At 49.5% G+C, this 121,896-nt stretch overlaps 2 protein-coding genes across 4 annotated transcripts; both read right to left on the bottom strand.

Annotated features, from left to right (window-relative positions):
* Positions 1-2,453: 2,453 nt before the first annotated feature.
* Positions 2,454-15,393, bottom strand: aph1b (APH1B gamma secretase subunit). Its single transcript, XM_038784393.1, has 6 exons — positions 15,217-15,393; positions 12,308-12,478; positions 9,978-10,051; positions 7,646-7,768; positions 5,905-6,032; positions 2,454-4,136 (listed from the first exon to the last, which is right to left on the bottom strand). Exons 1-6 carry the CDS (start codon positions 15,327-15,329, stop codon positions 3,969-3,971), a joined length of 777 nt encoding a protein of 258 aa, XP_038640321.1. The 5' UTR covers positions 15,330-15,393; the 3' UTR covers positions 2,454-3,968.
* A 9,198-nt stretch (positions 15,394-24,591) lies between these two features.
* On the bottom strand, positions 24,592-61,967 carry LOC119956846 (ras-related protein Rab-8-like). 3 transcript variants are annotated; one of them, XM_038784334.1, is made up of 8 exons: positions 61,793-61,967; positions 49,494-49,554; positions 39,172-39,232; positions 38,315-38,392; positions 35,654-35,743; positions 35,476-35,541; positions 30,985-31,035; positions 24,592-26,119 (listed from the first exon to the last, which is right to left on the bottom strand). In XM_038784334.1, the coding sequence occupies exons 1-8, from the start codon at positions 61,914-61,916 to the stop codon at positions 26,024-26,026; spliced, it is 627 nt and encodes a 208-aa protein (XP_038640262.1). In that variant the 5' UTR covers positions 61,917-61,967; the 3' UTR covers positions 24,592-26,023. The 3 variants fall into 3 exon arrangements, with proteins under 3 accessions (XP_038640262.1, XP_038640263.1, XP_038640261.1); XM_038784335.1 differs by lacking the exon at positions 30,985-31,035; XM_038784333.1 differs by lacking the exons at positions 24,592-26,119; positions 30,985-31,035 and adding an exon at positions 33,433-34,368.
* Between the last annotated feature and the right edge of the window lie 59,929 nt (positions 61,968-121,896).

The raw sequence follows: 121,896 nt of genomic DNA, 5'->3' as shown, positions 1-121,896 counted from the left end.
GGGACCCTGGCGCTACCATAATGTTACATGAACCGTGACAGTAGAGTGCATGCTCTAGTTGCGGTTAAGATGCTAATTGAGAAGGGCAGCACGGTGGTGCAGTGGTTAGCACTGCAGCCTCACGGCACTGAGGCCTCAGGTTCGATCCCGGCTCTGGGTCACTGTCCGTGTGGAGTTTGCACATTCTCCGTGTGTTTGCGCGGGTTTCGCCCCCACAACCCAAAGATGTGCAGGGTTAGGTGGATTGGCCACGTTAAATTGCCCCTTAATTGGAAAAAATGAATTGGATACTCTAAATTTAAAAAATAAAAGATAATAATTGGGGAAGCGTTAGGGCACATATATGAGGTTGAAAATTGTCAAGAGGAGGTAAAGTTAGGTTAGGTTACGTGAGTGGGCAAAAGATCTGGCAGATGGAGTGTAATATAGGAAAATAGGTGGCGGTAAAAGCAGCCTGCTATTTAAATGGAGAGAGGTTGCAGAAATTGGTGGTCCAGAGGGATGTCCTGGTGCATGGCCACAAATGGTTAGTACGCAGCTACAGCAAGTGATTAGGAGAACAAATGGAATGTTGCCATTTGTTGCGAGGGAAACTTTACTGCGATGGTACAGGGCCTTGGTGAGACCATGCTGTGGACAGCTTTGGTCTCCTTATTTGGAAAAATATCTAAATGCATTAAACGCCGTTTAGAAAAGGTTCGCCTGAGTCAGCCCTGCCCTAGAGGGCTCGTCTTATGAAAGAAAGGTTGAATAGTTTGGACCGTTACCCACTGAGCTTAAAAGAATGAGAGGTGATCTTATGGAAACAAACATGGTTCTGAGGGGACTTGAAGGGGTGAATACCAGGGGGCTGTGGCACTTGTGGGGAAGAGTACAACATGGGGGCACAGTTTAAGAATAAGAGGTCTTCCTTTTAAAACAGAGATGAGGAGAATTGTTTCTCTCTCTCTCATTAGCTTGTGAATGCTCCTCCCCAGTTGGCACGAGGAGAGTGTGGCTCCTTCGAAATGACAATATCTGAACTATGAAAAGTCGCACGTGAAACCCATCAGCTCCTGGCAATTTGCAGAGAGCTGAACTCAGCCAGGTAAATCTGAACAAAGGCAACAGGGAAGAGAAGGAAATAAAATCAGTAGTTAAATATGGACGAGTTCAACATCTTTGCTGCTATTGAAAAAATTTATATTTTAATGGCCATCAAGGTGAGCATTAGTGACAACTTTCCTAAATTATCAGGATGCTTGTGGGCAGCACGGTAGCACAAGTGGATAGCACTGTGGCTTCACAGCACCAGGGTCCCAGGTTCGATTCCCCGCTGGGTCACTGTCTGTACGGAGTCTGCACGTTCTCCCCGCTCCCATGCCCACATGTCTGTTCTCGGCCTGCTGCAATGATCCAGTGAAACGCAACGCAAACTGGAGAAACAACATCTCATCTTCCGGTTAGTCACGCTACATCCTTCCGGTCTCAGCATCGAATTCAATAACTTCAGATGATCAGACATTTGTTTTCATTTCATTTTAACTGTCTTTTACCATTTCTTTCTTTCTTAATATACATTTAATTTCCCCCCCCCCCAATCTTATCCACCTTTCTACTCTTTGCTTCCCCTTTCCCGTCACCCCACACCTACAGTTCATCCTCTGATGTTAGTTTCCCTGCTGTTTGACCTTTCACATCTTTTGTCCTCTCTGGGGACTGCCATTAACACTCTTTCCCCTTTGTATCTGTGGCCATTAGCACCCAGTTTCCCTGAGTTTCTGTGGCTATGACTCATCTTTCATTCTCACTTCACAGTATAAATATTTCCCACTCTCTCTGTCTGTTAGCTTTGACAAAGAGTCATCGACTCGAAACGTTAGCTCTTTTCTCTCCCTACAGATGCTGCCAGACTTGCTGAGATTTTCCAGCATTTTCCCTTTCGTTTCAGATTCCAGCATCCGCAGTAATTTGCTTTTACCTTTCCTCCCCGTGTCTGCGTGGGTTTCCTCCGGGTGCTCCGGTTTCCTCCCACAGTCCAAAGACGTGCAGGTTAGGTGGATTGGCCATGATAAATTGCCCTTAGTGTCCAAAAAGGTTAGGAGGGGTTATTGGGTTACGGGGATAGGGTGGAAGTGAGGGCTTAAGTGGATCGGTGCAGACTCGATGGGCTGAATGGCCTCCTTCTGCACTGTATGTTCTATGTCGATGTTCTTAACGAAAAACTGAAATCACTGCTTCAGAAAGTTGACTGCACTGTTAAAGTCAACAATCACAGGGGTAACCTGGTGCAAAGTCTCCAGTTGTTAAGAGCTGTTAAGAGCATTTGCAGTTACTTACCACCAGCGCCAATTCCTCATTGCCAGGGGGGTTTCCACCTCGGGAAGCTCATTAGCCTGTTCAGATTTCATTTCCCTAGACTCTACAACCAAACTTAGGTTAGAAGAAAAATCAGGGGCATGTACGTAGTAAAATTAGTTTAGTCTTAAGAAAACTGAGATTTATTAAGCACATTGTACTTGTTATTAACTTATGCATCATTAACGCACAGCAAGGCAGTTTTTTAGTAAACGGTGATAAAATATGGACCGCTAACAGCATGGTAATTAAGATCTAGGATATGATGGGCCGAACAAAGGAATGGCTGTTCAGGCAAAATAAACTTCACAGAAATTAATCGGCTGAGAGTCAATTTGACATATCTAGCCCATTGGCATTAATAAAGAAAAAATTATAAAACTTAGTATTGGTGTTCCTGAAGAACTGATGTGCAAATCATGGCCAGGGTTCATAGAATTTACAGTGCAGAAGGAGGCCATTGGGCCCATCGAGTCCGCACCGGATAGACCAACCCACCTAAGCCCACCCCCACCCTATCCCCACAACCCAGTAACCCTCACCTTTTTGAAAACTATCGGTAATTTAGCGTGGCCAATCCACCTAACCTGCGCATCTTTGGACTGTGGGAGGAAAGCCACGCAGACACGGGGTGAACGTGCAGACTCCACAAACACAGATTCTACGGCCGTCGGCTTTCTCTGTTGCCACTGCCCCCTGCGGGTTTCCCGGTGACGCGGGATGGCTTCAATGGAAAATCCTACTGACAAGCGTCAGGAAGAGAGAATCCCGCCGGCAGCGAACGGTGTGCCGCTGAGAAACAGGTGGCTGGGGGACCGGAGAATCCAGTCCCATACTTTTACAGCAGTTAAGAAAATTGGACAAACAGGGCAGGGACGGCAGCTCTGGTTGGGAGTATTCCTGGAAATGGACACATGACGTGCCAGCCCCTCCCACTCCCACCATTGGCCCATCCCCCCGATGCACGGCCTGCCAACGACCAACCAGAAAAAGAACTGTCACGTTGCAACCTCATGGATCGACCGTGACTGTTTTTGAAACTGAATTTTCCTCCCCTCAAACATTTTTTTCCAATTAATAAACAAACGGAAAATAGAAACGACACACTATCTAGCCCTAGTTTTCCGATCAGAATTGCGGGAACGTCCTGACGACTAATCTTCGCTTCCTGGGAAAACCCGGCAGAGTTGGCAACCCTACGAACAAGTGAGGTCAGAGCTACAAAGCCCTGTTCAGGACGGAGCTGCGTCTATTAGCTTCGCTACTTCAGAGCTGATCAGAATAGATTCTTATTGCTATCGCTTCACAGATGGCCCGTGTAACCATTGCACAAAGCCACGGAATTTGCATCGATCCGGTAGGCTGGCCAATCAGCCAAGCACACAACCGATGTTGGTCGGAGGCAATTCGAACGCTCAACAGGTACGACTTATACTGAATCTGCAGTATGCCCTGAGTTAAGATTAAAATTACAGCAGTTATTTAAGTCAAGTGCTTTCCTTTTTAAAAAAAAAAGACCTTTACGCTTAGCGAGAAGGCGAGGGAGAGGGAACACGAGCTCGCACTCGACACCATTCCGCTACACCGCGGGCAGTCAGGTGGCGCTGGAAGAGCGTCCAGGTTATCCAGCGTTATCTGGGTTGGTGGTTGACCAGAAGAAAATCTTTATCCCTGCACAGGACACAAAGTTTGAGGTTCCGCACCGTGCCACCGGCAGTGAGGAACGCCCAGACGCCCATGGTCAGCGTGATGATGTAGACTGGAATCAGGCTCGCTCCGTAGTGAGGATTCGCAAACATCTGTAATCGAGAGAGGAGAAAGCACAACACAGGGAGAAAGAATTATTCTGAAGCAACAGCATGCCGAGAAATCAGGATACCTCCAGTTTCTGTTCGAAGGCAGGTGGAATACACAGGCCACTAATTTTCCCATCTAACTTTCGATTCGGACGAATGGACTAAATTAACAACTGCGCTTCATAAAGCAAACCTCCAATTTATTAACGTGAAAAATTACAAATTAAGGTTTCAGTTTAAAATAAAATCGAAGTGCAAAACACACTGCGGAAAGCAGTCAACCTCTTAAAAAATAAAAACAGGAGAACAGTATTTGCACTGGCCATTCTGCTCATCGTATTGGTGTTGGCCCCTTGCTAGACCAATGGGGTGGGGGGGTCATTGGGAATCCCAAGCTTGTATGCGGATTCCACACGGCGACTGGTTTATCCTCCAATCAAATCTAATTTTTACTACGGGCGGCACGGTAGCACAGTAGTTAGCACAGTTGCATCACAGCGCCAGGGTCCCGGGTTCGATTCCCGGCTTGGGTCACTGTCTGTGCGGAGTCTGCACGTTCTCCCCGTGTCCTGCGTGGGTTTCCTCCGGGTGCTCCGGTTTCCACCCACAAGTCCCGAAAGACATGCTGCTTCGGTGAATTGGACATTCTGAATTCTCCCTCTGTGTACCCGAACAGGCGCCGGAATGTGGCGATTAGGGGATTTTCACAGTGACTTCATTGCTGTGTTAATGTAAGCCTACTTGTGACAATAAAGATTCTTATTATTTTAAAAAGAGGAAATTTCCTCTGCCTCAGCCCCTCCCAGTCGCAAGGCATTGTACAATTCCCATCCCTTTTTTTAAATAAATTTAGTATACTCAATTCATTTTTTCTAATTAAGGGGCAATTTAGTGTGGCCAATCCACCTATCCTGCACATCTTTGGGTTGTGGGGGTGAAACCCACGCAAACACGGGGAGATGTGCAAACTCCACACGGGCAGTGACCCAGAGGCGGGATCGAACCTGGGACCTTGGCGCCGTGAGGCTGCAGGGCTAATCCACTGTGCCACCGTGCTGCCCCACAATTCCCTCTCCTGAGGGCTCCCCACCCAACGGAACTGGCTGAAGACAAGATCAGTTTCAGATGCGATGCCTTGCATGGTCAAACAGCACAAGAGTTAACCAACTTTAGGTAGAGTCGCAACGACTGCAAAGGAACAACTAGGAATCAGGGTTTTATTAAAAAAAAGGAGCTTTACGATTTACTTACGTTAAAGCATGGCAAATTATGCCCATTTAAAATGCAGGATCAAAGGGGCAGCAGGGTAGTTTAGGGGCAGCAGGGTAGCATGGTGGTTAGCATAAATGCTTCACAGCTCCAGGGTCCCAGGTTCGATTCTCGGCTGGGTCACTGTCTGTGTGGAGTCTGCACGTCCTCCCCCTGTGTGCGTGGGTTTCCTCCGGGTGCTCCGGTTTCCTCCCACAGTCCAAAGATGTGCGGGTTAGGTGGATTGGCCATGCTAAATTGCCCGTAGTGTCCTAATAAAAGTAAGGTTAAGGGGGGGGTTGTTGGGTTACGGGTATAGGGTGGATACGTGGGTTTGAGTAGGGTGATCATGGCTCGGCACAACATTGAGGGCCGAAGGGCCTGTTCTGTGCTGTACTGTTCTATGTTCTAAAGCTGAGCAGAGTGCACCGACAAGCTGCAAATACACAGCCGTCAGAGGATTTTATCGCACCAGAGACAGGGTTATTTTGAGCTACATTAAGCACAGGACATCAACACGTACCACACTGGAAACCACGAGGTGGCTCAGTACGACTGCCACCAACGCCCACCAGTTGTCCTTCTCACAGGCATCAAAGGAGACGATCCCCCAGAACACGTGCAGCAGAATTATGGCCAGTGTCATGAACGCTGCAGATAAGGAGAGGATGTGCCATTTATAGAGTGCCTCTCACCACCTCCCCACACCCCCAAAACACTTGACAGCCCACGGAATATCTCTGAACTATAGTCACTGGTGTCACGTCGGAAATTCACAACTAATTTTCGCACAGCAAGTTCCCACAAACGTCAATGTGACAACGGCCTGGAGGGCGGCGCGGCGGTTAGCACTGCTGCCTACGCCGCTGAGGACCCAGGTTCCATCCCGGCCCTGGGTCACTGTCCGTGTGGACTTTGCAGAAGGGGCAAACTATTTTATTCCTGCTGACATTTGAAGGCCGAATGCTTTGTATGCAAGATCTCTATCTAGTTAGATCAGATACGTTAATTGTCCTTTATATTAAAAAAAATCTAACATCAGAAACACTGAAGAACAAAAAAACACAATACTAGGGTTAGAAAACAGAAAATACCGCAAATGTTCATCAGGTCTGGCAGCCTCTGTGAAAAGAGAAAGCGCTAATGTTTCAGGTCAATGAGTTCTGATTGGCTTGAAACCTTTGCTACTTTTCTCCCCACAGGTGCTGCCAGATCGAAATATTCCCAGAATTCTTTGTGTTTATTATCAAAGAATAGAAACTTCACCCAGCAAACATATTAAATTAACTGGAGCAAGATCTCGTAACGGAAGGTTTATCTTGAACAAATTATTAATTTACCTCCAAAATATCACATAAAATGACATCTCCCCACCAGCAGCACCTCTCAGGATCACAGTAAGAGAAGCTCTTCAGTGGGGAACAGAAAGGCATCAGTGAAGTGAGCCTGGCCTACATCTCCACAAACTCCAAAGCAGATCTGTGGGTAGCTCAGTGCCAGAGGACCCGGGTTCGATTCCGACCTCGGGTGTCTGTCTATGCGGAGTTTGCACATTCTCTCTGCATCGGTGTGGGTCTCCTCCGGGTGCTCCGGTTGCCTCCCACCATGCAAAGATGTGCGGGTTAGGTAGATCGGTCGTGCCAAATTGCCCCTTAGACGTCCAGGGGTGTGCAGGTCAGGCTACGGGGATAGAGCATGGTGGGCGACGGAGTGGACTTGGAAAGGGTGCACTTTCTGAGGGTCGGCGCAGCCCCGATGGGCCGAATGGCCTCCTTCTGCACTGCAGGGATTCTATGAAAAAGAATGTTCTGCTAATCTCACTCTTTGCGTGGTGAAACTGTAAAACGGATGACCTCTCCGCACCAATTCTTCGACCAGCAGAACTAGTCTTTCCTATTTCATCCCGTCCAAATCCTCAATCATTAAGAAGAGACCCACTGTTGGCCTTCCCTGCCCCAGTGGACACTGTTCTTTCATCAGAACCATGATTTTTCATCACTGGGATTATTGCTGCCGAGTCTTTGCTTTCGACAATAAGGCACCGGAAATTACCATTACTCTTAGTATTAAACTCTGGGCCTGTTGCCTAACCAGGTGCTCAGCTGCTATGGTTCCAGGGCTGCCTGACTCCAGTCATGCTGTGTTGAAACTGCCTCCCAAACAACCCACTTGCAACACTCCAGGTGAGAAACCCATCCCTCCTCCTTACTCGGGCAATGGTCAACAGACCCGTCATTTGGTTGAGCAGATCGGAATGCGCTTACCTGACAGAAGGAAATAGAGCGATGAATCCCCATGAATGCCGACCGTACCTGGACCCAGGGAATCCGCGAGGATATTCACAGCAGAGAAGGCTCCGCTCATAATACCAAATCCCAGCCCTGAAACTGGACAAAAATGCAAACCTTTATTTGAAATGCAAGTCGAATCCTATCGTCAAGGTTGCTGCAGAGGAGGACGAGTCGCACCACAAACGGGACGCTCCTTTACCGCGGGGGCCTCCATGTTTCTCAACCATCATAGCCAAGGAAGCCCCTGATTTGTGCTGATTGCCACCACTGATGGGGCAACAATAATTGATCCCCTTGTGCCCGGTCTGGGGTGGCTGCCGGAGAGTGCCACACGTGGATAGTGTTGTGGGAAGGCAGGCTGGGTCTTGGCTGCCACCTTCCCCGGCTGCACAGCCCGGCAATTCTCGGCACCAAGCCCCAGGCATGGAGACTGACCACCAGGGTAGGGTCACCGAGTGCCAGTGACATGCACAGAAGTTGGGACGAGAGGTGGGCAGCAAATGGCTACATGTCAACGGTCAAATCATATACTAACATGACGGTATCACGAGGATGTATCACCACGATTGATTGGTGACCCAAACCTCCAGTACAGCACCCGTTCAGCACCCTTACTGTAAAGGTAACACACCCGAGAGGATACATTCCACTGAACCATGTGTATGAAAGAAGCACGGTGCATTTTCTTTTTAAATCGCGTTGGTTAATTTAGTCATGATCTTTGTCAGTTAGAGAAACTATTTTGTTCTTTAAAGCAATATCCTCTTCTGACAGAAGGGGTCTGACAGTGGAACGCTCTTCACAAACAGCAACCGATGCTAATTTATCAATGAGATTAATATGCTTTTTTTAACCAAAGGTATTAAGGGTTACAGGACACAGATGGTCACTGTAAATGGAGTCAGGTCACAGGTCAGCTAGGATTTCACTGAATGGGGGAACGGGCTCAAGGGGCTAAAGAGCCTTCGCTTGTTCCTGTGCTGATGTCGGCACGGCAGCACAGTGGTTAGCACTGCTGCCTCACAGCGCCCGGGTTCAATTCCAACATTGGGTGATTGTCAATGTGGAGTTTGCACTTTCTCCCTGTATTTGCGTAGGTTTCCTCCGGGTACTCCGGTTCCCTCCTGCAGTCCAAAGATGTGCAGGTTAGGTGGATTGGCCATGCTAAATTGCCCTTTAACGTCCAAAGATGTGCAGGTTAGGTGTGGTTATGGGGATAGGGTGGGGGAGTGGACTCAGGTAGGGGGCTCCTTAGGGGCTGGTTTAGCTCACTCAGCTAAATCGCTGGCTTTTAAAGCAGACCAAGCAGGCCAGCAGCACGGTTCGATTCCCGTATCAGCCTCCCCGGACAGGCGACTAGAATGTGGCGACTAGGGGCTTTTCACAGTAACTTCATTTTTAAAAAAATAAATAAATTTAGAGTACGCAATTCATTTTTTCCAATTAAGGGGCAATTTAATGTGGCCAATCCACCTAGCCTGCACATCTTTGGGTTGTGGGGGTGAAACCCACGCAGACACGGGGAGAATGTGCAAACTCCTCACAGACAGTGACCCAGGGCCGGGATTCGAACTCGGGTCCTCAGTGCCGTAGGCAGCAATGCTAACCACTGTGCCACCGTGCTGCCCTGACAGTAACTTAATTGAAGCCTACTCGTGACAATAATGACGATTTTTCATTTTGGAGGGTTGGTGCATACTCAATGGGCCGAATGGCCTCCTTCTGCACTATAAGGATTCTATTCCATGGTTCTATGATGTAATGTGCTGGGTTACTAATCTTATTGAGAGTTCAGGTTGGTCTATTAATCTCTGATGTCCAGGTGATTATTGAATTATATACACAGACCAGGTAAAGAGCTGCAGCTCTTTGTTACCCCAACGGCGATGAAGGTCGTGAATAAGTTCGATGTTATATCCTTGTCTTTGTATTCTGTAATTCTGGACATTAGTAACACCAACAACCCGCATTGATGTATAGCGCCTTTAATCAAAATGTCACAAAGCACTTCATTGTAGAGTCAGCCAAGAAAGCTTGGCACCGGGTCACATAAAGAGACGGTCAAAAACTTGGTCAAAGAGGTACGTCTTAAAGGAGGAAAGAGGCAGATGGGGTGTGTGTGAGTGTGTCAGGGAGGGAGTTCCAGGCCTTCAGATCCATCCAGCAGAGGCGGGGGGGGGGGGGGGGGGGGGGGGGGAGATGGGGATGGGGGGGGGGGGGGGGGGGGTCTAGAGGTAACAAAGATATGGATGAAGGTTTCAGCCGCAAATAAGCTGATGGGTTGAGTTCCATTACAGAATCTTACCGTAAGCCAGCTGTCTAATCGAAATGGGCACTGCCTCCTCTTGAGTTATTGACAGTAAACCTTCATTCGCCTTCCTGAAAGTTTCAGCAACAGAATCCAAAAATTACCCCGAGGTATCCGTAATAGTTCATGGTTATATCATCAAGATTATAACTAGATATTAACTTAATTATGCGTAACATGAGGCATTGCATCAATTGTATTAATTTGGAACTTTTTTCACCTGCAACATACTGAACAAAACCAAGCCCAGAATCCATTAAATCGAGGTTTCCTTGTTGAATAAAACCATTGCTCCGTGTTATTAAGCTGTGCAGGCCGGAAGGGCCTGGCTCAATTCCGAGTTAGCTGGCCTGAGCCGGGTCAACAAGCCCCCGCCAATTACAAACCGGTGCAAGGATTGGATGTAATGCCTTCCACAGTTGGATAGTCTGCCAGCGCACATCACCTAATCTCACACATGAACGATGGTCACATGGGTGAGGCACTGGAGGGACCGATGGTACCTGAGGAACCTCACCTCACCTCCAGGAGGTGGCCAGTGGCGAAGAGAAGAAAAAAATGGACACGCAGCACCAGGGTAAAGAGCAAAGGCAGGAATTAGCTTTGCTCTATCCGTGAGAGAACAGGGGCTAGATGGGCTGCATGGCCTCCTCTGTGCTCGGAGACTCTATTACTGTTTTTGCCTCAAATGGAAAGAGTATTTCTTATTTTTTTATAAATTTAGAGAAGCCAATTCATTTTTTTTAAAACTAAGGGGCAATTTAGTGTGGCCAATCCAACTACCCTGCACATCTTTGGGTTGTGGGGGCGAATCCCACGCAACACGGGGAGAATGTGCAAACTCGACACGGACAGTGAACCAGGGCCAGGTTTGAACATGGGACCTCGGCGCCGTGAGGTAGCAGTGCTAACCCACTGTGCTGCCCGGAAAGAGTATTTCTAAACGTAATGGCAGCAATCGCAGGAATACACCCAAGGATAACTTCCAATTGTTGCAACGGCAGGTTTGCATTGTAGATTTCACTCAGTGTTTTATTTCAAGGCTAGAGTGGGAATTCCGTAGCTGGTTCAAGGTTGGGGGCGGGGGGGGGGGGGGGGGGGGGGGGGGGGTAACCTATCTACAATGAAAAACGTACGTCAGACACTGGTGACTCCAGCCTCTCCCTTGGTGAAAAACATAAACATTTCAAAAAGTTTTATCTGTTTGACTTTAAAGTGCCTGCGGCACTTTCTCCAGAGTCGGTTGTTGAATGCACAGGGAAGGGACTTTATTCTAAGGCAGAGTGTTTATTGGGCATCTCCAACTACCTGCAGGCGGGGGAGAGGTGAGCCACTCCCTCCGGCCATGACCCCAATGCATGGCGTGGCTTCAACCCACTGACGAGCGGTGGGGTAGCGGGCCCAGCCGCCAGTCAACAGTGCGCTGCTGAGAAACACGCAGCTAGGGTACAGGAGACTCCCGTCACAGCTCTTTATTAGAGATTTACTTCATCCATTAAATTTTAAATCCTTACCTGCCGGGGTAGGATTTGATCACGTGCCTCTGGATCATTAGTCCGAGCCGCTGGAAGACCCGGCATGTGATATAACTAAGAGGGGCCAAAGGGGTAGTTTATGCACAGGGAGAGATTATGCCAGAGGGAGAGATTGCCGGATCTCTACAGAAAGCCACTCCACAGAGCCATCCAGTTTTCTGAACCTGCTGTTACATCTTGGAAGTTGACATGGCAACTTGCACTGTAAACAGGAAAGCAAAACCTGTGACAACGGGGAGTAACGATTGTAGACAAAAAGTACGCATCCTACAAAACGTGTTTTCTTCTACTGATACTTACAATCGTGTAAGGCTCAAGTGGCTAAACCCCTTAATCCTGGAATATTCCAGCCATTACTGGCGGCACGGTGGCACAGTGGTTAGCACTGCTGCCTCACAGCGCCAGGGACCCGGGCTCAATTCCGGCCTTGGGCGACTGTCTGCATGGAGTTTGCACTTTCTCCATGTGGGTTTCCTCCGGGTGCTCCGGTTTGCACCCACAATCCAAAGATGTGTGGGTTAGGTGGATTGGCCAGGCAAAATTGCCCCCTAGTTTCCAGGGATGTGCAGGTTAGGTTACCGGTGTCGGGCGGAGTGGAGCGGTGCAGACTCGATGGGCCAAATGGCCTCCATCTGCAGTGACAGAATTCTATGTGGCCTCGTTCTGCACTGTCGGGATTCAGTGATTTGCCAAACGGACTTGCTAAATGCCTCTATGGACCGCAAAAGTAACCTGGGCTATGAGAAGTCAAGTATTTTGCTTTGAACATTTTGAGCTGATTTTTTCCCTTACTTTAATAGCTTATAGTAACCAAATCGAATGAGCTCTTGCAGCAGCACTGAGAAAATGACACCGAAGATGAGGAGTCCTTTCTGCATCGCCTCATTGTCCTTGTCACTTAGCTGCACAGCAACAACCCACACAATTGACGACAACAGCAGGGAAAGCAGCCAGAAGAAGGCCCTGAGGATCAAACAGATTCATAAATCAATCCACAGTCTTACATTCAGCACTTCCAAAGCCAGAAGATTGCTGTTCACCTCTAAAACCAACATGTCTTTCATGTATCGCCGAGTTGCGCAGATACAGATTTTGATGTTTAGTCCCTCACTCGCCCCTGTGCTCACACTGGCATGCGGCGGTTCCCCAGTGTTCCAAGTTTTCTTTCCCATTTTCGAATCTCTTCAGGGCCTCCACCCTCAATCTCTTTAAAACCTCCGCCGTCAGCGAACGGGTTGCGACCTGGGGAACCGCAGAATCCAGCCCCTGGTCTTTAGCCCAAAGCTCTGGAATTCCCGAACCCTGTCCATCACTTTCTCCTCCACCTTTTAAGACCCTCGGCAACAGCAGCCTTTATGATGAGACTTCTAGAAACCTGTCCCAATAATCTCATCTCTGGTCATTTTAACCCCGTAAAAGGCTAATGGGCATTTACTGTTTTAAAGGCGCTACTGAATGAAAAATACTATGGATGCTGGAAATTAGAAACAGAAACAGAAAATGCTGGAAAATCCCATCGTGGAGAGAGAAAGAGTGTTTCAAGTCCAATATTACTCAAGGAAGAGTCTTCGAGTGGTGGGCACCCTTTTTTGTCATCTGGTCATTTATCATCCTCTGCTTTCTCCACGTCCTTTCTGACTGCTGGTCGCTCGACCCTGCTGGTCGCCAGGCTCTGCTGGTCGCTCGACCCTGCTGGTCGCCAGGCCCTGCTGGCCGCCAGGTCCTGCTGGTCGCCAGGCTCTGCTGGTCGCCTAGCCCTGCTGGACGCCTAGCCCTGCTGGACGCCAGGCTCTGCTGGTCGCTAGGCTCTTCTGTCAGTAGCAAGGACTTTCCACAGGTCAACTCTGATCCTAGTCAATGTGAAGCCTCACTTGCAGAAATCCTTGGATCACAGACATGGACAACCTTTTGATCTTGTGGCGATAGCAAGTTCACCACGGAGAATGACTTCGGGAATGTGGTCATGATCTATTCGGGTCAATGGGCCAGCCAGAGGGGTCGCTGCTGATCCAAGAGGGCAATGTGCTGGGGATTCGTGCACACTGGTGTACTTCCATTTTTAGCACTCTGGGGGTGAATTCTCCGCCTCCCCAGCCAGATGTCTCTCTGTGACGCCCCATCGCTGGCAGTGGGATTCTCCATTCCCGCCCTGGCCAATGGGACTTCCCATTGTAGGCACCCCACTCGGCCATGAATGCCGCCAGTGGAGAATTCACCCATCTATTCGTCTCTCCCGAAGCAGTGTAGGGGCAGTTGAATTGGAGGGGGGGGGGGGGGTAGAGAGACAGGGGTGTGAGGGTGGGGGGGGAGATGGACCGGGTGGGGAGGGAGATTTGCAGGGGGGGGGGGGGGGTGGATGGATTGGGGGGGGGGAAGAGAGGGGAGAGATGGGGGGGTGGATGGATGGATGGGGGTGGGTGTGGATGGATGGGGGTGGGTGTGGATGGATGGGGGGGGTGTGGATGGATGGGGGGGTGTGGATGGATGGGAGTGTGTGGATGGATGGGAGTGTGTGGATGGATGGGAGTGTGTGGATGGATGGGGGTGTGTGGTTGGATGGGGGGAGATGGGGGGGTGGTGGATGGATGGGGGGTGGATGTGGGGTGGGGGGATGGGTGGACGGGTGGGGGGATGGGTGGACGGGTGGGGGGATGGGTGGACGGGTGGGGGATGGGTGGACGGGTGGGGGATGGGTGGACGGGTGGGGGGGGGATGGGTGGACGGGTGGGGGGGGGGGATGGTGTGGACGGGTGGGGGGGGGGATGGGTGGACGGGTGGGGGGGGGGATGGGTGGACGGGTGGGGGGGGGATGGGTGGACGGGTGGACGGGGGGATGGGTGGACGGGTGGGGGGGGGGGGATGGGTGGACGGGTGGGGGGGGATGGGTGGACGGGTGGGGGGGGATGGGTGGACGGGTGGGGGGGGATGGGGGACGGGTGGGGGGGGGATGGGGTGGGGAGGTGTGGGGGGGGGATGGGTGGGCGGGTGGGGGGGGGGGATGGTGTGGGCGGGTGGGGGGGGGGATGGGTGGACGGGTGAGGGGGGGATGGGTGGACGGGGAATGGGTGGACGGGTGGGGGGGGAATGGGTGGACGGGTGGGGGGGGGATGGGTGGCACGGGTGGGGGGGGGATGGGGTGGACGGGTGGGGGGGGGATGGGTGGACGGGTGAGGGGGGGATGGGTGGACGGGGAATGGGTGGACGGGTGGGGGGGAATGGGTGGACGGGTGGGGGGGGATGGGTGGACGGGTGGGGGGGGGGATGGGGTGGACGGGTGGGGGGGGATGGTGTGGACGGGTGGGGGGGGATGGGTGGACGGGTGGGGGGGGATGGGTGGACGGGTGGGGGGGGATGGGTGGACGGGGGGGGGGGGTGGGTGGACGGGGGGGGGGGGGATGGGTGGGCGGGTGGGGGGGGGGGTGGTAGAGAGACAGGGGTGTGAGGGTGGGGGGGGGAGATGGACCGGGGTGGGGAGGGAGATTTGCAGGGGGGGGTGGATGGATTGGGGGGGGGGGGAGAGAGGGGAGATATGGGGGGTGTGGATGGATGGATGGGGGGGTGTGGATGGATGGGGGGGGTGTGGATGGATGGGGGGAGATGGGGGGGTGGTGGATGGATGGGGGGGGGGTGGTGGATGGATGGGGGGGGGATGGGTGGACGGATGTGGGGGGGGGTTCTGTCTTCCCCGGGCGGGTCCTCACCCTCCGATCAGGAGAATCACCCTCAGCGGCTCCCGGGCGATGGTAATGAGGAAGAGGCACAGCGCGGGCCCGAAAGCGATCAAAGTGCAGCCGCAGAACACAGCCCCCGGCATCGCGCCGCCTCCCGGCCCCACTCCAACCCCCAAACCTGGCCAACACCCAGCCACAGGCCGCCAGCACCGCCCCTCCCAGCGCTAATCCCGCCCCCCCCGGCGCCAGCCCCGCCCCTCCCGGCGGCAGCACAGTCCCCCGCGGCGCCAACCCCGCCCCTTCCTGCGCCAACCCCGCCCCTCCCCAGCCCCCAAACCGCGGCCAACACCCAGCCACCGGCCCCCAGCCCCGCCCCCCCCCGGCGCTAATCCCACCCCCCCCCGGCGCTAATCCCGCCCCCGCGGCGCCAGCCCCGCCCCCGCGGCGCCAGCCCCGCCCCCCAGCGCCAGCCCCGCCCCTCCCGGCGGCAGCACAGCCCCCCGCGGCGCCAACCCCCAAACCGCGGCCAACACCCAGCCACAGGCCGCCAGCCCCGCCCCTCCCGGCGCTAATCCCGCCCCTCACGGCGCCAGCCCCGCCCTCCCCAGCGCCAACCCCGCCCCTCCCGGCGGCAGCACAGCCAACCCCCAAACCGCGGCCAACACCCAGCCACAGGCCGCCAGCCCCGCCCCTCCCGGCGCTAATCCCGCCCCTCACGGCGCCAGCCCCGCCCTCCCCAGCGCCAACCCCGCCCCTCCCGGCGGCAGCACAGCCAACCCCCAAACCGCGGCCAACACCCAGCCACAGGCCGCCAGCCCCGCCCCTCCCAGCGCTAATCCCGCCCCCGCGGCGCCAACCCCGCCCCTTCCTGCGGCAGCCCCGCCCCCCCTCCCCAGCCCCCAAACCGCGGCCAACACCCAGCCACCGGCCCCCAACCCCGCCCCCCCCCGGCGCTAACCCGCCTCTCGCGGACCCAGCCCCGCCCATTCCCAACCCCCAGCCCCGCCCCCCCAGCGCTAATCCCGCCCCTCCCGGCGCCAGCCCCGCCCCTCCCCCAAACCGCAGCCAACCCCGCCCCTCGCGGCGCTGACCCCATCCCTCCAGGCGCCAGCCCCGCCCCAACCCCCAAACCGCAGCCAGCCCCGCCCCTCCCGGCGCCAGCCCCGCCCCTCCCGGCGCCAGCCCCGCCCCTCCCGGCGCCAGCCCCGCCCCTCCCGGGTCACTGACAGCCGAAGAGGAGGTGATGGGTTCAGTACCGGTGGCAGCCGCTCTCACGGTCGAATGCCTTTTCTGGATCTACAATTCTCCAGCAAGGTGCTGTTTGTCAGTCTTTTAACTTACAAACACCCCCTCCTCCCACTTCCAAACTAGACAATTTTTAATAAACAGAGGAGTCAGTCAAACTCAAAAATTAGCTCAAAGTGGTTCAGGATAAGACCAAAGGAGCAGAATTAGGCCACTCGGCCCATCGAGTCTGCTCCCCCATTTAATCATGGCTATGTTGCTCATCCACATTCTCCTGCCTTCTCCCCATAACCCCTGATCCCCTTTTTAATCAAGAACCTATCTACCTAGGGCAGCAGGGTAGCATGGTGGTTAGCATAAATGCTTCACAGCTCCAGGGTCCCAGGTTCGATTCCCGGCTGGGTCACTGTCTGTGCGGAGTCTGCACGTCCTCCCCGTGTGTGCGTGGGTTTCCTCCGGGTGCTCCGGTTTCCTCCCACAGTCCAAAGATGTGCGGGTTAGGTGGATTGGCCATGATAAATTGCCCGTAGTGTCCTAATAAAAGTAAGGTTAAGGGGGGGGGGGTTGTTGGGTTACGGGTATAGGGTGGATACGTGGGTTTGAGTAGGGTGATCATGGCTCGGCACAACATTGAGGGCTGAAGGGCCTGTTCTGTGCTGTACTGTTCTATGTACCTCTGTCTCAAAGACACTCAGTGATTTGACCTCCGCAGCCTTCTGCGGCAAAGAGTTCCACAGATTCACCACCCTCTGGCTGAAGAAATTCCTCCTCATCCCAGTTCTGAAGGACCGTCCCTTCAGTCTGAGGTTGTTTCCTCTGGTTCTACTTTTTCCTACAAGTGGAAACATCCTCTCCAGGTCCACTCTATCCAGGCCTCGCAGTTTCCTGGAACCCCAGACTCGGGAGGTTCCCCTCCAAGTTTGACTTGGAAATATATCGACCGTTCCTTCACTGTCGCTGGGGCAACATCCTGGAACTCCCTCCCTAACAACACAGTGGGTGCACCTACAGGGACTGCAGCAGTTGAAGGCAGCAGCTCTACACCACCTTCTGAAGGACAACTAGGGGTGGGCAATAAATGCTGGCCTAACCAGCGACGGCCACATCCCATAAATGAATATTAAAAAATCATAGGTCGAGTGCCATTGACCTCTTGTCCAAGGTCGGTGATAGCTGTGGCAGGTGTGATGTCTAGAATCTACTTGTTGGTAGAGTATTGGAGGATACTCCAACGGAGGTACTTTCATGGGAATGATGGACAAGTTGGTGGTCACGGAAAGATCAGAAAGTGAATTTCTGGTCAGGAACAGACTGTAAAAGGAGCTGAGTCTTACACTACAGGTGAGTGCAGTAACATAGTCTTGATGGCGAGAGAAGTCCAAGAATTTAGTCGCCAAATTCCCTCTGAGGGGGAGTCCAGAATAAGGCCGGCCGATGTTAAAATTGGAGCTAGGATATTCAGCAGTGACATCAATTCGTGCTTCCTCAACAACAATCTGAATTTATATTCAACCTTACTGTAACAAACCATTTTAAAGAGATTTAACAAGAGGGAGATCAATAAATCAATCTCAGCATTGATTCATATAACGAGGTATTAAGACAGATGACCAAAAACTTGGTCAATGAGGTAGATTTTAAAGAGATTAGAAGGTTTCCTAGACTAATACCAGGAAAGGGCAGGTTGTTTTATAAGGAAAGGTTGGAGAGGTTAGGTTTGTATCTACTAGAGGTTAGAAAATTAAGTGGTGACTTGATTGAAGCCTTTAAGATCCTGAGGGGTTTAGATAGGGTGGATGTGGAAAGAATGTTTCCTCTTGTGGGTGGATCTAGAAAGAGGGGGTCAATGTTTAAAAATAAGGAGTTGCTCACTTAAGGTGGAGATGAGAATTTTTCTGGGGGTCGTGAATCAGAATACCTGCAATGCAGAAGGAGGCCATTTGGCCCATCGAGTCTGCACCGAACCTCCGAAACAGCATCCCACCCAGGCTCACTCCTCCGCCCTATCCCCATAACCCCACCTAACCGTTGGACACTAAGGGGCAATTGATCATGGCCAATCCACCTAACCTGCATATCTTTGGACTGTGGAACAAAACCGGAGCACCCGGAGGAAACCACGCAGACATGGGGCGAAGTTGCAAACTTCGCACAGACTGTCATCCAAGGCCAGAATTGAACCCGGGTCCCTAGTATTGTGAGGGAACAGTGCTAACCACTATGCCACCATGTACGGTTTTGTCACAGTAATCCCAGACTTTCAACTAGTTCAAGTGTCAATACTGCATCACTACCTTGCTTGGAGCTTCTCATAGCAACAAAATAATCCACCTTTTCATGAGAAAACCAAATCAGGGCCTCTGGAACTCTCTTCCTCAATATGTGGTGAAAGCAGAAAACTTACTCTGAATACTTACTTTAGAGGGGAGAAAATCACTGAGTGTCTTTAAGACAGGGCTACATTGGTTATTGATGACTAAGAGGATCAGGAGTAATGGGGAGAAGGCAGGAGATTGGGGGATTGGGGTTGAACAAAATATCAGCCATGATTGAATGGCGGAGCAGACTCGATGAGCCGAGTGGCCTAATTCTGCTCCTATGTCTTATGGTCTTATCTTGCAGGGGGCTAGCAGGCAGCTGTTGTGGAGCTGCCGATATGCCCCCCTGCACTTCCGGGTCAGAGGCCACGCATGCGCACGCCGGCGGCCTCCAGCGGCCGCGCCGTGCTCCATGGCGGGCTCAGACCGCGGACCTGGATCGCAGAAATAGTGCCCCCTGATCGGCTGCACGCCGACCCGGACAGTCCTTACAATAAAAGCCCAGTTACGAACAAGGGGGTGAAAGGTTATCAGGGGCAGGAGGGAATGTAGGGTTGAGGTTACAATCAGATTATTGAATGGCAGAGCAAGCTCGTGGGGCCCTAGTGGCCTATTCCTAACTCATATGTTCATATGAGCTTCATAGGTGGAGGGGCAGAGGGGTTTCAGAGCTTAGTGCCTTTGCAGTTTAAGGATTATCATGGATGGATAAGAGACCAGAAATGCAGTAGGAACACAGGACAACTAACCCCCCCCCCCCCCCACCCCCAAAGATAGCCCACCCCAAAAGACAGCCATTGGCGCCGAGGATCAATTGAAAATTTCAAAACTGAATTGATAATATTTTTGTTCACAACGGGATTAGGGCTTAAGGAACTGAGCTAGGTAGATAGTTAGGACATAGACCAAACATGATTAATTAATGAGCTGAATGGACTCCTGCTCTGATGCTCATACACTGATGATGCACAAAGTGGTGTTCAGGGTTCTAGAAATCACCCAGATAGATGTCTTCACAGTGGGTTCACATCAGGTCAGATCTCCTGGTGGAGTAGCATCCTGAAATAAATCAGCCGCCTGGCCATAACGTTGCTGCCATCTAAAGACCGCAGTGCTAATTTTTTTGCCATTTAATCTTTGTTTCAGCATCATAAAACAGAAGTCAGGGCAACACGGTGGTGCAGTGGTTAGCACGACTGTCTCATGGCGCTGAGGACCCAGGTGGGATCCCGGACCCGGGTCACTGTCTGTGTGGAGTTTGCACATTCTCCCTGTTTTTGCGTGGGTTTCACCCCTACAACGCAAAGATGTGCAGGTTGGGGGGATTAGCCACGCTAAATTGCCCCTTAATTGGAAAAAATTAATTGGATACTCTAAAATTTATCTTTAAAAAACAGAAGTCCATTTGGAATAATAAAACCCAAATTTATATCGGCACACATAAATTAATACAATTCAAAGATAAAAACTCTTGTCATAGGCACCCAACTCATTCACTTGGGGATGGGCATCAATTACTGCTCTCGCCAGCGTCCACATCTTCGGAAGAATTTAAAAAGCTGCAACTTGAAAGGGGCAAGGAGGAAGGGAGGGTGTTGTAATTTACCTGGGAATACAACCGACTAAAAGAACAATAATCTACATTAAGCATCTTCAACAAACTATTTACGAGGCCATGGAAAATAACAACGTGGTGCTTTTCCTATCTGGATTGAACAGGTTTTTGCTTTGTTGTTCCAGTGTCAAGGCTGGTGTTTAATACCCTTTACGAACGGCCCTTGAAAATGGGGTGTTGAGCCACATTCTTAAACTGCTTGCAGTTTACACTGTAGGTGCTGTTAATAATAATAATCTTTATGATTGTCACAAGTAGGCTTACATTAACACTGCAGTGAAGTTACTGTGAAAATCCCCCAGTCGCCACATTCCGGTGCCTGTTCAGGCACACGGAGGGAGAATTCAGAATGCCCAATTCACCTAACAAGCACGTCTGTCGGGACTTGTGGGAGGAAACCGGAGCACCCGGAGGAAACCCACGCAGACACAGGGAGAACGTGCAGACCCAGCAATGTTGAAGGGAGAACTATATGGTTGCAAGTCTGAGTGGTGTGTGGCACTGAGGGGAACTTTGTGAGGGAGCTCCCATACACCTGTTGCCCCTTGACTTTAGAGCTGGTAGAGGTCATGGGTTTGAAAAGTGCTGTCGGAGGAGACTTGATGAGTCACTGCAGGGCATCTGGTAGATGGTGCTCGCTGCTGCTACTTGGGTGGAAGGAGTGAATGGATGGGGGATCGGGGCGCTTTGTTGTGGATGATGTTGAGCTTCAACTCTTGTTGGAACTGCACTCATCCAGGCAAGTGGAGAGCATTCCACCACATTCCTGCCTCGTGGATGGGGACAGGCTTTGTGGTGTCAGCTAATGAGTTACTCACCCATCTATGACCTGCTCTTGTACCCACAGTTATGTTTCTGATCAATGGTTATCTCAGGATGTTGATTGTGGAGGATTCCGGGGGAGGCTGGCAGAGTGGTATTGTCACTGGACTAGTAATCCAGAGACCCAGGTTAATGCTCCGGGGACTCAGGTTCGAATCCCACCAACGGCAGATGGCGAAATTGGAATTCAATAAAAATCTGGAATTAAACCATTGTCCATGAAACCATGGTCGATTGTTGTAAAAACTCATCCGGTTCACTAATGTCCTTCAGGGAAGGAAATCTGCCATCCTTACCTGGTCTGGCCTACATGCGACTCCAGACCCACAGCAATGTGGTTGACTCTTAACTCCCCTCAAGGGAACTATGGATGGGAAATAAATGCTGGTCCAGCCAATGACACTAATGTCCCATCAGCGAAAAAAGAAATTCTGTGATAGTAATGCTGTTGAATGTTTAAGGGAGATGCTTAAATTCTCTTTTTTGGAGCAGCACTTACCTTGTGGGGACCTTGTATGTCCCCACTTCTAACCTTAAGATGCCTGGAATGTCATTGATGCAGCAGCTGAAGGTGGTTGGGGCCTTGGGAATCCCCTGAGGAACCCCTGCCGCGACATCCTGGGACTGAGATTATTGGCCTCCAACAACCATTGTGTTTGTTATGACTCCAACCATTGGAAAGTTTTCCCCCTGATGCCCATTGACTTCAATTTGACTAAGATCCCTTGATTCCACCCTTGGTCAAGTGCTGCCTTGATGTAAAGGGCAGTCACTCCCACCTCACCTCTGCAATTTAGTCCGTTTTCCTATTTTTGGACTAAGGTCCTGATGAGGTCTGGAGCGGAGTGGTCCCGGCGGAACTGAAACAGAAACTCAGTGAGCAGGTCATTAGCGAGTAAATGCCACTTGCTCGCATTGTCAATAACATCGTCCATCACTTTGCTGATGATTGAGGGCATAACGGGCTGGATTGGATTTGTTCTGCGTTTTGTGGGCATAGGAGATACCCATGTAATGTTCTACTTTGACAGATAGGTGGCAGTGTTTTAGCTCTTCTGGAACAACCTGGCGAGCAGCACATCTAATTCTGGAGCACAAGGCTTCAATACCACAGCCAGTTATGTTGTTGGGGCCCATAGCCTTTGCTATGTCCAGCACGCTCAACTATTTCTTGATATCGTGTCGAGTGAATCAAATTGGCTGAAGGCTGGAATCCGTGATGCTGGGGATCTGGGGTGAAGACGGAGGTGGACTTTATACTCTGCTGCCACCTTCTGTCAGAAGTGCAAACACTTCAATCCAGTCTTTTGTACCCATGTGCTGAGCCTCCACCTCCTATCAGTTCAATTGCCCACCACCATTCATGTCAACTGCCCACCACCATTCATGTCAATTGCCCACCACCATTCATGTCAATTGCTCAGCACTGTTCATGTCAATTGCTCAGCACTGTTCATGTCAATTGCTCACCAACGTTCAGGAATAACAGAACTGAAGAGCTTTCATCTGATCGGCTGAATGTGACATCGCTTAGCTCAGTCTATTGCATGTTGCTTCTGCCGTTCAGCATGCAAGTAGTTCTGGTTCACTAGGTTGGCACCTCAGTCTTCGATATGCCTCCCACAAACCAATTTGAACCGGGGTTGGTGTCCTGGGTTGATGGTAAGGGTAGAGTGAGGTGCCAACCAGATTGTGGTGGAATACAATTCTGTTCCTGCTGATGGCGCAAGGCACCCAGATTTGTTATTAATGCTGTTCCGAGCTTATCTGTTAGAGTGTCATTTTGCGTACAGAGTGTTCTTATAAGCTTTCTCCTTTGTAATTGTTTTGCTGGCTGCTGTTGGGGGTTCTGAGCATGTGCGAGCTTTGAGCAGGCCTTTTCAGCCTGCAAGAGGGTGAGCATGACCTATTTTACTAGAGTTCCTGCTTTCATAATTATTACTGTTCTGCTGAATCACTTATTGGAAAACTTTGTTATTTATTCGTCACAAGTTCCTTCTTTTAAACAACACATTCGACTACGCTCTTCTTGTGCTCTCAAGTTCCGCATTATCCCATTTAGCACGTTGATAGTGACACGTAACACAATTAATATTATTCTCAATGTGAATACAGGACTTAGGCTGCGTAATGGCCACTCCTATCAATACTGCCGTGGGTAGATTATTGCAACAGCTTCGAAGACACCAGAGTTGCAACTAAAATTTAACATTTTCAGATAATAACCAGCTTGTTTATTTAATAAAAAAGTTTTAATATAAAGAAATCAGTCAAGCATCCTTGAACACACTTTGAAATTGTAGAAGACAGTCCATTGTGCGCTACTGCACAGTCTGGAATGTAAAAACAGGCCAGAGGTACTCTCTTACCACCACACAACGCATAAAGCTACAGCGAAAAGAAGCAGTCATCACATTAACACTTAGTGGTCAGTGCACACTCATCTTGGCACTAAGAACAAGCCACTTGGACCTGGTTATGTAGTTGACAATGCATCAGAAGAGCTAGGGTCAAAGTTAGTATCTGAGGCAGTGAAAATGCACACTGGAGGGTCAATTAAATATGCCTAACAATGGGATGATGGGGTTTCAAAGGTCCTGTGGAAAGATGTCGCGAGGCAGCTCAAGAGGACACTCGTGTAGTTCCACCAAGAGGACACGCATGTAGTTCCACCAGCACAAAAATGGTGTGGTCTCTCAAATGGGGTTTCAAAAAGAAGATGGGGTGGAGAGCAATTAGGGAGTCAGAACTAGGGGGAGAACTTGCACTCAAGTTAATGCTCAAAAGCCAGCCATTTGGTGGGAAATCGGCCCATGGGCATGCTGGGGCCGATCACCAAAGTAGCCACTGTTCAGCTGTGCACCCTGGACAGCCAAATCGGGCTATTTGACTACAAGGAGCCCCGCACCAAAATTCTAACTGGTCTTGTCCCCGAGGAGTCCTCGCACAAATAGTTTCATTCTAAATGGAAGAGGGTGTGAGGGGAGGTGGGGTGGATACTTGGTAAATACTGATGTGTAGAGAAGCTCCATCTGTCCTGGACCAATGTGCTACTAATTATAATATTAATTTTCTGCTCATGGTTTTAAAAAATAAATTTAGAGTGCCCAATTCATTTTTTTTTCCAATTAAGAAGCAATTTAGCGTGGCCAATCTACCTCCCCTGCACATCTTTTTTGGGTTGTGGGGGTGAGACACACGCAGACACGGGGAGAATGTGCAAACTCCACACGGACAGTGACCCAGGGCCGGGATCGAACCTGGGTCCTCGGCAACGTGAGGCAGCAGTGATAACCACTGCGCTACCGTGCCACCCTAATTTTCTGCTCATGTTAATCTAGATACTCTAAATTCTGTTATCCAAATTGAATATAAGAGCATGAGGTCCAAACTAATTTTTTTTGCGCAAGGAATGGGGTACGTGATCAAAAAAATAAAGTATTCTTTAAGTTGGGCTGTTGTAACAGAGCACAACTGAGTTTTTTTTGGGGGGGGGCGTTGGGTTGACTATTTTTGACTGACGTATTTTACGCACTGTCCCAGACGGCAGCGCTACGCGTCAGGCAGCTCAGGTTAAACAGAAATCTACATGGATTAGTCCATCTTCAATTCTCACCGACATGCTGTCTCTCCGCAAAATCAATTCCCACAGGTTTGTTGATGGCATCGCGCTCCACTTCAAACAACCCCTCCTCTCGACCTCTCCACTGCCTCAAAACTGTCAAGCCCCCTCGCCCGACTTCTGTTACTGGATGAACAGAAATTCCTTCCAACTATTGGGACGACCGAAGCCATCGTCTTCGATCCCCACCATAAACTCGGTAGTTATCAACTCACTCACTCTTTCACCCCCTCCTGACTAGTGTCCATGGCATAACCAGGCTGTTTGTGACCTTTGGGGTCGAACTTGACTGGGAGCTAAGTTTCCAACCACATATTCCTGCCATCACTGGGGTCCTAAGAGTTCAGGAGGCCGTCATTCGGCCCATCAAATCTGTACTGACCCTCCGAAAGAGCACCCTAACCTCGGCACACTCCCCCCGCCCTATCCCTCTAACCTCCCCTACCTTTGGACACGATGGGGAAATTTAGCATGGCCAATCCACCCAGCTGCACATCTTTGGACTTAATTTCTCATCCATGACATGGCATGCCTCTGTCCTCCCTCAGCTCAGCTGAAACCCTCACCCGTACACTTGCTCCAGATAAAGGAGCGGCGCAATTTTAAAATTCTGCTCCTTGGTTTCAAGTCCCTTAGTGCCAGAATCCACCCCATCCCTGTCATGTCCTCCAGTCCTACAATCCTCTGGGAGACCTGTACTCCTCCAATTCTGGCCTCGAGTTTAATTGCTCCACTGTTGCTGGCTGTGCGTCTTCTACTGCCAAGTCCCAGAGACCTGGAATTCCCTCCATCATTCTGCCTCGCCTTCCTACCTTTTGATGCTCTTTAACACACACCTCACCTGTCAAGCCTTTGGTCACCGAGCCAGACATCCCATGGCGCGTCGTCCTGTTTGTCGGATAACGCTTCTGCCAGGTGTCTTGGCTCATGCGACTACATTAAGGTGCTAAATAAATACAAGCTGTTGTTGCTCCATTTCAGCGACTTCCATTTTCATTGCGCGACAGTGAATACAAGCCAGTTGGAGCAGGTGCAGGCGGAGAGGGATTGGGTACACACTCGCTTGTGTACCCGCACAGCCCAATGGGCAGAAACCAGCGGGGCCGTCTGCAAACAGCCAGCTCACAGCAGCAGAACTGATTTCAGAGGCTGATCAGCACCGCTCTTCCAGAAAAGCGAATAAAAAGGTTGCTGCAGTCTGTCACTCCAGGTCCATCAGAGCAACGTACATCTGAACGAGCTTCTTCTCTTTGACTGCCTTTTCGCGGCGATTTTAACTTTCTCACTGTTTTCCGGAGAATTGTTTTCATTCTTAAAAAGGAAAACAATAAATCACTGTCATAAAAACATAAGCTGGTTGTTATGTGCAGGCATGTGGAACAGAGAGTAGGGAGTACCCATCGAGCCTGTTCCGTCATTCAATGAGATCGTGGCTGGTGTGCCACCTAATTGCCCATGAATGCCACAGTCCCATATCCCTGAACACCTTTTGTTATGAAAATGAAATGAAAATCGCTTATTGTCACGAGTAGGCTTCAATGAAGTTACTGTGAAAAGCCCCTAGTCCCCAGATACCAGCGGCTGTTCGGGGAGGCTGGTATGGGAATTGAACCGTGCTGCTGGCCTGCCTTGGTCTGCTTTTAAAAGCCAGCGATTTAGCCCAGTGTGCTAAACCAGCCCCTTAACCAAAGACCTTACTGATAAATTGTGGTCATCGTAAATCAGATGTAATCTCAACTCCTGCTCTCATCTCATCATCATTCTGCAAACCTTGCACTCTCTGCCACCACCGCCCCCCCCCCCCCCCCCCCCCCCCCCCACCCGCAAGGACAACAAAGTACAAGGTTCTGTAGCAGTCTCATGGTAGCACAGTGGTTAGCATTGTTGCTTCACAGCACCAGGTTCGATTCCCGGCTTGGGTCACTGCCTGTGCGGATGCTGCACGTTCTCCCCGTGTCTGCGTGGGATTCCTCCGGGTGCTCCGGTTTCCTCCCACAAGTCCTGAAAGATGTGCTTGTTAGCTGAATTGGACATTCTGAATTCTCCCTCTGTGTATCCGAACAGGCGCCGTAGTGGGGCGAATAGGGGATTTTCACAGTAACTTTATTACAGTGTTAATGTAAGCCTACTTGTGACAGTAAAGATTATATTAAGAAAAGATTAGAATGTGTGTACTGCTCTGTTTATCCCAACGTCCGTTCTTCCATTAATGTGAGTGGGAGGAACACGACAAATAGGAACAGAGGTAGATCATACAGCCAAATGATTTTCGGAATGAAAATTGCAGTCTCCTGGGTAATACGAAATAGTGGATAATCCTGTCTCGGTAATTTTATTAACCATACCACACAGGGATAGGAAGCAAATCACTGCACCACTATTGGCCTGTAAGACATCAGGACATCTGCAACAAGTCACTGACGTCATCTCTCCATTTTTCACTCCTGGCATCAGCACCATCAGATGTAATAACCATTAACATTTACGCGGAGACCGATAGCAATTTAAAGAGAAATTTTAACTTTCAGTTAATGATGGCAAGGACCACGCAATCTCTTGTTTAAGGAGGAAATGCTTACTGAAAAAAAAGCATCAACTGGACACCATATCTTGTACACAATTAAACTTTAAACCAAAGTTTCCAAAGAAAATGGTTCACCCCTTTGTACTTATAATCAGGGTGACTGAACTCTCCCAGATGTTACTGCTTCATCCTGTAATCGATATTATTCTCCCCTGTCCCGGCTTCAAACTTACCGGGATGCTGTTTTCTATGTACAGGGGGCTGGATTCTCCGAATCTGCAGCGAAGGGGCTGGTTTAGCTCACTCAGCTAAATCGCTGGCTTTTAAAGCAGACCAAGCAGGCCAGCAGCACGGTTTGATTCCCGTACCAGCCTCCCCGAACAGGCGCCGGAATGTGGCGACTAGGGGCTTTTCACAGTAATTTCATTGAAGCCGACTCGTGACAATAAGCGATTTTCATTTCATTTCAAGTGCCGACGGCGGCGTGGGAAATGTGGCGTTATGCCAAAATCTGCACCGAACCCTCACCTATTCCACGACTGGTATGGGGCTAGCAGGGGCGTCGGGTATAACTCCCGGCTCCCGTGGCAACGGCCAGAGAATGGCTGGGTCCGTGGCTGCGCATGCGCACAGCGACGATCTGCAGCGGTCACGCCGTACAACATGGCGCTCGCCGCATGTGGGCCCGACCTGCCGGATAGTTCCCCCTTGGACCCCCGTCCCAACGGCCTGTGGCGTACTCCCTGATGACGCTGTTTTGGAAGGAGTGGAGCATCCGAAAACAGACTGATTCGGTCATAAAAAGGGAATCTCCACCCGATCACCGATTACGATATCGGCGTCGGGCAACGGAGAATCTAGCCCAGGGTATTTCAGGAATGTAAATTTTGTGCATGCACAGTATGTATGTGATCCCGGCTGCCCGGGTGCACAGATACACCAGCATTCCTTGTCAGCACATATGGTTCCGCGCCAAAGTGTCCTAAAATTGCCCCCCCCCCCCCCCCCCCCCCCGCGCCCCCCCCACAAGACTTGGTCACCCTGCTTAAAATTTCCCTTTTCACAATACAGTTTCTTCAGCGTCAATTGAATTTTCCTGGAACCAAACTGTAAGTGTCTCAGCTCTCGTGGATTCACACTGATCTTCCTTAGTTTCTCAGTACAGCAATTAAGACTTTCAGAGAACACTCTCGATTCCTCGGTCGATCTCTTACACTGGCTTCACTAGGAGATCTTGTAACCTTTTAGTTACTTACGAGACTTTGATACTTTGCACAAGCAGGTTTGTGTAGCAGATTGGTCGTGACACCCATGCTTCTTCCTACCCCTTTCCAAAGGACACTTGGGCACGGCAGCTTTCAGCACTGCAACGTGACGGCTATCGTTGCTCTCATTTGGACTGATGTTAAATAGCTATAACAGTAACGCAAGCTGTTAAAGTTGAAAGCAGCAGCTATTGGGACAGATACCACTCCATGTCACCAGCTGCCTCAGTTCAAATATCTTTTTCTGCTTTCATGGGATAAGGGTGTGGTATCCCATGATCGCCCATCCTCCCCGTGACTGCGTGGGTTTCCTCCGGGTACTCCGGTTTCCTCCCACAGTCCAAAGATGTGCAGGTTGGGTGGATTGGCCATGAAAAATTGTCCAAAATTCTATGATTAACCTAGGACAAAAGTTCGGTGCAACATCGTGGGCCGAAGGTCCTGTTCTCTGCTGTATTTCTCTATCTCTATCTATCCCGAATTGCCCTTGATTACTGGAATGGCTTGCTCGGCCATTTCAGAGGGCACTTAAGAGTCAACCATATCGCTGTGTGTCTGGAGTCACATGTAGGCGGAATTGGTAAGGTTGGCAGATTTCCTTCCCTAAAGGACATTAGTGAACCAGATGTTTTTTTTTTTTTAATTGGCAATGGTTTCATGGTCATCATTATAGATTTTTAATTCCAGAATTTTATTGAATTCAAATTCCATCCTCTGCCATGGCGGATTTCGATTCTGGGTCCCCAGAGCATTACTCTGGGTTAATAGACCAGTGACAATACCACGACCCCACCACCTCCCAAGAAGGGCTGGGACGATGCTTTAGAATAATAATAATCTTTATTATTGTCACAAGTAGGCCTACATTAACACTGCAATGAAGTTACTGTAAAAAACCTCTGGTCGCCACACTCCGGCGCCTGTTGGGGTAGACAGAGGGAGAATTCAGAATGTCCAATTCACCTAACAGCACGTCTTTCGGGACTCGTGGGAGAAACCGGAGCATCCGGAGGAAACCCACGCAGACATGTGGAGAACGTGCAGACTCCGCACAGATAGTAGCCAAAGCTGGGAATCAAACCTGGGACCCTGGAGCTGTGAAGCCACAATGCTACCCACTGTGCTACCGTGCCGCCTTTGCCACACCACACAGCAGTACAACAACAGAAGGAAAACCCTCTCAATGCACGTTCTTCACGTAGGACCAAAAGCAGCAGGGAAACTTCTGAAGATGTCCACGTTGTCATTCAGTGGAATTGGAGGGGGCTCTGATCCCTCTCTTGTGAGGCTTACCTACCCATTATTTAGGAGAAGTTGGTACAACGGTTTTGTCACTGGACTAGTAATCCAGGAGGGCCAGATTAATGCTCTGGGAACCTGGGTTCAAATTCCACCACAGTGGCTTCTGGAATTTGAATTCAAAGAATCAATCTGGAATATAAAACTAGAGACAAATCTGGAGACCTTCAATTGTGTAAATGAGAGTTACGCCAGTGGGGCAAAAAAAACATTCTGGTGAAATCAGATCATCGCTGTTTCACACTCCAAGCGGATATAGTCGGTTCGCAGTATTTCTTTTTTTAATATAAATTTAGTGTACCCAATTCATTTTTTCCAATTAAGGGGCAATTTAGCATCGCCAATCCACCTACCCTGCACATCTTTGGGTTGTGGGGGCGAAACCCACGCAAACACGGGGAGAATGTGCAAACTCCACACGGATAGTGATCCAGAGGTTCCCAGTATTTCAACCTGAACCGGAATACCAAGTTCTAAAAAACGTTACCGTGCTGTTTTAGAAACATTTACCGTATATACTCGCGTATCATGCGACTTTTGAAGACCTAAATTGTAACCTAAATTTGGGGGTCGCATGATACGCGAGATACAAAATTCGCGGGTGTTTTACTTGCTGTTTTTTTCCGAATGGAAGATGTTCAGCCACTTGACGTTTCCATTCATAAAAACATGAATGGAAACGTCAAGTGGCTGAACATCTTCCCATCAGAGTGCTGTGGTCAAAATCTGAAGAGTAGTATTCCTGATCATATGGGTAGTTTATTCAATACATGGCCGTCTTTTTCCAATACAGAATTTGCGGGTGTTTTACTTGCCGTTTTTATGAATGGAAACGTCAAGTGGCAGAACGACGCTAGTAAAGCCAGCTGGAAAGCTGTTCGATTCGTGAACAGCTTTCACAACAGAATCCACTCTGCAGAATCCACACACAATGATACCATTTGGAAGTTTTAGTTTGGGCATTAATTTCCAAAAAAGTGACTCGCATGATACATGAGATATAGCATAAAATCATGTTTTGGGGACGAAAATTTAGGGGTCGCATGATACGCGAGATCGCATGATACGCGAGTATATACGGTACATACCAGTTTCATCTTGTGTTTTGTCATGATATCGCATGTAAGTGTACTAAACGCCTGCAAGAAGAAAAGAATAAATCATTCACAAGCATGTAACTATTTTTCAACGCACCTATCGTTCAGGAAATGGAGTCAGGGTGCATGTTTAATGCCACAACCCCCTCCCCGCTCCCCCCAAAAAAGGCAAGATACAGTTTCATGACAGTTCACCAAGTATTCCGATATGAGCCATCCACACTTCCCACCCAGAAAATCAAGGAAGAACAGAGTCTGTAGTGATTTCCCAAAAGTGGGATACATCCATTAAAGCTCATTGTGTCTGCGGGTGACGAGGGGCAAAATGGATAATTTCCCATGAGTTGTGTGATTTTATACAAGCGTTTAAACTGACATGCGAAGTGTTACACATCCTCAATCCATACTGATGCATTACCCCCCAAACCCACGAGCCCTAATCTGGCACAACAGGGGATCAAGGTCTTCAAACTCATGAAGGGTCTGGGCAGATGGCAAGAAACTGTTTCCATTCATGAAAGGATCGAGAACAAATAAGGAACAGATTTAAAGCAATTGGCAAAAGAAGCAAAAGCGCCTGGAGGAAAATCTTGTCCATGCAACAAGTGGTTAGGGATCTGGAATGCACTGCCTTAGAGGGTGTAGGTTCAACTGAGGCTTTCAAAAGGGAATTTGATTGTTTCCTGAAAAGGCAGAACTTGCAGGGGTTACGGGGCGAGTTGCTCATTTGGAGAACCACGCAGATACGATAGGCTGGTGTTCACGTTTGCAAGAAACAAACTTTACTGAGCAGGAAACATTTGATTGAAGTGTTCTGAACATACAAAGAATTCAGAGGCAAGCCTAGCAACGTGTACAAATGTAGATGGGAAATTTGTTTCGGAACCATTATCGGAGCCGGGTGGATGCTCCGAGCTACGAGAAGGGAGGGGTGAGTGTGTGTGTGGCAGCACTAGGTGAACTGCTCCTTTGGGAAGCTAGCAGAAACACGGCATCTCCTTCTCCGCTGTAACCAGTGATTCTGTGACAATCCAGTTATTCAGAAACCCTTTGATTTTACCCAATGGGTTCCATTAGTTTCTGTCAAAAGCCTCAAAGGTTTGCAATTTTGGAGGAAAGTTTGCGTAGTTCAAGGTTATTAATCTCTCAGTTAAATTTTGAAATCCTCTGGTTGAATCATAGGATACCTACAGTGCAGAAGGAAGCCATTCGCCCCATCGAGTCTGCACTGACCCTCTGAAAGAGCACCCTACCTAATCCCACTTTCCTGCCCTATCCCCGTAACCCCACCTAACCTGAACATCTTTGGACACCAAGGGACAATTTAGCACGGTCAACCCACCCAACCTGTACATTTTTGGACAGTAGGAGGAAACCGGAGCGCCCGGAGGGAAGCCATGTAGACACGGGGAGAACATGAAAACTCCACACAGTCACCCAAGGCTGGAATTGGACCCGGGTCCCTGCAGCTGTGAGGTAGCAGCAGTGCTAACCACTGTACCACCCTAAATGAATTTTAATGCAAATTAATTTTTTACAAAAGTTACAAGCAAACGAGACCAGCAATTGGAAGGATTGGGATGGTAGTATTTAAAAAAAAATTAATTTACAGGATGTGGGCATCACTGGCTAGGCCGGCATTTATTGCCCATCCCTGGTTGCCCTTCAGAAGGAGGTGGTGAGTTGCCGCCTTGAACCGCTGCAGTCCTTGAGGTGTTGAGGTGTAGGTACCCAATGTTAGGGAGGGAGTTCCAGGATGTTTCCCCAGCAATAGTGAAGGGACTGCGACATATTTCCAAGTCAGTGAGTGACTTGGAGATGAACCCCAGGTGGTGGGGTTCCCAAGTATCTGCTGCTCTTGTCCTTCGAGGTGGTAGATGGTAATGCCATTGAATGTCATGGGGCGATGGTTAGATCCTCTCTTGTAGGAGATGGTCATTGCCTGGCACTTGTAACGCCAATGTAACTTGCCACTTCTCAGCCCAAACCTGAATATACCCCAGGTTTTGCTGCATATGAACTGCTTCATTATCTGAGGAGTCGCAAATGGTGTTGAACATTGTGCAGTCATCAGTAAACATCCCACTTATGATGTGGGGGGGGGGGGGGGTCATTGATGAAGCGGCTAAAGATGGTTGGGCCTCGGACACTGAAGTATTCCTGAAGCAACGTCCTGATACCGAGATGATTGACCATCAGCAACCATAACCATCACAGAGTTTACATTGCAAAAGGAGGCCATTCGGCCCATCGGGTCAGCACCAGCTCTTGGAAAGAACATCCTACTTAAGCCCATGCCTCCACCCTATCCCCGTAGCCCCACCTAACCTTTTTGGACACTAAGGGCAATTTATCATGGCCAATCCACCTAACCTGCACATCTTTGGACTGTGGGAGGAAACCAGAGCACCTGGAGGAAACCCATGCAGACTCCGCACAGACAGTGATCCAGTAGGGAATCGAACCTGGGACCCTGGAGCTGTGAAGCAACTGTGTTAACCACTGTGCTATCGTGCTAGACATGTCCCCAACCAGTGGGGATTTTCCCCACCCAACCTCATTGACTCCAGTTTTGCTCGGGCTTCTTGATGCCGCACATGGCCATGTCAAGACAAGGCACTCTACTCACTTCTTGAGTGAACCGATTAGCCCTAGTGGAACCCAAATTGAGCATCAGCGAGCGCGTTATTGCTGAGTAAATGCCACTTAATACAATTGTTGACACTTTCTGATGATCAAGAATGGACTAATGGGATGGTAATTGACCGGTTCGACATGTCCTGCTTTGAGTGGACAGGACATTCCTGGTAGCTGTTCTGGAACAGCTTGGCTAGGAGCGTGGCTCATTTTGCAGTCCATTCAGTACTATGTCCTGAATGTTGTCCGGGCCCCATAGCCTTCGACGTATCCCAATGTGTTTGCATATGGACTTCCAAAGGGCATTTGATACAGTGCTGCACAACTTTGTGAGTAGAGTTGATGGAATAAAAGGGACAGTAACAACATGGATACAAAATTAGCTGAATGACAGGAATCAAGGCTGGTGGTTATTGGACGTTTGGTAGACTGGAGGCAGGTTTTTATTTTAGCGCAGTTCCCTGGGGGTTGGTGCTGGGACCCCTACTCTGCCTGCTATATAATGATCTAGACCTTGGTGTACACGACACCATTTCAAAATTTGCAGATGATCCGAAACATGGGAACAATGAGGACTGTGAGGAGGATAGTGTTGAACTGCAAAAGGCCATGGACAGGCTGGGTGAATGGGTAGAGGTATGGCAGATGGAATTTCATGCAGAGAAGTGCAAATTGTTTCATTTTGGTAGGAAGAACACAGAAGTTCAACGAAGGCTGCAGGATCAGCACCAGGCATACCTAAAAATGAAGTAGGAAGCTGGTGAAGCTACCAGACAGGACCAGACATGTGTGTCAAACAGCAGAAGCAACATGCGGCTGACAGTTAAACGATCCCACAAGCAACGGATCAGATCTAAGCTCTGCAGTCTTGCCACATCCAGTCAAAAATGGCGGTGGACAACTGAATGGTGGAGGAGGCTCCACAAATATCCTCATTGGGAGCCCAGTACCTTAGTGCAAAGGACAAGGCTGAAGCGTTTGCAGCCAACTTCAGCCAAAAGTGCCGAGTGGATGACCTATCTCAGCCTCCTCCTGAGGTCCCCGGCATCACAGATGTCAGTGTTCAGCCAATTTCAATCACTCTGTGTGATGTCAAGAAACGGCTGAAGGCACTGGATACTGCAAAGGCTATGCTCAGTTCCTTTTGGGAAGGCAATCAGGACGGCACGGTGGCGCAGTGGTTAGCACTGCTGCCTATGATGCTGAGGACCCGGGTTCGATCCCGGCCCTGCGTCACTGGGGACCCGGGTTCGATCCCGGCCCTGCGTCACTGTCCGTGTGGTTTGCACATTCTCCCTGTGTCTGCGTGGGTTTCACCCCCCACAACCCAAAGATGTGCAGGGTAGATGGATTGGCCACATTAAATTGGCCCTTAATTGGAAAAAAAAATTGGGTACTCTAAATTTATTTTCAAAAGGGAAGGAAATCTGCCGTCCTTACCCGGTCTGGCCTATACGAGGCTCCAGACCCCCAACAATGTGGTTGACTCTTAAATGCCCTCTGAAATGGCCTAGCAAAGCCACTCAGTTGAAGGGCAATTAGGGAAGGGCAACAAATGCTGCCCCAACCAGCGATGCCCACATCCCCTAAACAAAATTTTTAAAAAATGAACAGAATTATCCATATTTACAATAAAAATGTGCATGCACTGTTAATTTTTCATTATGTGTCTATATTTAGAATGGAAACGGCCTATGTTAACCTGTCACACTGTCGCTACACATCAGAATTTCAGGGTTTGCATTTTGTGAAATTTAAAGTGGTTGGCTTAGTTCAGGCCGTATAACAAGTGTGCCAATCTGTCAGTGCGCATATCATATGCAAATATTTCCTCATATTTCTTACCTCTTCAACATTTATACTGGATTTTGCACTGGTCTCCAAGAACTTAATCCCATAATCGATTGCTAACTGGAAAAGTAACAATAATAATGATAAGCATCCAGCTAAAATGAGGTCAATTTATACCTGAGCCACAGTGCTCAGCCTTAAACTAAAGGTGAACCATTTCTTGTAGCCGTACCTTCTCTCCCTGCTCTTTTGGCACCTGCCTTTTCTCATTCACATCGCACTTGTTGCCCAGAATCATCCTTTCCACATCTGTAGATGCATGCTAAGGAGGTACAAAGACACCTTGCTATTAATCTTGGTAAACAACAATTTAACCAGCTGAATTTGAAACCTCAGTCTGTTCCGATTCAAAGTGGGATAAGAAGGCCACATGTTGGCAATTTAAGAATGTTCAACTTCCTATTTCAGAATAAACATATAATTCGAAAACATTGTGGTTTTTTTTGCATTAAGCCACTTTCCCCTCCACGCCCACCTCCGCGGTGAGGAACAGTTCCCGCTGTATCTCAGCTCCTTCTGCGCAAAATCTAAAGTAACTGAGGAAATGACTTGTCCAACTCTTGCAGATTTGAACCACAAGAGGCATATTTGCGCCACTGCACAGGTTGGCGCATTAGGCAACAATTCTCTCTCTCTCTCCAGCCCCTTCCAGCGAAAAGAGCAGCTTTCTACATTTTTATATTAAAATATTTCGCACCATTACGGGTACATTATGACACGAGAAACATGTGAGCTTTAAACCTCACAGTCGCTCAGTCGCAAATTCTTTTAAAAAAGAAAATTCCAATTAAGGGGCAATTTTAGCACAGCCAATCCACCTACCCTGCACATCTTTGTGTTGTGAGGGTGAGACCCACTTCGACACGGGGAGAATGTGCAAACTCCACACGGACAGTGACCAGAGCCAGGATCGAACCTAGAACCTCGGCGCCGTGAGGCAGCCACCGTGCCTTCTCAGTAGCAAATTTAACCAAAAGTCACTGTTTTTTCTGCACCACGTGTGTCTCAAACATACCTAAAAGAATATCACCACCTTCCACCAAACCCACGATGTCCTGGGAGAGGGCCAGGGGGCCACTCAGCACTGACTCTGACCACCCAGGAGTCTCCGATGGCCCGGGAGATTCCCACCTGGTCCACAGTCTTGTGGACCAACATTGATCGGTGCTCGGCTGCTGCCTCCCTGGGGAGGCCGGTGAATCGATGGAGGCCGGTGGATCCCGGGTAGTTAGACCTTAAGTAGGTTTAAGCCTACTTTAGTGCCTGCCATTTGGTCCCGTCCCTTTTGGGCGGAGCTCCGATTCCGGCACCTCGCGGGGCTTGGGTGAATCCTGCTAGTCGCGGAGGCTACCGGGAAGCCCGTGGGAGAGCTCTCCCGGGATTCTCTGGCTGCATTGCGCTCTCACTCGCGCACAACGTGGCCAGAGAATAACGCCCTATGGCTCTGAATGCAGCAAGCAGGGAGAACAGAGTAATGCTCGTCCATAAATGTTTCCAAATGTTATGTGGGTGCAGGGAATATAAAGCACTGAACAGAATTATTTTTGCAGCTGATTTGCATCTTGTAAATGCATTTTGTGAAAATAGAGTCTACGTGAGCACAGGGATGTGCAATGTTACGTTTGCTTGGGTATTTGGCCCTTGTCTGAATCAAGCTGAACTGAGGAAAGACTGAATTTTCACCTGGAACTAACAATTAAGAAATGCACAATATACTAAAGAATACTTTATTAATTTTGGATCTACGGAAAATACAACCGTCCATTATACCTCACATTCAGACAAATTAGCAAATATCGAGGAAAGGGAAAATGGTCGAAGGTGCTGATTTTCATTTAGAAGGTGATCTAAAGTGGTAGGAGCAGAGGCTCCCCAGGTCTCCGCATTGTTTTCTCCATGGCAACGCCGTGACCAGATTTGACTTGCCAACCAATCAGCAGCCTTTCCTCCTGCAGTACAGATTTTAGCTGACATGGTTTGAAATTTGGTACTTTTGCATTTGTCCTGATGAGTGCAAAAGGAAAAGCTTTGACAGGTCCCTCTTTTTGGCAATACTCAAGTTCTGCACCACCAAGTAGTGTAAAATTGGGTGTTAAAAAAACAGAATTCTGGAGATCATGGCTGGAATTGTACAGCTGTTCACTGGCAGTAGTATTCTCTGGACCCACCGGCAGCGCACCCCCGCCCTGGGTTTCCTGGTGGCGCGGGGTGGTGTCAATGGGAATTATCAGTAACAGTGGCAGGAACAGAGAATCCTGCCTCCAGCGGGCAGCACGGTGCCTCCCGCCGCCGGGAAACACGGGGTTGGGGAGCCAGAGAATCCCGCCCCTCATTTTGCAACCCCAACCATTTTGGCTTGAAAGAAAAATCACAAACAAAAAACAAAATAAAGTAAAGCTCCTGCCAGCCTTCGCCTTAGCGTGGCAGGCCCGTCACTGGGAACCTTTCACACCAGCTGCCGCGGTCATGAGTGAGAATGGAAATCTGCTTGCCCGTTCTGTGCCGTGAGCTCTCAAACCCGAGCAAGCGTTTTCATGGAAGACCTGGTGTATCGGCCAATCAGTACAAACCTGGGAATCAAAGCTGAAAATAGTGGCATGCTCCTCACGGTGCCTGTCACTTCAAAACAACACTCACCGGACAAAAAAATATCCGGTGACAAGGACTCTTCATAGCAGCATCAAAATAAGATTCAATACAATTATGCAAAATGTGTCACAACAAATCAGAACCCACTATTACAGCACTAAGTGACCAGCGGAAAGGTACAGTAGGCATTAACCTTCTGGCTAATATTGGTAGATAGCATGCATTCACAAAGCCCATTACTCACCTCTTCAATATCCCGTATCCAATTCTTTACGTTGTCAAAAGACTTTGCCTGTGTGATGTCATACACCAACATTATTCCCTGGAAACGCATAATAAATGAAATGACACAGATTGTACTCAGTACATTTTTATATTGCCTCTTCCATCAAAATGGTCACACAAACACTTGTAATTGTATAAAGGTTTGAACACGGTAAAATGTCTCAGTCCATCTCACAGGAGAATTGGCAAACAAGATTCGACAATGAGCCACATTTTAGGGTTGATCAAAAGCTTGGTCATAGAGGTAGGTTTTAAGAGACATTGCAAAGCAGGAAACATAGAAAGATGGGGAGGTTTAGGGAGGGAATAGTTGCAAACATAGCTGAACATTGAGTAACATCACCTTGTTCTGCCTTGAAACGCTGATGGCTACAGTCTGCCGATGATCAATATACAGACTATTCAGAGCAATTTTATGGACTATAATAGGAACAGAAATGGGCCATTCGGCCTCTTGAACCTGCTCTCCATTCAATAGGATTGCACTTTCCTGCCCTTTCCCCAAAACGCTTGATTCCCTTACTGATCAAGAATAAACCTTGGCGCTAATAAAAATGATGAAATGCTGGATAAATTCAGCAGGTCTTGACAGCATCTGTGGAGAGCGAAACAGAGTTAACGCTTCAAGTCCCTTCTGCAGAGCCTCAGCGCTGTCGTGCAGTGCGACACGACTCACTAGACACTTTAAAATAATAACCAGGCAACTGAAAGTTATTGAACGTATGCCATCAGTTTAAAAATGAAAATAAACATGAATTTGAAATGATAGTTTTGTGGGGAGAAGCCAACTTATAGCACAGCAGACTATGTTTTTACCATGGCTCCTCTGTAGTATGCTGATGTGATGGTACGGAATCTTTCATGACCTGCTGTGTCCCTGAAATGATAAAATGAGAATAGAGTTATCAGCCATTATAGAAATGATGGGGTGAATTTTATGGGGTCAGCAGAACAAGAAACAAGGTGGGCGGGGTGATGGAGCGACTTCATTTGGCCAGAGCTGGAATTTTGGTTTACCAATGGCAGGTTGAGATGCAGAGATTAAGCTGGCAGTGTGGCAGTAGTGGGTCATGCCTCGCGCCCGGGAATCCCGTGGCTCCCGGTCAGTGCTCGCTTAAAGATGACAGGCAATAGCCATCTTTGTGCAGTTGTGTCGGAGGCCAGCTGTATTCTTTGTCGAACTCCGCAGCACAAGGGAGGGGAGCAGGAGAATGGCAGCTTGAATAGAGGCTCATGGCCAGAGACCGGGGGAGAGTGGTTGGGGGACCCAAGGGAGGACTGCCGGTGGGGTGGGGGGCATGAAGGAATCCTGAAGGGGGTGGTGCAGACGGTTAATCAAGGGCCTAATGTGCGGGCTCAGTACTGTCCATTTTTGGGCCAATTTGGCTGGCAGAGGGGGAATGTTTACAGTCATAATGGGGATGTCAATTTCGTTTAGGAGCAGGTTCCAGTCTTGAGGTTGGGATGACCAAAAGTCTTGCAGGACAGGTCACAACAAAAATTTTAAGGACAATGCAGGGAGGGTATAGAATCAAAGGGGGAACGTCGACTGGAACGGGGGCAGGGAAGGTGGCATTTCTAAGTGGATGGTGACAATAGGATGGGCAGGTTGAAGGGTTATAGGGTGAAGGTGCCACGGAGATGTTGGGAGGGTCAACAGCGAAGGTGACGGGAGGGTAGTGCAGGCTAACAGGTTTCAACACAAACCGTACAATGTTCATTTTTGCAATGACTGCAAAAGCACATAGTGTGAGGAATGGACGTTGAAGTGTGAGGAGACAAGTGTTTGGTGGGTGAAGTTGTGGACAATGGAAGGAGTTGCAAATCTCACTGTTCGTCAGTTCTATTGATAAAATCCATGCACACACACATACTCTCATTTCAGTCTGCCCTCTTCACACAGTTCAATCGCTGTAACGCCTATGGATCTCATACACGCGATATCACTGCACCCTCAGGAGGAGAGGATGTGCCCAGACGAGGGTTCGAGCTGGTCAACAACAGCAGGCAGCATCAGAGGCAGTGGCTGGTCAGGATGCAGCCATCCAGGGTTGGCGGAATTCCACCTACTCACCTGTCGCTGAAGTTTTACAGCATTGCGAGTATCAGGGATGTCGCAAGTCTGAAAATCTGCTGGGCGAATGATTTGTACCTCAATGATTAGGAATTGCATTCATAGAACAGTACAGCACAGAACAGGCCCTTCGGCCCTCGATGTTGTGCCGAGCATTGTCTAAAACCAAGATCAAGCTATCTCACTCCCTGTCATTCTGGTGTGCTCCATGTGCCTATCCAATAACCGCTTGAAAGTTCCTAAAGTGTCCGACTCCACTATCACAGCAGGCAGTCCATTCCACACCCTAACCACTCTCTGAGTAAAGAACTTACCTCGGACATCCCTACTATATCTCCCACCCGAACCTTATAGTTATGCTCCCTTGTAACAGCTTCATCCACCCGAGGAAATAGTCTCTGAACGTCCACCACTCTATCTATCCCTCTCATTATCTTATAAAACCTCTATTAAAACGCCTCTCATCCTCCTTCGCTCCAATGAGAAAAGCCCTAGCTCCCTCAACCTTTCCTCATAAGACCTACCCTCCAATCCAGGCAGCACCCTTTCCAATGCTTCCACGTCCTTCCTATAATGAGGTGACTAGAACAGCACACAATACTCCAAATGTGGTCTCACCAGGTTCCTGTACAGCTGCAGCATAACCCCACAGCTCTTAACTTCAAGCCCCCTGTTAATAAACGCTAACACGCTATAGGCCTTCTTCACGGCTCTATCCACTTGAGTGGCAACCTTCAGAGATCTGTGGACCCCAAGGTCTCTCTGTTCTTCCACATTCTTCAGAAACCTGCCGTTGACCCTGTAATGCTTTTCTACTGCTATGTAATGCATTTAAATGCTCAGCAAAGGCAGAGCTAATTGTGGTCTCTTCCCAAGCTGGAGGCTGGACGTTCTTTTCCTTCAAGCCATTTTGCTCTTGCATCCGGCACTAAGCCAAAGTATTTCGGCTCAGAGCCTCCTGTCAATTCCCAGATGTTCATACTTTTAAAAAATAAATTTAGAGTATTCATTTCATTTTTTCCAATTAAGGGGTAATTTAGGGTGGCCAATCCACCTAGCCTGTTCATCTTTGGGTAGTGGGGGAAGAAACCCACGCAAACACGGGGAGAACGTGCAAACTCCACACGGAGTGACCCAGAGCTGGGACCTCGGCACCGTGAGGCAGCAGTGATATCCACTGCGCCACCGTACTGCCCAGATGTTCATACTTGTGCCTTTTTACTCCCCAAGCCTTTGAGCACATTGTCATCATCCTCATAGCGAACTGTGACATCGACCATTGCGAATTTGAATCTTTCTTGAACATGACATCAGGTTTGCATTCAAAGCCATATTTGGCTATAAGCCTTGGATCCATCTATGATGTCCAGCCGCACTTGGCAACGTACTGATGAGCTGCTCCAGGATCTTGTTATGATGCTTAATTCTCACATTTCAAACAAACTGTCTACAACCAGAAAGGTAGGTGAGAGTTTGGTTTGGAGCCTCGCATCTCCAACAGGATTTGACAGCCTATGGCCAGCCGCTGCATGGGTCGACCACACAGGACACAGATTACATTCAAGTAGCGAGCTGTTGATAAGGCAAGAAACATTTTTTTTTTAAAATTTAAAGTACCCAATTCTTTTTATTCCAATTAAGGGGCAATTTAGCATGGCCAATCTGCCTACCCTGCACATCTTTTTGGGATGTGGGGGTAAGACCCACCCAGACATGGGGGGAATGTGCAAACTCCGCACAGATAGTGACCCAGGATCGAACCCGGGTCCTCAGTGCCGTGAAGCAGCAGTGCAAGCCACTGTGCTGCCCTTAAGGCAACACAACATGATACAGTATGCCGGTTTGATCTATATGTTCAAGATCTTATCTTTGTCGGACAAAATGCCAGCACCTTGATCTTTAAGGTTTAACCATTTTGCGAATTCCCACTCCCTCCACACCGCGCATCTATTCACCGGCTTTTGTCTGGTCAGGGCCTGGCTGCCGAGGATGGGCATGACTACAAAGAGAAAGTGGGGTCTTCCTCTGATCTCATCATCGTTGCACTTGTCCCAGAAATGAAGTGAAGGCCATTATCATCCTCGGACCTTTCAAGTACTTTGTGTTTGTGAAAAATTGTGGCTGGAATTTAAACCTCTCATTTTCTTCCCCGTGTCTGCGTGGGTCTCACTCCCACAACCCAAAGATATACAGGATAGGTGAATTGGCCACATTAAATTGCCCCTTAATCGGAAGAAAAAATAATTGGGTACTCTAAATTTATTTTAAAAACCAATGTTTTCAAGAACTGCAATATTTCAATTGGATTTGGATGTTGATTCTAGGAATCCCTTCTGGCGAGGGTGATTTTGACTGTCTCGCTCAGTCGTTATGCCATAATCTTTGTAAATAGGCGAAGCAGCATAAGACCTATAGTGATGAGACACCAGATCTCTGTGTCTTTCAAGCGTTCCAGATCCTCTAACGTGGGATTCAGGACTATTTGTCACACAAAAAAAAACCTTTTCCAGTAAGGGGCAATTTAGGGTGGCCAATTCACCTACGCTGCACATCTTTTGGGTTGTGGGGGTAAGACACTTGGAGTCTCGGGGAAAATGTGCAAACTCCTCACGGACAGTGACCCAGAGCCGGGATTCGAACCCGGGCCCTCAGCGCCGTAGGCAGCAATGTGCCACTTGCAGTCTCGGGGAAAATGTGCAAACTCCACACGGACAGTAACCGGGGGTCGGGATCAAACACGGGTCCTCGGCATCGCGAGGCAACTGTGCTACCACTGGTCCACCGTGTCGATACATTGAGGGACTCTGGGATGACACTGGATTTGAGCCATCGAGATAAGAGCCGGAGAAGCCGTGCGACACCTTTACTGTGGATGCCCTGCATGGCCCCAGGTTCAATCTGTCTAGGCCAAACGCACTTTCCTTATTTAGCCACTCAATTGCTGCACTCACTTTCACCTCCTTTACCGGCTTCATCAGCAAACGATCATCCTATCGGCTGGTCTCTGGCAAATCTGCTGAGTTTTGCCTTCTTATCAGCTGTTGAATTTTTTGTATGAAACCTCTGCTCCAGCTCCTCTCTGGTGAGACAGCATGAAGACGTGGATGGCACCTCCATCTAGGAAGCTGGCACCTATTGGTTTGATACAGCGCTGTGTCACTCTAAAGAAATGCTTTCAGGGCTGCTCATCTTTTCCCTGCCCTGGTGTAACCATCACAATTTCTTTCCTTACCTTTCTCTCTTGACCTCCTAGAGATCCTTGTTTTTTTTTAAAGAGGCGGTTTGTCCCTACCCATCAGCATTTCAGTGGCATTCTCCACAAGCCTAATGCCCACAGCATTCTGCTTTTGGGTTGTCCTGGATGCCCACGAGTTGTTCTGCTCGTGTTAGTTTGACATCCACATTCTGGTGCATTGGGATGTTTTCCAGATATGTACCCTCTTTGCACGCGGGAATATCCTGTTGGGTTGCTGGACTCCTCTTGTGGCTCAGTTTCTGTATGCGGGAATATCCCATCAGGCTGCTGGCCCTACCTTTTGTGACTCAGTTTCTAGAAAATGTTCTGCCACATGAAAAAATGAAAATCGCTTATTGTCACGAGTAGGCTTCAATAAAGTTACTGTGAAAAGCCCCTAGTCGCCACATTCTGGCGCCTGTCCGGGGAGGCTGGTACGGGAATCGAACTGTGCTGCTGGCCTGCTTGGTCTGCTTTAAAAGCCAGCGATTTAGCCTGGTGAGCTAAACCAGCCCCTATTGTTTCCCATTGTTAGCTCTTGAGCCTCCCCCTGGATCCTCTGCAAGGCCCCATATTTGTCGGAGATTTGTATACCAGACTTTGCCTTCAGTTTGCTTGCTATTTCTTTTATAATGTACAGGCATCCGTCAAATCTCACTTCTAGCGCTCAAGCCACTTATAGGCTCCCCTTCCTGGCTCAGATTTTGCTCTCAGGGCTACCAGGCATTTCTCATTACGTAGAGTGATATGCCTCTCATGCTGGCCAAGAACCTCAGTTCGCACAGACTCCACTGGGAGGCCCCATTCTACACAGGTGGCCCTTCACCGCTACATTTGGCCTTGTAGCATGAAATGGCATTAGTCACTTTTGTTGCAGTGTGAACATCTGGTTTGGATGTTCTTGACCATGCTATCATTAAATAGACTGACTGTCGTAAGGAAGATACCGCACAACTTGCAGAACAGCCGGTCAGTGGGGGATCACTGCCTCCTGCACCGATGTTCTGTCTTGTGTTGACTCAATTGTGACCTCTTCAAATGTAGGTGGCCGTGCCGGATGTTTCACAGCATGACATTTCGCCGACTTCATCAGACAGTTCCCTTGAGGGAATTTTGATATTTTTTGTGATAGAAGGTTTGCGTGGCCGCATAGATCACTTGTGTTGGTGGGCTGCCCACCCCGGCTCTACTAGAACACTGACATTGTCTTCACCTATCATGGTGATGGTCTTTCTAGTCTGACACCAGGACTCAGTTCCCAGTCGGGCAAGTAGTGGTGTCTTTTGGGTCTCGGGTGCTCTCCAGTCTGAGTGGAGGAGAACTTTGTAGCTGGCCTAGCGGCCTCAGGATCTGAACCTGTGTAGCATTGGCATTTTGCACAGAACACAGCGACAGGCATAACTGCAGGGACATTTTTATACCGGGACATTTCCCAGCCAGGCCATTCTGAACCACATAGGTTCTCCATTTTTGATGGGTTGATATGGTTTCCTCCCACACGTTCCGAAAGACGTGCTTGTTAGGTGAATTGGACATTCCGAATTCTCCCTCAGTGTACCGGAACAGACGGCGGAATGTGGTGACATGGGGATTTTCACAGTAACTTCACTGCAGTGTTAAGCCTACTTGTGACACTAAGAAGCAGCTTATAATGTTGCAGAAAAAGCAGTATGGCTGAGAATTGAGGGGGCTTTGGAGAAAATAGAAGCAGAGGGTAAACTAGGAAATATAAAAATAAATTCTAGGAGTTTTTATAAATATATAAAAAGATAAAAGGAGTAGTGAAAGTAAAAATGGGTCCCTTGAGGCAGAGACGAGGTTAATATGCCACCAAGTTTGTAACCAGCCTGATTGAGCCTCAGTCGGTTGCCAAGTCTAGAGAATACAGTTTGTAGCGGAACGAATACCCAACATTTAACTGGAGGAAATGGTTAGCATCTAATGGGTTTTTATTTAACGGCCAGTACTTGAAGATGAAGAGGTGTTGGATATTGGTTTGGTAACTGTAAGGAAGAGTCAGCCAGCACTGGAGGCCTGGTGTACTAGGTGAGGAAAGAGCTGGAGGAGCTTGTCTCTGCTCAGCAGGCTTGGAAATGAGCCTGAATAAGGGTCATTCTTCCATTGGACGCATTTCATGGAATTAGAAATTTCCGCTCATCCAACATAAGAACTCTTATAAATAAGAGGAGTTCCAAGAGTGCATGTGGAGTGATAAGTGAAGTATGTACATGATCCCAAAAGGTTAAGCTCAGATTGATTGTTTCCTGAATGAGTCGTTAACAGTGACTTGCTCCAACTCAACACCTTCACTCTGAACATAATAAAGAAATAGCAGTGGACCATATTGCCCCCGAGACTATTTCCATCACTCAATACGATCATGGTTGAGTTTCCGCCTCAATTCCTCATTCCCGGTTTCAACTGTACGGGTGAGGTGGCAATTTTAGCATGGTCAATCCACCTAATCTGTGCGCTTCTTTGGACTATGGGAGGGAACCGGAGCATCCGGACGAAATCCACGCAGACATGGGGAGAACGTGCAAACTCCACACAGACAGCCACCCAAGGTCGGAATTGAACCCGGGTCCCTTGCGCTGTGAGGCAGCAGTGCTAACCACTGTGCCACCGTGCCACTCTCTTACGTTCCACGTGGAGTTTGGAGTCCATTACACTCAGTCTCTTTATCTAAGTCATTAATATAATTGTGAATAGCTGAACCCCAACACTGATCCTTGTGGCACTCCACTAGTTGCCAACTTGAAAATGCCCCATTTATCTTTATACTGTTTCCTATTCCCCATACCATGCTAATACCTTATTTCCAATTCCATAAACCCTTGTCTTGCATAATAGTCTTTTGTAGCAGCTTATCAAATGCCGTTTGGAGATCCAAATATACTACATTGACTGGCTCGCCTTTATCTACATTATTAGCTACATCCTCAAATAATTCTAATAAATTTCTCAAGCACAAGTTCCATTCCATAAAACCATGTTGAATTTGTCTGATTGTACGATAACCTCCTAACTGCACTGTTGCAACTTCCTTAATAATAGACTCCAGGGTTCCCTCAACAACTGATGTCAGGCAAACTGGCCTATAATTTTTTCTCTTCCTTCCTATTCTTGAATAGTGGCATTCTGTTTGCTAACTTGCGATTTGCAAAAGTTCTCTGCAGATTAACACATTATCAAATAGCTGGGAGAAATTTACCCTCTAAGCGAAGTTCCTGCACTGGTCAAGTACATCTTGGTTCCCGTTAAGCTGCTACACAAAAGAGACCAGCTCAGTAATGGAAATAGGCCTTGCACGATAATGGTTTTGCTGTTATCGAGAGGTTATCAAAGCAGTAGAAAAGGAGGTGCATAATGTCCAGCTGCAACGGGACGGAAAATAAATACATAGCTTCGTCACCTAATCTACTCAATACAAATTATTATTTGTTTTTAAATGGACAAGGCTCCATGACTCGCCATGACTCACAGCAAAGGAACTTCAAACTATCATAGCCTCAAAGCCTGTACGGAGGGGTTAATGCCCTCTGTGACTCCTGACAATTAAATTCCAGAGAAATACATCAACCCTTTATGCATTCCTACAGCAGAATTCCAGAGAGTTTGTCTGTCCCAGTCAGCGATGGACAAAGCCAGCTATTTCCGACTATTAGTTTCCAAATAAAAGCAAATTACTGCAGATGCTGGAATCTGAAACAAAAACAGAAAATATTGGACAATCACAGCAGGCATGACAGCATCTGTGGAGAGAGAAGGGAGCCAACATTAAGTCTGGACGACTCTTTGTCAAAGCGAGAGAAAACTGGAAATGGGGTCAGATTTATGCCAAAGAGAAAATGTTGGAAAATCTCAGCAGGTCTGGCAGCATCTGTAGGGAGAGAAAAGAGCCAACGTTTCGAGTACAGATGACCCTTTGTCAAAGTGATTTTGATAAGCCAGGTGTGTGAAGCTATTTGAGCTACGCTTTTAAATTGATCAAAGACTCTGCTTCAACTGTCTTTTGAGGAAGAGAGTTCCAAACTTCACAACATTCCCAATTCCGCATGAATGGAAAAAAACATTCCGAGGCTAAGACTGCCACTCTCTCTCACTTTGCAGATAAAATCTCAAAACATCAGTGGTGATGCTCGTGAGGAACACACTCGGCCTTTGTCAAGAAACAACTGAAATGGACAAAAGTTCTTCAAATAATCAAAAAATTATATGAATACTAGAGTTAATTAGATTGAGTAGGTTTAGTCAGGGTAATCAACGTTAAATTTGACATTATTTTTGTTACAGACAATGGGTCCAGACCAGAACCCGGACTAGAACTATCTGCATTTAGTAAAACTGTGAGGAAATGTTAATGAACCACAGGAGTTATATCACTGATCAGTAAACCGCATTTATATTAAAATAACCTTTAATTTGAACTCAAAATTAAGCACATTAGCAACAAAGAGATAGCCTTACAGTTGAAAGGTACACCATCTTAACTTGCTTCCCGAAACCTGACTCTACGTTCCAATTCAGCAACACATATATTTAAAATACCACTTGTGTATAAAGTTAACAATCAGGTTTTACTTGCTGCAGAATCCTTGGAGAGATACTTTTTGTTTTAGGACCAAGCTGAAACCTTCTGCTCAGCTTTGAGCTCTGGAAGCAACTCCTTTGTCAAGATAGACCTGTGAGCCTCCCCCCCCCCCCCCCTCCGACTAGCTCCACCAGCACTCGAAGCACACAGCATTCTCTTGTCTCTCGTTACAACATGTGCTTCGAACTGTTTAGCCAGGCTCAAAATGTTAAAACGTTACATAGGTTCTCTCTTTGCAAACAGGTAAAATGGCTTTTAATATCTATTACCAAAACACGTCCCCTGCAAGAATCACGGATTACCTCACGTTTAATCACAGCTCTAGCAGACATATTGTCTGCAAGCGCTTTAACCTAGGTTTTAATAATATTACTGCAAAAATACAAACTGTAAAGGATGATAATTTATTCTATTCATCACAAATGAGTATGCAAGGGCTTTGCAATTATTGCAATCTGGCTGTATTATAATTTTTGACAGAACTCTAGGATAGCTGAGAAATCCCCAGCTCAGGTATAAATTCGCTGTTACTTCTTAAAAGTCAAGGGCAAATCTATCAGAATGCTGGAAAGTTATTGACATGAAACATTAACTTCATTCTTTTCTGCACAGATGTTGTCAGACCTGATGGAAATTTCCAATATTTGGGTCCAAAAAGGGTAAAACAGGAGGCTTTCTGATCTGTGAAAAGGTAGAAACCAGCAAGGTGCAGCAATTTGGGTACACAGTTCATTAAACGGCAGAGAAAATAATCAAAAAGGCTAATGGAATGCTGGCCTTCATATCTCGAGGACTAGAATACAGGGGTGTAGAACACCTGCACAGTCAGACCAAACCCAGGTCAACCCAAACCTGGACTACGGAGAGCAGTTCGGGAGGGGACGTTGGCCACAAAGAGCCAGACCTTTCAGGGGTTAAATCAGTATAGACTTTTACAAATAAAGGTAAAACTTTCAACCTCTTCATCTCTCGGATGCTAGATGAATCGTTTGTTTTGAAATGGAGATTCATAGATTTCACTACCAAGGATTCGAGGAGTATAGAATTGGGTCGCAGATCAGGCATCATCTCATTGAATGGTGGAGTAGGCTCCAGGGGCTAAATGGCCTACTTTTGCTCCTTTGTTCTGTAGTTATCTAAGATTGTATAGCTTAGTTTATTTGGATCAGTAAATCCTAAATCAGGCAAATCTCACCGAGCAAAAATTAAGCTGGAGGTGAACCATTCGTACTCACCATATCTGTAACTTTATTTTCTTGCCGTCAAATTCCACTGTTTTTATTTTAAAATCAATTCCTGTAAAATAGGAAGTGTGTTAAATTAATAAAAAATGTAAGCTATTTTACATTGAACCTTTAAATGTATATGTTTTCAAAGCTTATTAACAATACTCTCCCGCAGGGCGGCATGTGGTGCAGTGGTTAGCACTGGGACTGCAGCGTTGAGGACGCAGGTTCGAATCCCGGCCCTGGGTCACTATCCGTGTGGAGTTTGCACATTCTCCCCGTATCTGCATGGGTTTCACCCCCATAACCCAAAGATGTGCAGGTTAGGTGGATTGGCAGCGCTAAGTTGCCCCTTAATTGGAAAATAAATAAATAATTGGGTAATCTAAATTTATATTTAAAAAAACAAAAAAAAACAATACTCTCCCGCTCCTCAAACAGAATCTCTCCACATGCAAGGGTGCAATCTATTGGTCACGCTACGCCTGAAAAGCAGCGCGCCGTGGCTGGGAGGCCCCCATTATGGGCAGGAATACTTTTTGGCAAATCTGCATATTAGAGAGAGACAGCTAATATTCAGTTCCCATTGGGATCTATCCCCTTCGCCTAGGAGACCTCAGGCAACCGCTATTCAGTATTGGTCCCCACAAAAGGGGACCTGACGGAACAGCACTTGTGGGGGTCTCCCAGAGGATTGGAGACCCCCAGGTGCTACTCTCTGGGCAGGGTGATGCCCTGGCATAGCTGGTGCCAGCATGGCACTACCAGCCTGGCACACTGGCAGTGCCACCTGGGTGTCAGCCTGGCACGGCCCAGGTGAGACTGGCACTGCTAGGGTACCAGGCTGGCAGTGCTAAGCTGGCATTTTTTGCACAGCGGAGGTCGGGGCGGGCATGGGTGTACCCCCCCCCTCCTGAGGCCCCCTTATACGCAAATTGGGGTCTATGGGGGTCGCGTCGGGGATTCATGAGATTGGGGCGCCATTTAAAAATGGTGTCCCGATCTCTCCCTGCACGGAGAGGTTTTGGCAAGCGGGGTGCCTCAGTGCAGGAAACGGGACGAAGTGCGGCCTCGGCCACGCATTCCATGCTGAGGCCCCATATCTAACCGGAGTCACATCAGATAGCGTTGTGTTTCATGGCGCTACGAGTGTCGGGAAACACATGGGTAAACGATCTCGCTATGGGACATAGTTCCCATTTGGTTCAATCACACCCGTTGTCTCACAAAAAAGATCCTTGCTGGACACCTGGGCAACACGATCCATTCCACAGCAAATAACACGCGGTGCTTTTTCGGTATAATTGTTTCATAGAATCTCTACAGTGCCAAAGGAGGCCATTGGGCCCATCGAGTCTGTACCAACCTTTGGAAAGAGCACCCTACCTAAGCCCACACGCCCCCCCCCCCCATAACCCCACCTAACCGTTTGGATACTAAGGGGCAATTTAGCATGGCCAATCCACCTAACCTGCACATCTTTGGACTGAGAGGAGAAACCGGAGCACCCGGAGGAAACCCACGCAGACACGGGGAGAACGTGCAAACCCCACACAGTCACCCGAGGCCAAAATTGAACCTAGATCCCTGGCACTGTGAAGCAGCAATGCTAACCGCTGAGCTAGCACGTTGCATGATTGCATGGGCTATTTTATCTCGAGTAAAAATGTCCTGACAAGGGTAGCTGCTTTCAACCGATTTAACAACGTTATGCACAAGATAGCTTATAGAGTGGTGTGTGCCTCATGAGTCTCTAAGTACATGATTGCCAATGTCACTGTTATATCATGATCTACCTCTTGAAATGAAAATCGCTTATTGTCACGAGTAGGCTTCAAATGAAGTTACTGTGAAAAGCCCCTAGTCGCCACATTCCGGCGCCTGTTCGGGGAGGCTGTTACGGGAATCGAACCGTGCTGCTGGCTTGCCTTGGTCTGCTTTCAAAGCCAGCGATTAGCCCTGTGAGCTAAACAGTATAACAGTATAACGGTATAACTATTCTATTAGCCCAATGTACTACAGTAACCTTTCACTTAAAGTCAGCTAGCTGTGTTCCTCTGGAATCAGAAGTTTGCATAGGATTTGATGTGCAGACTCTGGTACCATGCATGCGGGACAGGTGTTGCTTGAAGGATCAGACAGACGAGTTGGTGTACTCTCTCCATCACCTTGACTTCACCCCTCTGCATATACATTCCCAAACAAAGCCTCTCTGGTGTTCGGTGCCTTCTCAAGTGAACCACCTCCCGTTTTGGTTGGTCGCCATGAGTCGGTGGAGATGCTTGATATCTTCATGGATTTAGGATTATGCCTAAAGCATTTCAGTTGAGGTGGCTTTGCGTGATTAGTGCCTTGAATGCTGGGCATGTTGGCTTGGGAGAAAACCCTGTGGGACCACCTTTCCTGCCACTGGATTTAGAGAACTTACGAAGGGAGCGCTGTCGATGCTTTGAGGTGGCTGCTGCAGGCTTTCCAAGCCTCAGAAACACATCGGTTGGAGTGCGGAGATCACTGCTGTCTGGTGAAGCAATGAACTTAACCTTGGGTTTGAGATCCTGGTCCTCAAAGGTTCTCATCCACAGTCAGCCAAAGGCGAAGTTGGCGACAATTAAGTTTTTCATCATTTATGTCTGTCTTTGTCAAGGGGACAAGTTTTGTTTCCTTTTTTTAAAATAAATTTAGTGTACCCAATTCATTTTTTCCAATTCAGGGGCAATTTAGCATGGCCAATCCACCTAGCCTGCACATCTTTGGGTTGTGGGAGCGAAACCCATGCAAACACGGGGAGAATGTGCAAACTCCACACGGACAGTGACCCAGAGCCGGGATCGAACCTGGGACCTCGGCGCTGTGAGGCTGCAAGGCTAATCCACTGCGCCACCGTGCTGCCGTAAGTTTTTTTTCCTGGCGGTAGATCTACTTGTAGCAGCTGATGCCAGTGTTCATTTTGGCACTTTGCGCTCTGTTTTGGTTTCCCAATAAACCAAGGTCTTGATCAATCAATAGATTGCAGATTCAGCCTCCTGAAGGGAGAGTACTGCACCCTGTATTTTTCACCCAAACAAGCCCCGAGACAAGGAAAGCAATTTTATCTTTGCACAGGAGCAAATGCTTCTCTCGCACAGACTTTAAAATGGCCTCTTTGCCTCACCCGATAAAGAGCCCCACAGTAGGCATGCCTGGGATCTCAAAATTAAAACTGACTTGTAGGGGCAAAAGATGGACCTATTCTGCAAATAAGTGAGCAATCCAGACTTCAACTTAATCCAGTTCAGATATGCCTCACACAGTACTGCGAAGAGGTTTAGGGAGGAAACATAAAATCACTGAGTGGGATTGAGCACCTCTCCTTGCAGTATCTCCAAAATGATGCCGATTGAGGTCACACATCATCACACCTGGCTCAGCACAATGGCACAGTGGTCAGCACTGCTGCCTCACAGCGCCAGAGACCAATGTTCAATTCCGGAATCAGGTGTGACTGCCTCTGTGGAGATTGCATTTTCTCCCCGTGTCTGCTTGGGTTTTCTCCGGGTGCTCCGGTTTCCACCCACAGTCCAAAGGTGGGCAGGTTATATGGATTGGCCCCGCTAAATTGCCCCTTAGTGTACAAAGCTCAGGTGGGGTTACGGAGTCTAGTAGGGTGCTCTTTCAGAGGGTCGGTGCAGACCCGATGGGCCTCCTTCGGCACTGTAAAACGATGTTAATGCTGAGGTCAGGACGCAAACTCAAATATTGGTCCTATAAATGCGAAATCGGAATGACTTAAAGCTGGGACTTACTGTAATTGGTGTGCAAAACCCTACTACTCACAGGAATGGTGGCGTAGTGGTAATATTACTGAATTAGTAATCCAGGCTAATGCTCTGGGACCAATACGGACTCCTGGGAGCCCTCAACACGATTTCAGACCCCATGAGGTCTCATGCCGTCAGGTCAAATACGGGTATAGAAATCTGCTGGTTACCACCTGCCACCCCCATCAGCTGGTGGAATTTAAATTTAATTAATTAATTATTCTGGATCTCAGTAATGGTGGCCATGAAACTATCGGATATTCATAAAAGCTACTCTGGGTCACTAATGTTCTTCAGAGAAGGAAATCTGCCATCCTTACCTGGTCTGGTCTACACTCCAGAACCACATCAAAGTGATTAACTCTTAACATGGATTAGCAAGACGCTCAATTGTGGCAAACCGCAACAGAAAAGTATAAAGGGATTAAAACTGGATGGACAACCTGGTGGCACACTGTGCCCGGTTGGCCCTGGAATTCCCTCCTTCATTAACATCAGGGGGGACTTGTGCCAAATGGATAGTGGGCTGTCTCGTCAAGCAACAGGCTGACACAATCATTCATACTCATGAGAACCAATGTTCTAGACATACCCAGTAGAGGTGGCAGCAGGGCGGTAAAGAGTCTGGAGGTAAATGTCCTGAGAGTCCTTAACACGATTTCAGACCCCATGAGGTCTCATGCCGTCAGGTCAAATACGGGTACGGAAATCTCCTGCTGGTTACCACCTGCCACCCCCATCAGCTTATGGATCCGTATTCCTCCATGTTGAACAACACTTGAAAGAAACACTGAACATGGAAAGGGCACAGAATGCACTCTGGGTGGAGGACTTCAAAGGCCATCACCATGAGTGGCTCGGTAGCACCGTAACCGGCCAAGCTGGCAGGGTCCTGAAAAACACATCTATCAGACTGAGCCAGCAGCAGGTGACACCACATTTGGACACTGCCTTTGTTTCTTTACGACCTTCTTTGGCTGTTGCATCATTAAATCTTGCCATTTGATCTCTCCACCCTATCACAGGTCGTCTCTTTTGTTCTTGCTATATAAAAACCTGTACTTTTCAAAGTTTATGCAACACCTAACCTTTCACGTTCTCCCATCCCATCGTCCGAGGCCACATCTGTTCAAAATCTATCGCATTTCGCATTGTGGCTGTGCCATACATGGTAACGAATTCCAAGTGAAAAATTATTTACTCGTTCCTGTTTCAATTTGGTATTTGAGTATACTTGGTTAGCACTGTCGCTTCACAGCGCCAGGGTCCCAGGTTCGATTCTCGGCTTGGGTCACTCTGTGCGGAGTCTGCACGCTCTCCCAGTGTCTGCATGGGTTTCCTCCCACAAGTCCCGAAAGACATGCTGATAGGTAATTTGGACATTCTGAATTCTCCCTCAGTGTGGAATACACCCATGCCCCCCCCCCCCCCCCCCCCCGGACACTTCCTAATCATGGCTATGTTAGCTGCCCAGTAATAATTGCTAAAGTTCGGCAGTGCCAGCCCTCCCTCTCCCCCACTCCGCTCCAGCATTACCCTCCTCACTCGAGGGGACTTGCCCCCCTCATACGAAGCTAGCTATAACTTTATTGACCCGCTTAAAAAAGGACCGTGGAATTAAGGTGGATTGAAATACAAACAGGAATCTCAGGAGAACTGTCATTTTCACCGTTTGGACTCTACCGGCGAGAGACGAGAGCGCATCCCATCTCCGGAAATCACCTTTCATCTGATCCACCAACCGGGCCAAGTTCAATTTACTTAGCCGGTCCCAATCCCGCGCCACTTGGATACCTAGGTACCCTACCAATCTAAACGGCAGTTCCCCCAGTCGCCTTTCCTGACCCGTCGCTTGGACTGCAAACATCTCGCTCTTCCGCATATTAAACTTAAACCCCGAAAACTGGCCGAATTCCCCTAAAATTCCCATGATTTCTTCCATCCCCTCAATTGGATCTGAAACATACAGAAGGAGGCCATCCACATACAGCGAGACTCTGTGCTCCACTCCCCCCCCCCCCGGACCAGCCCCTTAAGGCCCTCAGAGCAATTGGCAGCGTCTCTATAGCCAGCACAAACAGCAATGGGGAGAGGTGGCATATCTGTCTCGTCCCCCAGTGCAGTCTAAAGCAGTCTGAAGTTGTCCTGTTCGTCCATACACTTGCCGCAGGAGCATGGTACAGCAACCTGACCCAGTCAATAAAGCCCTTCCCAAATCCGAACCGCCCCAGAACCTCCCATAAATAATCCCACTTAACCTGGTCAAAAGCTGACCATGAAACCATTGTTGATTGTCGTAAAAACCCATCTGGTTCACTAATGTCCTTTAGGGAAGGAAATCTGCTGTCCTTACCTGGTCTGGTCTATATATCACTCCACACCCACAGCAATGTGGTTGACTTTTAACTGCCACTCAAGAGCAATTAGAGATGGGCAATAAATGCTGGCACAGCCTGCGACGCCCACGTCCCGTGAACGAATACAAAACAAGTTTAACAACTTTAGATCATAACCTCTGCCTTTATCTTGTTCCATATGGCTTTTCTCTCTGTTTTGCTGACTTGGTCTCGTCTCATTTCTTTCTTTAACCCTTCAGGTTGTATTCGGATGGTTTTACGTAGCCAATCATGCCACATTTGGACACAGCCCTTGTTCTTTACGACCCTCTTTACTGTTGCATCATGAAATCTTGCCATTTGATCTCTCCTGCACTCCACCTTATCACAGGCCTCCTCCTTTGTTCTTGCTGCTTTAAAAAACCCGTACATTTCAATCTTTCTCCAGTTCTGATGAAAGGTCATTTCGACCTGAAACACAAGCTCTTGTTTCTCTCCAAGAGGCCTGCTGAATTTTTCCAGCTTTCTTTGTTTTCTTTTGTTGTCTTACAACACCAAGTCAAAGTCCAACAGGTTTGTTTCAAATCACTAGCTTTCGGAGCACTGCTCCTTCCTCAGGTGAATTTGTTTTTATAGGCAGAGGAGCATCAGGTGCAGCAGCAGGAATACCCAAACACGAGGGGCCAAACTGGTGAAGCTACGACACAAGACTACACGCATGCCCAAGAGGAAAAACAGCCCGCCACAGAGAGAACTAAGCTATCCCACATCCATCCATCAGACCCGGTACAGTGGCACAGTGGTATTGTCGCTGGACTAGTAATCCTGAGACCCTGCTCTGGGGACCCCACATTTGAATCCCACCATGGCAGACGAAGTTTGAATTCAATTTTCTTCAAATCCTGATGTCTTTTTTTAAATAAATTTAGAATACCCAATTCATTTTTCCAATTAAGGGGCAATTTAGCGTGGCCAATCCACCTACCCTGCACATCTTTGGGTTGTGGGGACAAAACCCATGTAAACACGGGGAGAATGTGCAAACTCCACACGGACAGTGACCCAGAGCCGGGATCGAACCTGGGAGCTTGGCGCAGTGAGGCAGCAGTGCTAACCCACTGCGCCATCGTGCTGCCCTCCGGATGTCTAATGATGACCATGAAACCATTGTCAATTTTTTGCAAAAACCCATCTGGTTCACAATCCTTTAGGGGAGATAAAATCTGTCATCCTTTACCTGGTCTGGTCTATATGTGACTCCAGATCCACAGCAATGGGGTGATTCTGAACTACCCTCTGAAGTGACCCAGCAAAGCACTCAGTTCAAGGACAAGTAGGGATGGGCAATAAATGCTGGCCCAGCCAGCGACACTCACATCCACTGAACATATTGTTTTTAAAGTTCGATATTCAATCATGAATGGTGAGCAATGAAGCAACTAAGGCAGAGGAGGAGTTTCCACGAGCCCAGCACATCACTGCAAATTACGAGGCCAAAACGTTTGTGCCATTTTCAACTGGAAATGCCAGGAGGATGTTCTAACTCGGCTTCTCCCATCAACCCTAGCATTATTGAGCTGGTCTTCAGCCAAGTCACTTCACGCCATGTAATATTATGAAATGGCTGACGGTACAGGATACAGCGAAGGCTGTGGGCCCTGATAACATCTCAGCAGTAATACTGAAGACTTGTGCTCCAGTACTAGTCCTGCCTTTGCCAAGTCGTTCCAGTACAGCCACAACACTTGTCTCTCCCCGACAATTTGAAAATTGTCTCCTGTCCACAAATACGACAAATCCAATGCAGCCAATTAGCACTCCATCAGTCTACTCTCGATCATCAAAGTGATGGACGATGTCGTCGACAGCGCTATCAAGTGGCACCTACTCAGCAATAACCTGCTCAGACACTCGGTTTGGGTTCCGCCAGGGTCACTCAGCTCCTGACCCCATTACAGCCCTGGTCCAAACATGGACAAAAGAGTTGAACTCATGACATGAGGCGAGGGTGGCTGCCCTTGACATCAAGCTAGCATTTGACTCAGTGTGCATGAGCAAAATTGAAGTGAATGGGAATCAGATGGCCAACCTTCCCCGGTTAATTTATAACCAGCACGAAGGACGATGTTGTTGTTCTAGGCCAATTATCTTATTTCAGGACATCACTGCACAAGTTCCTTCAGGTGTCTTCTAGGCCTAACAATCTTCAGCTGCTTCAACCATCTGACCAGGCCTACATGTGCTACTGATTATAAAATTAATTTTCTGCTCATGTTTTTAAAAAATAAATTTAAAGTACCTAATTCATCTTTTTTCCAAATAAGGAAACATGGGGAGAATGTGTAAACTCCACACGGACAGCGATCCAGAGTCGGGATCGAACCTGGGATCTTGGCTCCGTGGGGCAGCAGTGCTAACCACTACGCCACCATGCCGCCCCGAGAATCTAATAATCAAAATTCTTATTGTCGCAAGTAGGCTTATATTAACACTGCAATGAAGTTACTGTGAAAAGCCCCTAGTCACCACACTCCAGCGTCTGTTCGGGTACACAGAGGGAGAATTCAGAATGCCCAATTCACCTAACAAGCATGTCTTTCGGAACTACATTCAATGATATTACCATCGTTGGACACCCCACTATCAATATTCTGGGTGTTGCCAACATACCAGAAACTGAACTGGACCAGCCGTACTGGGCGAAGAGCACGGGGAAGACAAGCAGCCCACCCCGTAGGTCCCACCTGGGATATTACAGAACTGCTCTGGGAAATTGTGAACTGGTTACGTTTAATTAGAGATGGACGAAACAAAGCAACACCGTTCAAAATGCACAAGCAACCAGATTACAGTACTGATTGGCACAGTACTGCAACCTGGTTGCTTGTGCATTTTGAACGACGTTTCTTTTTTTACTGCCACAAAGCGGGCACTCGCAGCGTAGCCATTGTGCCATATGATGAACAATAAAGGGGAGCGAGCACTCCCTTTCACTTCCTCCCTGTTCCTTAGCCTGCTGTACACCAAGTAACATTGGCTAGAGTGAGGCAACAGCCTGCACCACGGGCTGCTCAGTTTCTGGTCAACAGTAATCACCCAGCGTGTTAATAGTGGACAATTCAGCCACTGAATTTCATGGGGAGATTGTCAGATATTTTCTTGCCTGGCACTTGTGCAGTTTTAAGTGGTTAATCCTTGTCTATTAATGTGCGTTCACGTACTGCAGTCATGCGAGGTGTGCTCTGTTAGATTTGTGGAGGTAAGGAGTTGGAAATGTAGCTACATCTACAGGAAGTGGTAAGTCGCACTTGCAGCCAGAATCACAGGTCTGATGAGTTCACAGCTTCCTGCATCCCTGTCAGCTATCTTATTGTTAGCTCTGTGCTCTTTGTAAATTAATATGGCATCCAAGTTGCACATTAACCAGTTAGACAGATGTGGCTATCAAGAAGACGTTAAAGTGTCACAAGCTTGTTCATGATAGATCGTTCAGGGGCATTCCGCTGAACTGGCAGATGTCACCACTCACGGGTATTCATTACGGTTCAAAATAAAAGCCCCATCCCAATGAAGTCATCAAACACATTTGATTGAAAGGAATACAAAATACTACATTGAAATTGAAAGAACTGATTACACCCAAAATTCTAATCGGGCATAGATATAGAGAATTCACGCACAAGGTTTTGTTACCACACAGATTAAATCAAGTTCCTCATCCGGACAGTGTGCTCGCTGTTTAATAACAGCCCTTGGATGGTTTTTGAAGGTTTTGTTCTCTGAGAAGGTAGCAACGTTAGTGGAACTTGGAATCCAGAGGCCTGGACTAATGCTGCAGAAATGCAAGTTCATTTCCAGGATGGCAGCAGGAGGAATGTAAATCCAATTATTTAATACATTTGGAATAAAAAGCTAGTCAGTAATCATGAGCATGAAACTATTGGATGGTTGTAAAACCCTGGTAATGAATTTGGTTCATTAATGTCCTTCAGGGAAGGAAATCTGCTCCCAAGCCCCTCCCCCCATTCCCCATCCCCTCCCCCCGTTCCCCATCCCCTCCCCCCGTTCCCCATCCCCCGTTCCCCATACCCTCCCCCTCCCGCCCATCCCCAAAGCCCCTCCCCTTCCATCCCCAAAGCCCCTCCCCTTCCATCCCCTAAAGCCCCCATCCCCTACAGCTCCTCCCCCATCCCCCACAGCCCTTCCCCTCCAATTCCCTCCCACCCACCCATCCCCCACAGCCCCTCCCCATCCCCTAAAGCCCCCATTCCCCCCTCCCATCCCCCCAGCCCCTCCCTCCCATCCCCCCAGCCCCTCCCTCCCATCCCCCAGCCCCTCCCTCCCATCCCCCAGCCCCTCCCTCCCATCCCCCAGCCCCTCCCTCCCATCCCCCCAGCCACCCCACCCCCCCCACAGCCACCCCACCCCCCACAGCCCCACCCCGTCACCCACAGCCCCTCCCCCTATCCCCCACAGCCCCTCCCCCTATCCCCCACAGCCCCTCCCCCTATCCCCCACAGCTCCTCCCCCTATCCCCCACAGCTCCTCCCCCTATCCCCACAGCCCCTCCCCCTATCCCCCACAGCCCCTCCCCTATCCCCCACAGCCCCTCCCCTATCCCCCACAGCCCCTCCCCTACCCGCCACAGCCCCTCCCTACCCGCCACAGCCCCTCCCCTATCTGCCACAGACCCTCCCCCTATCCCCACAGACCCTCCCCTATCCCCACAGCCCCTCCCCTATCCCCCACTGCCCCTGCCCCTATCCGCCACAGCCCCTCCCCCTATCCCCACAGACCCTCCCCTATCCCCAGAGCCCCTCCCCCTATCCCCCACTGCCCCTATCCCCCACTGCCCCTCCCCCTATCCCCCACTGCCCCTATCCCCCACTGCCCCTCCCCCTATCCCCCACAGCCCCTCCCCCCTATGCCCCACAGCCCCTCCCCCTATCCCCCACAGCCCCTCCCCCTATCCCCCACAGCCCCTCCCCCTATCCCCCACAGCCCCTCCCCCTATCCCCCACAGCTCCTCCCCCTATCCACCACAGCCCCTCCCCCTATCCCCCACAGCCCCTCCCCCCTATCCCCCACAGGCCCTCCCCCCTATCCCCCACAGGCCCTCCCCCCTATCCCCCACAGGCCCTCCCCCCTCCCCCCCACAGCCCCCCCTCACAACCCCTCCCCCCCCCCCCCACAGCCCCTCCCCTCCCCGCCCACAGCCCCTCCCCTCCCCGCCCACAGCCCCTTCCTTCCCCGCCCACAGCCCCTTCCCTCCCCGCCCACAGCCCCTTCCTTCCCCGCCCACAGCCCCTTCCCTCCCCGCCCACAGCCCCTCCCCCGCCCCCCCAGCCCCTCCCCCTCCCCCAGCCCATCCCCCTCCCCCCCCACAGCCCCTGCCCCTCCCCCCCACAGCCCCTCCCCCTCCCTCTCACAGGCCCCTCCCCCTCCCCCTCACAGCCCCTCCCCCCCTCCCCCTCACAGCCCCTCCCCCCTCCCAGCCCCTCCCCCCTCCCAGCCCCTCCCCCCTCCCAGCCCCTCCCCCCTCACAGCCCCTCCCCCTCCCCCACAGCCTCTCCCCCCCCACAGCCCCTCCCCCTCCCCCCCACAGCCCCTCCCCCTCCCCCCCCCACAGCCCCTCCCCCTCCCCCCACAGCCCCTCCCCCTCCCCCCACAGCCCCTCCCCCTCCCCCCCACAGCCCCTCCCCCCCTCACCCCCACAGCCCCTCCCCCCTCACAGCCCCTCCCCCTTCCCCTTCCCCCTCACAGCGCCTCCCCCTCCCCCCCACAGCCCCTCCCCCTCCCCCCCAGAGCCCCTCCCCCTCCCCCCACAGCCCCTCCCCCCCACAGCCCCTCCCCGCCCCTCCCCCCCCACAGCCCCTCCCCCCCCACAGCCCCTCCCCCCACAGCCCCTCCCCCCCACAGCCCCTCCCCCCACAGCCCCTCCCCCCCCTACAGCCCCTCCCCCCTCCCCCTCAGCCCCTCCCCCTCAGCCCCTCCCCCTCAGCCCCTCCCACCTATCCCCCTCAGCCCCTCCCCTATCCCCCACAGCCCCTATCCCCCACAGCCCCTCCCCCCTATCCCCCACAGCCCCTCCCCCCTATCCCCCACAGCCACACTACACCCGTTTCTCTAACTTTCCCCAATGCTCCCTCAGCTCTCCCTCTCCCTGCTGCCTCACCGATGGTGGAGATGAAGGTTGTGGTGAAGGCATCGTCGCAGAAGCGGAACAGGAGGCAGGTTTTGCCGACGCCGCTGTCGCCGATCAGCAGCAGTTTGAAGAGATGATCATAGCCGCGCGCCATGGTCGCGAGGCGCCGCGCGCATGCGCCACAGCGGGGGGGCGTCAACGGCAAAACCGCCTTAGCCTGAGCCCTCCCTCCTCCCTCATTCCTCACCCTCCCCTCACTACCCTCCTCACCCTCAACCCCCTTACTCCCTCTCAGCCCTCCCTCACTACCCCTCAGCCCTCCCCCTCAACCATCCCTTACCCTCACCCTTTCTCACTACCCCTCAGCCTCCCTCACCCATCCCTCAGCCCCTCACTGCCTCTCCCTCAGCCCCTCACTGCCTCACCCTCAACCCTCCCTCAGCCCCTCACTCTCAACCTCTCACCCTCACTCACTCACCGTCTCACCCACTCCCTCACCACCTCCCCTCACTCCCTCACCACCTCAACCCCTCACTCCATCCCTCACTGCTTCGCCATCCCTCACCGTCAACCCTCTCTTACTCTTAGCCCCTCGCTGTCTCATCCTCACCCCCCCCCCCCCCCCCCTGTCCTCTCACTGCCTCTTGACGGGCAGCACGGTAGCATGGTGGTTAGCATAAATGCTTCACAGCTCCAGGGTCCCAGGTTCGATTCCCGGCTGGGTCACTGTCTGTGCGGAGTCTGCACGTCCTCCCCGTGTGTGCGTGGGTTTCCTCCGGGTGCTCCGGTTTCCTCCCACAGTCCAAAGATGTGCAGGTTAGGTGGATTGGCCATGTTAAATTGCCCGTAGTGTCCTAAAAAGTAGGTTAAGGGGGGGGGGGGGGGGGTGGTTGTTGGGTTACGGGTCTGGGGTGGATACGTGGGTTTGAGTAGGGTGATCATTGCTCGGCACAACATCGAGGGCCGAAGGGTCTGTGCTGTACTGTTCTATGCCTCAACCTCACCCCCTCACTCTCAACCCCTCACCCTCCCTCACTCTCAATCCCTGACTTTCACTCCCTCACCCTCAACACCTCACTCCCTCACACCCTCAACCCCTAACTCCCTCACCCTCTCAACCACAACCCCTCAACCTCACTCCCTCACCCTCAACCCCTCACTCCCTCACTCAACCCCTCACTCCCTCACCCTCAACCCTTCCCTCTCACTCCCTCAACTCCTCCCTCTCACTCCCTCCCTCAACCCTTCCCTCTCACTCCCTCAAACTCTCACTCCCTCATCCCCTCCCTCTCACTCCCTCAACCCCTCCCTCTCACTCGCTTACTCTCAACCCCTCACCCTCTCTCACCCTCAACCCCTCACCCTCTCTCACCCTCAACCCCTCCCCCTCTCTCTCTCACCCTCAACCCCTCCCTCTCACTCCCTCACCGCCTCACTCCCTCACCCTTAACCCCTCATCCTCACCCTCAACCCCCACTGCCTCATCCTCTCACGCACTCCATCAACCTCTCACCTTCAACCCCTTACCCTCACTCCCTCACCCTCAGTCCCTCAGCCTCACTCCCTCACCCTCAACCCCTCACTGTCTCACCCTCATTCCCTTTCCCTTACCCCCTCACTCTCATCCCCTCACTCCCTCACCCTCACCCCCTCAGCCTCACTCCCTCATGCTCACCCTCAACCCCTCACTGCCTCATCCTCACTCCCTCATGCTCACCCTCAACCCCTCACTGCCTCATCCTCACTCCCTCATGCACCCCCTCAACCCCTCACTGCCTTATCCTCACTCCCTCACGCACCCCCTCAACCCCTCACTGCCTCATCCTCACCCTGAACCCCTCACAAACTCATCCTCAACCCCTCACAGACTCATCCTCACCCCCTCACTGCCACACCCTCACCGCCTCATCCTGACTCCCTCTCCGTCATCCTCACACCTTCACTGCCTCATCCTCAATCCCTCACACACTCACTCAACCCCTCATCCCCGATCCCTCATCCTCACTCCCTCACTGCCTCATCCTCAATCCCCCACACACTCACTCCCTCAACCTCTCATCCTCGATCCCTCATCCTCACTCTCAACACCTCACTGCCTCATCCTCCTCCCTCACACCCTCATCCTGATCCTCACTCCCTCTCACCCTCACACCCTCATCCCCAATCCCTCACTCCCTCAACCCCTCACACTCACTCCCTCATCCTCACTCCCTCATTGCCTCATCCTCTCCCTCACCTTCACTCCCTCACACCCTCATCTTCACCCTCAACCCGTCACTGCCTCATCCTCACACCCTCATTGTTGCCCAGGGGCTGGTTTAGCCCAGGGGTAAATCGCTGGCTTTGAAAGCAGACAAAGGCAGGCCAGCGGCACGGTTCAATTCCCGTACCGGCCTCCCTGAACAGGTGCCAGAATGTGGCGACTAGGGGCTTTTCACAGTAACTTCATTGAAGCCTACTCGTGACAATAAGCGATTTTCATTTTTTCATTTTCAATTTTTGCCATTTCCAATGAGTCAAACTGTATCTCAGGCAACTTTAAATGCTTAACCACCGCCATGATTACCTCATCTTTTCGCATTTTGTCAGGTAATGTTAACTGCAATGTTTTTGCCAAATCTAAGAGTCTTGCTTTCAGTCTCTGTCCGTAAGGTATTGCGTGTGACAGTCTCCACCCCCAAAATCTTCTGAGCCTCTGAAAGAGCCATTGTCCACAACACACTTAAACTAAAATACCACACCGGAAAAGCAACAATCCTTCACTGTCTTTTAGTTCACAAAAGCCAAACCAATAGATAGACTTTTATCCCCCTCGAGCCCCCAATTGTTATGGGGAGAGGTGTTTTCAGAACCCCAAAATGTATCATGGAGTTCAACCAACCCCCACCTTTAATGGATTGTTGCTTTTGAAGCACACGGCTTGTTCCCCAGGTATAGTATTACAATTATGGACATGTGGTTTTCAAAACAAAACAATGTTGATTCCATGAACTCAAATTAACCTTTTAAATAAACATTGGATCTCTTAACACCCCTTACTTCAAAGATAACCCCGAAAATAATACAACACTACCCAATCCTGCAAACTGTTCCTTTACACATCCAAAAGACTTTAAAAATCCTTCAAACAGAAGCAAATTAGATTTATATTCAATACTGAGACCTTTTTACAATTCCAATTTCACCAAAGGATTAAGAGATAGTCCTTCATGGCAGAGATTACCAGCAATGCAGCTCACAGCCACACCCACGTTTTCTTCAAACTGAAACTAAAACTCCCAAAAAGCAGAAGTGAGCTCAGCTTCCCCCCCCCCCCCCCCCCCCCCCCGTGACATCACTTCAGTAATATGATCAGCTTCATTTCTTAAAGGTACATTTCTTAAACATCCAATTCTTAAAGGCACTCTCATATGACACTACTTCATCGCTAATCCAGTCTGCAGGAGGTGTCTCTCTTTTGATTACTCCGCTCTTTCCCGGCCCTTCTACCTGGTCTTTAAAGCTTGACATGAGCACAGCTGGAACTCTTCTCGACGGGTGCCGAAGGGATGACAATCTCCTGGTCGACATCCCAACCCTGGAAAGATATCTTCGTGCTCCTCTAGGATTTGTTCTGCCGTTAATGTATTTTTTTGTGCTGTGACGTGTTGTGAATCTCTATTGGCACTTTCAACGTTACCAATCCACGCTTTAGACCTGGTTTCAGCTGAAATGAGTGGTGGTTGTGTCCCACCTATGATCTGGAACTCGAGATCTTCCTTCTTGCCATGAATTGAGCCGTCAGAATAATATGTCCTCTCAATATGTGTATCCTGCTGGTCCAGAGACTGCAGCTTAGGTGGGGTGGCCATGCTAAATTGCCCCATAGTATCCAAAGATGTGGAGGTTAGGTGGGGTTACAGGGACAGGGCCCAGATAGGGTGCTCTTTTAGAAGGTAGGTGCAGACTCGATGGGCACATGGCCTACTGCGCCATAGAAATTCTACATAGCCTCAATATCACATCTGAGGACTTCATCTTCGGATCGCCAATCTGAGCCACTTCACACAGATCCATGAAGGTCACTAAGTCGCATGACGCACCAGTGCCTATCTGACATTCCTTATTCGCTTTATACTTTCCTTTTGTGGTCACCATGGCAACAGTCACATACCATTTGTCACTCTTAGACTTGACTGAACCAACCCTGTTGTACATAGTTCTTCAACAGATATCTCCCCATTGGCAATTTGTATAAGCTGGTTTGGGGTTTTTTTGCCAAGCATTACTGTGTGGAAAATGATTCTTCGTCCTGCAGTTAAAACACTGCTTTCCCCATCCCAGGCATTCCTTCTTTTCCTTTGTATGCTGTCCTCTGCAGTATTTGTCTGTAAATGGTTCTGGACTGTCTCTCAGTGCAGTGTACCTCCTGGTCTGCTCTGCCATACACATGTTCTAGCTGACGTTTCACCACTTCTGCATTTCGACACAGGTCAATTTCTCCACCGTCAATAACTCATCTTTCATAAGAACTAGGAGCAGGAGTAGGCCATCTGGCCCCTCGAGCCTGCTCCGCCATTCAATGAGATTATGGCTGATCTTTTGTGGACTCAGCTCCACTTTCCGGCCCGAACACCATAACCCTTAATCCCTTTTTTCTTCAAAAAACTATCTATCTTAACCTTAAAAACATTTAATGAAGGAGCCTCAACTGCTTCACTGGGCAAGGAATTCCATAGATTCACAACCCTTTGGGTGAAGAAGTTCCTCCTAAACTCAGTCCTAAATCTACATCCTCTTATTTTGAGGCTATGCCCTCTAGTTCTGCTTTCACCCGCCAGTGGAAACAACCTGCCCGCATCTATCCTATCTATTCCCTTCATAATTTTAAATGTTTAGATAAGATCCCCCCTCATCCTTCTAAATTCCAACGAGCACAGTCCCAGTCTACTCAACCTCTCCTCGTAATCCAACCCCTTCAGCTCTGGGATTAACCTCGTGAATCTCCTCTGCAAACCCTCCAGTGCCAGTACGTCCTTTCTCAAGTAAGGAGACCAAAACTGAACACAATACTCCAGGTGTGGCCTCACTAACACCTTATACAATTGCAGCATAACCTCCCTAGTCTTAAACTCCATCCCTCTAGCAATGAAGGACAAAATTCCATTTGCCTTCTTAATCACCTGTTTCACCTGTAAACCAACTTTCAGCGACTCATGCACGAGCACACCTAGGTCTCTCTGCACAGCAGCATGCTTTAATATTTTATTGTTTAAATAATAATCCTGTTTGCTGTTATTCCTACCAAAATGGATAACCTCACATTTGTCAACATTGTATTCCATTTGCCAGATCCTAGCCCATTCACTTAACCTGTGAATTGCGCTTTCACGTATCTGATTGTCAGTCCAGAAGTAAAACACTCGAACACGTCAGTAACGAATATTCGTTTATTTACGGCCGGGACAAATCTCTAAGCAGTCGGGTAACCACCTTCGAGAAGTGCCAAAGTCCAAAATATGGACGGTATCTTTATACAATCACAGCTTAGGGGTGGTCACTTTAAATTCCTAGATACACCTATGATTTGGCAAGGATCCAGAACATGTACATATATGGAATTATTCTTCGAGGTCGGGAGGTTATTTTTGACATAATCATTAGCACAAGTCACTATCAATATTAATACAAAGGTTTTTGTATCCCATGGCCATATGGCTCAACTCACTCCAAAGACAGTCCCCCTTACATTTCAATGTTTAATTGTTCCAACTGGTCAAACGAGCTTAATTATGTTTATCTCTGCAATAAAGTAACGGTTCCCATTCATTCCATTCTTTGCCTTTTTGACCTCTCTGCTTTTACAGATACGGGTCAGAACATTAATTAGTACCAATGCCACACTCCCTATATTCCATCCCATAACCTTCTGACATCTTTGCTTTTACAGATACGGTCAGACACACTCCCTTTATTTCATCCCTTGACCTGTTGACATCTCTTTCACAGAGCTTTTCAGAACTGTTATATTAACCCTATCAGCGAAGTTCCAAATGAAATCCACTTCTACATTCCCCCCTTTGATCATTCCTTGATCACATAACACTCAGGATACTTTAGATGGAAATGAGAGCGAGGCGGAGGTACTCCTCCTCTACTAGGCTCCGGCAGGATGCCACTTCCTCATATAGGTCAGGGGTAGGTGGAACCAGTGTTTCTTTTTCGTCTAGGGTAGATCTCTGAAGCATCTGTGGTAATGCAGTGGCACCTAAACGGTTGCATAGGCATTTCACACCAGTAGCTATGATACAGAGCAACAAACAGATGGTAACGAAGATAATGAGCCCATGGAATAGGTAAGTGGCCCAAGAATTGGACCACATCCAGCTCCACCAGTCAGCCTGACCGGTGAGTCGCAAGCGCTGTACTCCATCTCTGATATGGGTTACCAGACGCGTGATATTCTCTGAACTGTCTGGAATATAACCCATGCAGCCGTCTGTTCGATCGAGAAAGGAACAGATATCAAGGGAATGCCTCCATGGGCATGGGTCGGGACCTGTGTACATACCCAGCAAGAGGAGACACCCACTTTCTTAGCATAGATATAGGACATAAACAGAAAAGAATTTGCCGTTACATGGTGCGTTGCCCGCTTCCTTCTGGAAGGCGAGTAGGGGTGAGTAGTCCTTGATGGTAAAATTTGTACCCTGTCCTTATCAATGCACCGGTGGTTCCACCGGCATGTGCGGCGATCGTAGATCAGAACCATGTACGTAGTCCGGAATCGGGGCTTCTGGTCGTCGGGATGAACGGTGGTTGGGCAGGTTTTGATAGCCGTGGTGATCCATCGGAGATCTGTCGTTGTTCCACATCGTGGGGTTCCTTCTCGGCACAGGGGTGGACGTCGGCTTCCATACGGGCATCTCCTTCTTCCGGATGCAGCGAGAGAGAGCAGGGTGGCGAGTATTGTGACGGTGAAGAGGGACTTCATCCTGGTACTCGTGTTCCTAGGACTTAAAGGAAAAGTTTAGAACATCATGGATACTTACTTAACTTACAATGGTGCATATGTACCCATGCGTTCCGGCCCTCCACTTTTACTGCAGTGGGGGTAGTGAGTAGAACCTGTAGGGGACCCTCCCATCGAGGTTCCAAACCCTTACGTGTCCAATTTCGAATTAGGACATAATCCCCAGGGTTGATGGAGACGTCATGAGTAATGGAGGGGACTTCTTCCTGGGTGGCACGAACTCGGGAGTGTAATCCTTTCAAAATTCTAGTTAGTGTTAATATATAATTAGCCATCTCGGTAGTCATGTAATGGAATTGAACATTCCGTGGAACACTGCTGTCCCAAGGCGTTCGAAAGGGTCTGCCATATAGTATTTCCGCTGGGCTTAGGCGAGTTTTTCCTGCGGGAGTGGCACGTAGCTGGAAGAGTGCTAAAGGCAGGAGTTTGAGCCAAGTGGCCCCAGTGTCTGCTTGTAGTTTAGCGAGTTTAGTCTTTAGAGTCTGATTAGCCCTTTCCACCACTCCAGCGGCTTGTGGTCTGTAGGCACAATGAAACTGTTGCTTTATTCCTAGCAGAGCACAGAATTCCTTATTGATCTGACCTATGAAGTGGGGACCATTGTCAGAGCTCAGCCGGGCTGGAATTCCAAATCGCGGAACAATTTCTCGCATTAACACCTTAACTACTGTCGAGGCCTTGTTATCCGTAGTCGGGTAGGCCTCGATCCATTTGCTAAAAGTGTCCACAATGACTAACACATATTTATAGCATTGACATCTTTCCAACTCAATGTAATCCATTTGCAGGGTCTCAAATGGACCCTCAGGTAAGGGGGTTGTGCCAGGATCACAGGGGACGGCCTTACCGGGGTTGTGCTGTTGACAGATTAGGCACCGACTGCTAATTTGTTGGGCCATCTCTTGCAGTCGTGGGTGCCACCAGCTTTTTAACAATATGTCCCCTGTGGCACGAGCTCCACAGTGAGTTGCAAAGTGTACACATTCGGTCACCCAGGCTGCTAATGCATCGGTCATACATGTTTGTCCTACCGGGGTGACCCACAGCTTATTTTCGATATCATATATACATCCTAAGTTTTTCCACATATTTACAGCAGTTGCAGGAGCGTCCTCCTGCATTTGGATTATGTCAGCAATGGTTGGCATAGGTTTTTCAGAGGGGGACTTTCCCGAGGGGGTTTTAGTCTGCCTCATCATTCTAGGCACCATTAGTTTGCCAGATTTAGAAATTTCTTTTGCCTTCTCGTCCGCTCTCCTGTTGCCCGTTTCCACCAGTCCTGGGCCTGTTGTATGCGCTGCGCATTTTATCACCGCTATCTTGTCTGGGAGCATAAGGGCCTGCAATAACTGGGTTACTAACTGCTGGTGTGAGATGGGTGTACCAGCGGAGGTTAGAAATCCTCTGTTTTTCCATAATTGCCCGAAATCATGTACTACCCCGAAGGCGTATCGGGAATCTGTATAAATATTAACCTTCCTCCCCTGTGCCGATATGCATGCTCGTATTAACGCAAACAATTCTGCCTGTTGGGCAGAAAAGGGAACTTCAAATGCTGCTGCTTCTACTACGTCACCGTCTTGATTGATGATTGCATAGCCAGATTGTCTATCCCCCCTTTCGCCGACGGAAGAACTTCCATCGGTGAAAAAGGAACAATCTGCACTCGGGATGGGTATATCGGAGAGGTCGTCTCGAACCGAGGAGACTTCCTGCAACAGTTGCAGACAGTCATGAGTTGGGTCGAGCATGGCTGTGGGAGGATGCGTCAAAAAGTCAGCAGGGTTGATAGTGGTGCAGTGGGCAAACTGGACCTTCGGGTTATTAAGGAGAGCAATCTCATATTTGTTCTGACGAGCCATCGTGAGATGCTGAGTCTGTAGCTGTCCCAAAAGGGCCGTAACAGAATGGGAACTATAGACAGTGATATCTTGTTGGAGGGTAATATTAGCAGCCGATTGCAGGCTGTGTGGTTCTGCTAGTGACTGTTTGTGATCAGCGGGCACTAGGACCCTGCGGAGCCATGCAGTGTCAATTTCAACGCAGCAGTTTCGAAACTGCCCAGCACAAATCCTTTATCTGTTTATTCTGAGACCAATGTAGTTCTGAACATACTGAGCTACTCATAATACTGATCACATTCCAGGGGCGGTGGCGGAGGTGGCTGTGGGGGCTGTGGAGGCTTCTGACGTCCCCCGCAATTGAACAGATGTTCCTCATCCTAATCGTCCCCCTCCCCCCAACCTTGCTTCGCATTGCTGACCGGCGCCGGGGGGAGGAGTAGCATTCTTACGTTTCTTATATTCTTTACATTCCCTTTTTAAGACCTCTACTGTTTTAACAATTCCCCTTTTGTGAGGCCAATACCCAATTTTGAGGCATTTGCCTGCCAGCTAGCCAGTATAGATGCATCTTTCATTAACTGACAGTATTCCCTCCACAAGGCAATTAATTTCTTTGCGGTGGGTTCTTGATAATACAGAAAAATGTGTCATTTGAAACATGAAAGTCTGGCAATATCTGGTTTGAGAGGGTACAGGGAAAGATCCCACAAAAGGTTAATAGCAGCTGCAAAGAGCAGGGTTATAAAATGCAGATTCTTGCTCACAATCAGGCCTCAGCAGACACACAGGCTTCATATGGTAAGCTAAAACAATGGCTCACACCTTCATGGAATGTAACTATCTCGGAAAGCATCTGAAAAAGCATGGATGAGAGTTTCAATTGCATTAAGTGACGAATGTTTAAAACAGGCAAGTCTTTCAAGTCACAACCAAGTTAAATTTTAGCATACAGCTAAGAGCAAAGTTTCACACCTTAACTGAAATAAACTCTCTTAGTAAACAGCTGGAAAGAATGGAAGATGCTCAGTCGAATTTAGTATCAATTTAAGGGGTAAAATTCTACGAACATCAAGTTAATTAAAAGAAAATTGGAGATGACCTGGCTACGAGAAACATCATTTAAGTCAAAATCAAAGGCAAAGTTATGAACTGGGGACAATTGGAAAATTAAACGATTTGAAATCACAGAAATAAAAGTTAACTATTGAAACAAAAGCATTTTTTAAAATCAGATCTGAGAGGAGACGATATGCCTGAAATGAATAATTAGTCGTAGTAAGATGTTTACATCAAAGATACTTTTAAACTATCAAAGTGAAACAAGCCCATATACAATACAGTCGTTAAAACTTAATAACTCTTCGAAAGAGAATATAAACCCAGGGAGCAGAAGCACCAGCACTCTGCAACAGCAACAGGAGAGAGAGAGAGAGAGAGAGACACAGCCTGCTGGAGAAAGACAAGGAAAGCAGCCGAGTTTAAACAGCTAATTCAACTCAAGAAGACCAGATTTTAAGTGGTTATTAGCTTACTTTACTTCCTTAATAACACAGGATCCAGGACACCAATGCTATTAAGGGGTAAGTAGGTAAAATTCTTCAGTGAAGGTATGGGTTACACCGGGGGATAGGCTCTGAGAACCCCGCCCGTAACTTCCAGAGAACGCTGCCTGGAATCACGGCGGCAGTCCCGTCCAGAGCCCACAGCCCGCTAACCGTCCCCTAGCAATCCTGAGAACCCCGCCCGTAACTCCAGCGAACGCTGCCTGGAATCACAGCGGCTCCTCAGGCTGCCTCTAGCAGTCCTGGCAACCCCGCCCGTAACTCCAGCGAACGCTGCCTGGAATCACGGCGGCAGTCCCAGGCTGCCCACAGCCCGTTTACCGTCCCCTAGCAATCCTGAGAACCCCGCCCGTAACTCCAGCGAACGCTGCCTGGAATCACGGCGGCTCCTCAGGCTGCCCCCAGCAGTCCTGGCAACCCCGCCCGTAACTCCAGCGAACGCTGCCTGGAATCACGGCGGCAGTCCCAGGCTGCCCCTAGAGACGATAACCACAGGGTTCACTCACTTACCCTCTTTAAAACGGGTTCGCTGGACTGACCTGGATCTCGCAGAGGCTTCTCGACAAACCAACGGCAAGGCTGAGCAACGATCAAACTGGTAGTAGGCGAATACCAAGGTGGAAAACAAATTTTTACTCACGTTGGGGGCCAAATTCGTCCTCTACTTTGAACGAGCTCAGTCAATTACGCCGGTTAGTTGCGCAGACCCCTCTGGAGATCCCCGTACGGGCCACCAAATGTGAATTGCGCTTTCACGTATCTGATTGTCAGTCCAGAAGTAAAACACTCGAACACGTCAGTAACGAATATTCGTTTATTTACGGCCGGGACAAATCTCTAAGCAGTCGGGTAACCACCTTCGAGAAGTGCCAAAGTCCAAAATATGGACGGTATCTTTATACAATCACAGCTTAGGGGTGGTCACTTTAAATTCCTAGATACACCTATGATTTGGCAAGGATCCAGAACATGTACATATATGGAATTATTCTTCGAGGTCGGGAGGTTATTTTTGACATAATCATTAGCACAAGTCACTATCAATATTAATACAAAGGTTTTTGTATCCCATGGCCATATGGCTCAACTCACTCCAAAGACAGTCCCCCTTACATTTCAATGTTTAATTGTTCCAACTGGTCAAACGAGCTTAATTATGTTTATCTCTGCAATAAAGTAACGGTTCCCATTCATTCCATTCTTTGCCTTTTTGACCTCTCTGCTTTTACAGATACGGGTCAGAACATTAATTAGTACCAATGCCACACTCCCTATATTCCATCCCATAACCTTCTGACATCTTTGCTTTTACAGATACGGTCAGACACACTCCCTTTATTTCATCCCTTGACCTGTTGACATCTCTTTCACAGAGCTTTTCAGAACTGTTATATTAACCCTATCAGCGAAGTTCCAAATGAAATCCACTTCTACAAACCTATCCAAATCCCTCTGTAGACTTCCAGTATCCTCTGCACTTTTCGCTTTACCACTCATCTTAGTGTCATCTGCAAACTTGGACACATTGCCCTTGGTCCCCAACTCCAAATCATCTATGTAGATTGTGAACAATTATGGGCCCAACACGGATTACTGAGGGACACCACTATCTACTGCTCGCCAACCAGAGAAACATCCATTAATCCCCACTCTTTGCTTTCTATTAATTAACCAATCCTCTATCCATGCTACTACTTTACCCTTAATGCCATGCATCTTTATCTTATGCAGCAGCCTTTTGTGTGGCACCTTGTCAAAAGCTTTCTGGAAATCCAGATATACCACATCCATTGGCTCCCCGTTATCCACTGCTCTGGTAATGTCCTCAAAAAATTCCACTAAATTAGTTAGGCACGACCTGCCCTTTATGAACCCATGATGCGTCTGCCCAATGGGACAATTTCTATCCAGATGCCTCGCTATTTCTTCCTTGATGATAGATTCCAGCATCTTCCCTACTACCGAAGTTAAGCTCACTGGCCTATCATTTCCTACTCTCTGCCTACCTCCTTTTTTAAACAGTGGTGCCACGTTTGCTAATTTCCAATCCACCGGGACCACCCCAGAGTCTAGTGAATTTTGGTAAATCATCACTAGTGCATCTACAATTTCCCTAGCCATCTCTTTTAGCACTCTGGGATGCATTCCATCAGGGCCAGGAGACTTGTCTATCTTTAGCCCCATTAGCTTGCCCATCACTACCTCCTTAGTGATAACAATCTTCTCAAGGTCATCACCTGTCAAAACCTCATTTCTATCAGTCACTGGCATGTTATTTGTGTCTTCCACTGTGAAGACCGACCCAAAAAACCTGTTCAGTTCCTCAGCCATTTCCCCATCTCCCATTATTAAAACTCCCTTCTCATCCTCTAAAGGACCAATATTTACCTTAGCCACTCTTTTTTGCTTTATATATTTGTAAAAACTTTTGCTGTCTGCTTTTATATTCTGAGCAAGTTTACTCTCATACTCTAACTTATTCTTCTATAGCTTTTTTAGTAGCTTTCTGTTGCCCCTTAAATATTTCCCAGTTGGGCAGCACGGTGGTGCAGTGGTTAGCACTGCTGCCTCACGGCGTTGAGGTCCCAGGTTCGATCCCGGCTCTGGGTCACTGTCTGTGTGGAGTTTTCACATTCTCCCCGTGTTTGTGTGGGTTTCACCCCCACAACCCAAAGATGTGCAGGCTAGGTGGATTGGCCACGCTAAATTGCCCTTTATTTTAAAAAAAAATATTTCCCAGTCCTCTAGTCCCCCCCCAATCTTTGCCACTCTGTATACTCTTTCCTTCAATTTGATACTCTCCCTTATTTCCTTAGATATCCATGGTCGATTTTCCCTTTTTCTACCGTCCTTCCTTTTTGTTGGTATAAACCTTTGCTGAGCACTGTGAAAAATTGCTTGGAAGGTTCTCCACCGTTCCTCAACTGTTCCACCATAAAGTCTTTGCTCCCAGTCTACCTTAGCTTATTCTTCTCTCATCCCACTGTAATCTCCTTTGTTTAAACACAAAACACTAGTATTTGATTTTACCTTCTCACCCTCTATCTGTATTTTAAATTCCACTATATTGTGATCGCTCCTTCCGAGAGGATCCCTAACTATGAGATCATGAATCAATCCTGTCTCATTACACAGGACAAGATCTAGGACCGCTTGTTCCCTCGTAGGTTCCATTACATACTGTTCTTGGAAACTATCGCGGATACATTCTATAAACTCCTCCTCAAGGTTGCCTTGACCGACCTGGTTAAACCAATCGACATGTAGATTAAAATTCCCCATGATAACTGCTGTACCATTTCTACATGCATCAGTTATCTCTTTGTTTATTGCCTGCCCCACCATGACGTTACTATTTGGTGGCCGATAGATTACTCCTATCAGTGACTTTTTCGCCTTACTATTCCTGATTTCCACCCAAATGGATTCAACCTTATCCTCCATAGCACCGATATCATCTCTAACTATTGCCCGGATGTCATCCTTAAATAACAGAGCTACACCACCTCCCTTACCATCCACTCTGTCCTTCCGAATAGTTTGATACCCTCGGATATTTAACTCCCAGTCGTGACCATCCTTTAACCATGTTTCAGTAATGGCCACTAAATCATAGTCATTCACGATGATTTGCGCCAGCAACTCATTTACTTTATTCCGAATACTACGAGCATTCAGGTAAAGTACACTTATGTTGGTTTTTTTACCTCTGTTTTGAATCTTAACATCTCCAGTTTTACTCCTGTTAGTATTACTGGGCCTATTCACTGAGCTCCCCTCAGTCACTGTACCTTGTACTGTCGCCCTTTTGATTTTTGACTATGTCTTCTATGTCTTGCACTTTCCCGCTTACTTCCTTTTGCTTCTGTCCCTGTTTTACTACCTTCCAACTTCCTGCATCGGTTCCCACCCCCCTGCCACATTAGTTTAAACCCTCCCCAACAGCTCTAGCAAACACCCCCCCTAGGACATCGGTTCCAGTCCTGCCTAGGTGCAGACCGTCCGGTTTGGCTTTGCTCCCACCTCCCCAGAACCGGTCCCAATGCCCCAGGAATTTGAATCCCTCCCTCTTGCACCATCCCTCGAGCCACGCATTCATCCTATCTATCCTGACATTCCTACTCTGACTAGCTCGTGGCACTGGTAGCAATCCTGAGATTACTACCTTTGAGGTCCTACTTTTTAGTTTAACTCCTAACTCCCTGAATTCAGCTTGTAGGACCTCATCCCGTTTTTTACCTATATCGTTGGTGCCTATGTGCACCACGACAGCTGGCTGTTCACCCTCCCACCCCCCCCCCCCCCAGAATGTCCTGCAGCCGCTCCGAGACATCCTTGACCCTTGCACCAGGGAGGCAACATACCATCCTGGAGTCTCGATTGCATCCACAGAACCGCCTGTCTATTCCCCTTACGATTGAGTCCCCTATCACTATAGCCCTGCCATTTTTCTTCCTGCCCTGCTGCGCAGCAGAGCCAGCCACGGTGCCATGAACCTGGTTTCTGCTGCCTTCCCCTGGTGAGCCATCTCCCTCAACAGTATCCAAAGCGGTATATCTGCATTGCAGGGAGATGACCGCAGGGGACACCTGCACTGCCTTCCTACTCTTGCTCTTTCTTTTGGTCACCCATTTTCTATCTCCCTCATTCATTTTCACCTGCGGTGTGACCAACTCGCTAAACGGGCTATCCACGACCTCCTCAGCATCGCGGATGCTCCAAAGTGAGTCCATCCGCAGCTCCAGAGCCGTCAAGCGGTCCAACAGGAGCTGCAACTGAACACACTTCTTGCACGTGAAAGAGCCAGGGACAGTGGACATGTCCCTGAGCTCCCACATCGCACACGAGGAGCATGACACGGGTCTGGGATCTCCTCCCATGTCTTAAACCTTAGGTAAACTTATACAACAACAATTCCAAAATAAAAATAAATAAATTAGACAATGAAGAAAAAAACTACTTACCAGTCACTTACCAGGGTTAAAATAGTTTGATACCCTCGGATATTTAACTCCCACGACTGGGAGTTAAATATCCGAGGGTATCAAACTACCGAGAGGTTGCACACACCTAAGACCCATCTATCTTTACTCATATCATCTTTTGCTGTCTGAATTCATGTGATTTTGCCAGTTTTGTAATTGCTGCCATGTATGATTTGATGGTCTCGTTTTCACTCTGAACTCTAATGTTGAATATGGTTTAAAGTTTCATACTTTGTTGGCCCATTTTGCTATTTAAGGATTAAGATGGAATTTGAAATTCTGCTGACTGGCGAGGATCTTACAGGCTTGAAACAGGGATGTGAACCTAGGTGTGACTGCCTCCCCAAAAAGAACTAGCACAGAAAGGATAAGTCAATTGGCCTTCCTCTGTGCTCCTGCGGCTCAATTGGATTTTCTTTCTGAGAAGGTTTTCCAGATGTTTCGCAATATTCAGTCGCTTTTACAAAGGAAAAGGGGATCTTCTTTTTCCATGGTTTTGACCCGGGTTATTTTGTCCTTTAGGTTTTTGTTCTTCGATGCAATTCATCACTATTTAATTAGGGTAGCATGTTTGGGCAATATATTTGTGGTTAATTTTTTCTTGGCACACATCCTGCACCGGTGTCTGCCTAGAATCAACCATTGATTCCCATTGGAGGATTACGGTTTGGGAAGAACAGTTGGGCAGCGGGGCATATGCCACCCACCTGCCCTCCTACCCCGGGTCCATTTCTTGAGTTATAATTCATTGGCATCAGCCACTTGGGAATCGGCCAAGTTTTTCTTGCCGTCATCTATGCCCAGCTGGGATTTCCCATTAAAGGGCATAAGACGAGGGCAACACGGTGGCGCAGTGGGTTAGCCCTGCTGTCTCACGGCGCCGAGGTCCCAGGTTCGATCCCGGCCCTGGGTCACTGTCCGTGTGGAGTTTGCACATTCTCCCCGTGTCTGCGTGGGTTTCACCCCCACAACCCAAAGATGTGCAGGGTAGATGGATTGGCCACTCTACATTGCCCCTTAATAGGAAAAAAATTAATTGGGTACTCTAAATTTATTTTTAAAAAGAAAAAAAAGGGCATAAGACATAGGAGCAGAATTAGGCCATTCGGCCCATCGGCTCTGCCCCGCTATTCAATCATGGCTGATATTCTCCTGCCTTCTCCCCATAACCCCCGATCCCCTTATTAATCAAGAACCTAGCTATCTCTGTCTTAAAGACACTCAGTGATTTGGCCTCCATAGCCTTCTGCGGCAAAGTTTCCACAGCTTCACCACCCTCTGGCTGAAGAAATTCCTCCTCATCTCAGTTTTCAAGGATTGTCTCTTCAGTCTGAGGCTGTGCCCTCGGGTCCTAGTTTTTCTTACTAGTGGGAACATCCTCTCCACGTCCACTCTATCCAGGCCTCTCCGTAGCCTGTAAGTTTCAATAAGATCCCCCCACATCCTTCTAAACTCGTACAGACCCAGAGTCCTCAACTGTTCCTCAAATGACAAGCTCTTCATTACAGGGATCACTCTTGTGAACCACCTCTGGACCCTTTCTGTAGTAATCCACGGGAGGCAGGAGTTCCGTCACCACACCAATATTTATTTACAATAACGATATTACAGGAGCAGCTACAAACAGTGCTGCTAGCAGTCCAGTCAACTTAAGATTGGCTCACAAAGCCTACACAGGTGCTTATATGGGCCCCCTCAATGAGCTATCATTGAGGGAGCTCATACTCCAATTGGCCAACCAATAAAGCCAATTGGAGTTCATTACACCCCTCCCCCCCAAGGTCCGAGGAATTCCTGCCAGCTGGCATTCCTCTGAGCTTCTTCCTGCTCCCATTGTCTGGGTCTGTCACCTCTGTGTCGTCCGCCGGGTCGTTCTCCGAAGTAGGCGGGGTGTACCTTATAGGTGACTGTCTTTTCCTTGACGACCTCCTTGGAAGTTGTTCTTCCTCCTCGGGGAGAGGTGTCGCGGCGGCCTCGTCGAACGTGTCCATCTCCGACTCTGACGACTGGATGACGGGGTCTGGAGAAATTGCTCGGGGCTGGGATGTGGGTATCCTTTCCGTCTGGGCTATCCCAGCTTGAGGCGGCCCTGCTTTGCCTGCCTCCAGGTGTGGTTCCGCTGCCCTTATTTGGTCTAGGTGTTTCTTCAGCACCTTACCTCCTATCGAAACCTCATAGGATAAGGGCCCTGTTTGGGACTCTACCGTGCCTTTGACCCACGTTGGTCCATTCCCATAATTCTTGACCCAAACCGGTGCCCCCACCTGGAAATGTCTCTGCTGCCGACTATTATCATGCCTCCTGCGTTGGGCCTCCTGTTGTTTCTCCACTTTACCCGTTAAATTTGGGAAAAGGAGACTCGGCCTCGTTCGCAGCCGCCTTCCCATTAAGCGTTCAGCTGGCGGTATGCCCGTTGTGGAATGTGGTGTGGTCCTGTAATCAAACAGCCAGCGGGAGAGCTTTGTGTCCATTGACACTGCCGGCTGCTTCTTGAGTCCTGCTTAAAGTGTCTGGACTGCTCTCTCTGCCAGGCCGTTGGTCACTGGATGGTAAGGAGCCGTTTTGATGTGACGGACTCCATTTTCCTTCAGGAATTTTCCAAATTCCCCAATTGAGAATGCCGTTCCGTTGTCCGACACCAATACCTCCGGAAGTCCATGTGTTGCAAACGAGGCCCTGAGCTTTTCAATTGTCGATGCTGTGCTTGCCGCGTTTACCCGGTGGACGTCCAACCATTCGGAGTGGGCGTCCACTACCACCAAAAACATTGAGCCCATGAAAGGGCCGGCGTGGTCAATATGCAGGCGGGCCCACGGTCTGCCTGGCCATTCCCACGGGTGCAATGGCGCCGCTGGTGGCACTCTTTGCCCCTGTTGGCACCGACGTACCAAGGCTGCTATGTCTGTGTCCAAAACTGGCCACCAAACGTAGCTTTGAGCTAGCATCTTCATTTTAGACGCCCCTGGGTGTCCGTGATGTAACTCGGTTAAGATTGCCTGACGGCCCTGAGCTGGGACTATTACCCGGGCTCCCCATAATAGGATACCGTCTTCTACGGTTATTTGGTCCCTTCTGCTCCAGTATGGGTGCATCTGGGGCTCCACTGGTCTTTCCAGTTCCCCTGTTAGCAGTAAATGCTTCATCTTGGCTAAAACTGGGTCTTTTTGCGTCCACAACCGAATATGTTGTGTGTCTGTCTCCTCTACTTTTGGTACTGGCGGCGGAATGTCAGGGAGGGGAAGTCTGCTCAAAGCATCTGCATTTGCTACTCGCGTTCCCGGTCTGTGCTCCAGAACGTATCTATACGCCGCCAGTAGCAACGCCCAGCGTTGGATTCCAGCTGATGCAATCGGGGGTATTGACTTGTCTTCTTTTAATAACCCTAATAACGGCTTATGGCCCGTCACTATGGTAAATTTCCGCCTGTACTGTGAATATCACCACCAGTCCTTCCTTCTCGATTTGGACGTACTTCCTCTCAGCCATCGCCAAGGTCCTCGAAGCATAGGCTATTGGCCCTTCTTCCCCATTCCTTCCTCTATGGGCTAAGACGGCTCCTACCCCGTAGGGGGATGCATCACAAGTGACCACCAACTCCTTCCTTGGGTCAGAATGCTCTAGGACATTTTCGGATGACAGCTGTTCCTTAATGTCCCCAAATGCTCGGTTTTGGCGGGCGGACCATTTCCATTCTTGCCCCTTTTTTAGTAGCTGGTGGAGGGGTTCTAGGATGGATGCCCTATTTTCAATAAATTTTCCATAATAGGTTACCAACCCTAGAAATGATCATAACTCCTGGACCGTGGTGGGAGCTGGGGCTTCTTTTATTGCCCTTACTCTGTCTTCTAATGGGTGTAAGCCTGACTCGTCTACTTTATATCCCAGGTACGTCACTTGTGGGGCCAGAAAAACAAATTTTTCCCTTTTTAGCCATACGCCTGCCTTTGCGAAACGCCTGAGCACTTCCTCCAGGTTCCTTAAGTGTTCCCTGTTGTCCTACCCGTGATTAAGACATTGTCCAAATAAATCGCCACCTGCGGCAGTCCCTGCAGAATATTTTCCATCGTACGCTGGAATATAGTGCAGGCTGATGACACTCCGAAATGTAGCCTAGTATAACGAAAAAGGCCCTTCAGGGTGTTGATCGTAGCGAACTTCTGGGAGTCCTTGTCCAGTTTTAACTGCAGATAGGCGTGGCTCATGTCCAGTTTCGTGAATAAAAGCCCACCTGCCAATTTGGCATATAGGTCGTCTATTTTCGGGATTGGGTATTTGTCCAGCAGTGCGTATTTGTTTACCGTCTGTTTGAAATCTGCACAGAGACGTATCGAGCCGTCTGGCTTCAAAATCGGTACCACCGGCGCTGCCCATTCCGAGAACTGTACTCGTCTGATAATGCCGTTGCGCCGTAACCTTTCTATTTCGTCATCTACGTTCTTCCTTAATGCAAAAGGTACTGGCCTGGCCTTACAAAATTTCGGAAGGGCTTCTGGGTCCACGTGCAAAGTTGCTTTGGCGCCTATGATTTCCCCCAAACCTTCCTGGAAGACCTCCGGGTATTTTTGGAGTATTCCACTCAACTGCCTGCTTCCACTCTGGAAAATTTTCATCCAATCTAATTTTAGGTCTTTCAGCCAGTTCCATCCAATTAAGCTCGGTCCAGAGCCCTCTACTATCGTCAAAGGTAATCTGAGCAATTGTTTCTCATATTCCACGGGTACATGAGTCGTGCCTAGAACATCCAGGGGTTCCCCCGTGTAGGTTTTACGTTTCGTCGATGTTTTTGTTAGGGTTAGTGGCTGGGGTCCATCTTTGATTTTTCTAAATGCTGCCACTCCCATTACTGAAACGGCCGCACCCGTGTCTATTTCCATTATTGTCGGCCGCCCGTTCACCCGTGTGGTAATCTTAATGGGTTCTGCTTTCTTCGTTGCAATATTATATAATTGTTCCCCTTCGAGGAGGATGGGGCGTCTAGGTTGTGTACTTCCCTGCATCCCCACCTGCTATTCCTCTTTTGCCACCTCCTTCTAGGGTTTCTGTCGCTGTTACCCTACTCTGTCTGGTGCCAGAAACGGTCCTTCTCGGTTGGGGGAGCCTCAGCCGGTACTTCCCTCTGTCTCCAGTTAGTCCTGGCAGACTTGGGGGCAGTTCTGGGGTTTTCCTTTTTCCCTCTATTCCTCAGGCTTTTCCTGAGAGCGGCTATCTGGTAGCTGGACCCGTTGTGGTAGTCCCTCTCACAGGTATCTACCTCCATTGGCGTGCCCTGTAGTTCCTGCGCCCCACTTGCTGCCTTTTCTAGGGACAGTGCGAGCTGTAACGCCTGCCTGTAGTCTAGCTGTGTTTCCGCCAATAGGCGTTTCTGTATTGTGAGGTCGTTTATACCACACACTAACCGGTCCCGAAGCATTTCATTTAGCGTCGGGCCGAACTCACATTTTTCCGCCAGCCTTCTCAGGCGGGTCAAGAAATTCATGACTGACTCCCTGTCTTCCCGCTTCGCTGTGTAGAATCTGTACCTACGCAAAATGAGGGGTGGTTTTGGGTCGTAGTGCTCTTTCACCAATTCCGTTAATTCTTGGAAAGTTTTCGTGTCCGGCGCATCAGGATAAGTCAGACTACGTATAATGGCGAAAGCTGAGGGTCCGCACACCGACAGCAGGATAAGCCGTCTCGTTTTGTCCGTCAGTATATCATTTGCCCGGAAGAAGTAACACATTCTCTCCACATACTGGGACCAGTCCTCAATAGCTGGGTGGAATGCCTCTAACCTCCCAAAAAACGGCATTTTTAAAATGGCAAGGCTTACCCTCCGAGTGCGGCAGCTGGTCTCTGCAAAATTCTTAGTTTGCCTCATCACCACTGTAGTAATCCACGGGAGGCAGGAGTTCCGTCACCACACCAATATTTATTTACAATAACGATATTACAGGAGCAGCTCCAAACAGTGCTGCTAGCAGTCCAGTCAACTTAAGACTGGCTCACAAAGCCTACACAGGTGCTTATATGGGCCCCCTCAATGAGCTATCATTGAGGGACCACATACTCCAATTGGCCAACCAATAAAGCCAATTGGAGTTCATTACACTTTCCAAGGCCAAAACATCCTTCCTTAGATACGGGCCCAAAACTGCTCACAATACTGCAAATGGGGTCTGACCAGAGCCTTATCCAGCCTCAGAAGTACATCCCTGCTCTTGTACCCTAGCCCTCTCGATATGAATACAAGGCATATAATTATTACTTTCAAGAGAATATACTAGTTGAAAGCGTGTGGAGGCTCCCAGGTCTAAGGAACGCAGCCATATAGACGAAGAGTTAGTTTTCATTAGGCTCAAGACCAAGCAAAGATTGATTTTCAATTTAGGTCAGCCCCAACGCTAATCATAGTCCAAACTATAGCCTCAGTCCTAAACCTTCGCTATTTGTAACCCGAGAGCTAACCATGCCACTAACCCTAAACCTACTGCTAACGCCAAACCTGATCCAAAACCTCACACCAACTCGGCCCTAACCCTAACTCTGACCTGAACAATTGTCCTAGACTTAAAACCATCCCTCGCCCAAACCTGAAACTTCAGTGTAACACTAACGTTCACCCCAACCCAGAACCGAACAGTATTTAAAACTCTTTTTTTAAAAATTATTTTTATTCAGATTTTTATCAAAACATAATTTTTGCATGAGCATTAACAGCATTTAACAAAACAAGGTAAATGTTAACTATATATACAGAAAAAAGAACCCCCCCTCCTGGGGATTGCTGCTGCTGACCATTACTGCTCTCCCAGAAAGTCGAGGAACGGATGCCACCTCCGAGTGAACCCCGTCACAGACTCTCTCAAGGCAAACTTTACTTTCTCGAGACTGAGAAACCCACCCATGTCACCAATCCAGGTCTCTACACTCGGGGGCTTTGAGTCCCTCCCCATTAGCAGGATCCGTCTCCGGGCTACCAGGGAGACAAAGGCCAATACGTTGGCCTCTTTCGCTTCCTGAACTCCCGGATCGTCTGACACACCAAAGATCGCTATCTCTGGACTCGGCACCACCTGTGTGTCTAGGATCTTGGACATTGCCTCAGCAAATCCCTGCCAGAATCCCTTAAGAGCCGGGCATGCCCAGAACGTATGGACATTGTTTGCTGGGATTCCCGCACACCTCACACATCTATCATCAGCCCCGAAGAACTTGCTCATTCTCGTTGCCGTCATGTGTGCCCGGTGGACCACCTTAAACTGAATTAAGCTAAGCCTGGCACATGATGAAGAGGAATTAACCCTGTTTAGGGCATCCGCCCACAGGCCCGCATCCAGCTCCCCGCCTAGCTCCACCTCCAGTATTCAAAACTCTAATGTTAGTCCTCAGCCTAACACTAGCCTGAATCCTAAAGTTAAACCTAGTCAGAACACAAACGCTAACAACTAAGCTTAATGCTGGGCATAACATTCACTAAAGCCCTGAATCGAAGGCTAACCCTAACGCTAATTGGAGCCCAGCCCATAACCGAGCCCTAAACCTGGGAGGAAACCGGAACATCCGGAGGAAACCCACGCGAACACGGGGAGAACGTGCAGACTCCACGGAATCGCACCTGGGTCCCTGGCGCTGTGAGGCAGCAGTACTAACCACCGTGCTGCCTTACCTCTAACCTACCCCTGACCCTAAACCTCATCTTGTACCCTAACCCCAAGTCTAATTCGAATTTAAACCCGAGCGCCAATCCTAACCCCAATGCTATCCCTAGCCCTAACCCTTGCACCAACTCCAACCATTCTTTAGAAAGTAGGAATTACATACCTTGACCTTTAATGGTAACCCCAGCTGAAGATGGGGTGACGGAAAGAAAAATTGGGGAGTTTAGAATCAAAGTGTCATTGGTCTCAGAGAAGCAGGTTAATTTCATTCAAACCCCCATTTATTTCTAGATTTTAAAATAGATTTTTACAAATCCTCTATAGTCACTGCACATAGCCACTAGATGTCAGTGTTGTTTTTACAAAGCAAAGCAGACTATAATGCTGATTAAGTGTATCAACAAAACTTTCCAATGGCCCATAAGATTGCTGAGTAACAGTTTGCCGGTGAGGTGAGAATTTATCTTTAATGAAATTCAAGATGGGTGAGGTCAGGCAGCCTTTTTTTGGGAATTTACAGCATTTTACAGGGGCACCATGAAGGCATTCTCCCTGACGGAGCTGTATTATAATATTATTGTCACAATTAGGCTTACATTAACACTGCAATGAAGTTACTGTGAAAAGCCCCGAATTGCCACATTCCGGCGCCTGTTCGGGTACGCTGAGGGAGAATTCAGAATGTCCAATTCACCTAACAGCACGTCTTTCGGGACTTGTGGGAGGAAACCGGAGAACCCGTAGGAAAGACACGGGGAGAACGTGCAGACTCCGCACAGACAGTGAAATATAGGAGATCTCATTCAGAACTGGAATACTCATTGAACCTATGGACTGGAGAGAAAATTAGATTGATCAGAGGGGGTTTGAACCTGCTCAAATATCAGCTCCATGATAGGTTTGTGATTAATGGGGAGTATCCCACCATCATAGGGACGAATTCTCCATCTGAGAGACTAAGTGCTGACGCCAGGATTGCGAGTGTTCTACGTGGACGAAAGCGGCGCTGGTCCCGTCGAGATTGAGATCCCGTTAATGGGCTAGCACTGGCGCCACGTAGAAAGGTGCAATTGCAATACATGCCGACCCTCGTCCCAGCTGAGATGATGGCACTGGCTACGCTGGAGCACGTCCATCCCATTGATGGGTTGGATGGGCCCAGAGGGTACCCTAGGGGGTGGCCTGGGTGGGTGGCGGAGCACCCATACGACCCGTGGCGGGGGGGGGCACCCATACGACCCATGGCGCTAGGTTCCCAGTGGGCAGTTGGCATGGCTGCCTTGCAGGATGTGGCAATGGGGGTCCGTGCCCTGCCACCTCCCCCCGCCGCCCCTCGCTACTCCCTCCCGGCCCTGGCAGATGCCCCCCCGGCCAGCACACCATAGCGATGTTGCACACTGGTTGTACCCCCTCCAGCACCCCAGCAGCCACGGTGTCCTGATTTGAAATACCACGAGGGAACCCCGCTGTCGGTAATTCTTCCTGGCGGAGACGGAGCATCGCAGAAGGCCCGGATAAAATGCCGGGTCGGGCCCGCTAATGATGTGCCAACGGCCTTTGCTATACACTTTGCATGCCACACCGGTGTGTGGCGTAGAACGCATTCACACTATCAAGGGACCAGAGAATGGCCTTCCGTTTGTCGCCCGGCGCCAACCTCGATTTGCGGCTGACACCGAATTCTCCGCCCAATCGGGTTTACCGATTCTGGAGAGAATCCTGCCCAGAATCTTTTAACTTCTTTATTTTTTAAAAATAAATTTAGAGTACCCGGGGCAGCACAGTGGTGCAGTGGTTAGCACTGCTGCCTCATGGCGCTGTGGTCCCAGGTTCGATCCCGGCTCTGGGTCACTGTCCGTGTGGAGTTTGCACATTCTCCTTGTGTCTGTGTGGGTTTCGCCCCCACTACCCAAAGATGTGCAGGGTAGGTGGATTGGCCACACTAAATTACCCCTTAATTGGTAAAAATGAATTGGTTAATCTAAAGTACAGTACCCAATTCATTTTTCTAATTAAGGGGCAATTTAGCATGGCCAATTCACCTAGCCTGCACATCTTTGGGTTGTGGGGGCGAAACCCCCAGACACGGGGAGAATGTGCAAACTCCACACGGACAGTGACGCAGGGCCGGGATCGAACCTGGGTCTTCGGCGCCGTGAGGCAGCAGTGCTAACCACTGCGCCACCGTGCCACCCCGCACACAGTCAATGTTGTGAGCAATCAGCACGCACCTCACTTCACTCCCCCTCGCTTTACGTGCAAATTGCGTCAGTCAAACCGTTAGGAATAAATCGACACCGACAGGAATCAGTGGAATGTGGCGGCCCTGTAACAGTCAACAAAATGGCTTCCGGTGGCGGTCATGGAGGAGTAGGTCGCACATTTGATGGCTCCTGCCTGTGACGGACTTTTGGACCTTTTTCCACCGTTTTTTTCCAGATTTTATGGGATAAATCAGTGAAGAGTGAGACAGTGAGGAGAAATCCCCCTCCAGCGTATGGAGAATTGGACCAGAAGTGGCCGTGTGAGAAGACAAAGTCCTACAAGGAAGACGCGCGCAGAGCTGGCAACGCGGGGAAGCATGGCGGAGAGGCAGGGCCGTGGGGGGAGTGACACAGTGGTCGACGGAGCAGCTGGTGAAGTTTTTCGAAGATTGCTTCGCCAAGCTGAAGAAGGACACGCTGGACCCGATTAAGGCTTCGATTGATCAAGTTGTGCAGAATCAAGAGACCCACGGGAGAGCGATCCAGGAGGTGGAGAAAAAGGTGTCTGAGCACAAGGAGTACATAACCGTGCTGGAGACCAAGGTGGAGATGATGAACGACTGCCAGAAAAGAATGCAGAAGAAGCTGGAGGACCTGGAGAACGGGTCCAGGAGGCAGAATCTTAGAATTGTCGGCCTCCCTGAAGGCAGCGAGGTATTGGATGCGAGGACTTATGTGACGGTCATGTTGGAGAAGTTGATGGGGGCTGAGGAGTTCCCTCGGCCCCTGGAAGAGGATAGAGCGCACAGAGCTCTTGCGAAGAAGCCCCGAGCGAACAAGCCGCCAAGGGCGATGGTGGTACGCTTTCACTGATTCCTGGACAAAGAACATGTTCTGCGGTAGGCCAAGAAGGAACGGAGCAGCAAGTGGGAGAATTGTGAGCTGCGCATTCATCAGGACCTGGGCGCGGATCTGGCCAAGAGGCGAACTGGGTTCAATCGGGCAAAAACGGCCCGCTTTAAGAAGGGGGTGAAGTTTGGGATGCTGTACCCAGCCCGTCTGTGGGTCACACATGAGGAACGGGACTTCTACTTCGAAACACCAGACAAAGTATGGACTTTTATTAAAGAAAAGAGGCTGGAGGCAAATTAAGACACTGAAGCCTTGGAGATACTGTGGCGGCGATTTGTTGTGCTGGGCTGCATAAGTATAAGTAGTGCTATGTGTACTAAGGGGCTGTTTGGATGGCTAAAGGTAACTTTGTCTTCCAGGGAGCTGGTTAGAGGGGGGATGGTGTTTGGGGCTTGTTCTGTTTTTTGGGTGTTTTTTTTTCTAAAGTGGCTGTTTCTTCACTGGTTTTTTTCCTGATGTTTGTTTACTCGGGAGTGTGATGCTTTTAATATGTTTGTCCAAGTGGGGAAAGAGGGGAGAGAATAATGGGGAGACAGAATGCTTGGTGCCAGGGGCGGGCGCTATCAGGTTAGCATGGGTCAGCTGACTCTCGGAAGCGCAGTGCGGGGTGAGCAGGTGTTAAGCTGGAGCTTGACTGGGGGGGGGGGGTTGGGTTTCTAGTGTTGTTGCTGGGTGGGGGGGGGGGAGGGGGAGGGAGGGGGAACTGCTTCACTGTCAGGGGAGGAACTCTTACTAGGGGACAAATGGGAGGTTGGGAACAGCGGATGCCCGAGGGGGGGGGCTCGAGGAGGCGGAGGGCGTGAGCTAGAGGCTGGCCTAAAAAGGGTGATGGCTAGTCGGTTGGGGGTGGGGGGTCAGGAAGCCCCCCGATAAGGCTGATCACATGGAACGTCAGAGGGCTGAATGAGCCAATCAAGAGGGCTCGCCTGTTTGCGCATTTGAGGGGACTGAATGCGGACGTGGCAATGCTACAAGAGACACCACTAAAGGTTATAAACCAAACGAGATTGAGAAAGGGGTGGGTTAGCCAAGTATTCCACTCAGGGCTGGACTCAAAGACCAGGGGTGTAGCGATTTTGATCATCAAATGAGTGGCATTCGAGGCAGGGAGAATCGTGTCAGACGATGGGGGTAGGTACATAATGGTGAGTGGGAAGCTGGAGGGGGTGCGGGTGGTACTCGTGAACATATCTGCACCGAATTGGGACGATGTGGAATTTATGAGGCGGGTTTTAGGTAAGATCCCAGACTTAGAGTCACATAACCTGATCATGGGAGGAGACTTTAACCAGTCGTTGATCCGGAATTGGACTGGTCAAAATCCAGGACTGGGAGGAGGCCGGCTGCGGCAAAGGAATTGAAGGGTTTTATGGAACAGATGGGGGGAGCAGACCCATGGAGGTTTGCACAGTCAAGGGCGAAGGAGTTTTCCTTTTTTACACATGTCCACAAGGTATACTCTCGCATCGACTTTTTTGTTCTGAGTAGGACGCTAATACTGGAGGTGGTGGATACGGAGTACTCGGCAATCGCAGTGTCGGATCATGCCCCGCATTGGGTGGATCTACGGGTTAGTGTGGAGAGAGGGCAATGCCCGCTGTGGAGACTGGATGTGGGGTTGTTAGCAGACAAAGCGATCTGTGGGCGGGTTAACAAGTCCATCCAGAACTACCTGGAAACAAATGATATGGGGGAGGTCTCCGCAGCGACGGTTTGGGAAGGTCTGAAGGCCGTGGTCAGAGGGGAATTCATCTCGATACGGGCCCACAGAGAAAAGATGGATCGGGCTGAGAGGGATAGGTTAGTGGAGGAGATACTCCAGGTGGACAGGAGATACTCGGAGGCCCCGGACGGGGCTACTGAGGGAGTGGCGGAGGTTACAGGCAGAGTTTGGGCTGTTGACCACGGGGAAAGCGTTGGAGCAGTTGAGGAAGGCAAGGGGGGCGATTTATGACTATGGGGAAAAGGCAAGCAGAATGTTAGCGTCCCAGCTCAGGAAAAGGGAGGCGGCCAGGGAGATAGGGAGAGTAAAGAGTAGAGGCGAGAATACTGTCCTGGACCCAGCGGGGGTGAACAAGGTGTTTAAAGACTTCTATAGTAAATTATATGAGTCACCCGGCTGGGGTGGAGGGGATGAGGCAGTTTTAGATCAGTTGAGGTTTCCAAGGGTAGATGAGGATCTTGGGGAAGGGCAGTGAGCCCCAATTGAGATTGAGGAATTAATCAAGGGGCTGGAGGGCATGCAGTCGGGCAAGGCCCCGGGGCCTGATGAATACCCAGTGGAATTCCATAAGAAGTTTTCAGAGATATTGAGCCCACTGCTGGTGAGGACATTTAATGAAGCAAGAGAGAAGGGAGTCCCCCCCCCCCCCCCCCCCCCAACAATGTCGCAGGCCTCGATTTCTTTGATCCTGAAACGGGAGAAGGATCCGGAGCAATGCGGGTCATACAGGCCAATTTCTCTACTTAATATGGACGCCAAACTGCTGGCTAGGATACTAGCCACAATAATAGAGGATTGTGTCCCGGGGGTGATAGGGGAAGACCAGACGGGAAGGGCAGGCAACTCAAGGCCAATGTTCGAAGGCTTTTGAATGTTATTATGATGCCATCAGAAGGAGGGAAGGTGGAGGTGGTGGTAGCGATGGATGTGGAGAAGGCTTTTGATCGGGTGGAGTGGAATTACCTGTGGGAGGCACTGGGAAGGTTTGGGTTTGGTGAGGGCTTTATTGAATGTGTGCGGTTGCTCGATCAGGCACCAGTAGTGAGTGTGTGTATGAACCGGCTGAGGTCGGGGTACTTTAAACTACACCAAGGGACAAGGCAACGGTGCCCCCTCTCACGTCTAAAATAGATGTGTGCATCTCTTCTAGTGTGCCTCCTCCAACGTTCTGTGGGTCGGGGAGGGCTGCTACAACCGATGAGTCTAAACTCAAAACTGTGAGCTTCACTTGCTCTCGCTCATCCAGGCCGTACATGGTAGCCTGCTGTTTAACTCTTGCGAAAAATTGGTGGGGGTCTGCAGTGCAGTCTCACACGCGTCCCTTAGTTGTGTTACGGTTAAGGGAGTGGTGTAGGTGACCTCGGGTGCGCCTTCTGTGGTTGCCTTTCTTTGGGTGGCGACTGGGTTCATTGGTGCGGGTGCTATCTGATCTGTGGGGGGTTGGGGCGCTTTCCTTTTCTGTTGCGCTGCTGGCGCACATGTTCCTTGAACATAGCGCTGCGCTGTCTCGCTTAATTCCTGCCAATCTGGGGCATTTTCCTCATCTAACTGTGTTCCAAAGGTGCTTTGGAACCCATTCTGTACAGAAAGCAGAGATTGCAGCTGCCCAATCTGCTTCCGACACTTCGCATGATCCACTGTGCTTTGCCTTTGCTCAGTGGTGGCAGCATGGAGTGCTCTTAAAGCTGCCTTTAGGTCAGAGCATTGCCTTTGCAGTGCCTCTACCTGCTTCTCTGAATCTTCCCTTATCAGAACTGCGCGCTGCACATCCTGGTAGGCTTTTTCATACTGGGATTGGGAACTGCTCAGATGGGCTAGACAAGACTGATGTGCCCTCTTGGCATCATCCACCTCTCTATCCTTCTCTGCCAGTCGTTGCCTCAAACCTAGGTTTTCCTTTTCGATGTCCCTGACATCCACTTTACTCATCCTATTCCTCTCTTCTAATTCTTTGCGGAGCGTCCGAACGACCTCCTCTGTGCCTCGCAATTGTGCCAAGCAGGACACAATTGCCATCGGCTTGCGTGCTTTTCCTAAACTCTTCTTGTGAATTTGAAAAAGGTTCTCCCGCCAAGTATGTCCTATACTCCCGGGACCTGTCTCCTCATTCAAACAAAACTCACTCCAAAGGGGCCATCCTTTCCCTTTGAGGTATTTCCTGAGTTCCAGCTCCCATACGGGACACTGGCCTACTCTGCTACTGCTGGTTGCTGCGACCACAAACTGCTCTGGGTTCATGAGGCGTTCCATTGCCTGCATGGCCACTTTCTCTCTCTCTTTAATTTGGAACGGGGATAATAAGGTAATACTTTTAAAATATGGGTACGGCTTTCGCTATGTTCCGATTATAAAACTCCCGACAGTTTGACGCAACAAAAATCTCTCGGTTTAACCTTACAACCCTGTTAGTTACGCATGCAAAAACGCACTTCCGAATTATGACTATTGATTTGAACTCCTTGAACACTTGTGGTTTTTCCTTTTCCCAATTCGATTTCCAATTCAAATTTCTGGGTTCTCTCGGAGTGGGGGGGGGGGGGGGGGGGGGGGCCTCTTCTAATCGAGTCCCACCAGAGTCGCTACTAAATGTTGGTCATTCTGGGTGAGTGTGCTTAACACTCAATTTGGCTGTTTCTTTACTTAGCTCTGGAGTCGTCAGGTATCGTTAAGATACCGCCACAAGTTCAAGGTGAAGTTCAAAGCAATAAAACCATACACCAATTAGTAAGTTCAAACAACTGAGTTTATTATAATACAATTATAATAACTACCCATGTACACGCTAAAAGGATTAAGCTATTCCTACCGCTAAATAAACTAATACATATCTCGAAGGAACTGCCGGGTCAGGGAACAAGACCTCTTGCTCTGGTCTGCAGACTTCAGGTTGGTATAAGTTAAAAAGGGGTCAGGAGTGTCTATCTCTGGTAGCGATCGTTGTGAGATACTTACTTGCTGGCGGCTGCTGACCGAACCTCTCTCTCTCTCCTTCAGGATCTTCTTGGCAAAAGCTGGTCGAGGTGCTGGTCCACGGAGGAGGGCTGGTCAAGGAGATAGGAGGGCTGGACAAGAAGACTGAACCATGTGCGGGACCTGTCTTTTATAGGTCCCAGGGATCCGCACCCCTTTGGGCGGACTCCCTTACCAGCATATCGATTGGGTCTCTTCCCAATCGATATGTTTGAATCCCCCCAATACTGAGGCTGTTCCTTAGCTACTGGGTGGGCTCTCAGGCTCTTTGTTTTCGAACCCTGTTGGTGCCTGAGTGTCTGGTATCCTTTACAATGTTGCAGTTGCTTCCCCATTTGTGTCCATTGTATCTGGAATTGTTCCATTAACATGCTAATTATCCCGGTGATTGCCTCATTAGTATGCGGAACGTTCGTTTCGGTGCTGTCTGCTTTCTTAGCAGACAGACTCCACACCTGCTGGGTGCAGCCTGCTGGCGCTGCAAACATTGTCCATTTTATCCTGTATGCTTTGCGTTCCTCCATTTTGTATTTAGGGAAATGGCCAACTTCGGTGGCTACACTGGGCACGGTAACGCTCGCCTCTTCTCTCGAAACGGCCCACCATAACCTCCGTATGTGCTCCGCGGACCATGCGAACCCCTCTCGATCCCCTCCAGACTCGGCCACGCTACAGGCCTGTGCCGCGTGGCGATCCACTCACTCCGGGGGTTCCCCATGCTATTTCTGTGGGCAAGGCCAGCACCCACGTCAGCGTTGCCCGGCCCGCTCCGCGATCTGCAACGACTGCGGGAAGAAAGGGCACTTCGCTAAAGTCTGCCTGGCTGGGCCCAAAGACCACAAACGAAACCCTCACCAGGCCCAGAAATCACGCTCCCGGTCTCACAGACCCCGCTTCGCGGCCGCGCTGCGGCCGGGCACGCCCACTTCCGACGCGTCATTGACCTGGTGCGAGTCATGGGAGCAGCCATCTTGGCGGTGCCCACCTTCATAACCCGGCACGTTCGACCGGCGGCGGCAGCGGCCATCTTGTGACTCCGGGCGGCCATTTTGTGAGTTCGACTCTGACGGCCCGCAACTAGGAGCGATCACACTTGATCAATCGCGGCCAAAGCACCCGCGGAACTCGATGATGCGGGTTAAACACTCCCTGTCTATTCGACTCCGGGAGCACGGCGAGCTTTATCCATCCAGACATGGTAAGGCGCTGCTCCCTGCGCACCCACCCCGACTCCCAAACTATCACCCTCGCTTCGGGGTCCCGCTCGGTACAAATCACGGGGTATTGTGTCGCTGACCTCGCAATTCAAGGCGCTGAATACATCCAATTTAAACTCTTCATCCTCCCTCGTCTCTGCGCCCCCCTGCTGCTCGGCCTCGACTTTCAGTGCAGCCACCGGAGCCTGACACTGAAGTTCGGCGGGCCCCTGCCCCCACTCACGGTCTGCAGCCTGGCGACACTCAAAGTTGCGCCACCCTTCCTCTTCACGAACCTCACTCCCGACTGTAAGCCCGTCGCCACCAGGAGTCGCCGGTTCAGTACCCAAGACACGACCTTCATCAAGTCAGAGGTTTAGCGGCTACCAAAAGAAGGGGTCATAGAGGCCAGCAACAGCCCTGGGGGGGCTCAAGTATTGGTAGTCCGCTCCGGGGAAAAGCAGCGAATGGTCGTGGATTATAGCCAGACCATAAACCGCTTTACACAACTCGATGCGTATCCACTTCCCCGCATAGCAGAAATGGTGACCCAAATCGCCCAGTATCGGGTATTTTCCACGGTCGACCTTAAATCGGCCTATCACCAACTCCCTATCCGCCCACAGGACCGCCCCTACACGGCTTTTGAAGCAGCCGGTCGGCTGTTTCACTTCCTCAGGGTCCCTTTTGGTGTCACAAACGGAGTCTCCGTTTTCCAGAGGGCGATGGATCATTTGGTGGACCAGTACGGCTTACGTGCCACCTTCCCGTACTTGGACAGCGTCACCATCTGCGGCCATGATCGGCAACACCACGACGCAAACCTGAGGAAGTCCCTCCAGACTGCCCGGGCCCTCAACCGCACATATAACAAAGAGAAATGCGTGTTCCACACAACCTGGCTAGCCATCCTCGGCTACGTCGTGGACAATGGGGTCCTAGGCCCAGACCTCGACCGCATGCGTCGCCTTAAGGAACTTCCCCTTCCCCGTAGCCTCAAGGCACTCAAACGGTGCTTGGGGCTTTTCTCCTATTACGCCCTTTGAGTGACTAAGTGTGGACTTCAAAGGGCCTCTCCCTTCCAACAACCACAACATCTATTTCCTCACCGTCATCGATGAGTTCTCCCGCTTCTCTTTTGCTGTCCCCTGCCCCGATATGACCTCGGCCTCCATGATCAAGGCACTGCGCAGCATCTTCACACTGTTTGGTTTCCCCACTTATATCCACAGCGACCGGGGTACATCGTTCATGAGCGATGAGCTGCGTCGGTACCTGCTCAGCAAGGGCATCGCCTCGAGCAGAACGACGAGCTATAACCCACGGGGAAACGGGCAAGTGGAGAGGGAGAACACGACAGTTTGGAAGGCTGTCCTCCTAGCCCTACGCTCAAGGAGTCTCCCAATCGCCCGCTGGCAGGAGGTCCTACCCGATGCCCTGCACTCTATTAGGTTGCTCCTCTGTACGGCCACGAACGAGACCCCTCACAATCGTTTGTTTGCCTTCCCCAGGAAGTCCACCTCTGGGGTCTCGCTTCCACCCTGGCTGATGACTCAGGGTCCAGTCCTACTCCGGAGACACGTGAGGAGCCATAAAACGGATCCAATAGTCGAGAGGGTCCATCTGCTGCACGCAAACCCTCAATACGCCTACGTCGAGCACCCCGACGGCATGCAGGATACCGTCTCCCTGCGAGACCTGGCACCCGCTGGCTCTCCCACCGACCCCACCGACTCTCCCACCAACCCTGACGTTTTCCCCACCGACCCCCCCCCTTCTACCGACGCTCCCCGCCCCGCACTGACCGCCGACAGCGCCCCCCCCCCATAGCGCCCCCTGCCCCCCAGCCGGCGCCGGCACCGATCACCCTAATCACCCCTGGTACTTCCCCCCCCCTCTAAGGCGGGCAAAGGCTCAGTCAACCGTGCTCCCGGATATACCATCATCGGAACCGACCGCATCCACGGCGCCACAACCAGAGCAGCGAAAGTCAGCACGGACTTTAAGACCACCACAAAGACTGAACTTATAACTCCACTTCACCCCCGACGGACTATGTGTTTTTTTAAACAGGGGGTGAATGTGATGAACAGTATTAATAACTGCCGTAAACGGTACCTGACCTTTAATACCTTGCCCCTTTAAGAGGCTTGGAACCCTGGGGGACTCCGCCTCTGGCTACGCCCCCAGGAAACGGTATATAGGATAAGGCTCCATGTGGGGAGCACACTTCTCTCGGATGCTGTTCAGTTCTCTGTAGATTAAAGCCTTTTGATTACCGACCTCGCTCTCGCGTCGTAATTGAGGGTGCCTCAGTGAATAAGTTTATTTTGGGCTTTGTGTGGGCGGGTAAAACCCTGCGAGTGAAGAAAGTGTTGCTGGAGCGCAGTGGGGGGGGGGGGGGGGGGTTGGCTGGCACTGCCGAACTTCTGCAATTACTACTGGGCGGCTAATATAGCCATGATTAGGAAGCGGGTAGTGGGGGAGGGGTCAGTATGGGAGCGGATGGAGGCGGCGTCATGCAAAGACACAAGTTTGGGAGCACTGATAACGGCACCTCTTCCGTTCTCGCCGGCCCGATATTCCACAAGTCCAGTGGTGGTAGCGGCTCTGAGAATCTGGGGGCAATGGAGAAGATATAAGAGAGTGGAGGGAGCATCGGTCTGGACCCCGATTTATAATAATCATCAGTTTGTACCGGGTAGGCTAGATGGTGGGTTCCGAAGTTGGCAAAGGGCAGGAATTAGAAGGATGGGGGATCTATTTATAGATGAGAGCTTTCCCAGCTTGAAAGCCTTGGAGGATCAATTTAAATTGCCAGCAGGGAATGGGTTTAGATATCTGCAGGTCCGAGACTTCCTGAGAAAGCAGGTTCTGGCCTTCCCGCTGCTGCCGCCACGGGGGACACAGGACAGAGTAGTCTCCAATACCTGGGTGGGAGAGGGGTAGGTATCAGATATTGACCAGGAACGTTTCGAATCAGAGGAAACTCCGGTGGAGGAGCTTAAGGGCAAGTGGGAGCATGAGCTGGGAGGAGAAATAGAGGCGGGTCTGTGGGCGGATGCCCTAAGCAGGGTTAATACGTCCTCATCATGTGCCAGGCTTAGCCTGATACAATTCAAGGTAGTTCACCGGGCACACATGTCGGTGGCCCGGATGAGCAAGTTTTTCGGGGTGGAGGATAGGTCTGCGAGGTGCACGGGAAGCCCAGCAAATCATGTCCATATGATTTGGGCAGGCCCGAAGCTTAGAGGGTTTTGGCAGGGTTTTGCTAAGGCAATGTCCACTGTGCTAAAAACACAGGTGGTGCCGAGTCTGGAGGTGGCGATCTTTGGAGTGTCGGAAGACCCAGGAGTTCAGGGGGCGAAAGAGGCCGACGTCCTGGCCTTTGCCTCCCTGGTAGCCCGGAGACGGATCTTGCTAATGTGGAGGGACTCGAAGCCCCCGAGTGTAGAGACCTGGGCTAGTGACATGGCTGGGTTTCTCAGTCTCGAGAAGATAAAGTTCGCCTTAAGAGGGTCAATTGTTGGGTTCACCCGAAGGTGGCAGCTGTTCGTCAACTTTCTCGGGGAAAATTAAAATGTCAGCAGAAGCAGAATTCTAAAGGGGGGGGGAGAGGGCCGGATTGTTGTGGTATGTTAGGGTATGTGAAGATTGGGATGGGGGGAAATGTTTATTGTACCATGTCGATGTCATTGTTAATGTTATTTTTATAAACATTTTCAAATATCGTAATAAAAATATATTTCTTTAAATAGTCAACAAAATGTCCTGTTGGCCGCACTCAGAATCCAGATGGGCCGCATGTGGCCTGCCGCTGGTCTAAACATAAGAGTCTCTAATCCTAATCCTTTTTTTTTTCTTTTTTTTTAAATTTAGATTACCCAATTATTTTTTCCAATTAAGGGGCAATTTAGCTTGGCCAATCCACCTACTCTGCATATTTTTGGGTTGTGGGGGCGAAACCCACGCAGACACGGGGAGAATGTGCAAACTCCACACGGACAGTGACCCAGAGCCGGGATCGAACCTGGGACCTCAGCGCCGTGAGGCGGTTGTGCTAACCACTAGGCCACCGTGCTGCCCTCTAATCCTAATCCTAACCCGAATCCCTAATCCAGTGTTCTTCAAACTTTTTTTCCGGGGACCCATTTTTCCTAACCGGCCGACCTTCGGGACCCAACCTGGCCGACCTTCGCGACCCACGCCGGCTGACCTTCGCGACCCACGCCGGCCGACCTGCGCGACCCACCATTTTCTCTTACCTTGTTTGCTGCTGACAAAAATAGAGGAAATAGTTTCAGGTCCCTATGGCCCTCGTACACGCTCCTCCAATGGAACCTGTTGGATGAAGGTGAAGCCTTCCGATGTCGGAAAGTATGGAGTCTCCATTTGTCCAAAGTTCTGCATTTTTTCCTGTAACATTAATCCAGATGTGTATGGGTAATGGCAGGACTAACTGGGCAAGCACCAACACAGAGAATGAGCTGAGTAGAGTGGCAGATTCTGGTGGAATGAAAATCAAGGAATGAGAAATGATGCCGGAGGGAAAGGTTTACCTGCTGCCCAAACTCCACTCTCGAACCATGGCCCGACGCCCAACAGTAACACTACGCAAACCTAGCCCTAACCACAAAGTATCCTACAATTTGCCCGAACCCAAATCCTAAGCGTAATTTCTTAACCGACTTCCTAACCACAGTGTGACACTAATGCAGGCCCTATCCCTAAAACTAAACCTCCCTGTAACACTAGCCCAACCCTCACCCTAACTCTAACCTAGTCCTAACCTAAATCGTGTGATTAATTCTCATCCTGGCTGTGAAAAGAAGGTGGCTAAGAGGAGATGTGATAGAGATAATTCAAAGCATGAGGGGGTGGACAGAGTAAATCGGGAGAAACTGTTCCCGCTTGGGAAAAGGATTGAGAACGAGAGGGGCACAGACTTACAGTGATTCGCAAAAGAAGCAAATGTGACCTGAGAAAAAAACGTTTCCAATCAATGAATTGTTGGGGTCTGGGTGCACGGCCTGGAAGTGAGGTGGAGGCAGGTCCAATCGAGGCAATCAGGAGGACGATGGATGATTATTTGAATAGAAACAATGTGCAGGGGTCCGGGAAAAAGACAGGGGAATGGCGCTAAGCCATGATGCTCGTTTGAAGAGCCGGTACAGACATGATGGACACATAGCGCTGGGAACACCCCCGCTATCTAACGGCACTCTGGGTTTTTTTTTTTGCAGGCCCAGCAGGGACACCCCCCCTCCCCCCGGGGCAACTCAGTCGCATTTCCTGCACTGAGGGGCTCCGATCGCCAGAACTCGTCAATGCAGGAGATTGGGACACCATTTTTATATGGCCTCCTCGATCTCACGATCCCCAGACCCCCCCCCCCCCCCCCCCCCCCCCCCCCCGATGTCCCAACCCACATTTAAGAGGGTCATCAGGCCTCGCCACAGCCCACCGGTGCAGGGCACCCCCGGCCCGATGTTCAGCGCGGGCAGAAATACCGGTCTGTCACCCTGGTAGTGCCCCTGCCAGCACCACCTGGGCATCCAGTCAGTGCCAGGCTGGCACCCGGGTGGCATTGCCAGGGTGTCCATGTGGCACTGCCAGGGCACCAGGCTGGCAATGCCAGGGTGCCACCCTGCCCAGAGGGCAACCACCCTGTGGGAAACACCCCCCCCCAAATGCCGTCCCACCTGGTGCCTGTTTGTGGAGACCATTTTTCTTTTCAAAAAATATACTTTATTTGTAAAATCTCTAATAAACATTACAGAACATTTCGAATTGTCTTGACTGTACATTTCCATCAAAGTTACACATTCACTTGGCTTTCTTCCATTCAATTGGGATGACATTACACACATATCCCTCCTTATGTTACAATTCTTTCTTAAATATTTACATTGTCATGTTTCTTTTATACATTGGAGTGTTGAAGACCTGGACCGAGGGGTTTTACACTGTTACCCACCCCTCGGTGTACATCTGTGGGACACACACCGAGACAAACGTCAACTGCTGCTGGAAGGTCATCAACTCGGTGAAAGAGGCTCTTTGGTCTGCCCGAAACTTGCTGATCTTCCAGTGCAAAGAATTGTCCTCGACCGAGTGTTGCAGACTGGCACATTCCAAGGTGCAGGACTACGCGCTGAGGGACGCACTCAAGCTTGGGGCAGCTGCCGCCAAGGCGCAATGGGGAAAGACCACTGTGTAAGGTCTCACTAGCAAATGTTTGTGGGGACCAGTACTGAACGGCGCTCGCCTAAGCCCTCTGGAGCAAAGGGATTAGATTTCAAAGCCTCAGGTAGATCAGCCGAGCGCATATTAGAGTAAGACTAGCTGTTCACTCTGACATGCAGATTTCCCAAATAGGGAAGGATCAAGATTCCAACGTCCCGTGAGTTCCCGTTAGACCTTGTGAGGTGTGGCGAGCCGGGTAAATCCCAGAAGAGGCTTCTCCTGGCAGCCGGTTTGGGCGGGATGTGACCGGTAGATCGCACCACGAAACCCCAATGAGTATAGGCCCAAACCGCTCAATCTTTCCTTGTGAGACAACCCCTTCATCCCAGGAATCGGCCTAGCGAACCGTCTCTGCACTGTTTCCAATGCAAGCACGTACCTCCTCGAGCAAACGTTCACTCCCCCTCCTCCTCGCCAATGCACAGCATCTACCACATGCAAGGATGCTCCTTGACAGCACCTTCCAAACCCATGACCTCTACCACAACGGCAGCAGACAGGTAGGCGTGACGTCCCCTCCAAGCCGCTCGCCAGCCTTACCCAGAGCTGCTTCACTGTCAGCTGGGTCAACAACCTGGAGAGGAATTCTCAGCCTGACAGCACTGTGGGTGTACCTACGGCTCAAGAAGGCCTTCTGAGGGGCAACTAGGGATGGGCAATAAGTGCTGGTCGTGCCAACGATGCCCACATCCCATGAACAAATAAATAAAGGTGCTGGGCGAGTTCACTAAAGCTGCCCGCTCATGTCGAGAGTTCAAGGACCATCACAGTTTCATGTGGGTTAACAAGTAGTCGCAATTGTTATTCTCGGCCTGCGACCTCACTGCATGCTGAAATAATGGCACCGCCTCCAAACCCAGGCCAGCTCATTACTCCTGCCCCCCCTCCCTGTGCCCAAATCCCTCATGCTGATATGGAGAAAGAGAAAGGAATGATGGTGCTGTGACAAGCCCTTGGGTAAGTGAACCGCTGCCAACTCATTACTTTGAAGTAACGCTCTCAAGTGAAGCACAGGGCCTAGTTTATTTGGCCAAGATGCTGGGTTTCAAAATCTGTTCACCAGATGAAGGCCACTTGACGATGTTTAACTGGTCAGAACTTAACTCAGGCAGTCCACATGCTGCAGGTGCTTCTTGAAAGTTGGCACTTTGAGCAATTATGGAACAACAATTAGGTTGCGTGTCTACTTACCATTTGGCTCACTGAAGCAGTTCCCAACTAAACCCTCTTCACTGCAACCTCCCTCCTGCCTTAATCTCAGAACTGGTTGTGGGGAATTCCCAAACCATTCTCGCCTCACGCCATTTTGACCGACAATCCTCTGGCTCGAGAGAGGTGCCCCGTCCCCGGGCAAATGTGGAGGCAGAGGCAAAATGGCTGCCCCCTGTCACACCGAAGGGAAAAGCTCTCGTGATCTTAACTCCGGGTTGACCAAAACCCCTCCAAAGCTGGTGGTAGGCAAGGTCAAACGTTCCACTTGGCCTTGTCAGGGAGAATGGCCTTCCCTGACCAGGGTTCTACGTGCTATCCTCTGAAAAGGACTCCAACTGGGTAGATGGATTGGCCATGCGAAATTGCCTCTTAATTGGAAAAAAATTAATTGGGTACTCTAAATTTCAAAGAAAAAAAAGAAAAGGACTCCAAAACTCTGTTATTATTGTACAAACGTCCCATCCGCCCCTGTGCGTGCTGACCTACGTTCGCTTCTGGGACAAGCAGCACTATCATTTTAAAATTCTCATCCTTGTTTTCAAATCCGTCCATGGCCATGGTATCTCTGAATGAGTGGTTTGGGCCTATACTCATTGGAGTTTTGGGGTGTGATCTACCGGTCACATCCCGCCCAAACCGGGTGCCAGGAGAAGCCTCTTCTGGGATTTACCCGGCTCGCCACACCTCACAAGGTCTAACGGGATCTCGCGGGACGTTGGTATCTCTGAAATCTCCAGCCCCTCGATCCTCCAGGATATCTTTAATCCTCCATCCCTGACGACTTTGTGGTGATATGCATCACTGTAGATACACAAGGGACTAATGTAAGTACATGTAGTCTAGCCAGACACTAGAGGGAGCACCAGAGACATTACACACAGGCACTCAACCAATAGGTCAGTAAGATAGGACACGACCAATGGGCATTCACGATACACACAGGGGTGACACTACCACACGGAGGTATTACACCAACCCATATATAAAGGACACAGCACACATGATCTTCCTCTTTCCAGTGGAGACACTCAGTGAGTACAGACACAGGGTTGATTGAACATCACACCCACCCCGTGGATTGTAGCAGACTGGTTCGTCAGTCTGAGTAGCTATAGAAGGATTAACACTAGAGGCGAATCCGAGTAGGAGAATTGTAAGTAGTTCAATAAACGTGTTGAAGTTATCTCCACGTCTGAACCTTCCTTTGTCAGAGTGAACATCAAGGAAGTAGCTTGCACTACGCCAAGAGCATAACAAGACAGGCTTGAAAATGCCCGATGTTAGTTACTAGTGGCCGCGCCAGGGCCCCAAGCTTTTAAATTTCCACCCGATCCGTCTCCACCTCTCTATCTCATTTTTCTCCTTTTAGACACTCCTTAAGATTTAGTTCCTTGACCAAGCTTTTAGCGATCTCCCCTCATACTGCCTTATGTGGCTCAGGGTCTAATTAGGTTTTCTCACACTGTTTATTACATAGGGGGCCGGTTTAGCTCGGTTGGCTGGACAGCTGGTTCATGATGCAGAGCGAGGCCAGCAGCGTGGGTTCAATTCCCACACCAGCTGAGGTTATTCAATCTTGCCAAAGGTCTGGTGATCCTCAAGTGAAATAATCGCCCGTCAGCTCTTCCCTTTCAAAGGGGAAACCAGCCTTTACTTATTACATCAAAGGTGGAGCGTAAGTACACATCATTGTTTCTGTTAGCTGCCGCACTCGTCAGAGTGGGCGCCACTCTCTCAATGGCAGCACTCACCACATTTAACCGACGAGAATGAAAAATCCAGACTCCGGGTTTCTGTGATAGGGGCTGGTTTAGCACAGCTCCAGGGTCCCAGGTTCGATTCCGGCTTGGGTCACTGACTGTGCGGAGTCTGCACGTTCTCCCCGTGTCTGCGTGGGTTTCCTCCGGGTGCTCCGGTTTCCTCCCACAGTCCAAAGACGTGCAGGTTAGGTGGATTGGCCATGATAAATTGCCCTTAATGACTATAAAAGGTTAGGAGGGGTTATTGGGTTACGGGATAGGGTGGAAGTGAAGAAGCTAAAAATGGGTCGGTGCAGACTCGATGGGCTGAATGGCCTCCTTCTGCACTGTATGTTGTAAAGAATCGCTGGCTTTGAAAGCAGACCAAGGCAGGCCAGCAGCACGGAATGTGGCGACTAGGGGCTTTTCACAGTAACTTCATTTGAAGCCTACTTGTGACAATATGCGATTTTCATTTTAATTTCACAGCCATGCCCGCAAGCTGGGCCAAATTTTCCCAACCCCAGGGGAGCATCTTTAGAGGCAGGACGGTGAGGAAATCTGGAATGGAATATGTCGGCTCAGTGCTTCGCTGTTCTGAGTTGCGACTTGTTTTAGGATTTAAGTCTGTCTGGTGGCAGTAGTTCAAAGTCCCGGGCAGCAGGAGTGGTGTTGAGGTCGATGACTCGTCACGATCTAATGGAAGGGAGGAACAGACTCGATGGGATGAATGGCCCACTCTGTTCCCATGTATCCAGCCACTTCCTGGAGACTGATGGCCCCACCAATGCTTGCCCTGTTGCAATGGCAGCCCCTCCCCTCCCAGACTCCACGGTGTGGCTGCCACTCTGATGGCCAAACATCGCCCATCACCACCAGGCCCTACCCCTAGGCTGCGCTGATTGGCCATCCCAATTCTGGAAGCCTGCTGCTGTCCCTGATTGGTTGGGGCTTCCGGAGGTTGCTTCTTAATTTCCCGCCTCCTGGAAAATTGCATCCCTCATCCCATCACGGCCAGGAATCTATCCCAATGTTCGGATCATGACCCACCCGATAAAATTCAGTCCACTCTTTCTGAAAACCAGGCCGATGTTGCTCCAAGCATAAATAACCTACTGATGGAGATAATTCTGCTGCCTCTTTGCTGTTGGTGTTACATTTTTTAAAAATATAAATTTAGAGTACCCAATTATTTTTTCCAATTAAGGAGCAATTTAGTGTGGCCAATCCACCTAGCCTGCACATCTTTTGGGTTGTGGGGGTGAAACCCACGCAGACACGGGGAGAATGTGCAAACTCCACACGGACAGTGACCCAGGGCCGGGATTCGAACCCGGGTCCTCAGTGTGGTAGGCAGCAATGCTAACCACTGTGCCACCGTGCTGCCCGTTTGTTAGTGTTACATGAGGGAGATATTAGGAAGTTGGGTCCAGAAATGATATCGAAGATGTAGCAAGCATTTTAGGGAAAACGACTGAGGGAAAATACTGCTAGCATAGAGTCAGAGGGAAACGCCCACACTTGGCCAAGTTACATTGTCCCAGTCAGACTTAAGTCTTTTTGGGAATACACAGGATGTCCCAGATTCATTGTTTTTCGGGACACTCCTGGCTGACCAGCTATTAGCCCATTGCAGAGTCTGATGGCCTCTTTGTCTGTCAATGGAGGTTAGTTGCATATCAATAGCATGGGTCTGTTCTTTTGTATAAATGGGAGAAAACCAAACAGCCAAAATAACGATGATAGGTTCGAGACAGGAAACCCCAGGCAACCTTTGTTTGAGGGGCTGGGCGGAGCTTAAAGATAGAGAAAAATAATCCTGTTTTGAACAAGTACATGGAGAAGGCTTTGGAAATCAACCAAGAGAGGTCACTGCCCGTGTGGAGTTTGCCCGTGTCTGCGTGGGTTTCACCCCCACAACCCAAGAGATGTGCTGGTTAGGTGGATTGGCCATGCTAAACTGCCCCTTAATTGGGTACTCTAAATTTATATTTAAAAAATGAAAGATGCCATCAAGATAGGGTTTGGAAAAAAGATTCAGAAAGAATGACCCTAAGATAAATTGCTTTGTCAATGAAATAGAGCTTTTGGCTGCCTGTGTAAGTGGAATGAAAGCTACATATTCTGGTAAAGTGATGTTTAATGGGAACTAGTGTGTTAAGGTTAAGAAACTACATGTAATCTGTTAGCATTAGAGTTAAAGTATAATGGGCGGCACAGTGGCGCAGTGGTTAGAACTGCTGCCTCACGACGCTGAGGTCACTGCATGTGCGGAGTTTGCACCTTCTACCCTTGTCTGCGTGGGTCTCACCCCCACAACCCAAAGATGTGTAGTGTAGGTGAATTGGCCACGCTAAATTACCCCTTAATTGGATAACCCAGGGTAAACTATGAAACTGGACCAGAAGTACAAGCAATAGCACTCGTTAGAAGAGTAATGTTAGGTTGAGGAGAGGAGGGATACTGTGCCAGGTGGGGTGGGGGGAGGGGGGGGGGTGCTGTTTAGGGTACATAAGGTTCAATGCTGCGACCGCTACTCTTTATTTATTTATTTACTTACTTTAAAAATAAATTTAGAGTACCCACTCCATTTTTTTTCCGATTAAGGAGCAATTTAGGATGGCCAATCCACCTACCCTGCACATCTTTGGGTTGTGGTGGTGAAACCCACGCAGACATGGGGAGAATGTGCAAACTCGACACGGACAGTGACCCAGGGCCAGGATCAAACCTGGGACCTCGGCACCGTGAGGCAGCAGTGCTAACCACTGCACCACCGTGCTACCATAACCGCTACTCTTTATAACTACATAGATAACCTGCAGAAACTTCAGTAGGAAATGAGCAAATCTGCAAGTGACGCCCATCGAAGAGGAGCAATGGGGTTGGAAGAGACAGAAGTTACACAATCAACTGTGGGACATATGTAAGTGGGCAGAACACTTTAGTTTTTAAAAACAATATAGGAAGGAAGGGGAAAAAACAACTAAAGGGCAAACACTTTATGTAGGGCGTTGAAGGATGAACTTGAAAGAGACTGGGAATTCTTAGTAGAATGAATATGTTCATTCAGCGGAAGTAATAATCAACAAATCCAGTTGGATATCTGTACATCCATTGAATAGAAATGTTAGTGGATAATTATCAAACACGCTTGAATGTGAGGCTCCCCCGATTACAGGAGTCCTTGAGTGGGGCCTCTCTATTATAGCGGTCCAAGTGGGATGCGTCTGCCAGAGGAGGCGTGGGCAGGCAGTGCATTGTTGAGGTGGGTAGCCCTCGGATGTTCAATACTAGCAAGGCCCTGACGTGGTGGGCCTCGTGGTCCGTCCCATTGTCCCATCCCCTGGTCCACCATGTCAGGGCCACGCAGGTAAAAAGCCGCAAGTGATCCACACCCACGTGACTCGCGAGAGGCCTGGGTGTGGGGCGCCGGGCTGGTAATCCAGCGGCCCCGGCTAATGCGGTGAGGACGTGGGCTCTCAAATTCCTCCACGGCAGCTGGTGGAATTCAAATTCGGGTGAAAGAAAAATGTGGAATTGAAAGCTAGTCATATTGTTGCTTTAAAAATCAACATCAGGCTCACTGACACCCTTGAGGGAAGGAAATCCTCCGTCGTTATCTGGTCTGGCCTACGTGGCCTGAACTTGTGTTCAGTTTTGGTCTCCTTACCTGAGAAAGGACGTACTGGTGCTGGAGGGTGTGCAGAGGAGATTCACTAGGTTAATCCCAGAGCTGAAGGGGTTGGATTACGAGCAGAGGTTGAGTAGACTGGGACTGTACTCGTTGGAATTTAGAAGGATGAGGGGGGATCTTATAGAAACATATAAAATTATGAAGGGAATAGATAGGATAGATGCGGGCAGGTTGTTTCCACTGGCGGGTGAAAGCAGAACTAGGGGGCATAGCCTCAAAATAAGGGGAAGTAGATTTAGGACTGAGTTTAGGAGGAACTTCTTCACCCAAAGGGATGTGAATCTATGGAATTCATTGCCCAGTGAAGCAGTAGAGGCTCCTTCATTAAATGTTTTTAAGATAAAGATAGATCGTTTTTTGAAGAATAAAGGGATTAAGGATTATGGCGTTCGGGCCGGAAAGTGGAGCTGAGTCCACAAAAGATCAGCCATGATCTCATTGAAGGGCGGAGCAGGCTCGAGGGGCCAGATGGCCTACTCCTGCTCCTAGTTCTTATGTTTTACATGTGACTCCAGGCGCACACAGCCTGGCCTCTAAAATGGCCGAGCAAGCCGGTCAGTTAGTAATGGGCAACAAATGCTGGCCTTTTCACATCCCATGAAAGAATTTTTTTAAAAAATGCTTTAGGTCAACCTGAGGTGATGATGAAAGGTGTCATATTAATACAAACCGGTCTTTCATTTGGAGCATAGGGGCACCACTGTAATCACCACCAAGCTGAGACTGGAGTCAAGTGCGGAACATCTGATTATTTATTCTCCCCCCCCCCCCCCCCCCCCACCCCCCCCCCCCCCCCCCCCCCCCCCCCCCCACCTCCCTGAGAACTCAAAGGACCTGTTAACAATTGGAGTTTGCCTTAGTTTGGACACTGAGCCAGACAACAATCCACGCGCGGTGAGTGTAAAAGGGAAGCTCTCCCCTTGGCTGGGTCAGATTGTTACAGGATGTTGTTGTAACAGCCAGCAACGGATGTAGAGGTTTTGACCTGCCGTTGCTTTATCTTCTGTGCCTTTGTCCTGGGACTGGTAGGTGGGCCACGGGTTATTGTTTCTGCATTGAGTCACGCACACGGCCCAGTAAAGCAGGCCGCAAAGCAAACCTGATGCCTCGAGCGTCAAGAGTGCAAGGGTCAGGTCCTGAAGTGAGACAATGGATGTGAGACAATTAATGAAACAGAGCCGTCACTGGAGGTTAAGCTCAGCTTCTGTATGATAATAATAATCTTTATTGTCTCAAGTCGGCGAACATTAACACGGCAATGGGCTGGTTTAGCTCACCAGGCTAAATCGCTGGCTTTTAAAGCAGACCAAGCAGGCCAGCAGCACGGTTCGATTCCTGTACCAGCCTCCCCGGACAGGCGCCGGAATGTGGCGACTAGGGGCTTTTCACAGTAACTTCATTGAAGCCTACTCGTGACAATAAGCGATTTTCATTTCATTTTCAATGAAGTTACTGTGAAAAGCCCCTAGTCGCCACATTCTGGCGCCTGTTCGGGTACACAGAGGGAGAATTCAGAATGTCCAATTCACCTAACAGCACGTCTTTCGGGACTTGTGGGAGGAAACCGGTGCACCCGGAGGAAACCCACGCAGACACGGGGAGAACGTGCAGACTCCGCACCGACAGTGACCCAAGGCCGGAAATCGAACCTGGGACCCTGGCGCTGTGAAGCAACAATGCTAACCACTGTGCTACTGTGCCGCCCCTAGTAGTGTAAGCAGTCCATGTCCACAGGCAAGAAGATCTGGACAGCATGGTGTCTTGGGCTGATTAATGACACTCTCCACGTGAGTGTCAGGCACTGACCATAGAATTCCTACAGTGCTGAAGGAGGCCATTCAACCCATTGAGTCTGCACCGACCCTCTGAAAGAGCACCCTACCCAAGCCCACTGCCCCACCGTATCCCCATAATCCCAACTAACCTGCACATCTTTGGGCTGTGAAGGAAACCCGGAGGAAACCCACGCAGACACCGGTTAACCACGGTGCCACCGGCCCAGCCATCTCCAGCAAGAGAGAATCTAACCATTGCTTCTTGACATTCAATGGCATCACCATCACTGAATCCCCCACTATCAACATCCTGGGGGTTACCATTGACCAGAAACCTAATTGGATCTTGCACTGTGGCTGCAAGGGATTTAAAAAGAGCGGGAGTAGAGAGCGCCAAAAGGTTCAAGAAAGACAGGGCAGAGCAGCCCTCTTGATCAGCACCTCATCCACCACCAGGAACATTCATTCCCTCTGCCACCAACGCACAGTGGCAGCAGTGTGCACCATCTTCAAGAAGCACAGTAGCAACTCACCAAGGCTCCTTTGACAGCGCCTTCCAAACCCACAACCTCTACCACCTAGAAGGACAAGGGCCGCAGACGCATGGGGACACCACCACCTGCAGGTTCCCCTCCAAGTCACTCACCACCCTGACTTGGAGCTGAATTGATCTTCCTTCATCTTCCTGCACCTCATGGACTGCAGCACGTCAAGAAGGATGCTCACCACCACCAGCTCAAGGACAATTCGCAATGGGCAATGAACGCTGGGCCAGCCAGTGACGCCCACATACCAAGAACAAGTTTGGCTAAGGCTCATTCTAGGGCTGACCCTTCAGGATTGCCCTGAAGTTAGGGCGGCACGGTGACGCAGTGGTTAGCACTGCTGCCTCACGGCGCCCAGGACCCGGGTTTGATCCTGGCCCAGGGTCACTGTCCGTGTGGGGTTTGTACATTCTCCCAGTGTCTCAACCCCACAACCTAAAGATGTGGTAGGTGGATCGGCCGTGCTAAATTGCCCCTTAATTGGAAAAGAAGAATTGGGGCAGTGCAGACTCGATTAAAAGCTATTATTATCATTAGAGTTTAGGAGAGTGAGAGGCGGTCTTATTGAGACATATCGGATTCTCAGAGGGGTTTGACAGGATAGATGCTGAGAGGTTGTTTCCCCTTGTGGGAGAGTCTAGGACCAGAGGGCATCACCTTAGCATAGTCACCCATTTGAGACAGGGATGAGGAGGAATTTCTTCTCTCAGAGGGAAGTGAATCGATAGAGCTCTTGACTGCAGAGGGCCATCGAGTCTGCTCTGCCATTCAATAAAATGATGATTGAGCAGCCTGCAGAGCAAGGTTTAAGCCCTGGAAATGAGAATAGGGAGCTGAACCGAGATCTTCAGGCGCAAATTGAGACTAACTCTGAGCCGAAGCAAGCTGTAAATGTTCATGATGAAACGATCCTTGATTTCAGTAAACAGATGGAGGCTCACTTCAGACCAGTTCTTGCTGACCAATACCCTTCGCTGCTCCCGCACGTTTGTATGATAATCATGATATGATAATCTTTAATCCACTTTCCCACCTTATCCCCGTAACCCTTGATTCCCTCACTGTTAACAAATCTGTCTATTTTAGCCTTGAACACACTTAACAACCTAGTCTCCACTCGATCCACTAAGCCGAATTGGCAAGTTGAGGCTTTAATGATTCTTTAAAAAAAATAAATTTAGAGTACCCAATTCATTTTTTCCAATGAAGGGGCAATTTAGCGTGGCCAATCCACCTAGCCTGCACATCTTTGGGTTGTGGGGGTGAAACCCACGCAGACACGGGAGAACGTGCTAACTCCACACAGACAGTGACCCGGAGCCGGGATCGAACCTGGGACCTCGGCCACGTGAGGCAGCAGGGCTAACCCACTGCGCCACCGTGCTGCCCTTGAAGCTTGAATAATAACAATGTTTATTAGTGTCACATCTAGAGCTACATTAACACTGCAATGTAGTTACTGTGAAAAGCCCCTAGTCGCCACATTCCGGCGCCTGTTCGGGTACACAGAGGGAGAATTCAGAATGTCCAATTCACCGAACAAGCATGTCTTTCGGGACTTGTGGGAGGAAACCGGAGCACCCGGAGGAAACCCGCGCAGACACGGGGAGAGCGCGCAGACTCCACACAGATAGTGACCCAAGCCGGGAATCGAACCCAGCACCCTGGAGCTGTGAAGCAACAGTGCTAACCACTGTGGTAACCCTCCCGTAGGCATGTGTCCTTCCCCCGCCCTATCATAGATTATCGTAGAATTTACAGTGCAGAAGGAGGCCATTCGGCCCATCGAGTCTGCACCGGCTCTCGGAAAGAGCACCCTACCCGAGGTCAACACCTCCACCCTCTCCCCATAACCCAGTAACCCCACCCAACACTAAGGGCAATTTTGGACACTAAGGGCAATTTATCATGGCCACTCCACCTAACCTGCACATCTTTGGACTGTGGGAGGAAACTGGAGCACCCACGCAGTCACGGGGAGAACGTGCAGACTCCGCCCAGTCGCCCAAGGCTGGAAATGAACCCTGGTCTCTGGGACTGTGAGGCAGAAGTACCAACCACTGTGCCCCCGTGCCGCTAAAGAAATGAACATTTATTGCCCATCTGCAGCTATCCTGAGAAGGTAATTGAGTGAGTTGCGAGGCCATTTCTGGAAGACAGTTAATTGGCAACGCTGCGGCTCTCCAAGATCACCGTGTTTCTCTTGTTGCTCGTTTTACTGGAGTGTGATTAACACGCCTCCGTTTAAAGGCCGTGTGCTTAACACTGCTATGGCTCTGTATGTGTAATTATGCTCGGAGTCGCCAGGTGCCGTATTGAGACACCGTCACAAGTATATCAAGGTCAGGTTCAAAGTAATAAATCCGTACACCGATTAGTAAGTCCAAACGATTGGTGTTTATTATAACAAATATAATAAATACACATGCATACGCTAAAGAGACTAACTTACTACTAATACTAAACAATTAAATACTTATCTAGACAGGAACAGGCAAGGTCAGGGAACAAGGCCTTCGTCCGTTCTTGGTCTGCAACTTTCTGATTCGCAAAGTTGTCAAGATCTAGCAAGGTCTGGATCACATAGCGATCGTTGTATTGGCACTTACAGTTCGATGGCTGAGGCTCAACGGCCGGTGATGAAACTGGAGTCAGGATGCGATGTAACAGGTCTGGGCCGGAGCAAAACAACAGACCTGGGCCGGAGCAAGCAGACCGAACCATGTGCGGGACCTACTCTTCTAGGTCCTAGAAGTCCGTGCCCCCTTGGGGCGGTTCTTTCACCTGCCAGGTATCGATTGGGCCTCTCCCAATCGATATCTTCCAAACCCCCCAATCTGAGGGTCGTTCCTCGATGGGTGGGGCGGTCCCTACGGTTCTTTGTGTTGGTTGCTTTGGCGCCATTCTGTCTGGGCGTCTACAGAAAAGTATCCATTGATACTTAAATGTTTCTATTGTGCGGGGTCTGGATCTGGATCACCTCATTACTATGCAGATCTGTTTCCCATTTGCATCTTTGGCTGAAACTCTGCACCTGGCCAGAAACTGGTTTCTGTACGTGCAGAATGCAAATTAGTCTTCTGCAAGCTGCTTGTCCTCACTAAGACTGTTTTTCCCTGCAGCCTTAGCAGTTCTCCATTTTGTAGCCCAGTGTCCATCTTAGATGGCTACATTCCCTCCTTGTGATCCTCACAAGAAATTGTGAAGGATCACCTATGCATGTTTCTTCGAGTGCCTTTGGGTGCCCTCTTTGGGTTCCCTGACCTTAGCAAGTTCCTGGGCGTCTACGCTGTCTTTAACTATGGCAAGAAAAATTTTATCTCACATTTCTACTTGGCTCTATGTCAAAGGGGACATGCATTACCAATAACCGGGAACCTCTACCTATCACAACTACTATCCTTATCTCATTTTAAACATTTTATTACAGTCTAAAAACCTTATCCATTCACACCACATTACATATCACTTTCTGACTTGGCAGTCGAGTTCAGAACAATATAATACATTAGTGTCTTCTTTATTAACATATTGCTTTATTCATTTCCTAGGCATCAAGGGGTTGGGGGGATTGGTGAAAACCGAAAATAGGGGATTGAACTCCGTAAATGGTTGAGGGGCAGGAACGGGAGGCTCTCCTTTTCCATTTCCTCAACCTGAGGGTCTGTACAATGATGCAGAGAATTGCAATCACCAACAGTGATTCAATCACGTACGACATTGAATACCATGTCATGAATTTTGTGCACCAGGTCTGAACTTCGCTGATCAGTGCTGAGCACGGGGAAGTTGGTGTGAGGGAAACATTAACGGCGGGGGTTGTGGGGGAAACGTGACTTGCTTCCACATATACAAATACAACAACGTTTAAAACTAATAGGTAGGCTTCCATCATGGTCTTCTCTTCGTTCTCTTTGTCCTCTTCCTTCTGTATGGCCGATCCTTGCCGTGAACCCTCTTTCAACCTTCGAAAGCTATGGGATCAAGCACAGTATCTGTCAATACACAGTTTAATATCCGTACTGTTAGTGTATCTGTCCTCCCATTCCAATTGACCCTTAAATGACTGGCCAAGTCACACCCTGTGACTCCCCTCATTTTTTTTCAAAAGCGAATTTAGGAGCAGAAATACACCTAACAACTTTCCTCCCGCGAGCCGTCTCGCAGGCTTTACAAATTTACCATCCGAATGTTCCTGGATGTAAATAGCATGTGGGATGGCTGCCAAAGGGCTACCTAAAGAAAAATGAAACAAAGTTTGGAACAAAAAGGTCGAATGGGTTGCGTATGGGCCGCTACGGGTAAGATTTGAATGGAATCCCTGGGTAAGGCGTGCTGTGCCGTACCCGAGCTTGGCTGACCAAAGTGGGTTCTCAGACAGGGCGGGTCCTCAGTGCCGTTTCTCCACTGCCTGAGTAACCTGGAATGAACGGGCAAGAATGTGTTAACCGTGGGGTTGCAGCCTCTATTCACCGAATAGAGGGGCACCTAAACAAGGGAGGAGGCAAGATGCTCCTTGTGAAAAGTTGAGCTGGGCTCCAGATATTTTAGCCGATCATGTGAGGTGGTCACAATCTTTTCAGCTGAAAAGAAGATGGCCAACCTCCAACTGAACCATTAACATTAAAGACAAACAAACGCAAACTTACAAACAAACATACGTGCAGGTTCCATCAGAAAGGATATCGCTTCCCTCAAGCGGTTCCTATTTTACATCATCTGGACACCTCACTTTTCCTCTGCCTCTGTGAACAGGGTCACAAAGGGGTTGCCGTATCGGGAGTCAGACACCGTGTCGTCCTGCTCTCCCGGATCCCACACCCTTGTGTGGATCAGGCATGCAATCTTGGAATTATGTGACCGGGGGTCACTTTCATCATTACGGACAAGTCTCCATGAATTGTCCCTGTGCCAAAGTGTGGGGTCTAAACTTGAAGGGGCCTTGTCGGGGTCGTCGGGGTCGGGTGGTGGGTCTGGGTATTTAACATAGGTGATCTCCATGGGGTCACTGGAGTCGAGGTCGTAGTCGCTACAGTGGGGGCTGTAGGGTTGTGTGCTGTGGCTGTCCTGAAAGTCAGTGTCAGTTTCGCTGTCTCTGCTGTGGCAGCTTGTGGGCGTTTCGGGGCGTGGTCTGTTGTTGTCAGTGGGTGGAATCGTGGGCCAGTCCGATGATGAACTGGTCTGTGAGGGGGATGGTGGAAACGTGTCTCTAGTGGGCGGGGCGAGATGTTCTGCTGCGTCCAGTAAGACATGGTGTGCGTGGTTAGACTGTGTTCCATATGCCTTTAGCTGGTTAATATGGAACCACGCAGTCTTTCCATTGGGGTATTTTATCCTGTAGACTGAGGGGCTAATTTTGTCCGAAATTGAATACGGGCCGGAAAATTTTGGTGCCAAAAATCTGCTGGGGTTATACACAGATAGCATTACCTGTTGCCCAACCTGAAATTCTGTGGGGTGTACGTTCTTATTAAAGCATGCTGTGCTTTGTTTGCGTCGTTTTCCCAGTTGAACTGCGGCTGCGATCTGTGCAGACCTCACAGTCTCAACTAGGTCTTTAACAGCTTTCTCATGCGTGAGGGCCATCACTTCGGGGCTAGTCATGTCCAGTCCTAAAAGGAATTCTGTACCTTTCATAGGGCGTCCGGTCATGAGTGTGTGTGGGGTGAATCCTGTGGATGTTGAAACCGTGTTGCGGATAAACATTAGTGCAAATGGGAGCACTGAATCCCATGTTGAATTGTTTTCCTGAACCATTTTTCTAAGGGTCGATTTTAGGGTCCGATTCATGCGCTCTACAATCCCGCTTGACTGTGGGTGATACGCAATGTGAAAATTTTGTTTAATGCCGAATATGGTCAGGACGTTCTTCATGACACGTCCTGTGAAGTGAGATCCCTGGTCCGAATCTATACTTCTGGGTAAATCCCATCTTGTGAAGATGTGGTGGGTCAGGATCTTTGCAGCTGTCTTAGCTGTATTCGTTCGTGAGGGGAATGCCTCTACCCATTTGGTAAAGGTATCAATCACAACCAGCACGTATTTATAGCCATTCCTACAAGGGGGCAATGGTCCTATAAAGTCGATCTGGAGGTTTGTCCAGGGGCCATTAACTGGTCGAGTATGCCGAAGCTGTGCCTTTTTGGAATACCTCTCCGGGTTATTCTGGGCACAAATAAGGCAATTCTCGATGTAATGGGTAACATCGGTCCTTAGGTTAGGCCACCAACAGAGTTGCCTGAGGTGCCTCGTGGTCGGGTCGATCCCTTGATGTCCATGACCGTCATGGAACAAGGCAATCATTTGATTTCTATCCTGTTGCGGGACCACATAAAGCTGGTCCTTGATGATCACACCCTCATGTGTGGTCAAAGCGTGTCTGAACTTATCGTATTGTGGCACAAAAGTCCCTTTAAAAATCTCCCTGAGATCTCCATCCTGCTTCTGTGCCTCGGCTAAATCTTTAATGTCCGTCTGTGAGACTTGAACTGCATTCACAGGGGCGCTAGCTGGTGCGCTAGCTGGGGGTGTCCAAAAGTGTCCTCGCCTGGAACCTGCTTTTGTCAGTGCGTCGGCTTTTACATTTCCAGGGGGGGATGACCTATGGTGGCTTCTAACTTTGATAATTCCAAAGGTCCTATCCTTCGCTTTGTCTAGGATGTGGCGGAGTAAAGAGGCTGATGGAAGGGGTTTCCCGTCTGCGGAGACAAAACCTCGTGTCCTCCACAGGGGTAGAAAATCCGTTAAACTGTTGCAGACATATAGACTGTCCGAATATATGTCTGCCGGGCTGGGGAAAGAATCGGGGTGGTCCACTATGTAAGCTATGGCCACGAGCTCTGCTGCCTGCGCGCCTAAGTGACCTGGCAATTTTAATGCAATCTCCTCTAAAGCGCGACCCTGCGCGTCCTCGACATAGATGCCGCATCCAGTGATACGCTCACCATCTAAAACTGTGGATGAACCGTCCACGTATATTTTCAGTGGGCCACACGTGTCTGTGTGTTGGGGGCTTTGTCTTGGGTTCCCTATCTTCCTGGGGGGTGTCTTCGCTATGAAGGGTCCTGTGTTGTGTAGGGGTGCTACAATTTCGCATTCATGGGGCTGTCCTGGATATTGGAGGTTGTCGGCTAAAAATGTGTGTCCGTTTAACCGTAATGTCCCGTCCTTGTAAAAGTTATGTCCACCTAGCTGCCCTAATCTGGCTAACTGAACCGTCCTTCAGTCGACCGTCTAGGAGTAACTGTGTGGGGGTGTGCTCGGTCAAAATGGTGATGGGGTTGAGTCCGGTAATGTAGGAAAAGTATTGAACTGCCCAGAAAACTGCTAGGAGGTGCCTCTCGCAAGGCTGAAAATCCTTGTTCTACTGTGTCTAAAAGTCTTGAGGCATAAGCCACGGGTCGTAGCTGCTCGTGCCGTTCCTGGAGTAACACGGCCGAGAGGGTCAGATCTGTGCTTGCTACCTCTATTGCATAGGGGGAGAGTTGGTCTGGGACTTGTAGCACGGGTGCTGCGCTAAGGGCTTTCTTTAAATCTTCCACAGCCTCTGTATGCTGCGGAAGCCATTCCCAAGGTGCTCCTTTCTTAAGGAGGTCTGAAAGTGGGGCTGCCTTTGTCGTGAATCCATCGATATGGTTCCGACAGTACCCAACCAGTCCTAAGAACGACCGGAGGGCTGAAACATTCTGGGGAAGGGGCAATTTGACAATCGAATCAATTCTTTTGAATTCGATCTCGCGTTTGCCGTGCGTGATGACTGTACCCAAATACATCACTTTGTTTTCCAATATCTGGGCCTTTCTGGGGTTAACTTTACATCCGATCAAGGTTAAAAGTTCCAGGAGCTTGGCCAGAAGCGTAATGTGCTCTGCCTTTGTGTCTGTCTGCAGTAATAGGTCGTCCACATACTGTACCAGACATTCGGGGCGGGAAAATTTTTCTAAACCATTCGCCAGCTGTCGGTGGAAAATGGAGGGGGAATTGTGGAATCCTTGTGGGAGGCATGTCCACGTATACTGCTGTGCTTTGAATGTGAAGGCAAATTTGTACTGGCACGCCTTTGCCAATGGGATTGACCAGAAGCCATTGCTAATGTCCAATACCGTGAAATATTTGGAGTGGAGTCCCTGTTTGAGCATGGTCTCGGGACTTGTTGCTACTGTGGGGGCTACTGCTGGGGTTACTTTATTGAGCTCCCGATAATCAATGGTCAGACGCCATGATCCGTCGGGCTTTCTCACTGGCCAAATAGGAGCATTATTGGTCGAGGCTACTGTCCTAAGTACACCTTGTTCCAATAAGCTACCTATTACCTTCTCTATTTCTCCCTCTGCTTCTAGGGTAAATCTGTACTGTTTCTGTGGTCGGGGGTCAGGTCCGGTAACTTGAACTTGTCCAGTCATTCTGCCGCAGTCATGCCGGTGACTGGCAAATGCTATCCTGTGTTTGTTTAAAACTGCTCTCACTTGTCTGTCCGTACTAAGCGTGGTCGGGTCGAAACAAAAGTCGCCTACTGCGCTAATCCTATTCGCATACTCTCTTACTGTGAGAGTAGCGGGTGCTCTGTCTGACCTTGCCATTCGCCAGACACACTGGTTTACTGGGTTGAACAACAGGCTATGGACATTCATGAAATCTATACCCAATATGTGTTCTGCTGTACGGGGAAGATTTACTAAAACAACGGGGTGTTTGGTAGAGATGTTCCCTAGCTGGATTGCTACGGGGGCTGTAATGTGTCCCTGCTGTGAGTGTCCTGTAAAACCGCTAAGTGTGATGGTGGAGGTGGTCGGCCACGTGTCTGCCTGTGCCGTGGTGGTGGAATTAATTGTGGTGCGGGCCCTCCTGTGTCCCAAAGTAACTCTATAGGCTTCCCTCTAACCTTTGCTGTGACTACCGGTCTTCCGGATTGATCCCAAAGAGTGTCACAGACCCAAGTGGGGGAGCCCGAACACCGTCAGTCCATTCCGTCCACATTGGTCTGTCCTGACTGTATTCCTATACTATGGATAGGCTTCGCTCTATTTCTGTTCAGAGTGCCTGTCTGCTGGCCTCTCTGTGATCTTTGGGGTGCATTGCATTCCTTTGCAAAATGTCCTAATTGGCCACAGTTGTAGCATTCGAGTGACTTCTGTGGAGGGCTGTTCTTTCCTTCATTTACCCATGCGGGGCTTTGGTACGCTCTCACTGCCTGAATGTCCGCTGCAGCCTGAGCTTCATCTGGGGTCTTTATTTTAATTTTGCCCTGAACCGATTGTTCCCAAGCGCGGGACAATCTTTTCAGAACCCATTTCTCGTTATGGGCCTCTTCTGAGGGGTCATAGCAATTGCAAGCACTCTGTCCTGCATCTGTGGCATGGGAAATTATGGTGCGCGTCCATTTAACCATGTTGTCACGGTTCAAATGCGCTCGGTTTAAATCGCCGAAAACTGCGTTGAAATGGATCCACAGCCTTCCTGCAAATGCTGTGGGATGCTCTGTTTTCTTTTGTCTGCATTTATTTAGTCCTTCAACTGGGTCTCCTCGGTTATACCCTATTGCATCTAAAATGGAGGTGTGCATTTCCTCTAGGGTGCCTCCTCCAACGTTCTATGGGTCGGGGAGGGCTGCTACTACAGACGGGTCTAAGCTCAGAACCGTGAGCTTAACCTGCTCTCTCTCGTCCAGGCCGTGCATGGTAGCCTGCTGTTTCACTTTCGCGAAAAATTGGTGGGGGTCTGCGGTGGGGAGAAACGGAGTGATTTTCTCACACGCATCCCTGAGTTGGGTTACAGTTAAGGGGGTGGTGTAGGTGATATCGGGTGCGCCTTCTGTGGTCGCTTTCCTTTGGGTGGTGACTGGATTCATAGGTGCGGTAGCTATTTGATCTGAGGGGGGTTGGGGTGCTTTCCTTTTTTGTTGCGCTGCTGGCGCACATGTTCCTTGAACATAGCGCTGCGCTGTCTCACTTAATTCTTGCCAGTCTGGGGCATTCTCCTCATCTAGCTGTGTTCCAAAAGTACTTTGGAACCCATTCTGCACTGAAAGCAGAGATTGCAGCTCCGCAATCTGCTTCCTACACTTGGCATGATCCACTGTGCTTTGTCTTTGCTCAGTAGTGGCAGCATGGAGTGCTCTTAACGCTGCCTTAAGGTCAGAGCATTACCTCTGCAATGCCTCTACCTGCTTTTCCGAATCCTCTCTTATCAGGACGGCACGTTGCACGTCTTGATAGGCTTTTTCATACTGGGTCTGGGAACTGCTCAGATGGGCTAGACATGATTGATGTGCCCTCTTGGCATCATCCACCTCTCTACCCTTCTCTGCCAGCTTCCCTCTTAGTTCCATGTTTTCCTTTTCTATGTCCCTGACATCAACTTTGCTCATCCTATTTCTCTCTTCTAACTCTGCTCGGAGCGTCTGAACGACCTCCTCAGTGCCTCGCAACTGTGCCAAACAGGACACGATTGCCATCGGCTTGCGTGCTTTACTTAAGTTCTTTTTATGAATTTGAGAGAGGTTCTCCCACCAAGTATGTCCTATACTTCCGGGACCTGTCTCCTCATTCAAACATAATTTGTTCCAAAGGGGCCATCCCTTTCCTTGCAGATACTTGCGGAGTTCCAGCTCCCACACGGGACACTGACCTACTCGGCTACTGCTGGTCGCTGCGACCACAAACCGTTCTGGGTTCATGAGGCGTTCCATTGCCTGCATGGCCATTTTCTCTTTCTCTCTTAATTTAGGACAGGGGGTGTTGAGGTAATGTTTTACAAGATGGGTAAGGCTTTCGCTATGTTCCGCTTAAAAACTCCCGACAGTTTGTCGCAACAAAAAAAAGCTCTCAGGTTAACCTTACAACCCTGTTAGTACGCATGCACAAAACACACTTCCGAATTATCTTTATTGGTTTGAACACCTTGATTACTTGTGATTTTTCCTTTTTCTCCAATCAGATTTCTAATTCAAATTTCTGGGTCCTCGACGGAGTGGGGGTGCCACTTGTAACCGCGTCCCGTCAGGATGTCGCCACTAAATGTTGCTCGTTTTACTGGAGTGTGATTAACACGCCTCCGTTTAAAGGCCGTGTGCTTAACACTGCTATGGCTCTGTATGTGTAATTATGCTCGGAGTCGCCAGGTGCCGTATTGAGACACAGTCACAAGTATATCAAGGTCAGGTTCAAAGTAATAAATCCGTACACCGATTAGTAAGTCCAAACGATTGGTGTTTATTATAACAAATATAATAAATACACATGCATACGCTAAAGAGACTAACTTACTACTAATACTAAACAATTAAATACTTATCTAGACAGGAACAGGCAAGGTCAGGGAACAAGGCCTTCGTCCCGTTCTTGGTCTACAACTTTCTGATTCGCAAAGTTGTCAAGATCTAGCAAGGTCTGGATCACGTAGCGATCGTTGTATTGGCACTTACAGTTCGATGGCTGAGGCTCAACGGCCGGTGATGAAACTGGAGTCAGGATGCGATGTAACAGGTCTGGGCCGGAGCAAAACAACAGACCTGGGCCGGAGCAAGCAGACCGAACCATGTGCGGGACCTACTCTTATAGGTCCTAGAAGTCCGTGCCCCCTTGGGGTGGTTCTTTCACCTGCCAGGTATCGATTGGGCCTCTCCCAATCGATATCTTCCAAACCCCCCAATCTGAGGGTCGTTCCTCGATGGGTGGGGCGGTCCCTACGGTTCTTTGTGCTGGTTGCTTTGGCGCCATTCTGTCTGGGCGTCTACGGAAACGTATCCATTGATACTTAAATGTTTCTATTGTGCGGGGTCTGGATCTGGATCACCTCATTACTATGCAGATCTGTTTCCCATTTGCACCTTTGGCTGAAACTCTGCACCTGGCCAGAAACTGGTTTCTGTACGTGCAGAATGCAAATTAGTCTTCTGCAAGCTGCTTGTCCTCACTAAGACTGTTTTTCCCTGCAGCCTTAGCAGTTCTCCATTTTGTAGCCTAGTGGCCATCTTAGATGGCTACACTCTAACTCTGGCCTCCTGTGCATTCCTAATCACAATTGCTCCATCACTTATGGCCATGCCCTCCAGTGCCTGGGCCCCAAGCTCCGGCCGTCCCTCCCTACTCCTCTTTTCTCTATCTCTCTACCTCCTTTCGAAGACGCTTCTAAACCCTATCTCTTTGACCAAGATTTTCATCTAATATCTCCTTATGCAGATTGGTGTCATATGTTTCCCCCCACGAAGCACCTTGGGACGTTTCGTTACGTTCAAGGCCCTACCTCAAATTGTTGTATGGGACTGGAGTCAGGTAGATTTCCTTCTCCAATGGACACTCTCCGAATGCCGGGAGCTTGCGATTGTGAGACTCCTGTTCGACAATGGCTTCAGTCATTGTGAAGCCTTTGCTTCGTTCTTAGTGTCTTGTTGTGCTCTTGACGTAGCATAAGGTGCTTCCTTGATGTGCACTCTGACAAAGGAAGGTTCAGACTTGGAGATAGCTTTAACACGTTTATTAAACTGTTAACGATTCTCCTACTTGGATTCGACTCTCCTGTTAATCCTGCTATAGCTACTCAGACTGACGAACCAGTCTGCTACAATCCACATGGTGGGTGTGATGTGTTTAAAATCAACCCTGTGTCTCTACTCACTGAGAGTCTCCACTGGAAAGAGGAAGATCATGGTGTGCTGTGTCCTTTTATATGGGTTGGTGTAATGCCCTCCTGTGGTAGTGTCACCTCTGTGTGTATCGTGAATGCCTATTCGTCGTGTCCTATCTAACTGACCTATTGGTTGACTGTCTGTGGGTCATGTCTCTGGTGCTCCCTCTAGTGTCTATCTAGTCTACGTGTATTTACATTAACCCCTTGTGTATTTACAGTGATGCACATCACCATACCTAGCTCCAGTG

This window comes from Scyliorhinus canicula, chromosome 24, assembly GCF_902713615.1.
Source record: "Scyliorhinus canicula chromosome 24, sScyCan1.1, whole genome shotgun sequence".
NCBI lineage: Eukaryota > Metazoa > Chordata > Chondrichthyes > Carcharhiniformes > Scyliorhinidae > Scyliorhinus > Scyliorhinus canicula.
The sequence above is the reverse complement of the archived record's forward strand: the minus strand, read 5'-3'. Positions and strand labels throughout refer to the sequence as shown.

Coding starts and splice junctions, on each gene's coding strand:
- aph1b (XM_038784393.1), bottom strand. CDS start 15,329: ATGCCGGGGGCTGTGTTCTGCGGCTGCACTTTGATCGCTTTCGGGCCC. Junction 7,769..9,977: donor GATTAGACAGCTGGCTTACG/GTAAGATTCTGT, acceptor ATTTTTGTCCAG/TTTCAGGGCTGGGATTTGGT. Junction 6,033..7,645: donor GCTCTATTTCCTTCTGTCAG/GTAAGCGCATTC, acceptor CCTTATCTGCAG/CGTTCATGACACTGGCCATA.
- LOC119956846 (XM_038784333.1), bottom strand. CDS start 61,916: ATGGCGCGCGGCTATGATCATCTCTTCAAACTGCTGCTGATCGGCGAC. Junction 49,555..61,792: donor AACCTTCATCTCCACCATCG/GTGAGGCAGCAG, acceptor CCTATTTTACAG/GAATTGATTTTAAAATAAAA. Junction 39,233..49,493: donor AAAATAAAGTTACAGATATG/GTGAGTACGAAT, acceptor TTATCATTTCAG/GGACACAGCAGGTCATGAAA.